The sequence below is a fragment of the Anguilla rostrata genome, chromosome 9 (genome assembly GCF_018555375.3).
Source record: "Anguilla rostrata isolate EN2019 chromosome 9, ASM1855537v3, whole genome shotgun sequence".
In the NCBI taxonomy this organism is placed as follows: domain Eukaryota; kingdom Metazoa; phylum Chordata; class Actinopteri; order Anguilliformes; family Anguillidae; genus Anguilla; species Anguilla rostrata.
Window position 1 is genome coordinate 12,658,600 of NC_057941.1, and position 144,179 is coordinate 12,802,778.

Below are 144,179 nucleotides of genomic sequence, written 5' to 3' on the forward strand. Positions count from 1 at the left end.
TGTAAACGTATTCTCTTTCCAGTTGCCTATCCGACATAGAACTTATTTTTGCCTGAGAAACCAATTGAGCAAATATTATAGTTCACTTGTTTATGTTTGCAAAATTGTGGCAGTGTTCCAAATGAAGCAAGTTCCCAGTGGGTGTTTAGGATTTAGGGTTAAGGATTTAGGGTGTTTAGGATTTCTGCATTCATTGCATTCTCACTGAAGCCCGTTCAAAGGCCTATCTAACAGTAAAATCCTTCATATTTTCCCACGCTGTAAAACATTGTAAAACTAAACAACCTTTCCACTGTTAATGCAACACATAAAAGGGAGATATTGTGAAGACATTTTCCCATCGACACACAGAAATGTACATGTTACTTGTGTTTTTGCTTATTTTCAATTTAAGTAGAACAAAATGCATTTGAGACTAAATTTGTGGTTACTTTGGACAGGTCCCATGTGCTATTGCCCATGTTTCTAAGCCATGACTCTTAAGAATTAAATCAAATAAATGGGATTGGCTGAGAGATTGATACAATATCTATGTTTTGTTACAGTTCCAACAGAATATTTTAACATGGAATATTTCTCCATACTAGACAATATATTCCAACAACCAGTTGATAAATCACATTGTTTGAATTTGCTCTCTCACACTAGTAATATAAATTTCTAAAATTGTACTTATTTTATAGCTTTACCCAGTGAGATACATATTGAGTCCCTCCCCCCCCCCCTTTTTTTACTCTTTGCATACTGTTTATCTTTTGATTTGATGTTTATTGCATTTATTGCTTATTGTCTCACCCTAACAGTAATTTTAAACTACTGCATATTTAATGTAAGAGTTAACATAAGTGTGGTACTGCAAGCCTGTGTTAATACAAGTCAAAATGTTAAAGCTAACATCCCAGTTCCTTGTTTTCCATTTCAATCATTACCAATTACCTTTCTCTATAATAATAAAGTACATGTAGTGCCATGTACCAATTCTGAGTACCAATCCATGTACCAATTCTTTTATGCATGCACTGAATGTTAGTACACAGTATCCTTATGTATGTTCAAAATACATTATCACATGAGACTTTGTCACAACGTATTTATTAGTTCAATCTGAAATAAAATTAAGTAATACAAAAAACAAAGATAGAGAGTGGATCTAAATCTGTCATTAAATTCTACACAGTTCTGTACAAGTCCTTTGTTCTGGGAGCACTACTTGGGAGTGTGTGCACAAAGCAACAGTAGCTGTGAAGCTGTAGTCCCTCAAATGTTTGCACAGAAAGCCATTCAATTCAATTCAAGGGAAATTTTCTCTGAATGATGTTTTCTCTTTAAAGCTCCTGCACCAGGCCTCCATGGCCGTTTATTTAAACTGATTGTCGATTAGTGTTCCTTTCATTTTTGCCTTCTTTGCCTCCAGTTCGGCCTGTTGACAAGGATAAAAATAAAAACAACGATCAGAATTGCTTTCCTCTGCTTAGTAAATTGTATATATACTTGAAACTACCGCAAGTATGTATTCAAAAAATTAAAAAAAGGAACAACAACTGAGAAACTAAATTCAGAGGTTGTTTTTACTTTTCATGAAGGATTTTCCATTAAGCAAACCAAAGCAACAGTATATGCAATGAAAAGTCAGATGAAAAGATGAAGTCTTAAGACGTTTTTTGTTTGTGGGCTATTTAGCCTGAGAAAAGTAAAGTGAATAAAGTTAAAACTAAAAAAAAAAAAAAAAAATTAATTTAAAAAAAAAAAGTTTTTACATGCACTCATCTAGCTCTTCCTGAAGCAGTGCGAGATAAACTGTATGATGCAAGAGAAGGGTGTATAGATGGCCTTGCTATCTTGATTACTGCAAAGAGCTTTGTGTAGAAACTCAAAACGTTCTATGGTTTTGAAAGACTCATGGGTTCGGCAAAGCAGTGTAATGCTAGCGCTACGCTTATCTGCCGTAGGCTGACACATTCAAAAGCCCCCTGCATTCTGGAAGAGTGTGCTTCCTCCAGTGAGTGGAAAATGTAATACAAAAATAAGGAATGAGTGCCACGCCACCCAAATGAAGTGAACGTGGTCATCAGGGCAAAACCCACGTGTTAATGAAAAGCAAGTTCTCAAACCCACCATTGCCAAACACCTTACATGAATATGGAGATATTTAATTTTCTCTAATCACAAAGTACAACTATTTATAATGCTGTTGTCTGACATTTTCAACTAGGCAAAGAGGTAAAGACTGCCAGCGAATTAAGATTATGATTATGATGAATGTGATCATTCGGAATGGGAAAGATCACACTGTCAATTCAAAGGATGATGTGAATTTGAAAAACCACACTGTAACTGAGAAATCACATTATGATTGTGGGATATCGTGCGGTGAGTGTGTGAACATGGAGATCATCTGTGATTGTGTACACATGGAGATCATGTTGTGAATGTTAGCACATAAGAGATCATATCATGGAGATCACATAAGAGATCATTCTGCATGGACGTGCACCTGTGTACATATCGAACCTGCTCCTACCTTATAAGCCCACAAGGTCACTCCGATCTCAAGACGCAGGCTACTTGGTAGTCCCAAGAATTTCCAAGAACCTAAAAGGTGGTAGGGCTTTCTCCTACAGGGCCCCACTACTGTGGAACCAGCTTCCATTATTTATAAAGGAGTCAGACACAGTCTCAATATTTAAATCTAGATTAAAAACGCACCTCTATGCTCAAGCTTACAATCAGTTATAGTCTGGAGACAGGGTGCGAGAAGCCTGTAGTCATAGAGCTTTCTAGGTGGCAATCCTTTCCTTACTGTCACCTGTCAATCAGCTGTGACCCGACTTTACATGGGCTGGCTCTTGATAGGCGGGTATGGTTGTCTACCCTCATGACTGCATGGGCTCTCCATCCCTGTCCTAGTAGATATGCAGCCATATTCTACTCCTGGCGGCGTCCCACAATACATAGCACTGGCACTTACTCACTGTCTGGTATATTGCAAATCCCTTAACTGCTGTTTCCACCCTCTTCCCCACGCTGCCGGCGGGGCTCTTGCCCCAACCCTCGAGAGTGCTTCGAGAGTCGTCTGGTCTCCCCCACCTCTGCGGTCCAGCCCCTCCTTCGTCATTGCCTCCACCCTGCCCACATCTGCCGCCACCTGCTGTTCCCCATCACCGCCACCTGGCCCCACCCATCATCTGAGCCACATCACTTATCATATCTTCTGCATAAACTGGCTGACATGCTGGTCACCAGTCGGCACCCTGAGCCGACCAGAGGAGGATGGGTTTCCCCCTTGAGCCTGGTTCCTTCCAAGGTTTCTCCCCATCTGCCACAGGGAGTTTTTCCTTGCCACTGTTGCCTTAGGCTTGCTCCTGTGGGGGTTTAGGCTAGGGCTGTCTGTAAAGCGTATTGTGACAACTGTTGTAAAATACGCTATATAAATAAAATTTGATTGATTGATTGATCAGGAATGTATTTACGTGCAGACCAGGTTGTGAATGTGTGCACGCGAAGACCATGTTGTGAATGTGTGCACGTGGAGATCATTTTGTAACTGCGTGCATGTGGACAGCATGGCGACCATGTTATGAACGTGTTCACATGGAAACCTCACCAGCTCTTGCAGTCTTTTCTTGCTCATCCCCTTCCTTTCAAGCTGCTTCTCAATGACTTTCGCATTCTGGGCATATGAGTCAGCAACCTCTCTCTGTGGGAATGACAACACAGACTCAATTTATAAACTATTTCACTAACGTGGGGTTTTACACCCAACCTTTCTGTGTATACCATCAATTTCATAACAACAGATCCCATAATGTAAAAAATTTTTACACCTTTTTCTACAAAACAAGCCATTTGTAGCAACAGCTATTTACCAGAAAATTTAAAAAAGCAAAACAAAATGGATGGTAAGAGAAGTGAATCATTGTAGTAATAACATACCGCCTCAATCTCCTCTTCTTCCTCGTCGATGGTGGAGACGGTGACAGAACTGAATTTCCCCATGTCTTTGGTTCTCTTTGTCATCATCACCTAGAAGGGATTAAATCAGTTTGCAGTTAGAAGAGGCAAGTTGTTCCATAAATATGTAACATCATGCACTTTGAAGCCAGAAAAAGAACAACATTCAAATAAGGGAAAGCAGTCATATTTCAGTTTTTTTTTTTTTTTTTTTTTTTTAAATCAAGCTCATTCCTTTTGTAACTCAGCTTCACTTTTGTTTTTTTGATCACTGCATTTTGCCTTTATAGTCCTTCCCTACTGATATACGATGCATAGAACACCTTTACGCCCTGACCGTGCATTCAATACAAGAACTTGAACTTCAGAAATGTCCAGGCTTGATGCTTCCACAAGTCACAATTTCTATGACTTAAATTCCCAGGGTAGCATCACTCCATCAGGGTCAAGTATTCATGACTGTTGAGGGGAAGGTTAACTTTAGCTAGTGTTTTTTTTTTTTTTTTTTTAAAGATGGAGATACATTTGGAGAAGAGTTTTCTTCTTTGTTTTGTGGTGGTTCCATAGTTGTGCTGTTCTGTCTTAGTTTACCTCCTTTTTTGGTCCTTTTCATTTGTTCTCAAGTAAGGTCAAGTTGACTGGTTTCTCCGTCAATGTTCAATTAATTCATTGTAAGTAGTGAGCCTACATTACTTTATTCTCCTAGTTGGCATATCTTGTTCTTCGCTATAAGCAATAAACATATTCAATCCTGAATCAGGATTTCAGTTTTGACTTTACTTATACATACTGATTCAACCAATTTAGAGTCCAATTAACCCATAAAAAATTTGGATTATTATTTTTATAATAATTAATAAATGTGTGTAACAGAATGTATGCATTCAGGAGTCTTCTGTGCTTTTTCCATTGGGTAAACTTTCAGGAGTGATTTATCAAAAGGGGCAATTAACAGCTGCCAAACCCTAAGCTAAATCCTACTTGCCACACAGATCATTCGGATTAGAAAGTTTTCAGGCTACTTGTATGAAAACCTGTAGCAGGTGCGGCCATGTGGCAAAAGTGTGAGGTCGCCATATCCTCCACCAGACCACGAAACGTCATGCCTTCATGGGCCACCTAGCTGTCTGTAGACCGCTCCCGAATGACGCATCGCCTGAGTCATATAAAACATTTGCACAGAAACCCTGTAGAATAAACATTTAGCCGACGGTATGACACCCCGTTATCAGAAGGGCAGTCAATTTCCAGCCTTGTGTAAATGTTAGCAGAGCTGCTTTTTTTCATTCAAAAAGGCAATCTTATGGTCCGTTGATGAGCGCGCATTTTGACGTGACGGAAATATATTTAATGCACCGCCGCTTTATTGCACCTGAAAAATAAACCGCACACATCCGCTCAAATGAATGAATGCGACCAAGGGCCAAGGGCCGCATCCACCTGCGAGAGGCACAACATTCCACCTCAATAGTTTGTGACTGTACCACCTGGGTTTCCCATCTCTGCATGCAGTCCATCATATTTCCAACTACGCGGTGGCTGACCTATCGCTTCAACAATTTTTTTTGTTTTTGGATTAAAGATGGTGTGTGTGTTTCTCTTGTCTTTGTTGTACTTCTATTTAACCAAGACAGGCCCATAGGGTAGAGGGTGTTAGAAGACAAACATAGATTTGCAAATGGATTTATTACAAAAAAAGTGAAGTATCAGTAAAATATAGCCTATAGAAAATTGACATCCTTGCTAGAGCAACGCACATAAAACTCCAAGGAAAAGGGAGAGGGACGTACCCTGACTTTTTTGGGAGCCTCTTGCTTTTGGCTGTACACACTGGTGTTCCCAAATCCCTGGCCAAACTTCACCACTGCACCGTCCACAATGAACGTAACTGGGGTGTTTTTCAGCTGGTGCTGGTAGAAGAGAAGTAGGCCACACCTGCAGGTACAAACATGAAAATGCCATTATCAATATGTTTCCTGGAAGGTACTGTAGGGCATGCATCTACTTGAATGTCAGCATGAAAGAAAGAGATTAAGATGTCTGTCAAAAAAAAAAAAAGCCCAACAATTCCAGTATTCCAACTAAAATGTCAAATTCAAAAGAGACGCATTGCGTTAAGTAGCCAAATTACTCTTGTTGCAATTTGAAGCATGAGTAACTGGACTACTTTAAGTATTTCTTACCTATACCAATATACCGTATGACAGGATCAGCCAGATGTATATTAGGTTATAATAGTCTTTTTTCCCCAAGTATGTTTGCCACTTAAAGCACGTCACATTCGGACGGCAGCTCAACAAGCACCAAGATTAAATTTTAGATGGCTGCACATGCATTCATCCTCTGATGGTGCATAGAGATAATTTGAAATATAGTTGAAATAGTTTGTTTTCTCATGTGTTGCCTCTCGTAATAATAATAAAAATAAAAATCAATACACTCAATCAATGGTGCTCATTTAAAAAATAAACTATAGCCAACATTTTTCAAAGTGACATACAAAGACAATAATAGCATAATATGCAGTGAGCTCCATGATGTTCGTGACAAAGACATTTTTTTACTTGATTTGGGTCTGTACACCCAATATTTTAGATTTGTAATCAAAAACAATTCACACGTGGTTGAAGTGCACATTCTTAGTTTTTAGGTATTTTTATACACTTTGGCGTCACCATGTAGAAATTACAGAGCTTTGTATAGCCATAGATCTGGAATAGATCCACCCACTAGGTAGCTAGACTAGACTAGCTGGATGATTATGACTCGCTAGCTTGATGAATATGGAAGCCTACAGTAGATGTTTTTCTCAGCTACTCCTCTCTGTTAAATGGACATTTCCAAAATTACCTCTGCTTTTTGCCATCAGTCACACAGATTATTTCTTTGACAGTTGAAAGAAATCAAAAACTGTATGCCTCTTCTTGCTCATACTTAGTCTATATGCCTACATTGGCGTGCTTCAGCCGCCAGACATTTGCCACAACAAAATTGTAAAAGCTGCAAAACAGTTGTCCAGTCACCTAAAGCATCTGTCCACCACACTAAACCACTGGTTTGGCAAGTTTGACATCCATTGCCAAGCTGACTCTGCTCCACACCACAATGCACTCTTCTGCATATCTAAAATGGGCATTTATTTAAATGAAATTTTCACACCGATTTAAATTCCATCTTCAAACTTTTCCTAAGGCGACTCGAAGTTGCATTTAGGTGGCCCTCCCAAGATTTTACAGTGCAGGGAAAACCCTCCCACAAGGAAAAGCAGAGAGGGCCACGAACCGAGATGGGGTCACAGCCACACGGGGGCTGAGTACACAGGTTGACAGTTGGACACCCTATGGACTATGCCAAGAGGCCAACTAAGATATTTTCAGAACCGTCAGGATGAATTACCATGATAGACATGCAAGGTCATGGGGACAAATAAATTTATATCTATTAAATAGGCTAGGCCTACATAGACATATGCATAAAAATTGAAAGGAAGACAAAAAGTTACTTACTTTCCACATTTCTTTCGAAACTGCCTCTCAATTCCTTCTGGTCTGCATGTAGAAAAAGAAAAACTCTCAAAAATCTATACATGAACATAAAATTGTATACAGTATATAGTAGTGATGGGTACAAGTAATGGATTGATCGATTACTCACAGGATGTGTGCCCAAGTGATCGTATTCATTTTCTCATAAAAGCAACGCATGTACAACTATGTGTTGGAACTTGGCTCCATTTATTAATTTATCCTGCAGTAGTCTTTGTTTAAAAAAAAGCATTAAATAGAGAATATTTAATCAAATAAGAACAGATTAAAGAAAATATATTGTTGCAGATCTACCAAACAACTTTTTTGTTGGTGAGCCGTTGTATAAGGCTATAACGTTGAATGCCCTGCATTGAGGGAATGCACTGACCATCTCCGTCAATTTTTATGAAAATATGCTATTCCATTGCAAAGCAAACATTACTTAAGCATCCCAGCAAATACCCCATACCGAATAGGCTACCACTTAGCAAGAAATTCCGCTTTATAGTACCTCAACCAGATTGCCAAATATAAAAAACTTAGTTTGGTTTTGAGTTAAAATGGATTCACAGCATGTTTTTTTTAATCACGGATAGCTAGCTGGCCAACCACTGAATTATATTCAAAATAGAGGGTAAACTATAAATGTAGCCAAGCTATAACTAGACTAGCTGCTCTCTATACAGTCATTCATGGACATGAAGCTGACACTGGCGACAGTGTAGCACAGTGGGTAAGGAACTGGGTTCCTGGGTAGGACATTGCAGTTGTACACTTCAGCAATGTCCTTAACCTGCATTGCTTCATTATGGAGTAGTCGGACGTATACGGAGAAATAATACACACATACATCCAAGCCAACTGAGTATTCAGCTCACACTGTATATTGGTTTTGTGGGCCCGCAACATTTGTGAGTCAAAAATAAAATTCTATCATATCTGACACTGACTGTGTTTACTGGCACAACACACTAACCATTGAGAATAGATTATTCCCGATACAACTGACTGAGTGCTGATTTAAATGACATCTACCTTTTGAGATAAACGTTTTCATCCTCTTCCACATTACAGAATTTGTGAGCATGCTTGGCTGCATCAATTACTCTTGATCTGTCTCGTGGTCTCATGGGAAGTTTTTCCAGTTGGCAGTCTGGAATACAAGCAAATTTCAGTTGTAACAGGAAAAAACACATTTAGATAACTGTGTGAACAGCTGTCAATCAAGAACTAGCCTACTTTATCCAAATTTTCAAGAAGAGGTAGTAACTGATCACACATCCATTTTCACCTTGTCTTTTTATGACCGATTCATTCTCGCAAATCTACATTGTATTTTATGTCGGTTTAAGAGCATTTACAAATATTTACAGGCTTATTTCAAGCTCAAATCAGAGATGATGCAAAAATACAACAACTTATTTTGAAGGCCAATAATAAGCTTTAGAATTTTAGAAATAAGCTTTAGAAACTTATCAAATAAGCTAATAAGCACGTTTTGAGATGACCGATCACTGACTTAGACGCTATTTAAAATTGCATCACCCCAGCGCAACTCTAATACACTTTAACTGAATACGTTATTATTTTAAGGTGATTTCTTCTAGTTACACATGTTTACTAGTGGCTTAAATTTTATCTGAAACTTGAATGAAAAGCCATGAAACATCTCCAGCAAAAATGAAGTCGTTTGGTTTCTCCTAGAGTCTGTGACTAGTTACATCTTTGTTTGTTGAAATAACAGTTTACCTGCCAGTAGTTTTCGCTGCATTTAATAATTCTTGAAACTGAACAGAATATTGCTGGCGATTTCTTCTAGTTCCATGTGCTTATTTGTGGTTACCAATGGCTCTGGCATAAACTAAAACTACAGGATGTGAATATATATTTATTTATATATTTTTTTCCAGATTCATTAATTCCTCGATAAGAAAGTCCCAGCCCAGCTCAGAATCACACTACATTAATCGCCATCACAACTGAGCATCTAGTGATTATTGTGAGGTAGCCTAAGTGATTCTTGAATCAAGCTCCTTACAGACCACAATGAACAAGAAAGTTGATCCCAAAATCAGCGGTCGCATTAATGTTGTTTTTTTTTTACACTGCCAAAACATTATTGGTCTTATTTCATTATGTGTCTTTTACAAATGTCACAATACAATTATGAACAACATACATTTATATTATTATTGTGATATGGTATAGTATTACAACAACAAAAAATGATTTTGAAATGTCCTGTTTCCCAAAGACTCAGTAGGCTCGCTCGACCACTGAAATTAGTTTATATTTGCTCTCTCCCATGCATGTAGCAGTAGTATGTGCAGTACACGAAGAATTTTAACCCCTTCGTTATAAAATAAACAAATAATAGGCATGAAGTATGCCTGATATATGGTCATTCAAAACATAATGACAGCAAAAGTTATACTTTTAAACATATCAACTCTTAATGTGTACTCACGGCAAGAGTCATTCCACAGTAACATTGTGGTGTAATTCTGTAATACTTAAAAAACAAGTTTATCAAATAGGCCTAAACTTCGAACTCGCATAAGATAAGCTTCGAGACAAGACATATGCGGCCAGCAAACGCTAACTAAATAACACGCTAGCTAATTATACTGAATATAGATCATTAGTGATACATCATAAATTTAGTCGGAAGACGGAATCATATTTTATGGGCTTCAACTGGATAACTTTATAAACCAGAGTTGTGTAAACAGTAGCTCGCATTAGCATTTTTAGCTAACGCTAAGACTAGTCCTGTGCAAAGACAAATATTAAAACGTCAGCGAGAAACATTTCACGATCAATGTACCATATCAGTCGAGCAAATTATGTGGAAAACAACAACTACCGTGCTAGCTACTAATGGCATTTAGCTAGCGTGTAAATGAAAGAGAATAGTTATCGATATCGATAGCTCGTTGCCAAACTCACCTAACACGAGCACCATTTGGCCACAAAGACAGTAATATACATGAAGGGGCTTCTCTCCGTCATCGTATTCCTCCCGATCTCGAGTGTCCGAGCAAACAACACTTCGTGACACTACCTTAGGCATTTTCTCTCAAAAAATGAAATAAACGAAAGCAGTATTTTAAAAACCCGTCTACGTTTAGCTAACTGCTCTAGCCTGAGCCAAACATTCCCCTTTGTCGAGGTATGATGACGTCACATGTATTCTCAGTCCGATAGAAATAACGTCATAAGCAATGACAGAGGCCCCGGTCAACGCAACGGGAAGGTTGTTTTCTACAGTACAAACCTCGATAGTACCCTGGAAAAATGCAAGGCTATCAAAAGAAAATATGTAGAAATCTTTTGCCTTAAACTATAACATTTGCCCCTAAGCATTCAATTTCAATTTTTCAATGTATGGAAAATGTGACAAAGTCTGTTTTTTTTTTTTTTCAGCTTAATTTTTTTTTTTTTTTTTGATGACGTTTTTGTTCCCTATTTGAAGATGCTATTCAATACTGTTGAAATATATGCTATACTTATTGAAAATGTCATTCATGAAGTTTAAATAAAGTTGATGCTACAAACAGGCAGCCTAGTTGTTTACCAAGGGGGCTGTAGTAGTCTGCACAAACCATATACACATTTTAAAATTTGAATAAAATATGTGTATGAAAGTAATACAGAACACTTGTCTTTTTGGGTAATATTCTGAAATGTCCACACAAATGCAGCTATTGTGCTGTTGATAACGCTTTGGACATACACAATGCTGCTTTAAAACGTAAGCATGAAGCAGAGAGGTCACATGGTTTATGCTTTCATTTTAAAGAAGAATTGTGTATGTCAAAAGCGTTATCAACAGCACAATCCTATGACAGAGAGCAGTTGATAGGTCTCCTGAAAACAACATAGTTTGTTGCAAAGAACGAGTTGGAAAATGAAAATTTTATGGAGACTGTTAAGTTTTTGAAGATAATGCAATGCCCCTCAGTTCAAAATCTATAGTGTTCACCCTTAAGGCACTATAACGCAGGGGTAGTTGAGATGCAGGTGGCCATCACAAGTACATTAATGGAAGACATGCAAAAGTTAAAGACAGAAAGTCCTGAGAGAGGGTTAATTCTGGATGAGTCAACAAATATCGCTAATAGCAAACGTCTCATCATGTATTTGAGGTACATAGAAAATAACACTGCAAAGATACAGTTCTACAGAAACTCTGAGGTAGTGGATGGCGAGACAGCAACAATTTTTCAAGATGTCAACGAGCCCTTTTTGATCTAGGCAGAAGCGAGAAAGCTCATTGCTTTATGCACCGATAGAGTTTCAATGATTACTGGGTGTCAGCAGGAGGTTGTACAAAAGCAGAGATAAAAGCACAATCCCAGCTTATAGGAGTGTACTGTACAGCACACAGGCTTGCACTCTGCCACTGATGCAATCAAGTCTGCAGAGCAAGTGAATAAATTTAAACAAGAACTGAAGTCCATTTTCTTTTTTTACAGAAGCTGTGTTAACATAAGCAATACGTTGCATGAGCTACAGAATAAACCCCAGGAGCCTGTGCTGAACCTCACCCTGCCACATATGGTGAGATGGCTGTCTGTTCACAGCACAGTGACAGTCATGTGCATAACACTGAAATCTTTGTACTGGAGCACATGACTGCCTCCATTGTGCTGGATAAAGACAAAGCAAAATATATATTTTTTAATGGCAGTGAGACAATTTAACTTTATGGCAATTTGTCCTTTTATGAGGGATATACTTTCACAGCTTGTCCTCCTCTCAAAGCATTTTTTTAAAGAGAGTACTTGGACTTTTCCACTGTCCAGCCAATGGTGGTTGGAACAAAAGCAGCACTGAAACATGCCCCAGTGCATCCTCAAGTCCCAAAGCATGCATTTTTCTTCAAGGCGTTAAATATAAGAGAGACAAGCTCTATGATTGCCACCTGCAAAAGCCAGCCTTTGAGAATCTGAAGAGCAAGTTTGTCAACAGCTTGATTGTTGAAATTGATGACCGAGTCCCGGCAGACACAATGACGGTCTTTTCATGCCCCCAGGAGCCAAGGAGAGGCCAATACTGCAAAATAAGACGTGATGAGTATGACCATGACAATCTTGAGATGCTTCTCAAGCACTTCCCCACCACCATTAGAGGCTAATCAGAGGCCAACGGTCCCTCATCAGACATACTCCTAGACATCTTTTAAGTGTTTTTCACAAGCACTTTTCAGTGAACATAAAGGGGACTTTCCAGAGACAGAGAAGCCTTTTCACATGGCAATGGTGATCCTTGTAGAAAGTGTCAGCTGTGAGCAAGGATTTAGCACCAAAAACCAAATTAAATCCAAGTTCAGGAATTCACTGAACAACAAGAGACTAACCAACCTGATGATAATATCAGAACTGTGTACTGAAATGGAGAAGTATGACTTTGCAGCGACAAAGTGGAGGCAGATGAAAAATAGGAGGCAGAGAAGTGGAAAATGAAATATAAGTGGAGACGTGGAGCAGTGGCAAATGAAAAATAATAGCAAATTATTTTTATTAGGCTAAACCTGTAGGGGTTTTCCCATTAAAGGGGATAAAAACAATCATTCCAATATTTTTTTTAATTTTCAATCTAATTAAGGTTTTAATTAGATTATTAGAATCATAGAATTTGTGTATTATTGATGTATTTGTTGTGTTATGTTGCACGACTTGTCATAGTCTGTCTTTTGTCTTTGTCTTTTTATTTGTTTATGCTTTAGGGTGGGGTAATGTAGCTTGGTCTATGTGTGGGATATGGGAGGGGAGGGAGCCCACAGAAAGGGGATTGTTTACAACTAATAAAAGGGATGGTGTATTACTTTTTTCTCTTTTTACATTTTATCGAATTTACTTTTAATTTCTTACAGTGGCCTCATTGATAAATCTTTATTGTATGGTGTATTGATGTGTTCAATGTAAACATTGCAATAAAAATGAATAATATAAATATAAGACATACATAATCCACAGAGCAAATTGCCTGAACAGGGGTTCAATTTTCTGAAACATTATTCTCCTTTTTTCTCAGACTAAACAACTCACCACATGGGGCAATGTGAAACACCACTCTGTAGCATGTGCAAATTTCTAGTTAGAATAATGTCCTTACCTGCTTGATAGTGTTTGCTTGCTTCTCCAGTAATACGTGTTTGTGGGCAACGATCTAGTTTTCTGAAATGTGTGATATTCTCACATAGGCTACATCTATGATTATGTCGTTTGCCTTGGGTCATACATCCATTCACCTGTTGCTTGGTTTCGATAATGAGATGCAGTTGTGTGCAATAATCTTCACTTCACATGAACGACTTTAATGACAGGAACAGAGCAGCTATGACAAAACGAATGGACAATGGTACATTTTGTACAAATTTTTTTTTTAAATGTAATCACATAGGACACACTGAGTTATGCAGCTCATCTGATCAAACATGTGGACTTCATGAATTGGTTGAATTTAATTCGCTCTGCTCAAGAAACGGAATCGGACTGTAATTATTCTGCAAAATGATAGCCTTTAAACAAAGGATTCAAAGGTCTATTCCAGTAACTATGGAAATTAAATACTTATGGAATTCTCACAATGTATTCTAATTAAGAAGAGAGGTAATCTAAAATCCCAAAAATGAACCTGCATGCTTAATATTCAGAATTGCAAAACAGCTTATATTATATGACCAAAAGTATGTGGACACCTCTTGGTCTGGGGCTGTTTTTCATGGTTTGGGCTCGGCCCCTTAGTTCCAGTGATGACAAATCTTAATCCAAGGACATACGAGACAATTCTATGCTTCCAACTCTGTGGCAACAGTTTGGAGAAGGCCTTTTCCTGTTTCAGCATGGCATTGCCCGGGCACACAGAGAGGTCCATGTAGAAATGGTTTTGACTAGATCGGCGTGAAAGAACTTGACTGGCCTGCACAGAGCCCTGAGCTCAACCCCCATCCAAAATCTTTGGGATCAGTTGGAAAGGCAGCTGCAAGCAAGGCTAATTGCCCAATCAGTATGTAACTTCACTAATGCACTTCTGAATGAATGGAAGTAAATCCCTGCAGCTGTGTTCCAAAATCTAGTATCAAGCCTTCCCAAAAGATTGGAGGTTGTTATAGCAGCACAGGGTGGACCAACTCCATATTAATGCCCATGATTTTGGATGAGATGTTGGATGTCAAGTGTCCACATACTTTTGACCATACTTTTGAGGTGGGGGTAATCTGTGAAATCCAATGGTCACATTCACATCGCTGCTAATCTCATCATATTGTGATTAATTGTTATTATTCAGATCATATTGTTGCAAATGAAGAGAAATCGTGACATTGTATTGTTGTTCGGAGTTGTTCGAAGTGTCAAGCTTTGGAGTTGCAAGCTTCCCAACTGACCACTCATCGACTCACTTTAACTGCCTATCTGTGTGTGTGTGTGTGTGTGTGTGTGCATCTATTCAAGCTGCTGGATGCCACAAAATGATTTACATAAGTGCAGGGCATGAATGAAATGACAAATGAAATAGTTTATTGAAGTAAGGGAAATGATGGATGGCTATACACTATTCCTCTTCCACTTGGGGATTCATATGCTTACTTTTATTTTATTACATGGCTCATTTGGATCAAGATGAGATTCATTATTACAAATGAAATTTGACATTGTATTCCTTCATTCCATGCAGAACTGAAGATTTATGTTGCCTGAAAAACTATAAACGATTACAATATATCTGAGGATTTACTGAGCTTTCCTCTATTGCATTTTGATAATGCCATGCAAAGCCAGTGCTGTTCTGCAGGTCATAGGCTGCAACAAATGCGTCACTGCTAAAATACAAATAATGACTTCCATAGCACATGCTATTGAAAGTGGTTACTCCTGCAATAATGGTGAGGATTTAATTCATTCTAAGTGTGTGTACTTCTTCAGTAGACAAGGCATAATGTGCTTCCACATGAGAGTCCACACTGTTCTGAGTGTGGTGCGTATGCAGCCGTGTGTGTGTGTGTGCTTGCGTAAGTGCAAGTAACTGTTTCCCTGTGTGCTCAAGAGCTCTGAAAGGCAGAGGCTTGTGGAATCAGTGAGAGCAGTACCTCTCCCTACTCAGCAATCACTTGGATCTGGAATTAACAGAAGGCTACAATGATGGCTCATCTCCTTGTCTTCACATACATAGCAGCTAAGATTACTGTCGTAGGTAAGCAATTTCCTTTAATCTTTTCATTCAGCTATTTCAGTTATTCTATTTCTATTTCTCTTTCTTGAACTACAGGCAACCCTGTAATTGCAGTTGTTTCAAACTGCAGTTACACGGATGGAGGTGGTTCAAGAAGAGAAAGCAGAATTTAAATGATTCATTCCTTAAGTGGTGTGCTGTCATTTTTCTATTCATGAAAACTGAGTAAGTTTTTTTTTTAAAGAACAAAATGATTAATATGCAATTATTCAGAGCATATTTCTTATCCTGTTTTTAGATAATGGCATAAAAAGTATATCCACCGAAGAATTTAGTAATTGCTAAGATTTAGTAATTGAGTTAAATTGGAAATGTACACAGCTGTGTGTTATTTAAATACCATAAAGCACTGGTGCACAGTGTTTTCCCATCGATTCATAACCTTTTAATGGATTCTAAACTTGCATATAGTGTAACATATTTTTTTTTTCACTTTCTCTATATGGCCAGATAAAAAGTAGAAAAGGCTTAACAGTGTCATAATGAATTTCTGATGTTCAGAACCGGGTCTAGGATATTGACAATTACATACTGAAAGGGGGTGGGGGGGGGGGGGGGGGTGATGGTGGTTGTGAGTAATCACGGATTGGGGAAACGGCAAGAGCAATAGCATTGGAAAAGCTATTAGTAGCACGTAATTAATTAAAAACAACTAAAAGTCTTTAAATAAACAATAAAACTTTTAAAACCTAAATTGTGTGGCCCACAGTGATAATGCCAGCTGTCATGTCATTTTATTACAAATGTGCCATTTCCAAAGGATAAAAGCATTTAATTCTAATGAGTTAATTAGGGGTAATTTGGGGAATGCAAAATAGCAAAAATGTGTATTATGTGGTGTTGTGTAAAATGGTGTTGTGTTCTCTTTTGTTATATTCAAAAATAATACTGACAGACTTTAAACATTTCTGTGGTTGTTTTGTCATTTTTTTAAAAATATAGTGTCTAAATAATTAGACAAGGCTTGTACAATGTAAGTCTCATACCATTTTCTAAAGAAACTGATGGATGAGTGAAATGTTATATTAAGAAATGCATCTAAAAGATCTGTCTGTCGCTTGTTGAGAGATGGTCTGTGCAATATTTCCCTCGTAAGTTTCATGGTTTTAAAATTACATTGGAATCATGCCTGTGAAGTCCAGGAAAGAGAATAAAACATAAAGTGCCTTTCAGTTCACCTCCAGAAGAAGCAAGAAATTGACAGTGCTTGTCATGCCATCATAAGCATAAACATAAGTGTAAAGATTCTCTGAATATGGATGACATCATTTTACTAATCAGGTATATAAAATACAGAAAAAACATTATTTATTCCTGATAGCAGAGTTTCTATTGCAGACAGCCCTTACAAGAACAGATAAAAGCATTATTGTCCTTCCACAGATAATGTACTTAAAATATTATTTTGAAATGGGTATTTGACACTCATGCTGTCAATAGTAGCAATGAATGTACAATGAAAGTCATAAAAAGTGATCACATACATCATCACAATCAGATTAAATAAGGATGCTCTAGATATGTTTAAAAAAAAACAAAAAGAAAACAGACCACTTAATACGAAAGTTGCTGTTGGGCACAGATGAGGGATGGGTTATAAATCATAGATCTAGTGGAAATTTCAGGAGCTCGTTTTCACCATGGTAATCGGTTCATCACACCGTAGCTCCTGCAGACCACTTTAAATCTCAGCCTCAGCATGAGTCTTCTGATTCCCATACTCTGGTAAAGCGGTGTAAGATACAGTACATATTTTCACCTCTAATGCACCATTTGGCCTGTTCTGGGCCCTAGGGAAACTTTAAATGGCTAGGCCAGTGTGGCCTACAGATAAGACACAGAGAGCAGGATTTGGGGGGGGGGGGGAGTGTAGCCATTTGAGGTGTAAATCTCTGTATGCGTAGATGTGGGTGTGTGTGTCTCAAAAGGGTTCACCAGGGAAACCTCACACTGGCATACCTCATAGTATTAGGATTCCATACCTTAAGATTGGTTAATACGCCATGGGCATTGGATATTCTTGGTTGAGCCATACCAGAATAAAGTGGAAGCCAGAGTGTCACTGCTGGCTTTATAACTTTGTTTAATTATTGCCTGATCTAGTCTCTCCACATTGTAGCTCACAAACATTTTTCATAATAGCCAAAGCTGTCCCTCCAAAAAAATCTCAAAATCTTTAATATTTAATGTCACCACAATGCTTACCAGGAAGGGTTCATTTCCTTACCACCTTAAGCAGATTCTTTGTGTAGTATTCTTAAGAGATACCTGAGTCAATTGGAATATATTCATTAGTTATGCCTAGGCCAGGTGAAGAGGGGGTTTCCCTCACCCTATTTCAACTACATAAAATGTGATCGTGATTTTACTTTGGAGTTTTAATGTTGGCATCCGGGAGATTCAACTGTATTTCCCTGAGAAATGTGGCAATGTATTATGTTGGAGGACTGTTGGCAATGTTGAATGAATAATAATAATTGTAATATACATAATGGAAACTTTACACACATTGTTACACATGATGGAGAGGGACGGAAAGAGAAAGAGGAAATACGTTATATGCTTCTCAAACAATGTGGTGCTGGTTGTGATAAGATAAAGCAACAATTTTGACTTATACTGATGAGTATAAGCCTAATTTACTGAATGTGATAAGATTAATTAATTAATTAATTAATTCATAATAATAATGTCTTTGTTGTTGTTGTTGTTGTTGTTGTTGTTGTTGTGTTAATGCATGAGTATCTCCTTTAGAGGGCACTGTATAATCAGAATCTTGTATAGCAACTGTACAAGATGGAAGGCAAGGAAGGAACTACATGAATGTACCTCTTTTGAGTTTGTTATTTTTCAAATTACATGAGTGCATTTATAAATATTAAAAATATAAGCTAAAATAAGCTTGTTCCTGTTTTTCTTTAATTTGAGTTTTCTATGAGCCTGCACACTTCAAATCGTATCATTCAAACGCATTATTCAAAGAGATATTGTTGTGCACTCTAAGGTATTCTGTAGCTATGCACTGTGCTACTGCTATGCTGTAACTATGCACTCAAATGCTCAAACTCCATACAGTAAGCACTGTGCAGTTTTGAGGTTGTGTCATTATGCTATGAACCAATTTATGCATATGACAGGTGTAATAAAAGATTGAAATATAGTAATATAGTAAGTGGATGCTGATAAATATTTTTAAATATTTGCACCTTTTGCAGCATCAGCACATGTCTAGGGTACATGCATTTATACATATACATTACAAGGTAAAACAAAATACAATCAATTTTTTTTTTCTTGGCACAACTTTCTGTTGCCTAAAAGAATTGTTCTGCATGTGGGTGTATGAAAAAGGTACAGTAAATAACTCACACAAACCATTACTAGGAAATTAAATGTTTACCACTTAGATCATATTTGCACATATTTGGTGTTCATGTCCTTCACGTGCAATAATGGTCCCTATCTGTGGCTGATTGTACATGGATATCCCTGCTGCATGGTGCATAAGGACAGCAGTGTAGTGTAATGTTTAGAGAACAGGCTTGCGACGCAAAGATTTCAGGCTCAGTTTCCAGATAAGTTACTGAGGTTGTCTCTATGGAGAGGAGTGTATGCCAAATGGAAGTAGTGTAATGATACTCAAGCACATAACTCTTCACCACTGTCTCTTGGCTGTGATTATTAAAACTGTTTTGGCAGTGGTTTCTATATTGAAAATGAAGTTAAATTTGTTTTTGTTTTTTTTTATCTTATAAGCTGACCAAAGCTGGCAATAACAGCACATCATTTTATTAAAGATGAAGTTGGTTTTATGAGCTGCAATGCAATCACTGTATGTTCAAATGCATTCACTTGCAGTCATTTGATAGGACAGATGCATTTAACTGTCTTAGTGTCATAGCAAAGGGCGTGAAATGAAAACAAGCTCTTTATAAAAATGTTTGATTATTATCAACCACCAATTTCAACAGAGGAGAGGAGAAACTGTGTTCAGTGAGCAAAAAGGAAATTTGAAGGGACTGGTTGGAAGTGTGTGCTGATTGGCAGCAAGTGACCATGCTTTTCTAAAAGTTGGAGCTAAGTAGCTACTGGGGATGGTATGAGGTGTGAGTCTGAGATGCAATATACTTTATGTTACCAAAGAAAAAAATATAACATGACATGATTGACACGTCAGCAACCCATGCTGTGAAGCTAAAGTGTAATATACATACTGAATATGAATATATTGTTGTAATTATGCTGAATGTAAAATATATGCAAAAAAGCTATTGTTTAATTATCAAACTTTACATTTGTGAAAAATACTGCTAAACTGTTGTGAGCTCCATAATGTTTGGGACAAAGACTTGATTAGATTTTTCTTCATTTGGCTCTGTACTCCACAATTTTAGATTTGTAATCAAACAATTCACTTGTGCACATTTTGTTTTTCTTTAAGCACAAACCACTTTGGTTTCACTATGTAAAAACTCACCATGTACTATTTATGCATAGACCCTCTCCCTCCCCTGCATTTCAGGGAACCATAATCTTTGGGACTTATTGATGTTATGTAAATGAAAGTAGTCGTTTAGTACTTTGACGCATATTTTTTGCATGCAATGATTGCTTGAAGTCTGTGACCCATAGACATCACCAGGTGTTGTGTATCATCTTCGGTGATGCTCTGCCAGGACTGTACAACAGTCATCTTCAGGTCCTGCATGGGGACTAGTTCCCTTAAGTTTTATCTTCAGCATTTGAAATATTTGTTCAGTTGGATCCAGATCGGGTGAATGACTTGCCCAGTCAAGAATTTTCCCGTTTTTGGCTGTGAAAAACTCCTTTGCTGCTTTAAGGGTATATTTGGGATCACTGTCTTGCAGTAGGATGAAGTGCTGCCCAATGATTTTCGATGCATTTGCTTGAACTTCAGCAGATAAGATGTTTCTGTACACCTTGCTCTTGCCATCACTCTGATACAAGTGAATTTTGGTCTCTTCTGTCCACAAGACTTTTTTACAGAACTCTCCTTTTAGGTAATTTTTCTTGTTTTTGATTAGTGGTTTGCATCTTGCAGTGTATCCTCTGTACTTCATGTTTGTGAAGTCTTCTGCAGATCGTAGTCACTGACGACAAGAATGTTTTTTTCTTATTTCAGCACATAATGGCTTTCTTGACTTTCATTGACATAACTCTGGTCCTCATGTTGACAAATACTAATAACAGACTTCAAAGGCAATCAAAAGCCTAGAATCAAAACTAGATACCGAAAGCTCTCTTATTAGGCAGATCAAACCTGTTTTGGGTCTTTTTATGAAAACAGACTAATTTTTTACGATGGTAAGAATTAGCCTCTGGCACTTCCCTCAGCATGTAATCACTATCGTTGGAGGGAAACATATTATCATCTGTGCAACTTCTAAGGTGAGGTTATTATTATTATGTTTTTTTTTTTTTCTTCAACAGCATGAACCAATATTTAGTGGTATTTGTACAGATAGTCTAATATACTGCACGCATTAACTTATATTAATTGTTATGGGACTTCATATTTAATGAAATATATACTCTTAGGAGTAGGGGACCCTTTTCACTGTAATTAAAAAACACCCATTCATAAAACCAAAATGCTCTATACCACACTGTAGACAATATCTTGGCAAAGATATACATGTAGAAATCTCATTGTTCAAACTAGGTTTCTCAGTGACCTAGCCACCAGAAGACATGTACACTGGCAGCAGGTTAGCTGGCTGTGGCATATTATTCTAGCAGCTGGGGATTCGGGATCCACAAGGCGCCGCGTGTCTGCTTTTCACCGTAATTGAAAAACATTTGCAAAGCTAAAATGCTTTATACCACACAGTAGATGAGATCTTGGCGAAAAATCTTGTTGTTCAAACTAGGTTTAGCTGTCTAGCCATGTCAGAAAATATTTTATGGGGCCTTTTTCCTGGCATAAGTTGGACGAATCAAGATGATGTTAAGACAGGGGTTGGCCACAGTTTGAATTAAATTGCTTTTCACCTATACAAAGTCCCTTCTGGGCTTATTTTGAATAAGATAGCGAGAGCTAATTTTTTTCTTTTTTTAGCTTCTGAAATGGTCCCTCAGGACTGGCCGCTGTAATGTTTTTAGGACACCTAAATATATAATCATGTGTATTAATAATAACCAATTAACATCTAAATCATTTCTCAGAGAGTTTTATTTGTAATAATATGTGTAATGCACAATTAAGTGCAGGCACAAATGCTCATAAACAGTTAAATTAGCATAATAATGTCTGACTTCTAAAGTAAAAAAGTAATATCACTGAATTGCCTGTGCACTTTTGAATTTAATAGCTTTATCTACTCTAATTTAGTATATATCCTTGTTAAATGACCTGTTAAAGTGAGCCCCGATGCCAATTTTGTTTATGTTTGTGTGCCAATTGTGAAGCAACTGAAAAAACCCAATCAGAATGCTAATCAGAAACACCTGTAAAGCCATTTATCCCAAACATTATGGTGCCCTGAAATGGGATATTGTATAAAAATGTTATTTCTACATGGTTTCATCAAAATGTATTTAAAAAATACCCTTAAATAAAAGCTGAAAATATGCACTTTAACCACATATGAATTGATTGATTATGAATTTAAAATTGTGGTGTCAGCTCCAGAAAAAAATGCCTTTATTCCAAACAGTATGGAGCTCACTATATAAACCTGTTATTTAACATTATTCATTTGCAGAAATGTCTGTGAGGGGGCTGCTGGTTGGCTGATCATTTTAAGGCACTGTTCTAGTGCATAGATGTGCCCTATGGCCTGGCACTGTATCCAGACAATGCCCATGCCGACTAGCAATCCCCAGGACTAGGAGGGTTTTGGTTGGCTGAGATGCTTGGTGCACAAGCGACCCATGCCGAGAAGCTAAAGTGTAAAATACATGTTAACATGATATCATTGTTTTGTAATTTATGTAAGATGTATAGATTGGAGCAAAATATATGCATAAAAAAGCTTTTTTATTATTTTTATACTTTACATCTGTGAACAACTCTTCTTTGGCTGTTAAACAATGTAAGTAATATTGAGTAGTATGGCATACTGTTAATGTAATGAAATTAAAACCTCTGATAGCTGACATAAAGAAAGTGCATGATTATTGATTTAAACTTTGGATTTATAATGATGTTGCCCAAATGGGAACAACAGCATAAATACTGTCAATTTTTCCATTAAGGCAATTATACCCCGTATAATATTACTGAAGGAAGCAATGATGTCATCGAAATGTGATGTGACAGGGTATGCTGCCATTAATATCTCCACCCTCTTGCTGCAACCCAAGTCGTACCACCCCGTGTGACTGCAGAGAGAGGTCTTGAGGCTGTGAGGTCACGCGAGTGGTGGCAGAAATGGCAAATTTATTGAGGATTACTTCCATCAGTCATGTGACCTGACAGCATCATGACCTGTGACATCCTGGAGGAAAGCCGGTGACATCACCAGTGAGAAGCCAGTTCACTTTGGATCTTCATCAGGATGCAAGAGTGGTCCTTCTCTGGAAAACAAAGTGGTTATGTAAATTAAATAATGGCTTCACATATCTTAAACAGAACACCCCCAACACCCCCCACCTCATTTGTCTTCCAGTTTTGTGGTACAATATTTGGAGAGACAATTGCTTTGTTGTTAAGAGTTCTTTGTTTGAAAATACATTGAAGAATTTGATAACATTGCTTTCAGTAAGGAAGGACATGAAAGTGAACACATCAACGACCGCAGTGAGGGATTTGTTTGCTCGTGTCAGTCATGGTTTTTTATGATACAGAACTGTGGAAATAAAGCAAATATTGTGTCCTCGCCAAATATTTACAGTAGGGATGCGTGTGTGTTCAGTCTGATCTGACTTCACCCTGTACATCCGGAGCACAGGGAACAGCCATTATGAGAAGACTGAATGCTTAGAATAGCACAGTGATGTACTCATGCACTGTATGCAAACCTTTTAAATGCTTCTCTGAAGTTAGGTAATACCACTATATTGTTTAAATAAGAAATTATTTAACTGTAAGATGCCCTGGTGGATGTATCACAGATGTGGGGCAATGGGAAAGAAACAAACTGTACAAAAGTGGAGTGGATTTTCCATTGAAAATAGTCAGAATGTGTGGTCGCAGCTCTGAAGCAATTTTAAAAGCAAAATCCTGTCATGTTATGATCTTGCTTTGGAGTTGACATATTTCATATTTAAGATGAGATTGTACTGTGCATGATATCTTGGATATGGCCACAAATATCTTAAAATATCATAAATCTGTCCATTACACACTGTGGCTTTGAGTATAATTGTTAATCCAGCAAATCCACGCCTGAGGGGTTATAATGTTGCACATCTGTTGTGCCTGTATCTGGTTGCCTTCTTGCTAACAACAAAAATCAAACAATTACAAAGACCTTTACATATGGGGATTAACAATGGGAAGTTATTTTGCGGGAATAGATCAATTGTGAAATTAATTTATTGCACAAATTCTAGTTTAATAAATCTTTGTCTTTTCAATATGACTGATAAATGCATCCTATTCTCTAGCGTCTGCCTGAAGCTATTTGTGGATGCACACATTCATTTTTATTTTAGTTTAAATTTTATTGCAGTTGAAAGAACTGAGTGGAGGCACTTGATTTGTGACTATTACCTTTCCGTTTATCATGTTATTTCAATCTCCTGAAGATGAACCAATGCCTGCACTGTTAAGAAGGGATCACACGGATGCTCCCATGGTCCTGTGCAGATAAACTGAACATCTTTGTGACCGTGGATTACGTTACCATGTGGCCCAATGGATTGGCCATTAGGTAGCAAAGGTTTCCAGCTGGGGCCATACATAAGCTCTACAGCAAGGTGACTTGCTTCAAGTTACCACAGAGCGCATAATTCTGACCAGTATTTTTTTTTTTCACCAAATATTGCTTGGTATTCATTTACCCTGTAGGTCAATGCAAGGAGAGCATGCTTTCACACTGTGTTAATTTCCCATTTGTCATCTCAATGTAGTAGAAATGTGATTTTAAAATGTTAAAACAGATAATCAGTTTGTGAGTGTGAATGAACACGTGGACGTCCTACATGCTTTCCAGAAGCATGTGGTTCCATTGTACCTGGCCATGCTAAAGGCAGCAATAAAGTTAGTCGTGGGTTTTAAATCGAAGTTTCTTCACAAATGATATACTTGTTTGTATGATGGAGATCCTAAATATGCTTAGACAACATCTCTTTACAGAGTCATCCACTGAAAGGCTGTACCCAGACGTTTGTCCGCTGGGTCAGTTTCCCTGTGGAAACCTGTCGGTGTGTTTGCCCCAGCCACGCCACTGCAATGGCATACAGGACTGTGCCAATGGAGCAGATGAGGAGAACTGTGGTGAGTGCAAACCTTGGAAATCTCTACAAAAGGGTTGAAATGACTGATTTAATTAATTGGTTAGTACATTGGTCAAATTTGAAATTTTTGAAACAAGTTATGAGGGTAAATTTTAATGCAATTTTCAACTGAGCTTCATAAAAGTTCAACATTGAGCAATACAAGTGACACATTTTCCAAAAATGCTATTTAAAATAATCACATTTTTTTACTGTATATTTTCCATGATATATGAGATAATAAATTTTAAGTGAGCCAAGGAAGTGTGTACTGCACAGTATATAAACCAGGAAAACTGTACAGATTTTTTTGAGGATGCTTTGTCAAACAGATTCAAGTGGCTGTAAAGGGTGTTGGTGCATGAATGATTTCTGTGCATTAGCTCAAACAGACAGAGTTACAAGACAACTACCACTGTCAGGGTGAGTTGTTGTAAGAAGAAAGAGCTCAAATAATTATGTTTGGCCTCTGCCAATAACCTGTGAGTGCCATTATCCAACTTAAATGGAACAGGGCCTTAGAGCCCACAAAAGCATTACAGTGCAGTTGTCACCGACAATGCATTACTTTTTTCAACAATGATCACCAAAGAAAAACTGCATACAAGGGATTGTGGCTAAACAATATACATTAAAAATAAGGTGACTTGCTTTTGTTTGGATTCAATCAACACTTCACCAGAAAAAAAGTATTTCTGAAGGAAATGTTTGTCGAAATCATTGGTGCACCTTTTTAGTGGGCTGCCAATTGGAATTTAACTTCAAGTGAACATCCATGCAGAACAGACCTGATGTGTCAGGCCTCCACCTTTCAAGTTCATGATTTTAATCAAAAGAAAATGTAATCATTTTTCTGTTGGAAAAGGAAAGTATAAATATATTATCTGTGTAGCGTACACAAATGTCAGGAAGAACGCATTTTTATTTTGTGACATGATGAACACTTTAAATGCAGGGAAAAGTGACTACATGAGGTCTTCAAGGAAAATGTTCAATAAATACAGGATCAAAAAGCTTTCTAAAATTTTTTTATTTAACCTTTATTTACCCATGGTAGGTTCACTGAGCACGGATGCTCTTTTGCAGGAACGCCCTGCTTCACTCTTACATTCACACCTGGGAGCTGCCCAGTGCAACCACAATCCTCTATTTTTGGCCACTGAGCACCTCCACTGGAGGGAGAGAACGTTTTCTTTTTAGTTCTTTTGCGAGAACCAGATCTCGGATTTTAGCCAGGACACCGGGGAACCCCCTACTCTTTGCAAATAGTGTCATGGGATATTTAATGACCACAGTGAGTCAGAACCTTGGTTTAATGTCTCATCCGAAAGACAGCATCTCCTACAGCACAGTGTCCCTGTCACTGCACTGGGGCATTGGGGCATTGGGGTTTTTATTTGACCAGAGGGAAGGTTGTCCCCTGCTGGCCCACCATCATCACTTCCAGCAGCAACTCAATATTCCCTGGTGGTCTCCCATCAAAGTACTAACCAAGCCCACACTTGCTTAGCTTCAGCCAGTCGGCAGGAGCAGAGTGCGTGGTGGTACAGTATGGCTGCTGGCAAAAAAATGGCATACTCTACAGGATTTCTGAGCCTGTGTTTACAATCAAGTGTCCGTATTCAACTCCACCCACACCGATTCAGTTACCCTACCTAATGTAGCTATCTGGATAGCTAGAGGTAAAATTAGTACAGTGAAACAAGTGACCGTGGGTGACAGTAAGAAGTTAGATTTGATTTTAGCTTAGTCTAATTAATTCCATTATGTTGAACATAATAGTGGTTTTATCGTTGGAACTTTAAATGAGGAAATTTCAGACCCTGGAGTAAGTCCTTATTGTCACCAGCTTCACACTTCCAGTAATGTTACTTACAGGTCCAACAGAAAACAATCTAACTCCACATTGTTTTCAATCCCCTTGGCTAACTTCAGCTGACGCCTCAGAGGAAAAGCAATTCCAAGGTTAACTCTAGTTCTCGAACCAGCTCTGTTAGCTTGTCTTTTTGCTTCACTATATCTGGACTTCTTTGCTAACAGCCACAAATAAAGGTAAAGGTACATGAATTTGGTATCAAAAAGTGTGCAAAGATAGAGATTGCTTGTGTATCATAGAAATGCCTTAGTATGATTATTTCATAATATTTTCCTGGTAAAAATTCTGCATAGTGTGCATTCATCCATTGATGCTATTCAAGGTATTCACATTTACACATGCAAGCGCCCACGCACACACACACACATACACACATACACACACACACACACACACACACACAAATACACACGCTCAAAAACAACCATATACATTTTCAAGTCATACGCTTAAATCATCAATCATCTTTCTTCTATTTTCCACCAACTGACAGTTGATAACAGTGGATGGCCTCACCTATTTGATGCTTTTCTGAAGACAAACATTCAGGAGTCAAAGGAATGCTGTGAGTATAACAATTATCTGGAACAGACATTTATCTTTTGCAAAGATCTGTTTAAAAACACCTGTAGTCAGTTCAATGGAGTTTATTTTTTATTTATGCTGCTTATAATTTGTTTTTTTAATGGTGCCAATTAATAATAGATTTTACCCAATCTTCCTAAGTCCTAAATTGAATTGATTTGTCTTGATATGATAATTATTATTATTATTATTATTATTATTATTATTATTCTAAAAATCTAAAACATGAGGCTGCATGCATAATATTTTTTGTCTGTGTGAATTCTGAGGTTGCATGCATCCTAGGAAGTAGTTGCAACCAAAAATCATGCAATATACATTCAATTTCTGGAGGCATAATTTCACTGCACAAGCTGCTTTGAAGTTGCAAAGTGTGTTTTTTTCTTTAGGCCACAACCTCTCAAATGCCCCTATACCAGTCAATGTACAACTGACAGGTCATTTAAAAAAATCTAATAATAATAAAATAATGTCTAAAGAATAAATAAATAAATAAATAAATAAATAATATCTAGATGTGAAAAAAATTGACTTTATGTCACACAAAAACTGTGTGATACTAAAGGAAAACTGAAATATCACGAAACCCCCGTAAGTGAACTGTCCCTTTAAATGCTACTCCATACTCAGTTCACTATCAATGGGCCATTGCTACTGCAGGGTCTTGACATTAGGTTTTGCAATTGATGCCATGATTATCACAGAAAACTTTTTGATAATGTTTTATACTAGTAGTCAGGAATTTAAGCTAGGCTAAGGTTACAGTGTACAGTTTAGCATTCCTTGTGTTGATTCTGTTGACCGTTGGACATGCCTATTGACTGCTTCAAGTGTCTACCACTCTATTGCAGTGTTGGATGTATTTCCAGTAACGTGCCACTGCAAGGGCAGGAGAGTGAACTGTAACAACAAAGACCTCTTGAATGTGCCTGCTGTGTCTTATAATGTCACCGCTCTGTAAGTATCATATGCCCCCCTCCTTAGTTATGATAACTTACTGTGAACAACTTATGAATAATAAAGCAATATAAATAAAGCAATATCAGTGTATGGGATGCAGAATCAGAACATTGTGTAACTACATGGACAGCTCATATAATATCATGGCCAATGTAAATGGTCACTAGCTTGACAACTATCTACAGTGCATAGCACAATGCTCTGTTTATTATGTGGACAGATTATATATATTCCAGATATATTACGTGATTACACTGACACATCTGCTGGTGAATAATGGCTGGCCAACTGCACTGTAGGGCTGTGCTGATGATTGGACGTAGCCACACCAGCCAGTTGGTTTGTGCACATTTGTTTAGCGTTTTAATTAAAAGGCTCATCATAGAGATTCAATCAAATTTGACTGAACAAAAATGTGAAAGCCCTGTTGCACCTACAACTGTAGCTAACATTATCTAGCTTATCAACTCAGAAAAAATGTATTTTTAGTTTTTGTTTTCGTTTGCCTTCTTTGCTATGCAAGGTGGTTTTACTGCTCACTAGCACCGTTCACATGTGAAAAATGTCATCAGTGGAACTGAAACATTTAGCTGAATATGGCCAAGGTGGAGGTGCTGATCATGGGTGGCTCATTCTGTTTGTGGCTGGCAGCCCTGTGGGATAACATGCAATTGGCCCTAGCATCAACCAGGGAAGGGAGGGTTTCAGTCTCATTGCACACCAGCAATTTAATAGTAGGCTCCATCAAAACCATGTTTTTTTTTTAGCTGCAATCATCTTTGGTAAAATATTTTCTAGAAGTGGAACTCAAAGAGAATCACAACACCTCTGCTCGGAGAGGAAAATTAGGCAAAAAAAGTTACCAAAATGTGACAACCTGTTGACATTTCCATTTGTATGTAAATGCATTCTCATATCTTTTTTCTTCTGCAAGCTATATGACTACAGCAGCTCTCATTTTCATTGCCTGTAGGGTACGACATAACATTTATGAGTTAATTAAAATTAATGATATGGTGTGCCATTTTTTCAGGAGAAGGTGTTTACCCAGATAACGACAAAATTAGTGGAGCAAGTAATTTGTGTAATTAATCCCACAACCCATTTGGATGAAGAATTTAGATTTTCTTTATTTCAAGAAATAAAGATTATGTTATGTTTGTGAAACAAAGCCAATACTGAAGGGCAGAAAGAGATTTCAACTGATCCTATAGTTTTGTCCTGAAACTCGTGTTTGCCAACCAAGATCAGTGTTGATCTGTACACTAAACCATTTTGATGATTTTCTATCATTAAAAGTTGCAATAGGCAACTTTCTCGACTGTCGCAATGTCGTGAAATCATTTTGAAAATCGCAACACGTATTGGCCCTGACCACAGACACACCGCCACTGATAGCCCCTGCGTATTAACGATTTATGCAGTTATTTTTAGTTGTTACAACTGTACCTCACCTCTGTTACAACTATCCTGCACATACTGTACTTCATACTTCTAACATTGTTACAGTTGTAACAGACTACATGAATGTTTGTTTAAATTGAACAAGAACTGTTTATGATCACCTCAAAGTTAATGTGACTTATTGTAGCAGACACGTGTATGCTCTTTGTGGTGAAATTTTACAGCTTTCGTTTGCAGTACTTGTAAAAGTAGAAAATTTTTACAATTCTGCTGGTTCTCCCCTATTAAAATAACTTTTAAACCACATGGGGTAATGACATTGTGACCATCAATAATTTCAGATTTCAAAGTATTCAAGCCAAAAAAAGCAATGAATAATGAATGCAAAGTATGCATTTTTCCTGCTTGTGGGATTTATATCAAAGTCAAATTGGGCCTCATATGATCTACGAAAACCGTTAAATGGCTTTTGAATAGGCTGTAATCATGTGAAAATTGCATGGAAAAGCCCCAAAATTAGCTGCCCTACAACTGGGCTGTGATCTCTGCCGTAGACCTGGTCTGAGCAGGCAGGTGGCGAGAGCATGAATCACCAAACAGACCAGAAAATAGCAACGAGCTGCTGTCTTACAGTTATCATCCAAAATTACTGAAAAATCATGGTAAGCACTAAAAATGGATGAAATTGCAGGAATAGCAAAAAATATGGAAAGTCATAAAACTGCCAAAATCTGGCAAAAACCACATAATCCGTGACACCCTGAACTTCTGTGATGAAAATACAGCCTTAAATGTGTATGACCTGAATTGCTGAAGAAAAGTGCATAGCAACCCAAGGACTAACAGGATGAACTGGACATGCTTGTGGCAGTTTTATAGCACAAAAAACAGTTATATTTTCTACAACAGAATATTTTCATGAAGATGAGGGTTACATACATAATTAATTGGCCATTCCGATCATGACATATAAGTTTTAGACCACACAGTAGGTGCAGTGCTTTTTGTTGACATGCAGTGTTCATCGTCGAATGAAACCCTCCAATCCCTGGGCAACACTAGAGTCAATTGTGCATCACCTGTGGGGCTGTCAGCCACAGTTGGCACTGGCACAGTCCAAATTTGATGCCAGACTGAGGGGCTCATCCATCTACTGGAGCAGTGGTCTCAAACGCATTGCCACAGAGGGCCTTGTGTATGCGGGTTTTAATTCCAACCGATTAATGCTGCCTTAATTGATTCCAATTACTCATGCAGCCATATGCATTTAACTGCATTAAAGCACACAATATAAGCAACAGTTGTTATTTAGACAACACAAATAACACATTTCACTTTATAATGCATTATGTGCAGACCTACAGCCCTAATTCAGCAAATTATTGAGCTAATTATATAATCAAGGTCTGAGGCTGGAATAAAAATCAGCATGCACACAGCCCTCCATGGCATTGAGTTTGAGACCACTGTACTAGAGCATTTCTTTAATAGGATAAGCCAACTAGCAAATCCTTGCGTCTATTTGTCTGATGAATGAATCTGTCATTGTTTCTCTCTTCAGTGAGCTGAACAGTAATCGGATATCTTCTCTTCCTTCTGACCTGTTCATCAGATACAAACATCTGGAACGACTGTGAGTATGCCTCTGCATGCAATAGTTCTTGCGTGTGTGTGTGGGTGTGTGTGTGTGGGGGCGTGCGTGTGCGTGTGTGTGTGTGTGTATGTGTCATTTGCAACTTTTTCAAAAATAATCACGACACAATAGATTATCATTCAAACAAAATAAGATGTGGCTGCATTGCATTAATTGGAATAAGCACTTTTAAAGAACTTCTGTATGCAACAGGGTAAAACTGCAGTAATTTGAAAGAACACCATAAAATTGCAGTAAGAAATATTTGTATTAAATCCCTTTGATTGTTCATAAATTACAAGCACGTACTATAAAAGGAGATGTGCTTCCGAACATATAGATTCTATTGTGCTTCTTCATGAATTTAATCTTAGGTTATAAAAATCTGACTGGCACATATTCAGTTGTAATGATTTAATTGAAAAAAGAAACACTCAACCACCTGATACTAGCCTTGCGAAAGCAGTAAGCTCACTCTGGGCCTCCTTTGAATTTAAAAGTGCACTCATACAGTGTCAAGGCCTGTGTGCGCACCAGGCTGGATTCTGGCTTGCAGAAGGCATTTGTTCCCCAGCTAGTCTTGAATGGCATATCGACAACAGCTGTCAGGGATACTGATTATAAGTATTCTCAATGATGTTGGTACCTCTTAAAGATAGCTGGAGTCTTATTGTCCATAAACAGTTAGTTTAAGTGACACATCTAAAAATATGAGAAAATAAAACTACTCATATCATAGCCAGGCTCACTGAACATTTTGTCCATTACCTGCACTGATAACATGCATTTTTTGTGGTAGACGGTACCGTTGGTGAGCAGGACAAGCAGCCACTATTTCATTTGATGAGCCATCTCATTGCTCTTAAATGCCCTGTCTGGGAAATGGGTCCAGCCATTTAAATCCATTGTTTACAGGCAGATGTTAAAAACTCAATTTAAAAGGGATGCCAGCTAATTTCAGGAAAGCCTCAGAGAAAATGTAATTAAAACAGGAAGCTTTAATCTGCTTCTGAGATATTTTCCAGAAAAGACCAGTACATGAAAATAGACACTCCACAATATAATGATATGCAAGTAAATTGTGAGACCCATTTCTTCATGATGTGCTGAACGCAGGGATGATTTTTCTTTTAATTCTCTGAACTTCCAGTATAGAATATGAATATATATTTTATGTATTGTACTTCGTTCCTGACAACTTGAATCTTTGCTAAATGGATTTTTTTAATGCAATGTTCAAGTCATGTTTAATTCTAGCACTTGAAATTAATTATCTTGTAACATTCCAAGATTAATGCTCATTGTCTTGAGTTAATTTACATGATGCACTCTCAGAATGAGTATGAGGGATAAGTGGGTTTAAAATGTGTGCCGTTGAGCGTAAACAGACCTTTTCATCCTTGTCACATACACTACATGGCCAAAAGTATGTGGACACCTGACATCCAACCTCTCATCCAAAATTATTGCCATTAATATGGAGTTGGTCCTTTTTGCTGCTATAACAACTTCCACTCTTCTGCGAAGGCTTTATCCTAGATGTTGGAGCATTGCTGCAGGGATTTGCTTCCATTCAGCCAGAAAAGCATTAGTGAGGTTGAGCACTGATAGGCTCACAGTTGGCTTTTCAATTCATCCCAAAAGTGTTGGATGGGGTTGAGGTCAGGGCTCTGTGCAGGTCATTGAAGTTCTTCCACACTGTTCTCAACAAAACCATTTCTATATGTCCCTCAATGTGTGCTCGGGGCAGTGTCATGCTGAAATTTAGGGCCTTCCCTAAATGATTGGGGAAGCACATAATCGTCTAGAGTATGATTGTGTGCTATAGCACTAAGATTTGCCTTCACTGGAACTAAGGGGACTAGCCCAAACCATGAAAACAGCCTCAGACCAAGGGGTGTCCAGACACCTTTGGTCATATAGTGTATATGTGGCATGTGAACTGTGGCCCAATATAATATTAAATACAGGGGTATTTCTTCGACTGAATGTCTTGTTTTTTTTACCATTTGTATGTATAGAGAACTTTGTAGGTGTTGCTGTAAAAGAACATGCATACTCAGTCAACCTGCCCTGAGATTTATCTCACCTTGCATGGGTTGTGTGCCTCCTGATAAATGATTCCTAATCTTTTGTATGTCATTATCTTTTCAGTCACTTGCAAAACAACAGCATCAGAACCATATCTATCCGAGCATTTTCAGGGCTTTACAAACTAAAAAAACTGTAAGTATACAACTTGTGTTTCCTGTGAAAAGTTGTTCTGTTTCCTTTCTAAAAGTGTCGATGTCTTAACCTATACCTCATGTTTCCCTTTGATGTGTGACTCCCTCTTAAAATGTCCTGTGATTAGATTTCTCAGTCAGAACCGGATTACCAGACTGAAGGCTGGTATTTTCAGGGACCTTCGGAACCTAGAATGGCTGTGAGTCAATTTATCAAATACTCTCATTTGCTTTCACCAGCGCATTCAAACCAACACAAGTGGCATTCTCAAAATGTAATCAAGTGACTCATGTCTTGCAACGAGAAGTCAAACATGATGAGGTCAAAGAATATGTGATGAAATTTACAAGATGCAAACACAAAATTACTGAAGGGAAAAATTGAGACCCCAGCACAAATCCCTGACTCACCATGATCCAGAGCTGAATCATTATCACTGTGGCTGAGACACAGTCGGAAAAGTGAACGGTTTTAAAATAAAAAGAAACACTTTTTTTTTTTGTATCCCACATTTAATAAGAATTAATTACTCCCAGGATTCAAAGTGTAATTTTATTTGGCAGAAACCTGATTGAGTACCTGTTACTTACACTGACTTGGGGTTTTATATGAAATGTGACTGACCTTTTATACAATGGCAGATAATGTATCATTATTCATATGCTCTCTCTCACATACACTCACACATACACATGCATGCACACACGCACCCACACACGTACAAAGTTGCCATGCTTATCCCTCTCTTGGTTTTAAGGAAATTTTCTGTTTTATCTGTTACATTGTAGAATTCTCGATGAAAACAGGATCACATTAATAAGACAGATGTCATTTGAAGGACTAAAATCATTATTTTTTTTGTAAGTATGCCACCACTGCGAAATTAGCTGCAAAATGACGGGTGTGTGACAACTGCATTAATCTGTGTGTGTGTGTGTGTGTGTGTGTGTGTGTGTGAAATTATTAACAATAACATTCTTTGATATGCAAATGTTATTTTATTTGGCTGTAGGTCCCTGCTGAATAATTCACTCAGGCACATCCCTAGGAAATCCTTCTGCTTGGAAATGCCACGGTTAAACTGGCTGTGAGTGAAAAACAAAATGCATCTCTGGAAAATAGTCTTCATTATAGGGACATTAAACTGGGACAAATTAAATAAAACATTGATATACGATGCAGAGCAATTACCAGGAGCATTCTAGTAAAGTCTTTTTGGCACAAGCTAGTTTTAAGCATCAATCCCAGGATGTATAATTTAAGATAAAAAGGAAGATAAGATAAAGTTGAAAAATAATGATAATTAAATCCACCTGTTTTTATTTTATTTTTTGTTTGTTTGAAAACGGATTACTCCTCATAACACTTGTGATTGCAAATGAAAGTAAGAGGGTGATTGCTTAAATGTTTTACTTTCAAAAAGTGACAATATGTTAACAGGGAAATGGAAGGCAACAGGATCTCATCTTTACAAGGCTCCAGCTTTCAAGAATGTTCTACTCTGACTGTCCTGTAAGTTTTAAATATTTTGTAATTCAATGTGTTTTTATGTATAGCAGTTTACCAAGTATAGCTGAAACTACTAAGGTTAATTAATACTGCTTACATCAACATTTCATACTAATTTAATCAGCAACCAGCTTATATAATTAAAAAATAACAATAGATAAGTACAATAATATTTCATAGTTTCTTAGGACAATGCATCTTAGCTTTGTTTAAAGAAAGGTGCTTCCATTTCAGTGAAATTTGGCGGCTTATTTCCAATTTTAGTGTGTTGCAGCTAAAAAGCCTATTGTGGGTGGATTACATGAGGCAAAATAAACGTCCAAGGATGTCACTGCTTCAATCACAAATGATTACTTTTAGGACATTGTCTGCTGGTGACCACAATGACAAAAGTCAAGAACGAGAAATTCCAATTTCATGGTTGCTGTTAAGGTCTTAGGAAATTATGACCTTTTCGATGGAGAAAAATGGGCGGGTCAAATGGAGTCAACTGCCGCCAAGTTCTTGACAAAATGTATTTTAAGCGCTATTTTACATGCTGACGTAATGAAGTACTGATGGATAGAAATGTCCGTTTGAGATTAATCGTGTTGTCATGAGAGCTGTTAGTATTTTGCCATCCTTCCTTTCCTTCCACTGATCCCAGATTTTAGCCAGTGTCTCACGCAAAACTGTAAAAGTGCGGGAGTGTAGGGAGATTAAATTTGTGGATGGTGTTGGATTGACAGCACTGTGAAGAGACAGACTTTTTTATTTGGTGAGTTCTGTATCCCCCTTCATGCACGTTAGTCTTTGCTCTCTGCAGCCTATCCTTTTACTCTCGATGGACATCGGAAGCACTCAGATGTGAGACATTTTTCTCTCATTGGAGAAAAATGGAAATGGTAGATATATTTTCTCTCTATTTCAGAGCACTTCGAAGGAATGAAATACAATCAATTGAGGTGGGGACATTTTCTGCAATGCAGAGACTGATAGACTTGTAAGTATAGTCTTACTTTACCAGTTTATTACATTCTGTGGTCCCTCATTTTGAATATGACGGCGCAGCTTTCATGGTTTGGCTTTCGTTTTTCGTGTTCAGATTGACAGACCTTCTGCACAGAGCTTCCATGCTGGATTAATTAGCAGAATTATGTTAGCAGAACTTCAGTATGTTGTTTTGAAACTAAACCCAAATTGGATCTTTGCACCGAAAGGTTTGTCATATGGTATACTTTATAGAAAGGGTATAGAACTCATATAATTTGGAAACAAACAAGCTAGAGATGCAGGAATTTAAATTTTATATTTTATAAATTTTATATTTATAAATTTTATATTTTATATTAAAATTTAACATTGCTTGAGTCATTTAGGGAAAGTGCAGATAAAGCTTCACAATACTACCTACTAGCTGCAGAAAGATTACACTATTTGTCAGAAAAGGCAGCCCATAGTTGGCCTCTCCTGGAAACATTGAATAAACCAATGAGTTGCCTGCAAGACATACCATGCACACTAAGCAAATTAAATTGGTGAATAAAGCTATTATGCAGAGGTTTTATAAAATAAATGAAAATATCCAATGAAGGCAACCCCTTGTCCTTTACACAAAATTTCCATTTGTTCTCCAAATAGTTTTTCAAATACAGTTTCTATTGTTTTCACATATTATATTTCACATATTTCTACATATTTGTATTTTAAAACACAACACTGATACATTCACTGATGATTTTACATGGGTGGAGTGCATTTTGTGATGTTGTATGGGATTATGCAATATGTGATTATTTAAAAATATAGAAATAAAAAGTTGGGGTTACTGGGTTGCACATTCAGTCAAGGCACCTGGCTGTAGTGCATGGATGAGCCCCATGGTCTCTGATCGAATCCAGATCATGTCAGTGCCAGCTGTACCATAGGGTGATGCACAACTGACATTTGCATCACCCAGGGTATGGGATGGTTCAGTTGGAGGGGTCGATTAAGCACCATTGCTGCATATGAAAGCTCTTTCCCTCCGATTCCACTCTTTGTGAGGTTGGCTATAATCTGCAATGTGAAAAGAAGCAGCTGGTCACACCATGTGTTAAGGAGGTGAACAGTGTGTGTCTACATTCATCCGAATCTGCAGTGGGGCTTGCACATGAATGGACAGTTAATGGCAGATAATTGGACATTCCATGTTTAGTGCCACTTCAAAATAAAAAACATGAATAAAAATAAATAAAAAGTTTAGGAGTGCACAGTACATTATGGACTGTTGTATTCTCATTTGCATTGTAAATACAACTGAAATTCATTAAAAAATATTTGTTTTTTTCAGGGACTTGTCTCTGAACCGAATTAAGGAGCTATCCCCATCCTTATTCAGAAACCTACAAAATCTCAAGCAGTTGTAAGTATGATCTGTTCAAATTTTCCAATGACTTATACCCAATGACATGTAAAATCAAACAAAGTACCGGGGAACATGATTTTGACAGGCAAGTGCCAATTACCCATAAAAGTATGCATTTGTACATGCATAAAAAACATTGTGTCATATTTATGAAGTTGAATTCTCAGTGGGAGTTACTGGCTTCTAATTGGTTTTCATATCAGCCTCAATGGCAGATGATACAGTTAAACCCTTACCTTTAAACTGATAATTACTGACATCCTATTTCCAATTACTTTCCTGATGAAAAATGATAAAGTACTTATTTTCAAATATATTTATTTTTGAATTGTCAATACCAGTAGGCATAGACAATTATTCTCAATATTTAATTATTCCCAATTATTCTCAATTCTCAGTGATTCTCAATGTTATTATGATGGAATTGTATATCCATCAAAACTGTACATCTATAGATTATAACTTGCTGAATCCTCCTCATTATATGGGCCAGAATTCATAGAGCACTAATGAAAAAAAACACAGTAATCTGATCTATATAGATTCTGCACTTCAAATTATTTCAGTAAAACACAGACTTTCTGAAGTTTGTTTGTCAGGCTTCGATGCACATTGCATATTCTTTACTTTTTTAACAGACTGAACTGTACAATGAAGGGAATACAGTGACACAACAGGCAATGAAAGCTTTGTGATGACATCTTGATGGGTTCTTCACATTTTTCATACACTTGTTAATCACTCTCGGTTAAAAGACAAGATGTACTGTTTCCAGCTTATTAGTACAGATCAGCTTAAATAAAAGATGATTCACAGAAAATGTAGTTCAGCTCTATAGCAATTAGCTTAATTTCTGTTTTTCTTCTTGCAGAGGCAGGATTTCACCAGTAATGTTGTTCATCATAAAAATATGTTGCATGAACTGACATTTTTTAAATTTTTATTAATGTATCTTTATGGAACACTTGTTCTGAGTTTCTCATGATGCAGTATCCTATTACTAAAGCAAAGTAATTGTATTACATATATTTATTGGTTTTGACAGCCCCTTTTCTCAGAGTCTTGCTGTCTAATGAACCATTTCCTTTAGATATGTATTGCTTTGTGTTCCTCCTGTTTCCTGTTCCATATTTAAAAATTGAAACTACAGCTGGGTTCATTGAGTAATTCTACATGTCTTTGGAATGATGTAAAAAAAAAAAGTGATCAGTTGTGATTTGGTTGGCAGTATTCCTTATTAGGAACTCCAATGGCGACTCAAGAGAGGAACATATTTACATTGTAAGCCAGAGACAGCACTTCTGATTTAGAATGCATTCATTTTCAATTAAACTGTTTGTCCTTTTGATTGGCTTGAATGACTACCAAAGAATGTAAGGGCTCACTCTATGGCTAAAGGTATTATTTTGTCACAGATGTGAATTTCTGGTGCAGTTAAGATGTACATGAAATATTAAAAAATATGCACATAAATGGAAAATGTTGGTGTAGAAATGAAAATGGCTTCTAACTGGGCTGAGATTATGGTGGGACACTAAGCAAAAACAGCTGCAAATTTTGGACTGCAGCTAGAAGCCATTACTGGGTATCTCACTCAATCACTGACTTGGTCCATCAACGATGAGAGACATAAAAAAGTGATTGAAAATGAATTCATTACTTAGTATTGAAAAGTGCCTGCATGGTTTCTGTGTAGTGCAATGCATTGGCATGTATTTATTTATATAACTATATGCATAGTCAGTTCAAACAAAAAAAAAAGTATTACTCTTTGTACAGATGACAGGGAGCGCAGTGTGTGGTATTATGACCTAAAGAATAGCTGGCTAGTTTTCTCTCAAGCTGCCAAACCACTGTTCTTGTGAATCACAACCCAAATAAATTACTTTAAGCTTGGTTAAAAGCATGTGGTTTGAGAGAAAATGGAGACCACTGTGTTACAGAATGGCAAGCAGAAACGGGGCAACAACAACAATAAACAAATAAAAAACTATATCCAATATGGAAAAAATAGGGTGACCATCCCCCAAATGTTCTAGAATGCAGGTAACTTAGAACCTTAAATAGTGTTAGCCCTAGTTACAATCTCTAATTACAACAAAAAAGTTAAATAAGCTGGCCATTCTCCCAATTTGCATATAGCGTGCTGTGAAAAATATTTGCCCCACTAGGCCACTCCAATTTTGTTTCTTTTCATCCATTCAAGATGTGCACTTGCTTTTGTGTTTTGGATCATTGTCTTGCTGCATGGTTCAATTACGCATCAACTTCAGCTCACAGACAGACGACCAGAAATTCTCCTTAAGAGGTTTCTGGGACTGATCAGAATTCATGGTTCTTTCAATAATGGCCAATCGTCCTGGTCCTAAGCAAAGCATCACACCATCACATTACAACCACCATGTTTGACACTGACAGTTGGCATGGTGTTTTTGCTGTGAAATGCTGTATTTTCTTTACGCTAGACATTATGGGACCCGTGTCATCCAAAAGGTTCATCTGTCCATAGAACATTGTCCCAAAAGCTCTTGTGGATCATCCAGGTGCTTTTTTGAAAATTTGGGATAAGCATCGATGTTTCTCTTGGTTAGCATTGGTTTCCGCCTTGCTGCTGTCCCATGATTCCCATTTTTGCCCATTCTCTTTTTTATTCTGAAGTCATGAACACTGACCTTAGCTGAGCCTAGAAAAGCCTGCAGTTCTTTGGGTATTCTTCTGCAGCAGGCCAACCATACCTGGGAAGATTCCTCACTGTTCCAAGTGTTCTCCATTTGGAGATAATAGCTCTCACTGTGGTTCGGTTGAGTCCTTGAGCTTTAGAAATGACCTGAGTGATAAATTTCAACAACTTGTTTCTCATCCCTACTGGAATTTACTTTTATCGTGACATAGTATGGTTTAAGAAACTCTGTGGTGACTACTTCAGTCTGATGGTAAGGTTCAATATGAGTGAAGTTTAGATTCAACAGGGTTGGCTGCAATCAAGCCTGGCTGTGTTCAATCAGCTGAATCTAATTATCAGTTATATTTGGTTAATTGGTTGATTGATTAATCTTTTGAAGCCAAGAGATGCAAATTGTATCAGAAAGCACTCCCTTTAATATTTCTGAATGTAGGATAATTATAATTATTTATTTTTTGTTATGCAGGGAAGACTTGTGATTGTCAAATATGTTAAATCTACTGACATTTAAGCCAGGGCTGTGTTTGAAAACCACACCTACCTTTTGCTATGTTTATAGTTTTATCACCATGAGTAGTAGCTGCTGAAAACACACGCAGGCCACAGAGAATTCATTTCCTTGTAGTTTTAATGCTTCGGAAACGTCTTTTCAAAAAAACGTTATCATCAGCAAAGGCTGGTGATAGGTCCTTATTTCATTCTATTGAGAAAGATGATGGCAAAAATGAAAGTGCACTTTCTGGAGATGAGTATTTTTATGTCCATGCAATGTTTCCGTGCAATGGACTCAATTGAGGATGATGTGAATTTGACATGAATACCCCTAATCTAATAGGTTACATGTCTTTACTCCTTGTGTAATAAAATATGAATGTTACTAGCTACTTATATATTCTACTGCCATTTACTATTACAGCTATTGGAATATATAAACATTGTTTAACAGGCAATGCAAAACCTGCAATTATTTTCAAACTGTGTTTGAAACATTGAAATTTCATGTCACTTTCACCTTTGAAGCAAACTGCCAGCTGCTTCAATAGCTTGTAAAATTGTTCAGTTTATGATAAAAATAGTTGTTCATAAAGTTATAATTTTATTTTTTTTTAATCATACAGTTATATATCATGCTAATGTCTTATTTTGTCATTTATTAATGTTAAACATAAGTATTGTTTGAATTGGCTGCAGTTTCATCAAAATAAAATAAAATGGTTTTATTTTACCATGTCAGTTCTCTGATCATTCCTGAAGCCCAGTGTATGATTGAGAGTGATGTTGCACACCTCATGTTTGGTATTGATTTCATGTGAGTTAATCTTTTTTTAGGAACATCTCGAACAACCCAATCGCTCACATCTATGATGACCAGTTTGACAACTTTGTCAATTTGCAGTCACTGTAAGTAATCTGAGATTTTTTAATGATTGCCGGTTAGCATGAGCTATGGTAGTGGGAAGGTTAAATAGACTGCGCAACAGACATTTCTTTCCATTACATTTTATATTTTAGGGTAATATTAATACTATGAGATGGTATTACTCCAAAACAATTACATTCAGGGCTGACACTTATGGTAGCATCGTCCTTAGGGTTTAATACAGCAACTGAATGGTTTATTGAAGGGAGGAATGTGTTCACTCAATTACTTTCAAAATTAATTTTAAATTAAAGTCGTTAATACAGATTCTAATGATGACATTTTTATTTTAATTATAGTCTAACCCTAATAAAACAATATAGTTTACACTATCAGGCTCAAAACAAGTTTTCCATAAAAAAACATTCTTGTCTCCTGTGATTGTTCATGTGTCATGGTTCTGTGTTTTCCCTTGTTGGGCCGCCAGATGGCGGCACTTCTGTTTTGTGTCCTGCTCCCCCCTGTTAATTGTATTATTGTTGTCTCGTTATTCTATCATTGTTCCCACCTGTGTCTTGTTATCCCCTCCTTTTCTGGTTTGATTGTTTTTTCAGTTCACCTGTGTCTTGTTACCCCCTGTCTATTTAAGTTATTTGTCCCCTTGACTCAGGTGCTGGTTCCTTGTTTCCTACCTGTGTTTGTTTCCTACGTATGTTTGCTCTGACCATTTGTACCTGCCCTTGTACTCTGCCTGCCTGTGTTCTGCCCTGCCTGCCTGTGTTCTGCCCTGCCTGTGTTTTTGAGTTCCTCTTGTTTTCTGTTTTATTAGATATTTTTTGAGTTTGTGTTTTTGCCCATCGTGGCCTTTTCTGTTCCCTGCTTGTTTGCCTTTTTTGTTAGTAAAGTCTTTTGTTCCCCTCCCATTTTGGAGTTGTGAGTTTTGTCCCTCTGCTTTTGGGTCCATACCCCCCACGAGTCCTGACATCATGGCTCAATGAGATGAGGTGCACACAATTCTTTTTAACCTTTTTTTGCCCACCAGAACTTATTCACACTGATTATCAGTACTGAAATGATAACAAGGCACCAGCAGCACTCAACAAAGATGAGTTTACCAAAAGAAATAAATGAACAAGATTTCAAATCATGCTGTAACAAACCTGTACTTGAAATTTAAAATTAAAATTTAATTTAAATTTACATTTTAAATGAATTTAAATTGAAAGCTAATTTAAAAGACCCTTTTTATGCTGTTTTGCGCAACCTTCTCTGTGCCAAGTTAAGGAGGAGACCACAGGAAGCACTTGTGCAGACTGATGTTTCAGTGGAAAGTTCATACCTTTTAAACAAGTAAAAACACTATCTTTCTCTTGGTCAATTGATGCGGAAGTCTAGAAGTGTGGGATATAGGGACACTTCAATGGATACTCTTTATTAATAAAGTATGCTGATAACATTCTTTATTAATATAATCATCATGTACTGATGATAGCTTTATTAGTGTCAATATTTTTATTGTGGCCATGCCATTTATTCAAAAATTTACATAATGGAAATTATGTTGTACAGCATAACTAAGTTTTGTTAGAGCCATGCATCACCTCAGTCTACATGAGTTAATCTTGAGAATGTGGTTTATACAAGGCATTTACGCATCGTTCATATTTAAATTAATTTATTTGTTTCCTCTCAGGGGAATGGAGGACATTGAGATCCCAAATATCAGCATCCGGATGTTTCGTTCACTCCACAATCTCTCCCATATGTGAGTCAGACTATGCACTTACTGGGGCAACAGCACAGTACAGTGGGGATTGCACTTGTAAGTCAGAGTTTGCTGGTATAAGTCTCAGTTAGAGCTCTCACTTTGTGCCCTTGAGGAAGGTACTTAACCTAAATTGCTTCAGTAGACATTCAGCTGTACAAATGGATTTCATGTAAAGAATGAAAGTCGCTCAGGATAAGAGTGTCTGTGATTCCTAAATGTACACGCACAGCAGATTCTCTCTGTCCATATTTAGAGACCCTCAGCCTCTGAAATGTTCAAGTAACTGAATTCCACTTTGATATCATTTTCAGAAGTTATGAAGTGGTTAGCAGTCTGGAACGTTACCGTTTGGAGAAACTTTTGAAATATCAAACTTTATACATCACATAACATGGTATTATTTTATAATACTTGTATGCCAAATTTAACATGTTTTTTAAAAAGTTGTTTCAAGTTATCAGTGTTTTATACCCCTTTTCTATTGTGTTATCTTTGTAGCATGTAATGAATTTTCCTGACGGTTAACTAGAGGAAATGCATGCCATGTCCAATCTGTACAGCTATGTCATTTACACCAAGCACAAGTAGATCCTCTAGTTTCATTGATTACCTATCATGAGATATTCTGTCTGTAGTTGTTTAAGTCCAGCTTTGACTGCTGAGTGAAGAGAATGTTAACAGTGCATGAGGTGCAAAGCAGATCAGCTGGCTTTGAAACATAGCTTTCCTCTGTTCCCCATTCAGATATTTTAAAAAGTTTGAATACTGCGGATATTCTCCCAATGTGCGGAGTTGCAAGCCTAACACAGACGGGATCTCCTCTTTTGAGAACCTCCTGGCCAACATAATCCTTCGCGTCTTTGTGTGGGTGGTGGCCTTCATTATCTGCTTCGGCAACGTCTTTGTCATCTGCCTCCGCTCCTGCATCGTGTCTGAGAACCGACACCACACCATGGCCATCAAATCACTGTGTTGTGCGTGAACCCTAACTTCTTCTGAGACATTTAAAATCAATAACTTGTAGACACATTGCCCTTGTGAAACTGACCCGTGGTAATTACAATATTGCCAAGGGAAACTGAGTAACACTATTTTTAATGAGACTAAATATTGGCTTTTAAATGAATGTGTCACTGGCTATGAACTTAGATTGATGGAGGAGAGTCAGATTTAAAGGGTTTTTTTTAACCAAAGAATGATGAAATATGTTTCTGACTGAACCCACACATGCCTTGTTTCTCATAAGAGCATAAAAATGTTTGACAAGGGAACAAGCCGATCTAGGATTTCACTTTGCCTGCTGCCTAGGGGCTATCAAGCAATGTGGATTAGACTATCAAGCTTAGAATGGAACCTCCTGAGAGTCTGTAGTTCTTCTGTTTCACTTGGCATGTTCTATGGATTGACAACATTGTGTAATTTTTATAAAATCCTGGTATCTGTGTAGAATTTATGGAAAGCATTGAAACAGGGCTCTTTTTTGTGATCCGTTTAGTTAACCATTTTACATTTTAAAACTTTAATCAAATACCCTGTTCGTCTTTTCTTGATATTTTTGTGTCCGAAAGCTTTTCTAGTAACTTGTTAAAATTGCATACTATTGATTAACGCTTGCCAATGCTCAGTGTAGTGTACAGATTAAAATACATAATTCAATAATTAGTCAATACACACGTGAATATTGTGTGACAGGGTAGTACATTTCTTTCAGTCATAATGAACATTTTGAAAGGTCAATAGACTACAATGGCATAGATAACAATATACCATGTGAGTATGCCACTATTTGTACTTTCTCAAGAGCTTATAACATGTATCTTTTTTTTCTAATGTAGGGTCTAAACTGGCATTGTGTAACATTGTGCAACATTCAAATTGAGCATATTTATTTTGTCCTTTCAAGTAATAATGTCTTAAAATGCAATTTGCCACATCCTCAACTGAATCCATCATCAGGTGCTGACTGCTTGATGGGAGTCTATCTGTTCTTCATTGGCGCCTTTGACATCAAGTACTGCGGAGAGTACAACAGGCACGCCCAGATGTGGATGGAAAGCCTTCAATGTCAGCTGATCGGCTGCCTAGCCATGCTGTCCACGGAGGTGTCTGTCATGCTGCTGACGTACATGACGCTGGAGAAGTACCTGTGCATCGTGTTTCCCTTCCAAAACTACCGGCCCGGGAGGAAACAGACCCTTTTCTTCCTCATCTTTATTTGGATCTTGGGCTTCATGATTGCCATCATACCCTTCTGGGACAAGCAAACATTTGGAAACTACTACGGAAGGAACGGTGTCTGTTTCCCACTCCACTCAGACTTGATGGAGAAGCCGGGTGCCAGAAGATACTCAACGGGAATATTTCTTGGTAAGAGTTCTATTGGCCCCGGGGAAGGATAAAGCCCAGATAGGTGTTGTTATATCAGTACATATAATAAACCATTTTACAATATTCCCCTTGGAGGCATGTGTTGGCTGTTAAATAGCTGTTGTATCAGCAGTGTGAAATTGCTCTTATCACAATTTATCACATATTTAAAGGTTGAGCATTTTAACATTAATATTTTAGTGGGAAAAGGTCTTGCTTACGTAGGTTCTGGAATACTAATGACACATTTAGAGAATGAAGTGTAGCTCGCTGTCTGTGTTTGTGCTCTGAAGTGTAACTTTGCGCATGCTTATGGTAGACACACTGATGAGTTTATTCTGTCTTTTAGGTCTGAATCTTTTTGCTTTCGTCATGATTGTCTTCTCCTACACCAGCATGTTTTACTCAGTTAGGAAAACTTCCAAAACAGCGAGGCAAAGCATTTTTGATCGAGAGGTGACCATAGCCAAGAGGTTTTTCTTCATTGTCTTTACTGATGCCATGTGCTGGATACCAATATTCCTGTTTAAGATTCTGTCCCTGCTACAAGTGGAAATCACAGGTAAGTAATAATTACAGGTTTCTCAGTCAAAGTAGCACACTTTTTGACTCTGCAAGGATATACACATTATGTAAGCATATGAGAAAAGGCCTTTGAGATATTTACTGTAATGAGAAGATGATTCAGTCTCTGTATTTCTGACATACGGCAATTTACACAATATTATTTGTTCTGTAACTATTTATATGGTATTTAGAGAATACAAATATACAGTGCTATGATGGTGTGCAGAGGTGAAACTAAGAATAACATAGTCAGCAACCATAACACCTGTACCCTCCTCCTCTTAATATGCTGAAAGTAAGCTGGAATCAGCTTTGTTACTACTTGTAAAACAAAGCTGAAGAAGTGTTGGTGGGCCTGTAGGGGGCACTCATTGTTCCATTCAAAACAGAAAAGTGTCCATGACACTTCTTGAAAGAGTACAGATGTTAACCCTGGTGTCCTTGCCCACAAAATCTGGCTTTCTACATCTGGTCATATATCTGACTGGCTAAACCAACCTTTTGCATTCCCTACCCACATTCCCTGGGTCATTATTGCAAAAGAGATTTGAGTCATCAGTTGAACAATCTTGTAAAAAAAGAATTAACAAAATAGTAAATATTTTGTTATCCAACATGTTCAGTGTTCAGACATACAGTAGAAACTTAAATTAAAGAACGAAACAACAAAAACACATTTGTATAAATAAATAGTTTTGGATACATTTTCTTCTCCTAACTGGCCTGCTGTTCTTTCCCCCCACACCCACCAGGCACAATCATTTTGTGGGTTGTGATCTTCATCCTGCCTATCAACAGTGCCCTGAACCCAATCCTCTACACCATCACCACCAGCTACTTCCAGGAACGCATCAAACTCTGCCTGCAAATGAAATGGCAGAAAGTTGGGCTTAAAGAGACCCCACGGAGCATCTCCACCATCTACACACAGGCCAGCAGTCTCTAGTAATGAGCCTCGTGGTCTGGCAGGGGCCACTAGTTGTCAGGTGGAAAAGAAGAAATCAACGCCTTGCCTGAGGAATCAGCTGGAGGGGACTCTTACACACAAACACTCTGTCCCTTCACCCCGAGCTCCCAATGGGCGGTATAGCCTTTACAAGACCGAGCCATGCAGCCACAGTGCTGAAAGAAATCCCTGCTGTCTGGTGAACATTGGTGGCCACTTGGCGGGGAAAGGAGGACAAACAACCTGCTGTTTGCACAGGCCTTTGTCACGAACTGCCTCTCGTAGCAGATTGATCAAATTTAGTGGTTTGGAATAGCCTCTGCACCAATAGCCGTGCAGTGCCGGTGTCCGCGCAACTGGTAACGCCCCCCCAAATGTCACAGATAAACAGGTGGATCCCATGAAGAGCACACCAGCACTGGCAGTCATTTTGAGGATAGGAATGCATTCCTGACAGAGTAATTGGAATCTTCATTCATCCTGGACTAGACTAGTGCCAGAATACTTATTGTACATAGCTGTGCTTCTGGCCTGTATGGTGAGTCAAAGGGAGCCATTAAGAAGTGTCCGTGCCACTTCCCTTAAAGGTCCAGGAAACTGGATTCAAATTGTGGTTATATTCTCCAGAAGTGACAATTGATTGTCTTTTCACCTGAATGCCTAGATTTTCACTGACTTGCCATGTGCTGGATCTAAATTAATCACTTAGCAGCCTTGGGTTCATTTTCAAATTGTAGGCTTATATTAAAATCACAATGCACTTTGTTCTTAAGTCCTAAGACAGTTTTCAAACCAGGATATCTCACATTCACTACAAGCTTAAAACATGTCAAGATAAACTACAGAGAGAAGGTGCCCTTTAGATACCTACAGGCTTGCATGATGTAATTACATTTTATTATTATTGTCATTGTCATTGTGTTCCTAAGGACCCAAGCAATTTACTGTCTGCTTGAGATGGATAGCACTTCCTGGAGCCTCAACCATTAAAGGGAATCTATTCATTTCCAGTTAATTCCCAATGCAAGTAATTACAGGCAAATTAACATTTTAATCACTGCTCTCTAATATCAGTTCTCAATCCGTAGGAGGATGTCTCCCTGGTCTTTTCAGGTTCAGTAGTTGCTTGTTGGATCTTGCTGACCTGCTCATTTCTAAAGTGGAACCAAAGCCTTGTATTTGTCTGATATTCATCTGAAAATAAGCCTTCTCTCATTCATCTTGCATTCATCTGATTCAGAGCTGTTATTAAAGGGGTCATTACTCGCATTTATTATTGAATAACTAATTTACTACGCTGTTGTAAAAATCCTTGCACCATGCTGAAAAAAATGGCACCATGCTGCAGAGCCCAGTGCAGTAGTATCCTTTTAAAGTACTGTGAGACACACACGCATTCAAGCCTCATATATTGCATTGTGAGCTGATTATATTGCCAGAATACCTGAAGCTCACGGCAGATTATTGTTTATATGGGGGATGTGGGAGAAAATAGGTATACTGACAACACCTGGGTGTATTTGGGATGGGGATGGGCTGATGGGTTTTGGTACTTTATTTGAAAGAATCCCATTCCTCTGAAGTTCAGTCATATATTGTGTCATCTGATTGCAATCATTAGTACCTTGCACACTCATTTTATTGTGTAATGGCTGTGGATAATGTATATACTTTACCTGTGACCACCATCTGCTCTCCTCATATTCACCAACACAACCGTGTAAGAATGTATAAATTAAAACATGGATGCATTTTCAATAAAATATTTTGCATAAGAAACCTGAAACCCTTGCTCTGCAATATCTTACAAATGCATGAAATAAACTCATATGCACATGGTTGAAATAATGTGCACATACTTCATATTCAATCTATGATACTGAAATGGTCTTTAACTAGCTGTTATGTATCTGTTTTTATTTTTGCTGATGTACAATGCTGTTGTCTAATATGTCACCACCATACTTCACTGTTCATCCCCAGTAGTCATGCACCTAGGTAAATAAAGCAGGCAGGCTATGATTATAAGTTAATTATTAACTAACGAATTATGCATTAAGCCATGTTAATGCAACTTGCTAGTTAACTTTTTAATTTAGTGAAAAGTGCATAAGTCAGTAGTCAATGGGCATTTTATTGCTTTTGGCAATAAACTGTCCAAGCTTTTTCCTTCAGCTGTGAAGTAAGGACACCGAATGGCTGCATTGTTGGAATCAACATTAGTCCATAACTAACTTACCATTAAATTAGCACTTGCATACAATCATAAAGCAGAGGACAAATGTTGACTGAATCCAGGATCAGTACATTCTGATGCAGCTTCTGCCGGTAAGTGTGAAAGGTGTTACAGTAACAGGAATTTGAGAAGAGGTGATAAAAGGATTAGGTTTATCTGTGAAAACATGGCCCCACACCTGAGCCAGTCAAGTATCAGAAATATATTTAACTCCGTAGATGCCAGTGAAAATTTAAAGAAATCCAGCTAATGTTTGATAATGAAACAAAGCATGTTACTGACAAAAATTCCGAAGTAATTGAAGTTTATTTTAAGGCACACGTTTGTAAGATCGATTACTCTGCATAGATTCAATTTCACTCTAATTATGTTAGAGTAGTAAACTCACAGAATGAAGCCCAAAATCAAAAAGTACTTGATTCTAAATAAAATTGGTATTTGAGAATTGAACCTTCTCAGAAACCAATAAAATATACGTGGTAGTTGAAGTAGTTAAATACAGGAATTAAATAGCTGGAGTAAAAATACGCAGATGGAAGTGTGTACTTCACCGTGAAAAGTTAGTGTTTTTCAAACTGTTAAATTGGTTGAATATGGATCCCTTTACGCAATGCTTGACTGTAATCTGTCATCTTTTAGTTTTTCATAAGAAGCGTAATACATTCAGCCTATGTGTCAATTGAGTGTTTGGTTGCGCCATTACACATTTATTAGGTCGCTTCAATGATTTAAAGGGAGTGCTGACTACAAAAAAGCAAAAATAAAACTTAAATGTTGTGAGTAAAGGTATTTTTACACCAAACACACAGGAATGGAGGTCCTCATCATCTTTATTGGTCAGTCTAGTAACTGATAAGCACTTTAATGGGATTCAGTATTTGTAATTTGGACAGTTCTTTAATATACAAAATAAGCAGAGGGCAACAACACAAGGCGTGTGAGGCAGACAAATTAACATTACGAATGCAATATGACCGCAAAGCATTATACCTAATAAAGGGAACAATATGACCACTTATAAAGACAGGCAAACACACAGATATAAATAAAACACTGAGACATAAAAACAATATCCCCCCTCCCCCCATGCGTGTGCGCATGCTCACACACACACACACACACACGCTTGCACACACAAAACCAGTTCTGTACAACGTGCCATTATAAAAGAATGTTATAATTCCTTCTGGACACCATGATACTGAACACCAATGCCCACAGCTTGTTGACCTCTGATTTATCAGTGGGAAGAGTAATAAATGGTTTGGTTCAGCGAACCCACAACATAATTCCCGATAAAATAATAGGATGCTCAACAAAAACTTCCAGAAACATTAACATGTCGGTCGTAACAATTATGAAGCATCAGAACACCTTAGAGATTAATAATACAAAAAAAAAAAAAAAAACCAAATAAATTAATCAAGATTATTCTCATTTTAAAGACCTTCATGAGGTGAAATTGAAAGAAATGGGAGTTGACTGGTAAAGGCAGCATTTCTGTTTAAGGGGAAATATGTACTATATATATGTTTGAGATCCTTGCAAACGTAAAGAACAAGCCAAGGTTCCGTTTGCACGTCGTTTAAAGAGCTAAAAATATTACGCTGCCTTCCCTACAATACACCGTCCATGGATCTGCAAATGTAATTCACTTTCTTTCAGACAGATGTTTGGCATGCCAGTGAAATTAACTTTCCTAACTGTGGGACCGCTGACATATGCACCATTCATCAACTGTTACGCAATCTTATTTACAATGCTAAAATATATTATCCTTGTTTGAGCAGTGCAGTTTCAAATAAAAGATTTGAATGTCATCAATTAGCAACGAAAAGTACAAAGATTCTGAGTAACAGTAGCTAATTCATAGACCTCTCCTGAGTTGTTAAGTATGAACATGTAAAATATCCACTATTTTCCACTCATTAAGTTTTTGTGACTACAAATCAATATAAATTGTCAAGATATTATTATAATATATAGCAGCGCAGAAGAGGTATGTTATGTAAAAGATTTGCATTAGCTAAATAATGTGACAAGAGTACACTTTTCCTGATGACTGCACTCTTGTCAGAATCAATATACCAGAGAGGGATTTTTCTATAATAATGACCCTTTTTTGTAGAAGCTGTCTGTAAACAAATTATCAGGACAGAATAGTGCCACCGTAATCAAATGGGAATTATGGCTTTAAATCCTTGAACATAGATGCTACTTCTATTCCCTTGGCTTTTTGGTTGATTAAATTTTTTAAATTCTTGTTCCTTTGTTTTCCTTTTTCGTTTTTGCAGGGGACAGAGGGCGGGGATCGGGGAGTTCTGTCCGAACTCCCAGAGTTTTAAACCACAAGATAATGTTGTGCTCTTCCATTCCGGCAAATGTAATCTTTCAAAAATGTCCTTAATTTAACACCAGATGTGTGGATTTCACTCACGGACAGAAAATGGTTTCACTGGCTGCAGGATATTGTCTGTTGCACTTCCCTGAGGAGAATAAACACAACTTAAAATTCCCCTTTTGATGAAAGGTTGTGTTCAGAGCCAATAATTACACAGAATCACACCAATCTTCACCTCAGGTCCGGTCTCAGGCTTCGTGACGCCCCCCCCCCACCCCGATTTCACAGTTTTGTCTCAAGTCCCCGAGCCGCCAGGACTGAGAAGGAATCTCGTATCCTAGCAACCTCCACAGCGCAGAGATGACCGAACACTTTGTTGTACCACTCAGGGGAACGGCCTCTGTAAATAACACAACAACGGGAAACATCTCAGCATATCTCAGCACCCAGACCCATAACATCCTTAATCCTTATATGCTTCTATTAGGCCTGAAAAAGCCTTGAGGATGAACTCAGGTCATGAAGTCGTACTTGTATCAAATTAGATATCAGCAGGTGTATGAGGGGGATTATACACAGTAAATAGTAATGAAGCAACTAAAGCTACAGATCAAGCAGGATAATACGTACATATTCTCTGTCAAGGGAAACATTTACACTGAAATGTTACAATTCCACAGGTTGTGTTAGTGCTCCCAGTTTAGCCATGAATCCAAGGAAGGAAATGCAGCACCACTAGATTAGATTAGATAATACTTTATTGTCAAATTTCTCTGAAATTTGTCTTGCGTCACAAGCTTGGACTAGGATGCGACACTACTCCAAATGTAGCCATAATGCGGTACTCTGGCTTGTCCTCCCAATAAGTCTCCCTCCCAGTTTGTCTCTCTCATTCAAGCTGCTTTATTGGCAATATGAAGTTGCACAGATTTGTGAATATTTTCAAAGCAAAGAGAAACAATACAATAAAAACACAACAACGTGATTTAACATATCCACAGCGACAACAACAACAATTCTGACACGCGCGGAGAGAGAGAGAGAGCGGGAGAGAGAAAGGCGGCGGGAGACGGCGGCACTCACCGGAGGTCAGCTCTGCAGTAGTGAGTCAGGCAGGACCGCCCCGCCCCGCTCGGCTCGATCAGGCAGCGGGAGGTGAGCAGCACCGCCCGCAGCCCCGCCTGCAGGAACACCTTGTCCTTGTCGTGCTCCACGGAGGACGACACCAGGAGCGCGCACCCGCGCGGCAGGCTGCTGTCCCACATCCTGCGGGCGCAGAGGGGAGAACGCAGGCCTCGTCACACACCCCACCTCCAAGCAGTGGCCTGACTTGTGTACCGCGGTGATGACTAAAGACCCATAGCCTACTTCTCCGCACATTCTGAACTTTCTAATCGAACCCCAACCCTAACAGTGCAGAATGAACACGGGACATTCTCATATGCTCGGCTACAAAAACTGTCCTTTGTAGTTCGTGTACAGCAAACTGCTGAGCGGAGTTTTTCCTCGTTGTAACAGGAGGATTTTGGAGGGCTGTCGAGCTAAAATAGCTACAGCCTCCCACAATCTGGAATTAAATCAAAATTCAGCTGGCAGGGTACTCAGGGGTTGCCTCAGTGCATGACAGACACGTCTCTGGTTGATCGCAAATCCGCAATCTGCCTTCAGGCGTTGCTTAAACAGTACGGGTTTCTGAGACATATTCCCTAGTGCTCTGCAGAACATATCTAAATGTATTTCATAGGATACTTATTCTAGTCTGTGCTCTACCCAACTGACAGAGAGCCTACAGTAAAAAGAATTAAATAAAATTTTTTATTGTCCATTAAACACATTTAAACAGAATTTCCTATAGCACCTGCAATATCAAAATAATCACACAGAGACCGGCAGGACACACATACAAGCGAGCACACAGTATGTGATTCCTGTTCCTACTGCAATTAATTTCTTGGTGACAAGGCCATTCTTTAAAATGTAAAAAGCCGGGGGGAGAATGATGATACAAACGTGCTTCGGCATTCCAAATCTGGGAACAAACTTAACCAAAATAGGGGCTAAAATGTTTAAAATAAAGTACAACAGTTCAATACCTCAACACTACGAAGTCCCTCCGGGGGTGTGGAGCCATGCTGTCTGTCACGTAGTGGTACACTTCAGTGTCGTTCTCCAGGGACTCGATGACCCGGCTGTGCAGCAGGTCGTCGTCCCACAGGTGGCGCTCTCGCAACACTCGGTGCAGCACGGCGGCAGGCGGGGCTTCTATCTCCGTGGAGACCTTCCACAGGCGAATGGGATGTCCATCTCCTACCTGCGGAATATCAACCGGGATCAACCATCGCAAATGTTGCCGTTTCAGCCTTGTAAAAATAAATAATATAAAATGTATCTGAAAGAAGCTTGTAGTCTTACAAAAAAACTTTTTGCATAGTTACTTCACTCAACATAAAACTGGATAAAATTCTCATTGGTAACATTTCTCCTAGGCAGAGCTGGAGTCAATCCAACTTCAATTCAATCAACTCAGGAAATGAATTAGAATTTTGAATTGAACAATGATATAATGATTTTATCAAATCAGGAATTGAAATTCAGTTCCTTCAGTCTCCCAAACATGCTCCTAGATCTAAATTAAATTGAAATTTGCCCTTATCTTTGACACACAATTAATTGTGGGAGTTCAGACTTCATTTTTCATGATGCATAGTTTGGTAAGTTCAGTAGTCACCAAAGAAACTCGCTAATCAATATTAGTAAAGAAACATTCAAAAAAAACATGTTGCCTAAATCCAGGCCATATTGATGAAGCACACACATAGTGTGTACTTCATCAATGAACCCTGAAAGAGAGCAACCTCGAAAGTCGGGACACCGCATTTAATGAAGACAAGGCAAACCCTGTTTTAAATATGGATGCCAGAATAAGTTATGCAGCCTGGATTTGAAATTGACGTAATTGAAGATTCCTCATCTCTAAATCATTGACAGGCATGAAAAGGGACACACAGAAACAACACCAACATAAAAACCTCAACTAGGTCAGTTCAATTTCATGCTCTGAAACTAGCATAAATCAAAACTCTTGCTTTTAAAATTTTCATGGTCTAATTTCTGTTTGAAACACCATGAGTACAAAATTCTGCCAAGGGAATGCTTACAGCTCCAAGACTCAAGCACAGCATTTGAAATTTTTCCCACCACTGGCTTAAGTGTTTGATGTAAAACTCACTTTATACAGAACTTCAAGTTGGAACTTGCAGTTAAATTTTCCCCGGAATAATGTTTCATGTTTCTTAAAAGCAATATTTTCTGACCGTGACACCACAGTATGGTACATCCACACCTGTCAGTAAATGTGTTAATGCGGTGATAATAATCTGTTGTTCTGAAAGTTAATAATCAAATATCAAATGTGCACTGTTGTAGCAAAGTAATGAATTTTACAGATGTATTTTCCTGAATTATGTATTGGTTTTTACCACTATGCCTTGAATGCATGGTGCAGTATAACTGTACAAATTAACAGAATTGTAAATAAAGTTGTCATATTTAGTACTTGGTTGCACATCCTTTGCATCCGATAACTGTCTGAAGTCCACTACGCTTAAGCTGGAAGTATGCTTAATATGAAGGCAAACTCAACTGAACATAGCACCACATACAAGCCAAACATGGCACCGCATACTAATGTGTGTACACTCCTTCCGGCTTTGAACTGTTTGTTTAGTGATCCTCCAAGGGGGTGCAGATTCAGGGCTCTCTCCAATCACTTATTTTCCTCGTGTCCTTTCCTGGCGTCCTTACTTACACCCGATGGAGGATGTAAGGAAAAGATGCAAGGACAGAGGAATTGAGGAAACGTGTTAGGCAAATGGAACGCTTGTCAGTCACATAGCTCAGATAGCACCGATACTGGCAGTGGAGTTGTCCGGTTAACCCGCTGTTAAGTGTCCTTGAGACAAGGCACCTAACCCCTAATTCCCCTAACTGGCTCTGTCACGATGGAGGCATCAAAGTGCGCTGGATAAAACGCTAGTAGGCAAATGGAGTCTTACCATTTGTTCAGTCAATCTTTAAAGCCACGGCAAATACATGGCAGATGGGGAGAGGTGAATCCACAGGTTAATCATTTATACGTCACACATTCCGGAAAAAAAACTTCCGCAAAGGATGCACTCATGTGTCCTTGGTCAAACATCCTTCGAGAGCCACCTAGCTCCTTATGCCTAGCTTCTTCAAGGAGAATTTAACAGGTCTGAATGTCCTTAAAGATGGTGGACCTCGACTGACACTCCCTGCTATATACATCACCAGATGTACAGAGCCAAAACAACAAAATTGTGCCACTGTCCAAACACTTACAGACTGCACTGTATGTCTTTCTGGTGAGGCTGAAAATAAATTCCCACAGAAGCGGTCAAAAAAGACTAATTTAATGTAATGTAATGTAAGGTAATCTATCTCCAATGGTACCTAAAAGTTGATTAGCTTTGCCTTTGTTTCCTACGGCCTCATAAGACGGTTGATTATTGAACCTGGTTCTAGTACCTTCTTGTAAGAGAGCTCAGTGTTCTCAGGCCCAGGGGCACTGTGCCAGCCCTTGCTTCGCTCTGTGGTGTCTCGTAACAGGCACTGGATGCTCTCCTCCAGGTAGGCCTGATAGTCCACCGGTTCGCCCTTCAGACTGCAGCCCAGGCCGTGCAGGGGAAGCGGCTGAGCGTCCGCGGCGATGTAAGAGTTCCTGGACTGCAGCATCATGTCATGGGGGATCTGCTCCACCCAAACAAAGCGCAAAGCATTATTACATGACAGCAACATGCCCATTTTGGAAAAGCACAGCAACTAAATGAACAATGAAATATATGTGGTAGTGTGCTGTCGTTCAAAATGTCTATTAAATGATGTTTGCCGAAAAAGACAATAACAATGAGACATATTATCACCACTTTTTGGTTATTCAAGTAACTTCATTGGTGGGTGCAACGATAAAGAGCAGGCTGTCAGTTCTGTTCGCAAGTAGGTACTGAACCTGAACTAGAGCAAGTAACTGTTCAGCTGTAACAAAATTAATCTTACCAGCAAACCCTTAAAGTGAAAATGCAGAAAACTTGCTGATGCTTAGACACTATGTAAAAATAAATAAATAAACAAACATACACCTACTGAATCAGAAATATAGAAAAGGCTTTACCTGGAAAAGTTTCTTGCATTCTGCAATCATGTGACTGAGTCCCTGTGTAGCGGCCATGTTTTCATTCAGATCCTTCTGGTCTGGTTTACCTGCTGCTCCCCGTCTACGGATTAATCTACCATGTGGAAAAAAATGAATAAATAATAATAAATTGAGCATTTAATATTTATTGTTTAAAACAGATGCTGACAAAAGTGTAAACAGGGTCAAAAGTCAGAATAGGGTCAAAAAATATATCGTTTGGTATGAATAAATGATTTGTTGCGTAGGTGGATGCATTCTTCTAGCGAGCTAAACTAATACCTAATCTGTATTAGGTCAAAATAATACAGATTTTGGAAAAAATAAAAACTGCACATTGTATAACTGAACTGTCAATCCTTTGCAGCTTTCTCAAAGGATTGACAGTCATACTGTGTTGAGAAGAATAAATAAACAGTTTCCTTTATTTCTTGATCAAAGTTAAGGAAAATATTGATTGAATATATCCAACAGCGTTCGTCTGCACTCAAGAAACATACATTTCGTTTTTCTGATTTTGTCTCCCTGACTCCGTGTGACAGTCAGGGGAGGAGTAAAAAAAAAATGTATATAGTTATGTCAGTCAAACAAAATGCAGCATTGAACAAACAGGGCTTATGAGCCGGAAGAACAGACTGGCAGGAGTGGTATCCCTTTTATAAGGTCGCATGTCACAGTAGTTTTATCTCACATGCTGCAGCCTTGAAATGGACACTTACATTGGCATACTTTGAGAAAAGAGGATGGCCCATTAACAGCTGTAATTTTGGCACTCAGAACCCAATATGGAGAAATCAGAAAGGGACCACCATTATTCACTTTTTTGCAATGGAACATTTGAATGGAATGAGAAGAGCCAAATCCATTTGAAGTTGGAAATAGCATTCAGAACCCTTTGGCCCCTTAATTGAAAGGGTGGCTGAAATGCCTGAAATGATTTGATGCATGCAGATAGACTTCTACATACGAGCATGCAGACACACACGCGCACACACGCATGCACGCACGCACGCACGCACACACAGACAGACCACCCCCCCCCCCCCCACACACACACACACACACACACGTGTCTCGTGCAGGGGGCCGTACCTGGGAGAGGTCCCCTCCTTCTTGGAAACGTTGAGGTGGAAGACAGAGGGGGCGAGGCACACGGCCAGGTTCCCCGCGGTCATCTGGTTGCCCTGGGCGGAGGCGATGTCGCTGAGGAAGTAGAGCAGGGTCTGCAGCACCTCGCGGTTCTCGTCCGGCAGCAGGATGACGGCGGCCTGCACTGCCTGCAGACACTGGTCCTTAGGGACGCCTGAAGACGGGAGAGGGGGAGCCCAGGGACGACAGAGTCCAGGGGGACAATCGGCTCATGAGAGGGGAAGGACCCAGAACTGGCACCTTTGGGCCACCGTCTGAACCAGACTCAAGACCTGCCTCCATCTTATCTCCACCCCAAACCCCGCCCCCTTGTACTCCGACCTTTTGTATCAATGGCATTCCTAAGGCTTCAAGTTTATGCATTTAAGTTTAGGAGCTCATCACCACAGCACATTCCAGATTCATGAGCTTATCAACTTAAAATGTACGTTTTTACTTTGGATTCTACCTAATCTCTTTTTTCGACTGTTAATGATTTGTTTTATCTGCTCCCTTTTATTGATGTCTTCCGCTTTTCAATATAGTATTTAGCTTTTCAAGGTGAACAGATTGGCATTCCCTCTCACACCGGGACTCACACTGGTAAATCTGCAGAAAGGTCTCGGTGAGCTTGCTGGTGAAGACGGGTTCGGGGAGGTCCCTGAAGTACTGCTTCAGCATGTCAGCCACGTCGTACGCCGACTGGCCCTCGTAGCTGACGTGGTCCGGGGAGTTCTCGTTCAGCTGTCTCAGAGCCTGGATCCTGGACTTCACACCAGACTTACGGAAAATACCCACCTACGCAGCACAGAAAAGCCCAACTCAGCAAATAAAGAAAAGGTTTCCTTTTAGGCAAACTTCAAAAGAAGGCAAACCAAGACAAGCTGAATGGCCTGTTCTAGACACTATGTAGTCTTATGTTCTTATACAGGTACCAAAGGTGACCCCTTGTAGACTGCTCAATTAAAGGACTGTGCAAGTCTCAGACTCAATCTGTGATGGGGCACTGAGATAGATGCTGTACCTCTGAACAAGCTGCTTTTTGTGTGTGTGATTGATGACTGTATTATTTAGAAAAGGTGTTCTTGGTGGAATTGGATTTGTGTAGGTCAATATGATGAATGTTACTGCAACTGCAAATCCACTCCTTCTCTCTCTCTGGCGGATCGTCCAGATGGTAGCTGATGATAGTCCTGAAATAATGCTATCACTATTGGTCCTACTTGTTTTTAACACATCTGTTATTGTTTCCAACGCACTCTTAAGTCCCCCTTGGGTACCCATGCCACATCAATCTGAAAAAGGGAAGCCTAAATAAAACCACAGGGATGCAAATTAGCGAAAGGCAAATTCTGTACACACATTAGAAATGATTTTTTTCACGCAGAGAGTAGTGTGTGGAATAGCCTGCCAGGTCACGTAGTAGAGGCAGAAACTCCAGGAATTATCAAGACCAGGCTTGATACGGCGTTAGATACCATCTAGCCTGTGGGTAATCAGAGCTCTAGGTACAATTTAGTCAGGAAAATGGCAAGCATTGTTGGGCTGAAAGGCCTGTTCTCGTCATTCTGTTATGTTGTGCTATGCTATGCTATGCCATGTAATGTTATGTTATGTATGTTATGTTATGTCATGGTGCACTGAGCCCTACATGGGATGAGTACACATAGGCTGCACCTGGTCTAGGCACTGGCTCCGAATGTATCGCATGGCCTGCTGAATGCTCTGGGGCAGCGGCTGACCGCTCCTCTGCACATTGATGATCGGCGGGACGCCAAAGACGTTCCTGTCCCTGTAATCGGGGACCTTGCTCCTCTTCATGAACTTGGGCACCGTCCTGTGGAAGACACACAGATGAGCAGGAATTAGGAGATTTAAAACCCACTCGGTGCCCCCGCCACACCGGCTGAAGGGTTAGAAATTTTCAACAGCAACGCACCAATTTCCCTGAGCGTAGGGGTACATGTGACATGAGAAACAAGAAAGAACAACACGCTTAAGACTCATTCGGGTCCAATACTATGGCTACTATGGAAGGAGCAGTAAATTTAGGAACGATGAATAATGGCTGTATATGTGTTTTTTACTTTTATATTCCCCATTGAAAAGACTTCAACACAAATTTACACTGAGTAATGTAAGTACAGTTGTTACCTCTAGTTACCAGTCCCACCTATCATATTAAATATGAGTATTTAGGGTATATGAGTATATAATTATTAAACATGAGAATAATAATACACATTGCAAAGTAAAAATACGACTGAAAAAATAAAGAAGCAAACTTAATTCATTTAAAAAAGAAATTGATTTTAATTCTTCTAAGACATTAAGGAGAAATGGCTCTCACTTTCCCAAATTAAATTCACTCTCTATATTAAGCAGTCAGAGGTAGGAGGCTGAGCCATTACAATAGTTACCACTTAATTACATCTCCTTCATCTTCCACTGCAAGGGAAAGCAGCGGGATGCTCTTGTCTGAACAGCATCCAAACACGCATGGTGCAGGCTTGGCTGGTCCAAGACTGCGTGCCAGGCCACAGCACGTGGTACTGTTTCTTTCACTTTGCCATTTGACAATGCTGGTCCAACTGTGCGTGTGTGTGTGTGTGTGTGTGTGTGTGCGTGTGTGCATGTGTGTGCGCACAAGTGCTTTGTGGGTCCTTAGTTGTGTGAATGTGTGTGCGTGTGTCCGTATGTGTGTGCATGTCTGCGTGTGTGTGTGTGTGTGTGTGTGTGTATGCCAGTGTGTGTGTGTATGTGTTTGTGTGTGTGAGAGTGGGACAATACTGACATTCAATGTAGTCCTCCCTCAGGAAACATCACTCACCAGCTCCAGCCGTGCTTGCTGGACAGGCAGTACTTCTCCATGATGGCTGTTAGCCTTAACAGGGAGAATTTCTGCAACAGATTGAGCTGAGCGGCAGACTGCCTGTTTATTTCCAACGATGCCGAGGTCAGGCTGGGCCTGTGGGAGTTTTGGAAACTGTGCCACCTCAGTTTCCTGAAACACAAAGAATCGCATCTCAGTTAGGGGGCTTACCTTTGCAGACCTGTTTAGTATGCCACCTCACATTTGTGTGCAAATCAGGTCATCCTTTTCCGTAGTGCTGCTGCTATTATGGACCTATTTGAATGCAATTCTGTTCTTAGTCTCGTAAGTTACTCCGGATAAGAGCACCTTGCTTAATGGATGTGATGTATGGCAATGGAAAGCACTTTCTCCATCTTGCTTATAACAGCCAGTGTTTTGTTTACCGTTATGTTTGCGAGACATTAGCGAAGAACACAAAAATTGAATTAATCTAGCTATTTTGTTCTGAAAAAATATTTATTTTTAAGGCAACTGGCATGGAAATGGGAAGCTCTCATTTGGGTATAAAACTGGCAATGGCCAGAAATATTCCCATTATCCTGTTTATATACAGAATTCTTACTCTTCCGAAGGGTCAAATAAATATAAGAAAAATTTAATTCATCATTATTGCCTTGGCAGCGGCTGTGGCATTGGTGATTTAATAGCAATAAACACCTTGAGAAATTGTTTAACTATCCTGCTTTTCTTAATTAGTGTTTAAGTCGTAAATTTTTCACATTTCTTGCTCCTTTTTGTGCTATTTTGCTAAGTTCACTGCTTTTTAAATTCCTTTTACTGATGCTATTACTGATTTGTCTGTACGATTGTTTACTTGTTTGATCATGTTTCTCTTTGCTATGTCTGTCAGAATGTGAATGACCTCACATCACAGGTTACTCAAAACTTCGTTCACTTACTCAAGTTTTCCTTGAACTAATAATAACAAAGGAAAAAAATGAATGAAAAGATAAGAGAGAAAAAAGTATTTCTGGAAGAAGTAAGTAGTCCCCAGAAGTAAGTAGGTGGTAGGGGAATTTAAAAAGCAGACAGTGTTTTTCTATTAAGATTGTTCCGGAATCTGACCTGCTGGGCCTGGTTAGGGAGGCGCCTACTCCAGAGTCTCGTCTTTCCCTCATTTGCATCTCTTCAGCCTCGTTCAGGGAGTTCCCCATGCTGTCGTAATCGCTCACCGCCGTGCCGACGTCGGACATGGACCGTTCCTCGTAACGAAGGCCGGGGGTATAGGACGTTTCACCCTTTTCTTCGGAGTCTTCCTCGTCGTCCCTGTCCCCCAGCTCCAGACAGACCCTCTTCGACCACAGGTCGACGTTCTGCTGGACGTCGTGGACGTGCTGCAGGACGTCGTTCAAGTGCCGGAAGACCTTCTCCCCCTCCAGGCCGACGAGCTCCTCGGAGCTGTCGAACATCGCTGGCACGTTGTCGTAGATGCTCCCCACCGAGCTGCACGAGTTCCTCCTCTGGCGGAGCCCCTCTAAGTGGGAATCGCTGCTGCTGGCCACCGAGAGATCCAGCTCGCCCACCCTCCACCTTCTCAGGTTGTCGTTGGCTAGGGGCCGCAGGCTCTCGATGGAGAGAGACCTGGGGAACGTGCCGGGTTTGTGGTCCTCCGGGAGGTGGACGAGGCAGTTGTCTTGCCGGCTCCCGAGCCCGGTCACCAGCTCTTTCCAGTCGGGCGTTCTCGGGCCCATTTCATAATCCTCCAAGTAGCGCGCGTTGCGTTTGGTTCTTCCTGGCCCTTTTTCATCAGACTGGCCCACTCTAGTCCTGCAAATGGTACGGGCCCTCCTGCTAAAAAGCAGGCTGCTCTGTTTCAGGCCTGGGAGACTCTCGTTCGGCGTGCAGTGCAAGCTGGCGGGAGATGGCGAAGGGGGGGCGGGGCCTTCCCCCACATCGGCCACTTCCTTCTCTCTATCCTTTCGCCTGAACGACTCGATCCGCCTGAGGAAGCCCCTGGAGCTCCTCTTGGCCTTCTCTCGAAGGCAGGGGCGGGCCCTGGGAGCCCCCGTGGCCTCTTCCCCGCTCGGGGCGAGCCTGTCGGGGGGCCCGGGGTCGGAGATGGCGTCGTCGGGCTCGGCCACTGTGGCATCGCTGGAGGAGGCTCCCCGGGCGCTGCAGGCGCTCAGGCTGCTGCCGCTGCGGACGGACGAGATCTCCAGGTCGCTGAAGTCGCTCAGGACGCTCTCGCTGCTGGCGGAGGTCCTCGCGGAGGACGAGAGGCCATCCCCGTTGGGCGGGGAGAGGGTGCGCAGTCTCGACCATCGCTTACTGTCCCGCTGGAAAGCCCAGCGGTCACTGATGGCACAGAGGTCATCTTCCTCAGAGTCTTCACTCTGCATCAGGGTGAGGGAGGGAATATCTATTGTCATTTTCAACAATAAACAATTTATAAAAAGGAAGAAAGAAATGAAATAATAAAAGCTTAACCACCAAATAACATAAATGACTCATACATGTGCAGATATATATATATATATATTCAGAGATATAATTTATATATTTGATATAACAGAGACAATGTCACACACTATATAGCTGACATAAAACTCATTGCAGATGATCTGGGCATGAATGCTTCAATTTGTTGGTGAGGGAAAAACTCAGCAATACAAGCAATAATAATAAAAACAACATCAAGTAGCACACATAGAGCAGGGATAGTCTACAGTCCCCTGAACTGAATGTGTTGGAAACCCACCTGTTTGCGCTGAAAATGAACTTCTAGCTTCATAGAGGCACACTTGTTTAGAGTTGTCAGCCTCCTGTGAGAGAAATGATGGGGTTAGAACAGGTCCCTTGCCCTGAAAACTCTGACATATCACCTCATCTGCTGAAACTGTGTCCAGCATAGTTAAAGCTTCAACCTTCAACCTCCCAGCAACAAGTCTGAGTTTGGCAGGGTGCTGTAAAAAGCCTTCTAAAGCCACAGCGATAGAAAGTACCATACGTGCAGCCAAATGCAGGGGCTGTGCAAGAAGGCTTCTCTCGCCCACGTTCGGATCAAACTCATATTTCTCAAGTCACACTGAAACGGCAACTACATGCAACAAATTGCTCGAATAAATTGCTCCTCTTCATCACTGCCTGAGAACACTACAGATACCGTGAAATGGCCCGCATAATCATTAATCACACGATTCCATTTTAACTCGGTTATCTCAGGCATATCCATGCATGAGAAGGACATGGGAACAAACGGAATCGCTCAAGCGTGTTCTCACCAAAGGGAACCCCCATAATTACAAAGAGGCCGAACACGACCCTTATCAAAGATAAAAGGTCCACAGCGACAGTGTGCAGACAGGCTCTCTGTGAAGCCTGTGGTACTCACATATCATAAAAGCCCGCATGCCGTACATTCCCAGACAAATCAGCCACTACACCACTCCAAGGTTCACATCAAAAGGACATCGCATAACTGAACGTATTGCATTAAAATATTTTTTCCCCTTATTTTTACACAATCCGAGCGATGCGTTCAGAGACCTTTTCAGCTCAGATGGTTCAGCTGGCATCAGAGACGTAGGAGGGTATTTTGTGGCTTGTAGTGTTTAAATAAGTCGCCAGCTTCTGAGCGAAAGCAACGGAAGATTTCACCTGCTACAGCTGCTGTGCTATTTGCGTAGGACCAAGAGGAGTAGCGGTTACCTGCTGTTCACAGATTGGCGAGGAACACACTCATTTTAAAATGTGTAAAGTAGCTCCTAATAATCTAAATAATTTATATTTTCCCTCCTCAGTTTGGAATACCCAGTTGTATTTTCATAAGCGCTCATTGGCGTAACCTCCACTATCCATGCAGGAGAGTCCAAACAAGCCTGCTCTCTTCTCCATAATGCCATATCAGCTGCCACTTCTCATCTTACAGTATATATTACTGGAATCTTAGTTACTGCAGACTGCACCCCTGAATATGCCTATATCATGAGGATATCTAAGACTCACAATCAGGATCTCATTTCAAACAGATTATTCATTCATGAAGCCATATTTACATTTTAAAACTAATTCAGCTGGGAGACACTATTCTGTTGAATATTCAAAAGCGACTGAAAGCTTCAATGCACTTCAGTTCAGACCACTGGCATTACGAAAACAAGCAATTGTAAGAGAATGAGTATACAAGGTTTTTCCTGCATAGAAATGTCTTAGGCCAGCCGCATACACATTTTTTCAAGCCTCCTTTAGGAAAAAAACACCAGTAAAACAATTAAAAATGGTCTGTGGATTTATTGGTATAACTTGTTTGTGGTTGATACAGCATTTAAATTTTTTTCAATGTTTTGACTGCCTTCAAGTTTACGTGCAACCTTTGAAACACTAAATTAACAACAGTAGGATCCACTTAAGTGCATAAAAGAATGAGACGGACAGGGAGAGCTGATGACATTCATCCATCCTAGCTGCCCATTACCAACGTGATTTTCAACAGAAAACTTTCAGTGTATTCAGTGTATTTATGCCACATCTTCCCCCCCTTTACCGTGTATTTATAAATCATTATGCGTTGTAATTGGACAGAATTCCATGAAAATGTTTGAAATAAGTGCTCATGGTTTATGAAAATATGCAATCTCATGGAATGAATGGGAAATAGTTCAGGATTTGGCAATTCTATGCAATTCTAATTCTATGGAATACTACTATTCCTGTAGAATGTGTCATTTCTGGCACTTACAAAGTGAAACTTTAGTAAATATTTAACTAAATTGATCCAATTAAATTTTTTTGTCACATTCATTTTTTAACTCGATGTGTTCTCTTGTAGCTAAATATAGGGAGATGACACATCAAGCTGACGATGGCAGTAAAGCCAGACCAACCGCAGTTGTTCTGACACAAAGTCATCTCCTAAGCCCTATTTTGAGCCTACGAATTTCACCGGGAATTCCAGTCAGGCTTGTGTTGGAGATCTTAATGCACTTCAAGGCTGCTGACCAAATCTTACCTGCAAAGTGATTTCAGTGAGTCCCTGTCCAGAAAGTCGTGGTCTTTTTTCACAGAGGGTATATCAATAGGAAACAGAGCATCTGTGAAACAAAAACATGCATAAAAAAAACAAGTGTTATGAGGGAGGGGAAAATGCATGATTTTGGATTAGAATTATCTAAGTAATTTAATTTCACAGTTAATCAGCTTTCTTCAGAAACAAAATACTTATTTTTAGAACCATACATACATGTGTACATATGATGACTTAATAGAGGTATAGTGACTGCTTTTGACTGTGATGTAGCACCAAGGACTCCATGCACACTTTAACAGGTAGCCAACAAAGTCAGGCGAGTAGGGGTGTGACATAATTTCTCACTCCGGCACACTGTCTCATTTCAAGGCCTAAAGCCGGGTCACATGTACCTGGAAAATGGCACACAATTTACCGATCCATTGCCTTTACTGTTACAAATTGGGTGCATGTGAGATTGAAGCACATAGGCTAATTAAAATGAGGCTCTTAGGCAATTAGGCTACATATTTTGCACCTTATAAAAAGAACATTAGCCTCCTGAAAATAGGGTGGCAAGTTCAATTATCTTCCTCCTGGCAATGCAAATCATTTGCAAATCACAGACCCATTCTCAAATTACTCCCATTTTAAAGCCCTTTGTCATTAGCTACATGTGCCCATTTATACTGCCCCCCCCACTGGGAACAAGTGACTCTGTAAGCTGGATGAAACAATGACAATCAGACCAAAAGTCTCTGCTAAATAACTGCATTAACATAATGGAACATTAGTCATCTGGATTTACACAATACGATCAGGTAAAATGAGCATGTTTGATACAAACTATTCAGTTCTGTAATGTGAAGCAACACAGACTTCAAGTGCAGGTGAATATATAGAATTAAGTGCATAACAACTGTGTATAATGAGAAACGCATAACACTTGGTCCACCTCTGAAACAATTAAACACTATCATTGACACCTGCTCATACCTTTAAAATGATCACTGTTCAATATATCCTTGTGTTGTTTCTTCAGCATTCATAATTGTATCTCTTCAGCTGTAAGCTGTCTACTATTGAAAGTGTGACCAATCCTGCAATTGTGTCATTACCTTCGTAAAGTTGCGCGTATTGTGGAAAGCCAGCAGCTCGTAGCCAGTTGCACGCTTCTTTAGCTTCAAGTTCTGAAAAAAAAAAACACACAGCATGTGCCATAAATGGTCGGCCTTTTCTTTTACATCACTATGGGCTCTTTTGAAAAGCTCCAGTCAAGGGTTTTTGGAACACTATCTGGTCATTTCAACCAAATTTTATGCTACTCCCCGCGTAACTGGTTTTCATTCACTCTCAAACAATCTTAAGAGACGAGCAGGAGATTGGAGTCAAGAGGTGACTGTTCCTTTCAGGAATTTCAATGCTAGCATTTTTTTTATATCGTAGTAAAGTTTACCTTCCTCACAAAAAATGGGTATTCATGCCCTGGCTTGCAGAACAGCCTTTTAAATATATGTAATTGCCATTCCCATACTCATATCCATCATGCATCACAGAAAGGGAATGTCAAGGTGCTGCCTTGAATTGAACACTGATTGGGGTTTATTTGAACACCTGTAAAAGACAACAAAGCTGGAGATGTGAGACACTGTGACAGAATCTGCAGAGAAAACGCTACTGTTCGGGCGCATCAACGCCCACTCGTGCACGCTTCGCTGACCACTATGGCCACAGTTATTGAATATTTTGAAAGTTTGACACAAAGAAAGTTCTGGAAAGTAGGCTACTCTATTCCAGTCTCACAAACAATTTCAGAGAAGGGAACCAATTTATCTGCAAAAGCCATGCTAATCCACACATTTCCATCCACACAAAACTGATCCGCATCGCTGAAATTATTATGTTATACCAATTAGCCTATTCACTGTATCAAAAATCTAATCAATCAGATCCTGATTGGTTCCCCCAGAAGCAATGACCGGGTAAACTACATAGGTTAGGAACATTACTCAGTTATTAATTGGCACATCTTGAGAACTGTAATTAAATGGCACATTTTGGGAACTGAGCACAGGGAAAGTGCCAGAAGGAAGTCCCCCATTGGTGCAGCGATTCAATAACAGCACAACCATCCTTACTCTGCCAGGAAATAGCATTGCAGGTTATTACTCCACCAGGAAATAAAACTAACAGTACAAGTGATTGACGGTGCTGTTCTGACAGACTCAGAGGACAATAATCTGGCAGGCAAGGCGTGAGGGATGTGGAGAGATGCTACAACGGAGCCGCACAGGGGCCCTGGGAAGGGAAATTCAGGAAGTACTGAATGAGGAGGAGGACCTCCAATCTTTAACCCCTTCACGCAAGACCGAATGGGCTAACCTCAGACATTCAGTGCTCCTGCAACCACGCTATGAATGGAAACAAACTCTGTATTCTAGCTTTATTAGTAGACAATACACAATAGCTAACCGCACCAAATATGCAGTTTCTGAGCACCACCATAGTCGTGCAGTTCGTCCATTCGACAAACACCCCCTGCCCAGTCTCATCTGCAACAAGCCTGGCACTTCGGGCAATAGCATCTATCTGGGAGTTCATAAAAGTATTCTTTCACCACCGAAATTAGCATTCTGTCATAGCAACAAGATAAAGTCAACAATAGCCCGAAGGTATGTAAATACAGTGGTGAAAAATGCTGCTCACTTAACAGCAAAATAAACAAGAGTAATTCTTGCGTATGCCATGTTATTCTACTACCAATATATGTGATTAAATATGAAATAAATTTACAATCTTACCATTTCCATGTAAAGATTTCAATAATTTTGCTCATCAGCATGGCTAAACCAAATTCTCACCATAGCATTACTGTCACAGTAACAGTAGTAATGTTAGCTAACAGTTAGTACTTTAACTGAAATTAATGAAAACAATAGTGTTTGAGGGCATTTTGACTTTGACCTATGACTTTAAAGCCCTTAACCTATGTTTAGAATTTGTGTGTGATCATGCTATCTTCCAAATCATTCAGATAACATCATGCTTTATCTGTAACTGAGACCATTACAGCAAAAATCATTTTAGTCTACAGGTTGCTTTTTCATTCTGTTTATTCTCTGTGTTGCTGGTACAACTTGATGCGAAAAGTGCCGTAAAAATTTTCATTTTCATCTGGCCAAAGTAAAAAATAAATAAATAAAAAAGGGCCCCAACACAATATGTGAAATCTGTCTGGGCAGCAGAATTGAATAACCTGTTAACAGATACAATACAGTTTAATAAATAGCACAAACAATTCTCAGAAGTGCATTTTGGGTGCAACCCCACCCAAACAAATATACACTACCACTACAGTCAACCACTACAAATAAATCTGAAACACTGAGGGTGTTAATTCAGCTCTAGAAACTCTGGAATGTCGGACCAAATGTTATCTGTTAAGAGTTGAATTAACACTGGACATAGTGCCTTGTGCTATTCTCTGATCTGGGCATTTTACATACTGTAGTGTAAGCCTGCATAGCTTATAGTATTCATAGGTTTACCGTGAAGCTAGAAAATCACCAACATTTGATGGAGGGATATCGTTCTATTGTATTCTTATTGTACAAAATGTGGGGTATTTGTATCTATCTACTACTAGGCATAAATACTCATCAATTACTGTGGCTGATGTGCCGATGACACAAATTACTCCAGTGTCATAAATGGTAACATTTGTAAAATGGCATCCCACCCCCATGCAACAGAAGATTACAAACTGCAGGATACAGAAAAACGCACAAGAGTGAATGATGGCATATTATACAGGTTAAGTACTTTGCTCAAGGGCATAACGGCAGTGGAATCGAACCTCAGATTTTGCAGACTTTGGTCAAGGAGTTTATGATCCAGGACATGTATAGCTTTACCTGTTTTATATGTGAAATCTCTCAGTATTTCATTTCAAACTAAAGGAGAACAACTTTATTTTTGAATTTTCGCCAAGATCATTACATTAAAATATGAATATAAACTAATCTAAGCTCATATTGTAAATGGTAACAAGTGTCCTGCTTCATTTAAGCCATTTTCCAAGTCTCGGTGCTGCTCACGTCTGACATTATAAAACCTTTAATAGTTTTAACACTACATAAACAGGTGAGGATTGGCCAGATTTGCAAATGGGTTAAATATTTGTACTTTTACATTGTTAGAAGAGAAAAACATGACCAGATATCTATGTCACAGCCCACAGGAAGAGACCTGTACCAGGGGCAATTACATTTCAGATGGAATAAAGTACAGAGCTGACATATTGAGTCCAGGTAAGGGCTGAAGCTGCTCAGGGCAGTTGATGTAAAGTGAACGGCACCCAGATCACAAACTAAACCAATTTCAGACAGGAAACGTACGTTATGAATTGAACAGGAAAGTGACAAGGTTACCTGCAATGAGTGCAGAAAATGCACACAAGAAAGAACACAGGCTGAAATGTCGACACCTCCACTCCCACTCCTGAAGCCACTGAAATTCTTACCAGGCTCAATTTCTGTGGGTTAAAGTATTCTGCTGAATCATGTCAGACATTGAAGGTCGCAAAGGTGACAAGCAGGAAATAATGCTTTAATTAAGGGCAGTATCACCCTCATTGCACTTTGTCGGCTACTAGGTTGTTCCTACTGAGTGTGAAATGAGACTCATTTTGAAAAGGCCCTGTTAAAGGTCATTAATCAGACAGTTTTGTTAAACAACCAAAGCACATTCTCACATTTTTTTGTGATATCACAGCTGTTATCGTACCCCATTATACTGAAGCCTGTAAGTTGAGTCAGTAAATAGGCATAATGTTTTATGTCACCCTCACCCTGTGGGAAAATGTAAAAAAAAAAAAAAAACAAGACCAGGTCAAAACCTAGTATATAGCTGGACCTAACACAAGTGATCCAGCCGACCAATGGTGTAACTTCATCACTCACTCAGTCACATACATTCGCGTTTATAGGGCTGGCCCCGCTGTTGTGGTCCAGCCAAAAAAAGATGAAAAATAAATCAAAGGAACTGAATGGTCAAAACTTTCTTCTCTGTCTTCCTACATAGCTTTTCACAAAGCTGACAATAGTCCATCTGTGGGTCTACATCCTAGCACATATAGCGAGGTGAAGTGGAAGTCCCATTGAACAGCATTTCCAGTATACTGCTATATGCTATGCTAGCACATTTCATCATAGATGGCAACAGCGACAACTTCATACAAGCACATGAAGCATTGTTCTGCAACCACAAAATTACAAGGCTCCACATAATCAGCAAACGATCGATACGCTGCTTTTCATTACTTTTTAAAACATCTTGTATTCCTTCATATTCAGCATATAGCAATATATATTAACCTTGAAACACATAGGCCTACTTCGAACCCAGATTTAAACACTAAGTAGTTTTCTTATATTTAGCTTTAGCTGCTTTATTAGTATATAAGGGGGGGTATACCGGAAGCATCGTTCCCGAAACTGTTCTGCTTCACCTCCCTACAAGGTTAGATCAGTTACAACGGGGTAGAATGCTAAAATGCTTTAAGAATCTGCGGTAGTCTGTTAAACAGTAAGAATTCTAGGACGTTCTGTCAATCTAGTAAGTGCACACTCTAGTAAGTGCTCACTACTAAGTGCTTTGTCTATCACAGCAAAGTAGATTAAATATAGGCTAATGGTGTTTGGACTAACAGCTATAACTCAGGCAGTTGCCAGATATTTCAAATGATTTCTGTGTCTCGTGTAATTAATTAACTCAATTAACAAGCAATAAAGGTGAATAAGGCTTGGAACAGAATCTATGTCAGTGCACCTTTTCACACAAGAACACAAGCTTAATAAACTTCTCACCCCCCAGTTTTCCAATCAAAGCAGCTCTTGGCACATTGTCATTAGGTACAGACAGAAAGCAATTATTATGGACACATTCAACAGAATGAAAAACAGCACTAAGGCTAGCCGGCTGGCCTGTTCTGATCAATGAGAACAGCTGTACCCTACACGTGGCAGGACTGCTACTGCAACCGCAACCGCGACAAGTTCACAATCCATTACAGACAGTAATAATAACCAACACTCCCACTTTTATATATACTGTGCTGTCCCTCCAAAATGAATAAACAAAGTGAGAATGCTATTTCATATCAAATTTGGCTCACAACATATCTCAAAATTAAATAGGGCTATGGCCTCAATAGCCCAGCCCAAATACACAATGCAATCTTACATGTTCCCAATTTTTTTGGTTGGTATTCAAACAGGATAATGCTAACATGCAACATTACACTCGGCCAGCACATGCCAAAAGCTGTAAGACCAGAAGCAGCGTGGTGCGGAAGCTGAGCCAGACAGTCTAGCCGGAGGCAGGGCGTTTTCACCATAACAGACCTTTTTTTTATCCCTGGTGGCCAATTTGCTAGTTTCCATTTCTCCTTGCAGCATCTTCCCCTCCTCATCTTCCTCTTAATCCCACAATGCTTTGAAACCAAGATGTCCAGACAAGGGGTAGACTAGCCTATATCTTCCCAAATCTCACCTGAGCCCCGTAACTATGCGCAGCCCAATGCAGAGCAAATCAGAGGGCCTCTCCAAAGCTCAGTAAATACAGCAGACCAGAAACGCGACTACAGCGTGATTTACGCGTGTTGCTGCCCTGTTGCTTAAATGAGTGACTTAAGGTGGAAACACAGAAACGCACCGAGAGGGCTGTTTGAATTGAAGGATGAAAGAAGTCAGGAGCACAGAAATACAAATTAGTGGACACAAAGACGGCACACCCACAGGAAGCAGCGTGGGCACCGCATGCTCAAAGTCAAACGCTAAACCAAGAGCCGGAACGCTCATTGACAGCAGGTAACGAGCAGCCAAGAAACTGGGGGGGGGGGGGGCAAATCTACGCTGGCAACCTAGGACACATCATTCAGAGGGTGGGCTGAATAAAAGCACCAGACAAAGCATGACAAAAAAAAGTAATCAGAACCACTTTTCAACCCTTACACAAGCAACGGACAACAATGCAAGCTGTTTACAAAGTGTACAAAATAATAAACTTATCATGGCAGTGGAATTTTCATCAGCCTTTTTCATAGCGTGCAGTCAGTAACAGAGGCTTACATTAAATGTAAACTTTCACCTTCAGTTGGAGCACAGAAGAAACCCCCTCATATGCGAACAGTACGGAATGCAAAATGGCCAAACTGCGACTTCAATGCCAGCAAAACCGCTACATCTTTATCTGCAGAAAAAGTGAGTCTGCCAGGGCGGAACTTTTTCGAGCCTCTTACCAATCCTAACACTGTGAAAACATCAAGTAAAACTGAGCGAGCTGGCATGTTGGCTGAACTCATAAACTGAGAGTGTGTGTTTGCTGTCGGAGCAGGCATGGGCTTCCGTCCCGTGGAGGTGAGAACTTCACTGTCCTCTACTTTCATCCTTCGAGAGCGCCGCGTGTTTAAACGCGGCGATGTTATGACCACAATTTCTGGTGGGGGGGGTCTGGTGCGGTGGGGGATTTCCCTCTCAGCCCACACCCACGAATATCTTTTTGCCCTTTCATCATGCCCTCCAGGGAGGCCTCTCAATATGGAAACCATGTTACAACTATTAAAATGTCATTAACCCGACTGAGTAGGAAGGAAGGGGAATTCTCAGTGTAAGACCTCACTATAGGAAAATGACCATTTTTACTATATTGTGTAACACGGGTCACTTCGGCCTTCGGTCGAAGAGAGAGGCAAGAAGGAAAGCTTAGCTAACATAAGCTGAGGGAGCACCTCTTTCCTTATTCTAAAGAGCATATTTGCATGTACTGAAGAGGGTTATCTGATGTCCTACTGTGTGGAAATATTTTGCATATATTATCAATTTCAACTTAAATGTATAGGGCACCTGCAGTTCTGATCAAAACATAACTATTCATTAAAGTGAAGATACTGTAAAGACACAAAAGTAAATATTGAAGTGACTAAAAAATGGACATTTTTTTAAAATATATAGGCTTTTGAATTGGCCATTTATGTAGTTACATACTCCAAAGGGGGGGGGGGAGAGTATTATTATTATTATTATTATTATTATTATTATTATTATTATTAGCCTACTATTATTATTATTTATCTTGTTCCACAAGTGTGGACCAGGAATGCATATCCATGATCTGGGGAAAAGGTTATAGATCATGGAAAGGAGGTAAGGGTGGTGTATCTACCACATTCAGCCAACTTCCATTTCCTCAAACTGGTGGTGCACAGTACTTTGTGGAACAGGGACTTCTGTTTTTTGTGGAGACATCAAGAGGACCGTGACATTTAGAGAAAATTGAGGTTTCTCTAGGCTATTGTCCTTCACTTAAAAATGGTGGTCTAAACTCTGAATAGAATTTCACTTCCCACAAACCAATCATTTGTTTATTTAAAAACTCCTTCTCAGAACACATTGTTTGATGCTTCTGTTTAAAGTACTTATCTGAGACAAGTATGACTCTTTATTAAATGTGATGTCAAGCAGTCAAGGTGGATTCAGCCAGAAGGAAATTAACAATGGGGGCACATAAGCCACCTCCAGCTTGCCGCTGGCACAATCAATGCAACCCACCTCAACAGATCAATCCATGACCCAGACAGTGAGATGTAGGCTAGTTACTATGTGGACCATAGAGGATTACAGTCCAAGCATTAACAGCCCAAACTGAATTGAAAATATCAGTATTCTAAGGTGATTCCAACAACGAAACCTCTCATAACCCAGTCTAAATGATCCATAAATAGCCTCATCTAAATTCATTAGGATACATTATCCTTATCGAAACAGTAATAACGGATAAGCTAATCTCAAGAATAATACTATCTTAATACGTATCCAGGTTCCAACATACATTTTGGAATTAGAAAGATTTCATGTAGACCATTATGCTCATGTTATCCTAATGAAAGTAATTTTGGATAAGAGCATCTGCAAAATAACTGCAACATAATATCATATAAAACCATAATTCCTCTGTCACTTAGAATTGATAAAAGGTCCTTGGAAGACACACGCATAAAGATAATTACTACCCTCACCAAGGAAGTTATTTAATGAAATGTATCCGTTTGCCTGTCCGGCTCACAGACACACCTGGAAAAGTATTGGCTGGATTGCAAATACAATTTCAGTGCAGATTCATGGGGGCTTTGGAGGAGATCTGCAGTCTACTGAGGACATTCTTTAAAGTTAATCATTTGACAATTACATGTAATTTAGTTACAAAAAGCTTTAAAAGAAACCGGGATTCTAACAAGATGTAACCACGTTAAAAACAGTTAGCATTTTCCCACAGTATAGTCGGACCATTTATTTGTGACTTGGTGACAGCCACTGTCTACCACAATTATACCATCATTTACCTTTCCACCATTTTCCAACAGATGCATTTTGGCGAGTAGTAACCAAACAAAATCGGTCATGAAAAGATTAGGCCTATGTTCAGTTGCACACCTCAAAACCATGATAGCCTATATACAGTAATATGCATGTACACTCCAATTTTATTTTAGACATTATATAGGCCTATACATTTTATATATTTAATTCTGCCCATGTTTTGAAGAGGGGTGATTTCAAGATTTAGCTAATGCCTATATCTAGAGAGGGGGACTTTTTATTTTGGTATGTGTTAAAATGTACACACAAAACTCCTGAAGTAGTCTGAAGTGCAGGTGAAAATATAATTATCCTGCAGCTGTGCTTTCAATCTGAACTGATGTGGTGACAAATAAAAAAAACACTGAGGAGCCCTGACTGCAGAATTGGCAAGCAAAAAGAAACTGGGCTCAGTCTGTAAAGATGTTAATTATGAACAATGCCTGGATACACATATCTGGCCTGAGCTGGGCTGCATGGACTGTAAGTCCAGGTACATATGAAGGTAATAAGTCTGACGTCTTCCATCACAGGCTCCAAGCGGAACACACATCATCAAACCACAGAGAGATCCACAGGATTCAAGTGTAAGCCCCCTGTTACACTTTGAAACCTTGAACTTAAATCTTGTGTATCCTAGAGTGCATTAGAAAACTACACAATGCCCTACAGGGGCGGTGCATTGCCCAAGGCACATATGGGAGGGATTTAGTTGGTGGGGACAGCAGTATTAATTGCTTGAGTGACTCCTGTTGGTGGTCCAGGTGCCTGTGGCTTGCTCTCTGCACACATGTATGATTGGGTCTGCTCTGCCTCCGCTCTGTGCATTCGTGGCTTGTGGCTTGTGGCTGTGGTGCCTGACTCTGCTTGTTTTGAAGGAAAAATGCAAGTTGTCTTCACTCTCCTGAGCCAATGGCAGGGGTTGTATATGAGCACGCTTGTACACAGCCTGCGAAAACTGTACATTATCCAGTTCCTCCTCAAGCTTTTCACTATGCCCACCTCAAATGTTTGTATTTGGATTTATTAGTAAAGTATGGAATACAATAACAATTATATCATCATCTACATCAGCTACTACAATGACTCCCATCCTGCTCCCTTTTATTGAGATTTAGCAATCTTTAGGCTACTTGCTACTCTAGCATGCTAGGCCACGCAGGAAGGTCATTTGTCTGGTCTTTGGCCTTCAAGCAGACTTGCCTTAGAGCAAGTGCAGGGCCACCAGCTGGCTTTCCCTCTCATGCAACAGCTGCTGTCGGTTATCTCACCATCCAACAACCTCAGTGAACCCCAACCCCCTACTGCAGGCTGGCTCAGTGGGTTCGACCCCAGCCTTGGACCCCTGTACTGTCCCCCTGTACCACCAGCAGGCTGGCTGAGTGGCTTAGACTTCAGCCAGGCACTGTCGCCCCTGTACCACCATCAAGCTGGCTCAGTGGGTTCAACCCTGGCCGTAGCCTCCTGTTCTGGCCCCCTGTACCACCAGCAGGCTGGCCCAGTGGCTTAGCCTCCAGCCTGGCATTGTCGCCCCATGTACCACCAGCAGGCTGGCTCCCTGTACTGGCCCTCCTACCACCAGCAGGCTGGCTCGGTGGCTTAGCCCCCCGCCAGGCACTGTCACCCCAGTATCAGAAAGCTACCTGACACATGTCCTAGTCATTCAAATCACTACCCAAGCTAACAGATTGCACAAAATAAAGGGAAAGAAACTCTCCAATCCTAATTAGATGCAAAAGGAAATTAAGATCTGACATGCAGATATGCTCACTGCTGCACGCACATTATAAGGGTACACTGGGATTCAGTGTAGATCCATCGACCAGATGAATGTTGGCAAATCATATTACTCGCAGCAGAAGAGCCATGTATTTCCTTTTGATGAGAAATGGATTTCAAAATTGAACAATAAGTGAGGTAAACGTGTAACACAAGTATATAAATGCCAGGGAATTCCTGATTTAAGATTTCTTCCGGGGAAGATGGGCTTCAGTCGATATTTCCAATAGCTCTGTACATGTTTCGTCGTGCTTTTCCACTTAGTAAAACCCGGCCCGAGAATTTCCAGTTTGAGGAAGTGAGTAAGTGAGTTTTAGAAGTTCCCCCTCTGACACCCCCCCGAGGGACTGCATGTAAGGTGAGGCCTGTTTATTTTAGTGTTGTTGTGTCTGTATGTAAATGCAGCCATGTTATTGAGGGTGTGGCCACAGGGTGGGGGTGCCGTTTGAACTCCCCAGCTGACAAACAGATGGTCGGCCAATGCAGGGCTGGGACGGGTAAGGGGGGACGTATGTTAATGCCATACAGGAAAGCCCTAACACCAGGGGGGACTGTTGACGCTGAGGGAGATGTTTATAAGACAGTGCTTCCTGTTGAGTTCTGCATATTTTACGACTGAATGTTTTGCTCATTCCCATTACCGTTTACACGCCAAGGACAGCAACAGACTGAGTGTTCCCTCCTTACTTCGAGGGACAGGCGTTCTAATTGTGGCTCTGCTTCCTTTAGAACCCCTCTGCAGCACAGAGGCCCCCAGAAGCCCCTTGCGCTACAGCCTGTCATTCCAGACAGGACAGGACAGCCCTCAATGTCTGCCTGTGGTTAATGGAAAAGATGAGCGTAGCCTGACTGTGCCTCGCCTTACAATTTCAAAGGGTTTCTGGGCAGCTGCAATGTGTTTTTTTTCCTCCTGAGTTTTGAGCCGTGGTTCAGTGCTCCTCTCTTTCTACAGACCATTTTTATATCTTGCTTTCCATTTTGCCGATTCCAGAACTTCATCCATGTTAAAAAGAGACTCCCGGGTTTCCCTTCTGTGCATCATGCCACATGGAAAAATCTAATACTCTCATGCTAAACTCGTAAAGTGTAAGTTTAGGCTTTACGCAGAGAACAGAACACCATGTCACTAACTGGGCAGCATTAGGCAACTCTATATGGGGGAGCAAATTTAACTCAACACCCCCCTCCCCCCAGGAGCAAAGCCCTGGCCACCCATTGCTCTTTCCACCCCACATATAATAATGAATAATGTGCTTTGTTCACGTTGGCTGTATGGGTGCCACTGTCTCACACCGGCCGTCCAATGGGATTCCGGCCCTGCCACAATATGGACCACTGACATCTGCGAGTTCAAAACCACACCCCCACAGTTATACTGCACATTATTATTCAATCAAAACGCCTGCTAGACTGAGCCTGTGCGGTCACAACGGAGAGCAAGGCAGCAGCGCAGGTCAAAGGCCACCGGTTCTTGGTACAGCTGATGACTTAAACATTAGCTAGGGCTCTGTGTCACAAAGTACCAGCACCGCTGGATACAAAGGCGGCCAGTATTCTGATGTCATGGGGAGAGGACAAAATGGCACCAAATTCCACATACCAAGCCAGCTACTATGCAGCAGAGCAGTAAACCAGTCTTTAACAAGGTAGAGAAGATTACCTCAGTTGGATTTGCCCTATCGTGTACTGAAGCATGGAAGTGTACCATCCGTTCAAATTGTCAAGCAGTGCAAGCACAACTTAATCACTCAACTTCTTGATCTTGTCTTTCACAATTTACCATATTTAATCCAAATTTGTATAAGACACAATTTAAGTTTGATTTTGCAGTGCAGTTCTACTTGACTGTGGATTTTCAGAAAATAAAAAGTGTAATACTAGCCATGAACATTCAATGCTTGTAAAATTATTAATTGAACTAACATACATAATATAGGCTACTTCATACATTCACATTTGTGAATTAGACTACATTACACATAACTTATTGTATCTTTCATCTAAGTACTTCTAGGCAATACCATATTTTCAGTATATCCTAAAACATAATATTATTACAAGTAGCTGTTCATTACTTTAACTCATTTGACAAATTCACACACACACACACACACACACACATATAAAATATATATAATTACACTGCTGATAGTTTACAACTAATATTGAAAGATTACCCTGAAAATGTTTTCCCTCAGGCAAATATGTATCATTCAACATGCATGACAGGGGGTAAAAAGGTTGTAAAGTTCTCATATGAATGTTATATGAATACAAAACAAGAATGTAAAAAGGCCTGAGTCTGCATGTGAAGTGCTGAGTAACTGAAAAAAAACATTCTTTTAGAAAACAAAGCTAAGGAGTTTAGTTTATTTAGGCCTATGTATACTCACTGAAAACTGGTCTTGTATAGGACGGACTTACCATTTCTGCCAAGCAGCATATCAAACGTATCCTGACTGCTCATTGAAAATGAGGCACTGAAGCCCAGGTCAACAAAAAGACCGCCCTGGTGGAGCCCAAAACTTCACCGATGCCAAGACAGGACACAGGCCAAAAAATAAGTCCATAGGAAAAGTCCTCAGGTCCTCAGACTGGAACGTTTCCCAGCGAGAAATGGATAACCAATCTCCTGAACAGAACTCTCTGAGGGGCTGTAGTTGCCCTCCTTTGCAAGGGATACTGTACCAGCGTAATAAAACCTGCCCTTCCTGACCCCATTCATGCTGGAGACCATCTGGTTCCTTGAGAACAAATGTCCCAGACACACCCCCGCCCACAAGGCCGTACCACTTCATCTAGAGCAGGGGTGTCAAACTCAAGTCTTGGAGGGTCTCAGTGCTTGCAAGTTTTTTCATTTCTTTCAATCAACAACCAATTAATTTCTGCTCAAAGCAGCTGACAACTGAAAACAGCAGACGCCACGGTCATTCAGACCTGCAGGCAGTGTGGGCTGGTCCTCTTTTAGAGGCCAAAGCTACCTGGTTTTCAGCTTTCGTCTTTCCAATAATGCAGTCCAGTTTACCGAAAATGCAGTAGACATTGAAAATGCTGGAATGGCTGATAACTCGGATATGATTGCAGTGTATCTGCCTGTAACACACATGCAGTGAGCTCCATAATGCTTTGGGACAAAGGGTTTATTTTTTTCTCTTCTTGATTTGGCTCTGTACTCCACAACTTTAAATACAACTAGGCTACATTTTAATACATTTTGGCTTCACTGTGCCGAAATAACCACATCTTTTATACATAGCCCCCAGTTTAAGGCACCATAGCATTTGTGACAAGTGGCTTCACAGGTGTTTCTGAAAGTCAAGTGTGTTCAATTGCTTCTTTGGTGCAGATATAAGAGAGCATTCGGTATCTAGTCTTGATACTCAGCTTTTGATTGCATTTTCAATCTGTTATTGGTGTTTGTCAGCATAAAGACCAGAGCTGTGCCAACGAAAGTCAAGGAAGCCAGTATGAGGCTCAGAAATAAGAAAAAACAATCAGAGACATAGGCCAATTGAACTCAAACTAATCAGAAATATCCAAGAAGCAACCAAATAATATAGTGTCCTGAAATGGGGGGCTATGTATAAAAGCTGCTGTTTCTACATGGTGAAACATGTATTCATGTATTAAAATGTCCTTTAAAATAAAATCAGAGAATCTGCACTTTAACCACGCGTGATCTTTTTTTAAAATTACAAATCTAAAATTATGGAGTATAGAGCCAGTATCAAAATACCCTTTAATAAAATCAAAGAATCCGCACTTTAACCACATGTGAATTGTTTAATTACAAATCTAAAATTATGGAGTACAGAGCCAAATCAAGAAAAATAATCTGGCTTTGTCCCAAATGTTATGGAGCTTACTGTGCACATGTACACACACACACACACACACACACACACACACACACACACACACACACACACACACACACACACACACACACACACACACACACACACACAGAACAGCATTCGTAAATTTTAGGCATTTAGCTGATGCTCTTATACAGAGGGACTTACAATGAGTGCAAATGAAGAAAAGGCCTAGATTTGGAAATCGCCAACATCCTTGGATCGCTTAATGAGAAGTACAATGGTTAGGCCATAACAACCTAGAAAGAGGTAGGCCTAATCCTCAGTTACCAGAACTGGTATGTGGAAGGGAAGGTAGGAAAAGGATCTTTTTGTGATAGAGGAATATAGATTTAATATCCTTTCAAATTGATGAGACAGATATGCTATTGCACCTCTGCTTTCTTTCTCACCATCTCCCTGCCTCAGTTTCTCCTTTGCGAGCTGCAAGCAGTGAAGGCCCAGACTACGACAACCCATCTTCAGGAAAATAAAGTCAGCTTTGCGTGTCCAGCCCCATGGAGCCCCCTTATGGACCGCACACCAGGGGTACCTCGCTAATCGCTGTCTGAGCTGCAGATAACTAAAACAAGCCATCGGCAGGCCCCGTTCCTAATCTTACGTCTGGGAATTCGATAAGAATCCAATGCAGCCACACCCATTCATCCCCCAGCATGACAGACCCAGGCCTTATGCCAGGGATTGCTATTTTTTTCTTCCTCAGGGTTTGCTTTGGGCTGAGCTCTGAAAGCTCGGAAGTCTGAAAGTGCATTTATTCACTGTTTAAGTTGTACAATCACACATATGTTCTTAACTGAACATTCTAATGCTGATGAAACCATCACTACTGGTAAGTGCCTTGTAGCTGTACATTTGCTTGAAATGAACAATCAAATCAAAAAAATTGGAGTTGGAACTCAAAATTACCCCCCCCCCCCCTTGAGTACGTCTGACAGCCACTCCCTTGTGTTGTGAGGAGATCCAGGGTAACTTGTGTGTGGTTTTGGGAACCCAATTCTGAGCTGTACCAGAAACACAGTACTGAGTAAAGGGTGCAGGGTTATCTTCCTATCCAGAGGACATACAATTCCTGTAATAACACAATTGTCATGGGCATACGACCATCAAAGAGGTTTGACAAGTAGGCTAAAGAGGGAAATAAAAGGCAAAGGGAGAAGCTGTTCACGTGCTGTAAACCATTTGGAGCATTTATGTTTTGCGGGGGAAATACAAGTGAAATCCATTTGAAACATCTTTTTTTCTTCTTTCTTTTTAATACCTCATTGAAACAAAACTCAACCACCCCCACCCCTGGAAAAAAGGAAACAAATTATGAATGCATTCTTGCAGCTACCTCTTTGCTTTATTTTGACTCTCTACCTTTATTTTGGAAAAAGAATTTTGCAACTTCTTTCTGGAAAATACTCAAATTACCAATTAATGGGAACTTCTCATAGAAGCCTGTGGGATTGAAATCTGCACCTTCCAGTCTCCCCTGAAGACAGCATGACATCATTCCCCTGTGACTTCTCCGAAAAACCTTTGGGCCTTTACTGAAAACAGCAACACAACCTTTTTTTCTGTATGAGGACAATCACAGAGGGTGAGTTAACTTATGCGGCTGGTGCATTTTCTGCATGCCCGTCTGTTCTGCAATACTGGAACGGCTGAAGATGGGTACATCATGCAGGTCAGCATCACTGTGACAGCCATATGGTCACTGACCATGAGGAGGCAGAAAATGGCAAAGTAAATGGCAAGTGTTTCAGCACCTTTTTCCTGAAAAGCTACCAGCTGCGGCAGTTTTACTTGTGGATCCATTCAATTTGACACCAAATAGTAGCACAAGCAATTTCAGCCTAAGACTTGGACCAGTGGTGTTTGAATCTTGGGCTGCTCAAGCCATTCAAGGGGAAACATTGATACAAAAAAGGGTTCCTGAATCATCTGCTTTCTTTTTTGTACTTTAATCAAAAAAGCTTGACAATTGATGTGTTTTCACTGGATTGATTGACAATTCATTTATGTTTTAATAAGCACATAACTAGAGAATACAGGAAATACTGGATCAAACAAAACAATACTTTTGGTCATAAAACACTCACAGTCCTCAGTCCATTGCATTTTACTTGTAATAATGGTGCAAAATCTTTAGATGAATCTACAATGTAGATAATAGCCTATATTGGCAAAAAAAGAAAAGAAATACTAATTTAAAACAAGGCCTAGAAAGCACTGTCACTTTAGAATACTCTGACATGAGGTACTGAGTCATGAGTTTTGGCCTGTATCTAAAACATACTTACTAATTTGCTCTAACAAAAAGTCCACTGAGGAAGACCTAAGTAAAGCTGAACAGTTGACCACACCTTAATAATAATAATAATAATAATAATAATGATAATAATATCAGGAGCAAATAATTAGAGCCCGACCGATATATCGGTGTGGCCGATATATCGGCCATTATTTGACTTTTTTGACGACATCGGAATCGGCAGTTATGCCGCCGATGTTTCCCGATTTTTTAATAAATATAATAAACAAAAAAACAATGATTATTTATCTGTACTTGTCTGTTCGAACGTTGCAATTGCTATTTACTAGAATTATCCAGTAGAGGGAGCTCTAATACAAGTGTGAACTGCAGCAGCTGACGCGCTATTTCTCTAATAAGACGTTTGTCACTCGTGCTTCATCCAATATTCTCCACTGCAAGACTTGTCTGCACAGATTCGATTGCTGCAATAAAGGTATGTAGCCTATATTTAGTGAAAGTTTTTCATTAAATGCGTTTATACGACCACTATGTTTATCAATCCTCATTATCAAGCGAGCAAGCTAGCTAACATATTTGGTAGCTGGCTAGCAAGCCTTTATGAAGTGTCAGTGAGCACATAAGCAGCGTAGGATCTACATTTCCAGAGGACATCGCTGTATTCTCAAATAACCAGCCAAAATAAAATGGTGATTGAATGCATCACACATTTGTTTTTTTATCTGAAATAATGATATTAGCTACTATATGATGCTGTGTCAATAGCCAACGCGTTATTGCAAGTGAGTGTCATCTAGTCACGCGTCATCGTAGCAAGCTAACCAGACAGTAAAAACGCCGATAAAACACTTCTAACATGGATCATTTTAAACCATGTTATCTAGCTTTGTCGTGATAACAAGAGAAGGATTGCTGTTTGAGAAGTGAATCAACCAACAGGTAGCGCGGGTAACCTGCACGAAAGCGCATTGTAGTTTTTTTTCACGTATTTCATCCAGTCAATTTAATTTCATCTAACGTTACACTTGATTCACTCTATAGCTCCGCTAGATAATGTCTTACTCTTTGAGATCATGTAGTAGAAATAAAATAAGAAAATATAATTCATTTAACTTACTGAGAATATATAATAAGAAATGAGGCTGTGTCAATAGCTAATGCGTTATTGCGAGCGAGTGTGTCATCTAGTCACACGTCAGAGCGCATTGTAGCTATTTTCACCACCGAATTCTTATGGACAGGGAAGCTCGCTAGATAGTCTTACTCAGATCATGTAGTAGGAATAAAATAAGAAAATATAGGCTAATTAATGTACTGAGAATAGATACCAAGAAATAATAATAACAAATTAATAACAACAACAACAATAGTAATAATATTCATAAAAACTGGATTTTTTTAAAATTAATTTTTTATAGATGGCTGGAAAAGAAAGGAGTAAAAGCAAGGTGTGGAGTTATTTTGATTTCACACACTTAAAGATGGTGTTAATATATATTTAATTTAATATCATCTTTTACTTTTTTATCTAAAAAGTTCTTTGTGTGTTTATTTTTATTTGTTTGCTTATAAGTTAAATGTTCTTAAATATAGAAACTTTAATAAAATATACGTTATTCAAATTGACTCGAAAATGTTGCAATTTTTGACAAAATATCGGTCAAAACATCAGTAATCGGTGGGCTAGGACTCTCCAAAATCGGGATTGGCACCGGACCCAAAAATCTGGCATCGGTCGGGCTCTACAAATAATACGTTAGTGAGTTCCATTCTTTACTGATTGTTTTGGATTCATTGTATACATTGACAAAGGGAATTCTGGGTATTTAAAGACCCAAATTTCCCAGTGGCAATATAGCCTAATAAGACAATTCAAAACAGGTTTTTAGACAAGTGTAGGAAATGTGAAAATGGTTAACTCAATGTTAGGGGCTCACAGAGGAAACATAACTGTGGTGATCAAAGTGCATTTTTACTGGAGCTTGTTCAACAGGATATCAGCAATGGGCTGCAGGAAGGATCCAAATGCACATACGAGTCCCCCAGTCTGTAAACCCTGTTACCCCTGTCCCCTTCGACGGTGCCAAACAGGGCCTCCAGCTGACACATTCCTCCGATACGGCCTCCAATAAGGGGAGGGGGGGGAGGAAAAAAATACCCCCAAGAACTGCAGGAATAGTACAGAACTGCCCTCAAGCAAGCCCCTTCCTTTAAACTTGAACCTGACATACATGAGCAGCTGGCTCTCAGTTATGGCTGCCGATCTGCACTACCTAGCCTACCCCGTTACACTGCACGCCAGCTGAAAAGGCACACACAAAACACAAAGGGGGGGGGGGGGGGCAGTGATCTTTCAACCAAACACTTGGCTTATTTTTGTAATAAACAGTTTTAGTAGCTGAGATCCCTGACCTCTGAAATCTGAAAAGTATCAGTGAGTGACAAGGTTTAGCATACTTGCTCATTAACATGCATGCAAAAGAAAGTTTCTAAGTAATAGCCTAGAAGGTTCTTCAAAGTACGAGCTTGGCACAAACCAAAGATTCTTAAACCTGGTGTTGAAAGGGCTTGTACGGGCATGACTAAGTGCTCACGTAACACCTTGGAAAAGCTAAGAGCAATCCGCACTGGCAGCAGGCTGGTACTCACGGTTATCAGTGGTGATTTACATCGCACACAATTTGACCGCAAGCTACCGACATCACCACATGCCCAAGATGGGGCAGCAACAGAACTGGGTTCAATGCGGATTTAATGAAAGTCAATGAGGGCTTGAGGGGATGTCGATGGGTTCAAAGGGCCAATTCAAGTACAAAAAAAAGAAATGATTTTTTTTTTTTTCACACCATGGGTGTGAAAGTGAAGAAACGTTTCACTCCTCCCATTACTCACATGTCCGCAAATAGCATTTTGACAGATATGTGTAGGTTTGGTTGACTGATGTTCACATGGCTGCATCCATTCTCCAGCTAGCCTAATCAAAGCAAAAGGCACACTGGAAAGTATTATTACACCAAAGCACCCTAATTTCCTTTAAATTTTAGCAATCTCTAAAGCAAAAATACTACAGAGGTCCTTTGCAAAAATGATGAACAGCTAAATTTAACCTTTAAACTAAAGATCACATAAAATGAAGCTAATAAATTAATATTTTAGGCTAAATGTGTGTGACTATACAATTCAGAGCTGCAGGCGTAATTCTGATTTTAAGTAATAGTTCATGCTACTATACTGCAGTGAGTCAACAAGGGAATTTGGCATCCACTAATACAGTGACTGCTGCCTCTTGTCAGTCCAGAAAATTAACTATTGTGGAAAAAGTGCAAATATAAAGCTGTTTATATTAAAAACATAAAATAATTTGGCTCATTTGAAATCTATCAGGGAGTAGTCTTTAAAATTGTTCAAGACATTAATCTTCATGTTTTATTTCATTTTCCACCAGGCATTTCCCAGTAAGATCACTAGTCCTGTTTCAGACCTACATTGCTGCGATTTTAAGCTTCCTGCCTTTCTAAAAATACACATGCTAGGGGGAAAAGATTTGCTAAACTCTCTTTCCTGTTTATGTACATAAGTGACACATGACAGGTCACTGACTTCCTTACCAGAGTATAAGGCATCCAACAATGGCTGTTTTCCAGTGTGGGAAATATCCACTCGTGGGAAGAATTTGCAAAGGTCAAAGTCATGTGACTCCCGGAGACAGAGGCCAAAGCGGGTCTCCTGCCAGACATGCCAAGATAACACTGCCTCAAGTTCCTTTTAAATAGACATAACCACCGACAGTATGCTGCATCAGCACGTTCAACATAGACTGGCGGGACTTCTGAGTCATCGCAAATCAAGTTCTGTCAGCTTAGAGCCGTTCTTTGTGAAACACTCAATTCTCCAGCCACCGCAAGACAAGAGAGTAGCTTTTGGTCTTTCACTGTGTGGGGTGCAACAAAAGATATGCACAGTTCAGACAACCAACTTTAGGAATGAGGCAGCGTATTTTATAAGTGAACTAACAATACTGAAAGGCATACGATGCAGGATTTTCACCTTATGAAACAACCCTGCTCAGTCATTACTATGATGCACTGGTAGGCTAATCTGTGTTTGCGTGCACTTCTGCCCAGTCGTTGATTGTCCACCTGTATTTGTTATTCTAAAATGTGTTCAAGATGTTTCTGTCCGTGGCCCTTTTTTCTATGTGGGCTGTATCTGAAATGCATATGGACAATAGAAGGAGGAGACAAAAAGGAAATGTGTAAGGACTGGCTACAGTGAGTGGTGTGTTTTCAGCAGGGTTAGTGCTAGAGAGGTAGGGTCGCCTTGGTGGCTGGTCAGCATTCAGGTTAGGTAGCTGCCTTGCTAACTGTATTCAGTTAGCCTATGTTTGGCAACGTTAGCTGGCTGGCCAACATGACCAGAGAACTTGAAGTGGGTCTGATATTTTGCAAAGTAACAACCTAATACTGGAGAGTATGGGCAAGCAGCTATCGTTAGCTAATTAATAGGGGTGAGTCCACCAGTCGGACAATCTGACATTTTATTACAACAATGTAATATTTCTACACTCCCATTATGACAGTTTCTACATTTCATTTAAAAATATGGTCACTCCAGGTGTCCTCACGGTCATTACCACATTCTCATTCACAGATAGGCTAGTATTTAGAGCCTTATTTTGAAATGTCAGATCACTATTAAACACCTGGCAAAATATGTTTCCACACTGCTTTCAAAGTTGCAAATTGCTGGACTCTCAAAACATCCAAATAAACCTGTCATTTACAGAATATAATGACAACCAGCTCCTAAAATCACAGAGCTAAAAAACATTTCAGGTCATCCAAATCAGCTCCACTTTCTTGAAAGCAAATTCAATCCATTCACCATGAAAATAAACAGCACAAAAGGCATGGGATCACTTTGATTAGACTTGCTCCAAAGCCAATACATACTTTTCTTGCCCCTGCTATGTGAACAATGAGGGAACTGTCATGTTACCCTATGACAGGCCTACATATTTACAGACGTAGAGAAATTCCAAAACTGGAGGCTAGCCTTAACGTTTAGGTGTTACGCAAGAGATTAGAGGACCACAGAGACTTCTTTTCACCCAGAATTGCAATCAAACCTTTGGATCTTTGCCATCAGGATGGCATGGCAATCACAAACTCCCGCCTTTCTTCAGAGGCTCTTTCCAAATGTCATTGTACACCAGGTAAAGGAGGGGATTTCCCCCAAGATTATGAGGCGGGAAGCTAAGGGTGCAGGAGGATGAGCCCCGTGTGTCAGGAATGAGCTTCCCCCGCAATGAATGGAGGCAGCGCACAATCCCCCATTTCATTGTGTAGAGAGTCAGCTTGGGTCACAGACAACGGGCAGGACGGTGCACGCTCACAGACCCTCATCCTGCATTAAAGCTGTAGGTCTCTCTGCACAGGTTCCCTCAATTGACAAAAAGCCATCTCAAAGATTAGCATGTTAGCATTTGTGCTAGATTGTGTTGCAGTGGAACGCCCATTACTATGCAAGAGGTACAGAAACAATGTTCATCCAGGGCTTAGTGGTGCAAATTCAAAACCCATGAGTCCTATTCGCATAACCGGTTTCTATACCAATCTATGCAACACAAAGTGCAGTTCTTTGCATTCCTGTGCAATATATCCGAACATCAGACAGCAGAAACAATTAGGCTAATCAAATTAATTGCTAGAATTGCTGTAAATACAAAGACCAGGCAGGAAAAATATTTCAATCAGCTTAGTTATTTACACAATGCATCTTGCATCTTTATGAAAACTAAAAATGATAGGCTAACAGAAGGATGGGATCTGAGTTTAGAACGGCAGCTACATTCGAAACTGTGATTTAACTGACAAATAAGTAACTATCCATTGAGCACACAGTGGAAGGATAAATGGCTATTTGATAGTTTGAATGTAGCTGCCCCATAAAACAACAAATATCTCATTTTTCTGCTTCTATTCAAGATGCATCATGTAAAGTGCATTTCCTTCAATTTGCTATTCTTAATAATAACAGTTAAGCTAGTGTCTTCCATCTGCAGCCATTGATAGAGCTACCACAGTTAGCATGCAGGGATTAACTGATTTCAGTTAATCAGTACTTCCCATGAATACTCAGGCCTATGTAAAAAAAATTTGTATTTACAAACGAAAAATTTACAAACTTTTTTCCCCTGTCATGCAAATATAAAATTGTGGAGTACAGAGCCAATTCAGAAAAAAAAAATCTTTGCCCCAAACATTATGGCACTGTATGTTGCTTACTCTTTAATGATCGGTAATGTTCAGTAATCATGGAATGATGAGAATGAAAAATGCACACCATTTGCAAATGTAAACCCATTTTCTTGAATATTTCAGCCTCATTTAATTTGATGTGAGTGCATATCTCTATTGACACAGGCATTTACAGGCAATAAAATGGACGCAGTCAACACAGCGCACAGGTAGGGGTACAGAATAGTAATATCTAAAACCTGATGGGATTCAGCGCCCAAGACTGGATTTCTGTCAAGAAAACTTGAATTTTGAAGGCACTGGTATGCTATGCGCACAATGGTTTTGGACTATCTACGATTTTATTCATGGTTTTACCACAGCAAGGGTCTGTACGTGTCCTAAGAAGGTAGCCCAATTCATTTTCAAATGACTAAATTACAGAACTAAAATAAATGGCATAGCCTGAATCTTGATCAATCCACAACACAGTAGACAGTGAAACGAGAAGTATAGGCTAGTTCACGGTCAAGATTTCCTCAAAGGAGGTCAGTGTTTTTTCTTTTTTTTACATTCATTACATGCATTGTTTTTTTTTTTAGTTGAGTTACCAGCCTACACACTTTCTCAGCTTTAACCCTCTTTTTTGGAGGTTATTCTGTTTCAAATGTAAAAATCCCATCAGTTTATGTCCACTACTCCTTTTTACAGTGCATTTACAGTTCATTGAGACATTTGATTCCACACAGAAAGATTTAAGCATTCTGCCAGAGTGTGACGCATACAATACAGAAACATTTTCTTGGAATTCCCCTCCCAGGAGTGTATGAGTGTGTGCGAGTGTGTACGTAATAGCTTAGCAGTGGTCTATGGCAGTGTCTCTCATGAAAGTAGCAGGTAACCGGGTGTGGTCCTTAGCTTGAGAGCCCACCCTTTCACTTGAGATTCCGCCCCAATTTCTTTTTTTCCTCATGAACCAGCCCCCCCTCCCCAATCAAGACATCTGAATGTTTATTGTGAAGTATGCAGTGCAGGATGAACTTCTCTGAACTCCATTTACTCCACTGTACTTTTTTTGTTGTTGGCAAAATCAACAAAGCTCAGTAGCACAAGCTGCTCCATGCCAAGAGGGAGGGGTCTGGCAAACAGCGAAGCTCCCTCCATCAACATGCATCAAATATCCAAATATCTCTTGGCAAAGTAACTCTTAGCCTATACGGAATAGCAATTCAACTTTGCAGTTACGCGTTTCTGCTGTGAAATTATTTTCATGACGACTGAAGGCTGTAGTCCACAGATTTGAAACTTTGCGGCTTATTTGAACTGCAGCATTAAGCCATGCTATTTCCATTCAAACTTATTTATGAATCATCGTCTTAAACTCTTGAAAGCAGTCAAACCTCCAAAGTAGATACACTTCACTTTAATTCAGACAGGGACAAGCAGAGAGGGTTACCAATAGTGAGGGGAACACAGTACAGAAAGCACAGTGGTGGGGAATTGAACCCGGTCTACAAAGGGGATTAGCATGCGAGTTCACAGGAGGCCACCCCACAGGAGGCGCTACAAGATCTCATAATTAATTTCAGACGTTTCTCTAAACAATGTTTAATTGTGGGGACCCTCCCCCGCTTCTCAGCGCAGCAAGAATGTTTATGCTGTAAATTATTTGATGCTCAAGATGTTTGTTCTTCCGAAAGTTCATGTGACTTACTCTGTTACTACTCAATCTTACTTTGAGCTATAATAAATGTATAATAAATGTTAGCCGGTAGCCTAAATGCATCAATAGATTTCTCAAAAGAAAACAGTGGGACAGGGAACCTCATGCTTTCAATGCTAATAAAACACATATCTTTTTGAAGTTTGTAGGAAGAGTGCATTCTCATTCATTGTGAGGAAAAGTTAGGGATGAGTACGAGTAATGGATGAATCAATTAGCCTACTCATCAGATAACTGCGCACTTGATCTTTTTTTCCTCACAAAGGCTATGCATGTACAACTACGTGTTGGATCTTGACTCCATTTATTAATTTAACATATGTAAAACAAGAGACACATTCAAATAGAGGATATTCCTACATCTAATATGAACAGAATAAAGCAAATATACATTTTGAAGTGCATGCTTTGATCGCAATAATGCTTTTTGTTGGTAAGCCGTTGTATACAGGAATAGATGTAGAGGGGCTGGGCACTATGTTGTTTAAATGCGTGACACTGGGGGAAAATTTACTACTTCCACATTGAGAATTCAAACTGCATAATGCCCAGCCCAAGCTCCCTGGCCTAAAAACAGGTTTGATACAAAAGAGCAATTATAATGGCCTGAAACACGGTGTACTTGATTGACTTATTTGATATAAAGAAGACATGGATTTAAACGGATATTGAGTCAAACTACATGGAGTCAAACTACATCAACTATAAACTGTATGAAATTTCACTTAGTTTGACATTCTAGTCTGATGATTATCTGCTGTGCACTATAAAAGTACAAACAGAGAAGTAGTGAGGAATATTGGAGTGCTCAAACCTGCCACATGCACAGCAGAAGTAAAACACATGGGAAATTATTTATGAATCATAAATTCATTATTTGGTAAAACTGAAAAAGAAAGGTCACGCACTCTTTTCTCTGGTGCAGTATTTAATAGCCAACGTTTCCACAGCAAGCTGCCTTGGTCAGGGCTTTAACACGACAATTATCTTAAAAGCCCTGACCAAGGCAGCTTTCTGCCGAAACGTTGGCTATTAAATACTGGATCGAAGAAGAGTGTGCGACCTTTCTTTTTCAGTTTTACTAAAAAGCTCCTCGGTCCGTGCTTTGTCAAACAAGGTGTGCATTTTTTTTTCACTTTAAATTAATTATACGGAACACAAATTCTAATTACTGACACATCTAGAAGCTTACAATAGGTTTCAGTGGGGAACAAAAGCAGAAACCACTCGGGATGCATTTGCCCAGTCACGACAACACATTAATACACTGCAATAATGGGGTCCCATGGAATTATAAAGTTAATTTTTCAAATTATGAACAAGTTTGCAAATGTATAGCACATTGCCTTTTTGTGATGGGATTGTTCCAACTTTGCAGAATGAACAGAGATTTAGACAATGGGCAGGAGTTTCCTGCAGGTGGCGCACTTTCCAATATAACCCGGAAGGTTCTATTGTCCTGTGCTGCCTTGAGGATTCACCCAGTAGTGTCAAGTACATCCATTGAGGGTAAATTACCAGCAGCACGCTGTATGTCTGTGGTGGCCATTTGCATCTCAGGTCCTTCTCCTGTAGACTCCTGCTTTAGTTATGCAGGAGGGCAGGGGGGTGAAATTACATCAATCCAGCGATGTTCTCCGAATATGCCGTTTCCTCATCAACACAAACTTTTCTTATGCCCTTTTGTGGATTTCATGGCCTACATTGTAAGTTGTTAAGATAAGAGCATCTTCTGACTGTAATGTAATTAAAGACTAATTATTTATATCTGCAATATTTATAAGGACATAGGCCTAGAATGTTACATAGGCCTATATCACTACAGTTTGACACAAGTATGACATGACTATATGGCCATGATCAGGTGTCTCCGTTATGCATGCATCCTTTGTTTGTGTATGTTTAAGACTTCGGAGAACGTGAGATAAAAGAGAAATTATTTATTCTGATAGTGTCACGCCAAATCTAAGAGAGAGTGTGTCCTCATTTAGCCTAATGTCAGAGCACAAGGGCTCCTTCTCTCCTGTCATTTGTCACCCTCAGAGAGGCCTGCTTTCATACCGGCGCCCGCAACGATCACTATGGGAAGTTGCTTAAACATGCACGCGAACGTCCACCACAGAGGGCGGGCCGCCACGATAACTGTTCATTTTACCACCAAAAAGCGGTGACTATGACTCAGCGTGCAACTGAATTTTCTAATGGTCAATGTAAAACTGTTAAATTACCCACAATGCTTCTGCAATTTGCACCGACCTTTACATCATTCACATCACTGCTGACGTGTCTGGCTGAAGCATAACTTGTTCATAGCGGGCCCGTATAGTGGTACAGGAAATTGAGTATTGTATCACGCAAGGAGAGACAGAATGAAAGACAGTAAACAAAACAGTTTCCTGTTTCATACCAAGCCACAATAAAAATAAAGAACTGTTATTGAATCAAAGGGACAGTATTGACAAGCTTCACAGGAAAAAAAAAAAGAAGAAGTTGCCCACCCTTTGGGGAAGCGAAACCAAATTCTTAGTTGGCAGCCATGGCAGTACCTGAAATGCTGCATTACTGTGCTCCATGAAGAGGGTTTCTTCCCAAAAGCAACATTCTCACAACGCTACTTTAACATCGCTGTCCCACATCACAATTGCTGCGACATGACTGCAAATCTGCCGCCATGCTTTAACACAGGTCGCCATACCGCCTCTCTGCCTGCGCGGAGCAGACATTGCCTGGTCAAGTTGAAGCACAGAGAATTCACAGCTCTGACCGCGGTGACATGAATTGCAGTGACTGGTGAACAGTCTGCTTCCACTTCTGAGGGGACAGGCTCCCTGTGTATCCATTCTTTAGCCGATGCTCTCATTTGGCGTGTGGACTGCGTTGCGGGAGAGCTTTAAAAAGGGGAAGCTCAATCACGGGGCTATGAGATCTTTCTGCCCATGCCCTTTACCACAGAAGGACAATACACAAGAGGAGCTCCGGTAGCATATAGGCTACAGCAATGTGTCAAGTGAGATCCGGCAGGGTGGACCGAACTGTAATCTCCCTGCACACCAATGTTAGCCCATGTGGCTAAAGTCACATGTCCCAGGTAAGGGATAAAGACCACTTTTCAAAAGTAGTCTTGGCAGTCTAAACACTACTAGTTAACTGCACTCTATTACAAATTCATTCTATCAAAAATAAATAAATAAATAAAATCTGCAAACAGACATGAGCTGTGCATTAGAGTTCATAGGAAAGTAGAGCAATGGAAATGTCCCTGCGCCAAAACAGTTATCAGGATATAAAGCAGGTAATTGAACAACACTATGGCACAGCCAATACAACAAACAACAACTGTGATTTATATGCAGCATAAATGAAAAAATGGGGGGAAAAACTAATCTCCAAATCTTTATTTTTCAAAGGTCTCCCTTTTTCCTGAAGTAATAATAAGGGAAGTTTTTTACTGCACTGGGGGAAAGGTATGGTTGCGTAATTACAAGGGCTGTGGTCAGCCTTGTCACAGAGTCACCCTGTTTGAGCTGTCCATCATCAATGGGGCTCATTCAGACAGACCACACAACAGCGAGTATTAATAGTTCATAACAAATTACTTGGGAATGACAGCCAGTCCACGAATGTGAAACCTACACTGCCAAATAACAAGGAGGGCAGTGTACCGAGCAGGAGACAGGGCCAGAGCGACTACCACCCTCAAACAGCCGACCAGGGGCTCTCCTCTGCCAGCCTGGATGAGTGGAATCACCCATTTTGGCTCCTGTGACTCAACGTGGATAAGCCTGCTATTTTTAATTTATTTTTTTAACACATCTATAACATAGCTTAGAAATGTAACATCTAGCTGCAATACATTTTAGATCAAGAAATGTCCCCCACTTCAGAATTTCTGGTCTGCTGTAGTAATATAATACCATGACATGCTGGGAAACAGAACCACCACATTGTTTGGAAAACGGCACAAAAAATCATTAGGCTTCTCAAATCTCTGGCACACTTGAGGACTAAGACAGTAGGCAATAATTCAATAATGGTATTCGATGAATGAATCAATATTACTATTCAGAAAATCCCGATGTTTCCCCGCCGCCCCCCAAAAATGTGCTATCACAATGATAAACTAAAGAGACCATCGTGCTGGAAAAGTTGTTTAAATTATAACAATTCTGAATATTGAATTTTACTCCAGGAGTCCACTGAAGAAACAGTGTGGATTTCGGATTCTGTGGCTGGTGTCAAATTAAACAGTGAAGTAAGTTAACTCTTTTGTAGCACACATTGCCCCTAGTAAATTACTCCGTTCAACTGTGAATCTCAACTTTCAAAGAAGGACATTAATCCTAAAACGAACATCACAAAAGTCGTCGTAACCTACAGCCCAACAAGTTATTATTTACCTTCAAGCTGTCGCTGATTGGTTTTCCTCCGCAGCAAAGTTAAAGCTTTGTAAGTCGAGTCTCTGAAATGCACAGTTAGTGATCTTGGTCGGAGTCTTGTCCATGTTTTACGCTCCATTCTCCAGATATTTTACTCGTCTGTCAAACTTTCTCCGGCTTCTAGTGTAGATGCTCTAAATTTCTCGGGTAAGCGGCCACTGCCGGCGTGTTTTCATATATCAACACTTCTTCTTTTCGTTGTTGATAATCCATATTTATTCCCACGGCGGTCTAACTGCTGTACTATCCGGTACTTTCCTCTTCACAAAAACTTTCCGGCCGCGTTGTAGAGCAGTTGGCTTTTACGATTGAGATTCGCAGTGTATTCTGGGATTTAAAGCTCTCGTAATTTTGCTTGAATAACTTTCAAATTTGTTTCTTCTGTTTTTCACAAATAGGAATGTCAAATAATATAGCGTACACTGACACCAATATTTTGCTGGTAAATTATACCTGATCTTGAAAGAGCTATTAATGGCATTTTTGCGTTTTATTTTATTTATTAAAGTGAATATAAATGAACAATAAGCCAAAAAAAAACTGTATGGAAAGGACCATTCAAGATCATTTATCACATAGGCTGCTATGCTGAAACTTTCACCTCAAAAACAAGTGACATGGAGAGGTGATAAAGTTCATTACATTTAGAAGATAAATATTCTATAACTGAAAGAGATTCTGTTCCATTACAGGTAAATAAAAATCCTATTTAAAAAATAGTCCTGATCTTTTGTGTCCCTCTCTTCAACAGACCAATCGGTCAGCCATGTCCATTTAAAAACCTTGATCATAGTGTTTTGCCCCCTTATCAGCAGGCTTCTGAATATATCCAAGCACTCATCTCATCCCTCCCAGCCCAGTCAACCACTAGGCGTATTCTTCGAAAGCTGCCTGTCTGTTTGTCTTTCCCTTCAGTGCCCCACAACAAGAACCCATTCATTTCCATCTTCCCTCTCGATAATGTCAGCCTAATTAAAATGGCATAACTAAGAAACGATATGACAAGCACACACAGGTGTGTGGGTGCTGTCTGAACATTCATCTCTTAAGTCTATGGGCAGACTCCCCAAATTGTGGATCTGTACTGTAACTTCACAGTGAGACTGATATCATGAAGACATTGTTGTGAAACACATTATTTTTGAAGAAATGCTGTGCTTTGTAACTTGTATTTTACCCTTTGCGCCATATGAAAAGAAAGTGCTCAAGTAATCACATTCTTGTACTGACTCTGGGGACCATAAGCGCTCTTGTACCTCCTGTGCACTCCTGCAACTCTAAACTATGCTGTCACCTACCCTGTCAGCCCACTGAGATGGCGGCAATAACATTTAACTGGTTACACTTTATTAACATGCATAAGTGTTGTGTTTTACTAGATGCATATGTGATAGTTACATATTCCAATGTCAATTTTACAGCAGTTTTACAGAGTAAAGGAACATACTAAAGATTTAAATAAACGTTCAAATAAACTGTGACACATACGTATACAGTTAAATGCAAAAGTATTGTGTGAAATTGATTGTTTTTCCTCTATGCTAATCTTTGTATTTTCAAATTTTTCAAATAATGATTGAGGGAAAATTTACAATGTCTGCATTGATTTCATGAGTTTTTTTGTTTTGTTTTGTTTTGTTTTTCTTAAACAGACATTGAACAATATTACAACAATGCAATTCAATGAGTCAAGTGCCCCTATTCAAAGTCAGCATACGTATTGAGACAAATGACTACCAGCTGTTTCAAATTTCAGCCGACTGGAGGACTTCACCTGCAATCAGGCCGTCCATGGAAGACATCAGAAAGCAATGACAGGAAAAACAAATCCTAAATTGTCAACTTTAGCTATTACTAATGGTCTCCATACACTGCGGGTGAAAGTCTTACAGGATACTGTGCGTACAAGACTGAGTGAGGCAAATTATAGAGGCTACACTTCGGGATGTAAATCTCTTATCAATAACTAGAACAGAAAGGCGAGATTGGAATTTGTAAAATAAATAAAAATAAAAATAAAAATACAAAGATAAGCCTGATGAGTTTTGGAAAGACGTCTTATGGACAGATGAGACAACCCTTTACCAGAGTGATGGAAAGGTGAGAGTGTGGAGAAAGTGACCCTGGGCCCTGGGCATACTACTTCATCTGTGAAGCATAGTAGAGGCAGTGTGATGGTTTGGGCCTGTGTATGGCTGTATCTGGATAGCCCGGTGGGGGTATTGGCTTCTTAGGATGGTCGGGGGGTTGTCTATTTGCCTTATAGCCAATAGGGGCCCCCAAAACTAAAGTGGAATCTCACCTTGTTCAGTGAAAAAAAGCTTATTTATTATTATTATTATTATTATTATTATTTTATTATTATTTTATTTTAATTATATCAGGGCATGGCCGTCTGTGAACGGGGCCCTTGTACCTGCGGAGGCTACAGGGGTGTGAGCTATGCCAGTGCTCAAAGGATCATGTCATGATCAAAGGACCCTAGTCATGTCGATGAGTCGCAGACTCGATACAGTCATGAAATCTAAGAACGATACAATGAAATATTGGCCTTGCAATTAATTTCATTTGTAAAAGCTTTGTCCCAATACTTATACTAGCTTAAAATAGAGGGTCTTATTGAATGTTTTTAAAAAATCACATGAAATAAGGGCAGACATTCAGCTTCACAAACCTTTCTGAAATTCTCCTTAGTTTGTTCTTAATAAACATCCTGCGAAAAACCAATGTGGGTTTCATGAAACATGTGCAGACCTTTGATTTTGTGTGTATCTCAGGTGTGTCACAGCGTGAATGCCAATTGTTTGTAAATTGAATGCGTGTGCCTATTCATTCTGATCTGCATATGGAAACACCCTAGCAATTCAGGGCCATGTGCAAACATCAGCCATTTATGGCTCTCTGCAAACGTATCTGTGCCTCACATATGCGTGGTCCCTAAAGATGTGCTCTCTCCCCAAGGCACGATTAGCCAAGTAATCCAAACAAATAAGCAAATACGCAGCTGCTTTCCACAAATATGCCTTTACATATTACTAAACACACACAGATTTTGATCTTACCAAAGAACAAATTCAGATAAGAAAAACAATATAGCCATACAAACTTTGGGCAAACAATATCGGTCAGTAATATTCTCGTAAGAGCAGCAATTTCAAATTAGCCTTTTTATCTTATGTTCGGTCATTGTCTATTGCACAACCTGTCTGCCAGAGTAGACATTGGCTGTATTTAATCGGGACCCAAAATCAAATTTATTGCTATAATGCACACTGATTTTTGCAGTACCTTGGCATCTAGAGAGCAAAGGCCCGGATGGATTCATCATGCCGTCATACGGTGAAACAAACATACAATCATCCCTATTTAAATTCACATCAGTCTTTAATTAGATCAGATAGATCAGATTAGATAAATCATTTTGTTTCTTCTTTTCATGAAATTGTTTGCAATATCACACAGTAAGCACAATGTGGGATGCTTATTCTATATATCATGCATACATATAGTACCTCTGACATTATGTGGCTTAAGATGGTTAATAATCCCTCTAAGCATAAAAAAACCTAATTAAGAAAAAGTTATTGGTATTTTATTTGTGGTTAGAACAAAACCAACATACACAGGGGGGCAGGGCTGAGGTTGGGAACTGCTTTAAGGTATAGGCTACTGTCTGTAGCATGCATGCTGACAATTGGCAGATTCCAGACAAATAGACAGATAGTAGATAGTAACATTTCCAAGAATCTCAAAAATGAGAAGAGAGATTGGTAGGGCCAGCCGCTAACAGAGAGTTAATCAGTTACACCTTGATCTGTTAAACAAAGTTATTTATACAATGTTCTTTTGTGGTGGAATTTCCCTTTAATGTTTGAAAATCTTCTCTTACAGTCTTCCTAGTTTCTACCATGCAATTGATCACGTTCTTGTTAGTCTAATTGGGCATTCTGAAACTGACAAGAGAGTGGTGCGCCTTTGTTGTCTTGTGTTAACGTTGTCAGCTTTAATTGCTATACTAGAACCTGCTAATTTGGGTAGATGTGTCAGCTGCAAGGAGATCTTCCATGCGCATCTACGAACAAACATGCCCTGTCATGCTAAATCAGCATCATCATTTCCTGATAATTTTACTTCAACTTCAACTGATTTTTAGGATTGAGCAAGGAAACAAACTGTTATATTTGCACAAGGAAGTAAACAACAGCAGAAAGTCTGTTTAAGGAAATATGATGCCCTTAATCTCTTGACTAATGTTTCCTCACGTACTGTAAATTAAGTTATAGCATTAATTATATATCTATGCATGTAGCTAAACAATGTATTTTCCAAAAATCATTACCGTATATTTTAGTGAAAAGTATACATTTATTAATTTGATTCATTGCTGTACAGCACATCATTATAAGAATAAATTAAGTACATTGATTATATACAACATACTTATATACATCTTACTTTTCTAGTTACTTTTGCTATGTTTGTCTGTTTGACGAAAGGCAATAAAATGTGTTACCTGTAATGAGATGCAATACAAGAAAGAACAATACCAAAATAGACAAACATTTTATAACGTTACACAGTAATCATGAACACATTTTCGGAGAATCGGAACATCAGGGGATGATATGCTCTGTGTATGATTGAGAGGCCTTTTTCTCACTGTTTGTGGAACATTTGTCAAACAGTTGTTTTTTCTGTCATCAGAGCTTGTTTTACCTTCCCTAGTAAGGTTTTTCAGTGCAACGTCTATGACAGTGCAGTCCAATTGCTGTTCTAAAACAGTTATTTTAGGCCAGTATTCCATTGGGAATAATTGTTGCTTCATACACAGTGACACAAAGCTGTGTTTGCTTGTTAAAGCCCCTGCTTCCCACAAGCAAACTGAAAGTTTAGCTCGGGCTGTCATACTCCCTTTTTGTTCAAAGACTACATAGCCTAATGCACTATTGACGCACTACTAACTGTATTTTTATTTTATTTTTCCTTTTTTATTCAGGTTAGTATTGTCTCATTGATATAAAATATATTTTTATGGATCCATGGCATATAATTTGTGCAAAAGACACTTGACCTAGCCTCCAGAATGTAATCAAGAAGCGAAATGAATCATAATAACCTCTTGGCAGAACCTGTCTTGAAAACGCATATGGCATAAAAGCTAAATTAGGCTTTATACTGAAAGACTGCATTGAACTAGTTGAGGAAATATGTGTTTTATGCGTGTGCATGTATGCGTGTGTACATGCATTTGTGTGTGTGTGTATGCATATCTATGAGGTACTTGCATTGAGAGGATCTATATCCTAAAACATATTCAACCTGTTATTCAGAGCAAACAATGTTGAATTCTCATCTAGTAGCACAGTTCATTCACAACTGCACCCTGCCTTCTTGTATTTGTTTGACATACTATGTCCTTTAACTGCATGCATTAATAATACATTTTATCATGTCAGGAAAAAGGACACACAATTAAAGCCCACTTGGCTAAGCTTTCAACTAACAATACAATTGTACTTGCACATCACTCTCACATCTTGCAACCAATACCAGCATGTCTGTCCTGTGATTACTTGAAGTTCAATATAGTGCAAATTATTCTGTATCAAAGATGAATCACATTCCATTAAAAGATCAGTTAATCACACCAAGTTAATCACACTGATACCTGACATAATGCTGATTGTATCCTGTTCAGACAAACTGAATGTAATAATCGAATCAATTCTGTGGCTACTGTCTGTTTCCAAAAAAGTACACCACATCACATTACCACTGTACAGTGGGTTGCTAGCGAGTCATCACAGTTTACACAGCTGTGAAAGCATGTACAATTCCGGTTTTCTACCTCACTCAAGGGTACAACAGCAGAGCCCCACTTGGGAATCAAACCTTGGTTGTACCTTGGATTTACAAGCTCAGTAATCCCTAAAGGGACAGTAGTGTAAGACAGCAATGGACATTTACAGATATAGTTCAGCTTCCCACTATCTCTTCCCTTGCTGTAGTATAATCTCACCTCTGCAAGCTAATCTTTCCACAGGAGAACTGGCAATAAACATGTTCAAACCTGATGTGCCCTGGAACAGTTTTAGCCAAGATGTATAAATGACCACCTTCGAGAGTGTCTATAATTAGCGATGTAGTTGCGTGGTTAAAAAAAGCAGAGCAGCTCGTCAAAACAACCGAAAGCAAAAGTTTGTCCTTTCTTACCTGCATCCTTATGGTCCCATGGCAAGGGCAGTCCCTGGCAGAGGAAGAAAGGCAAGCTATTTACACATGAAGAAAAATGTTGCCTTACTGCCACATTATCTTGCTGTTGTAACATCTTTGTGCTTCACATGATTAAAAAGAAAAATTTTAAAAGTCATGTAACAAGAAAACTGCTCCCAACATTGATTTATTCATCAGAACAGCAGTGTACCTTTTCAATTCACAGAAAGACCTTTATCATCTTGGAATGCATTGGGCAAACAATGTAGCTAACTGGTATTCACTAAAGTAACGTTAATTTTCTTCTATTTTTTATCAACCCTGACATGAAGAAATTCATCAACTCTTTGTTTTAAACCATTCAGATCTAGACTTATTTTTACTTTCAAAACTTTATGTAAATTGTGGAATTCTAGGTTATGCATTATCTGACATGTTGACAATTGCTGATTTAAGTTTAAGAGTACCACTAGGACTTTTATCCAACAAAAATGTTATGGATATCTATTTAGTATTGTGACTGTTGTGATAACATATGTGCTGTGTAGTAATAGTTTTAACACAAATATAAGCTATTTATATGTAAATAGAGTCCAATAGGATTACTGGGCTTTCAATTTTAATTATGTCTGAGAGAGAAGTACCGACATTTTATCATATCGAAGCAGCATAATGTACATTTCTAGTAAATACCTCTTAATGTGAAAGCAAAGTGAAAGTGTATTTTTGAATGTGGTTGCTGGAGCAACTGCAGGCTAACTAACACCCATGTGTGAGCATGCAGTCTGGACACAAACTGGCATTCATTCCATTCCAACGCCCTCTTCACACAGCCTGGAATGTCCGTTACTTTTGGAAGTCACATGTTCCACAGACTTCTAGTTTGAAAATAGCAACCAGTTTAAAAAGGACCCCTTTTCTATTTGCTCTCTTTTTTTCTCTCTCTCTCAAAATACAAAACTGAAAATCACGTGTCATATATATATGCATTAGTAACTATAAAATAAAGTATTTGAGAAGACTTAAAATAAACTACTGTAGCCATGTATTTTTTTCTCGTTCTTTTCAAAAACCATCACCAACTACAGATCAACAGAATTTTTAGTCATTACTCTGAAAGTCATTACTTTCGCATCTTTTTTTCTTTGCAGTTATTACACATTTTTTGCACAAAAATCCAGGGACGAAACGTACATGCTGGTATTTTAGGGAAAACCACATCGTCCGCAAAGCTTTCTCAACTGTATCGTACTTCCATGTGTATAAAGGCATGCTGCTACTTACTTTCGCCCTCCTAAACAGCGTGCACAGACAACTGAAGAAGGCCATGACTGGACTGGCCTGAGGTGAGTTCCAGGGTCCTCAGGTCACGGATATAGGGGAGGGGGGCTGGGGGGCAAAGGTGGCAGATCCTTTACCCCCTGAAGGATCCTGTGCTCTCACACGGCATCGGCAGCCCAATGCTGGAGACACCAGGCAACGGGACAGAGTGACGGAGTGGGGGGCGGGGCCCCCTAGCCTATAAATCAGAGCACAGGGCAACAGCCCAGGATGCTCCCGGCATAGCAATGCAGCTCTCAGCTTACAGGGCCTCTGGAGAGTTGGCTGCTAGAAGCTGGATGAGGATCAGCCAATGAGTGAAGCAGCCCTCCATCAACAGAACTATCCAATGCCAGGGAGCGAGATGGAAAGTCAAATCTTTTTTTTCCTTCCGCCACACGTTTCCTTTTTGGCTCGGGTACGGTTAAGGGCGGGAACACTGAAATACTTTTTTTTTTTTTACTCAATTTAAATGCAGTGCCTCAGTCAGTACAACTCAGTTGAGTTCAGCTCTATGAAAGGAGATTTGTATTCATTTTTTTCCTCCACTAAATGTAGGTATGCAGGGCACTGATGCTTACTGAACCCTTGCCACAACATTCATTTTAAATTCTCAGATACCTTTCAAATCTGTACTCAAGGGCAATGCTTAAGCTCACTGGAAAGCGTTGCAGGTACAAAAACATGTATAATTTTCATATATGACTAACCTATGGGCAAAGATTCAGCATAAAACTTTTGATCTTACTTTTAAACCTGACCCTGTGGTTTTACAGTTCATATCTATGAATGTTAAAATAGATTTGCTCTTCTGAGTGAAAGGAAGAACACAACAACGAGATTATTAAAACCACATAACAAAATGTGCTGTGAGATCTGAAAATGTTCAGTGGAGAATGCCCACTTGATGTGGAATGCTCAACATCAGAACAAAGCCTGAAACTGTTCCACTTCCTGTCTCTCAGTCTCTGCTTTGGGATAGTATGTAACACTCAGCACAAATTCTGAAACCGAACACAACATCTAAATTGAATAAAACCAAAAGCAGATAACTCTTCAATTAAAATTGTTGGCATACATTATCTAAAACATCTCTTCTGAAGCAACAGTTCAAAAATAGTTTCCACAGTATGGCACAGAGTGGATTTCACTTGTTCTTCCACTAATGATCTTATTACAGACCACTGCCATATTATCAAAGACAAGAGAAATATCTTCCGATGGATATATCAGTTCATTGAAATTCTGGACATATTACAGCTGGGTGGTGACAAAGGTTAATGGCATCACAGTTCTATGTTCATGGACAAAACGTAGAAATACATGTATGCAATTTTTAAAATTAGCCCTGCGATAGATTGGCGACCTGTCCTGGGTGTATTCCTGCCTCTCTCTCAATGCATGCTAGGATAGGCTCCAGGACCCCCCACAACTCTGACCCGGATAAGCCTGTATAGATAATGTATGAATTTTAAAAATGACTAGACTTCACAAAATAAACACTATCCTACTATGAAGGTCCAATTTGAAAAAAAAAATACAAATGACAAGTAAAATCATATTATTTCTCTTTGCTAATGAATTTCTTCTGCATTGCTATTCTGCAGTCCTTATTCATTGCCTACATGACAGTTGAATTGATCAAGCATTAAATTAAATACAAATTAAGAAATATCCAAAACAGGTAGGCTGCAACCTCACAGCAAAACAGAAACACACACCACGAGTAGTTGGCACAATGCATCATTATGAATCAGAGGTAATCACTAAGAGTAGTTATAATTTCAGTTGAGCTTATTCAACATGCCTATTTTTAACATAAATGAAACCACAAAACTTTTTTAAAAATTTATTCTAGGTCGATGCAATTTCTGACAGGCTTCTATTTTATACATTTCAGTAGTGGTAAGCATTCAGAAATAATTATCATCAATACCAACACTCTGGTGCAGATTCCATAGTTCATTATGTTAAAGTTCTATGGGATGTCACAGTTAATATAAGTTTGTTTACTTTAGTTATTGTTTATGTTTTTTACACCATACAAACCAAGAGCTTTGTCTTAGCATATGTATTTAATGTAACACCTTAATGTCTTTTTTATTTACTATATCAGTTTGGTGTTTAGCAGCTATAATGCCAAAATTATTGTTCCAAATGAGTAAGATGTTTCTTTTGAAATTTAAAGTTTTTCTTTTTTTTAATTTTCTTTTTTTAATGAAAAAAATCCAAAACAATTAACAGTAAATAATTATGCGAGGAGCAGAAGTAGATTATGATAAGCAGTATTTATTTATTTATTTATTTATTTTAACTGCAGAAAATTAAATATACTTTGTAAAAAATCTTTGTATTTTCAAAATCATTTTATTTATATATTTAAATAATGTTTAAAGTTGTTCATTTGTAATGCAGTACATGCATTGTATGAACATAAACTTTCTTACCATGAACAAATTTTATGAACATATTCTTGGCCAATGTGTTGAAAGGGTTACCTGAAAGGGTTAATGTAGTATGTCTATCGGTAAAACTGTTCAACAGAGACTTTTCAGAAACTGTTGAACAAAAACTCTTTAAGAACTTCTGAATGAAGAGTTTATGAAACATTGGCATGTATTTCCGAGCGTGGTATGGGACACATTCCACGAACCCTGTGTGCACTATCCCATGGGCATGCTACAATGATTACATTCATTTCCAAATTCCATCAAGAGGCGAGTTATTGTTTTTGTTTTCTGTGTGTAGGAGAAAATAAAATCCATGCAAAATTGGATCTACAACAGAACAGGAAATTCTTTACCTTAAATCCAAATTTATGCCAAGCCATCCTGGCATATTTAAAGATAAATATGAATACGATAAAATATGAAATGTATTCATATTTATCTTTAAATATGCCAAGATGGCATTTTAAGAAAGTTGTGACATAAAAATGACAAAATATGACAAAGATGCAATTCAATGAGTCAATTTGATTGCTGAGATGAGTCAACCAGCTTCTTATTAGCCAAGCAGGGATTTAGTAGAACTTTCTAGACCATTCATTTTCAAGAAAGTTGCTAAAACAAATGCATTTAATGGACATTCAAAGGCTCTCATCGAGAAATTTTTACCTTAAAAATATTCATTGAGAAAGATTCACCTTCAAAATAAAAGTAACCCTGTATGTATTTGAATAAAAAAATACTTTTAAAATTTAAAAATGAAACATTAAATTTGTGCAAATGTTTAAACCTTGGGTAAAACAAGTAGCAGGCTAATAATAGATGATTAACACAAAATAAATAGTTGCTTTAAATGCTTTCCTTTACTTTTCTTAACATAGTCTGGAAATTTAAGCGCTCTCATGTGATTTGAAATATTGATCTAGTATTTAAATCTGGTGTGGGGGAAAGATAATTATATTTTCCATATTCTGGAACGAGTCTGCGTTTTCTTAAAATAAATTGATTAAATGTTTTGTGCAAATATATTGATGAAAATAGTTTCCTAATGAATGAAGAGATGTTTTTCCTAGTCATTCAGAACTGCAAAAATAAATAGAATTGAATAGGTTGTTGATGCTAATATCAAAGAAGGCAAAAATGACCATTAATGTCATTGTTCTTCATATTCCAAAAAAGGTGGAAATTTAAAACTACATATTCAGTTTAATAGATTCGAATTTATACTTTAGACTTTGACAAAATATTTTCACTAAAACAAATTAAAACAATTTATGACACAAATAAGTGCAATGAATTGTGACATTTAAATGATTACTGAATGCATTCTCCTTTTAAGCATATTCACAAGTCATGTGTTGTTCAAACATGTGCTGTTCATATCATACTAAACTTAGTCAATATGTATTCAAGTGATATTATGTGATATCAGGACAATGTACACAACTCAACCTAATGACAAGTTGTGTGTGTGTGTGTGTGTGTGTGTGTGTGAGTGTGTGTGTTTTTTTGTTTTTTTTTTGCACAGGTGCAAGAAATGTACGAAAAAAATAAACAGTCCGCACACAGCAAATGATTTCAGTAGTTTTTTATTCTGTCATTATAAAAAACTGGTGAATTAAGTCACAATGTGCAGACTGTTTATTGTTTTCTTAACAGGATGAACCACCCATCAGCCCTTTGATACCACTTTTCTGGGGAGACTAATGTGTCTGCTCTACAGCACCTAGATGAGGATTTTTTTTTTTTTTGACAAAACTGCACACAGCACACTACATTTTTCTGTCAAGTATAAAATATGAAATGTCTGCCTAAGATGAATGTGAAATGTCAGTTCCATGGCTTATGTCCATGCTAGTCTCCTGATGATATGGGTTATGCCACAAAAAAGATCAATACCACATATACAAGTGATGAACATCAAAAGAGAAATCTGATCCATTTCAAATTCTATATTCTAACTAGCTCTAAGAAGTCATGAATGAAAGAAAATGAAAAACAAAACTGAAAAACTGAGCCTTGAGCTGAATCCCATGATCATTCTGACTGAGCCACAAATCCCTAAACAGAATTACTTTTAACTTCCCTCAGCTTGACTGCAATCTTTTCTCTTAGAGAAGATTAGTTAAAGGTCTGTGCAGTACCTCTATTATACATTCTGTTTCTATACTCTCACTATTTTTTGTTTTATTTTCCATGGATTTAACACATTCCAACTTATGGCCATATTTACGAAGCATGCCACAAATTACCATCAGGGCCAAAAAATTCTGCGTCACTGCATGTTTTCATTTTACTGGGGTATTTACTAAGACTGGTTATGTAAATGAGCACAGTCGCAGCAAGTTCATTTAAATATCTAAGATCCATCTTGCGCATGACAGGAAAGCAACATTTGTTATACAACTCCATCTCTGGTGAAGTTGGGTTTTGGACAGGTGTCAGGGTCCATGCATGCAATGGATAGGCACTGTCACCTTTAAATGTTAACACGTCTCATTAGTAAATCAGAACACAGTTTTAATATTTCAGGTTGTTTCATTCCGTGACCAATAGCCAATCATCTCCGTCTATCAGCTTCTCTAACAGGCAACTGTTCCCAAAGATGAAGGAGTCATGTGTTTCAAAACGATTTGAAAAGATTATCTCCTTTTGCAAGCATAGGGGAGAGTCACAATAAATGTAACGCTTGATAAATGTAACACGGTCAATGACTTAATGTACAATATGGATATCATAGCTATTGATAGCTATGATATCAGGTTTGTACATGTGCAATTCTGTCCTCTACCATCTCCCAAAGGAACATAGCAATGAAATAACCTTTGCGGAAAATCTTTCCAAAAAACTGTCTGTATAAATGTAATAGCTGTTATAGTTATGCCACCTCAAATAATAGCACCTGAGTTTCTATTATATGTTATATGTTTACAGAATGGCATCTAAAGAGAAAACCATAGGGTTGGTACCCAGGGAGGTTATAGAGAGGGCTTCAGATTTGGAGACTAGGGACACTAGATTGTGTTGAAAACCCAAAACTTTTGGGTAGACCTAAGGCATTTTAAATTCCATTTAATATTTATTAAACCTCTGGTGCAGCACATTAGTAAATATGGAAAAACACTATTTGACTCGTTAGCATCAATAAAAGCCCCACAAATCCTTAGTAAATATGGCCCTTAGTCCCTTGATATCACTGCGGTCAGATGCAAATTTAGCAGCTGCTCTATCCCTCCTGCCCCCTAGTGGCATGGGTGGCCTTGTCCACAGAATGGGGATAAAGCAAAGATCCTCAGTAGTGTTGCATTTTTATGCAAATTATGTGTATACCATGAATGATTATTTTTATATTTACAAAGTTTTGATATATAGGTACTCATGTACATTGCAAATAATGCCATAATCCATGTCTCTGCTGTGTGCTGCCACAAAGTTATAAGGCTTTATTTAAGTGTAGTGCAAATTTGGTGGAAATTGCCTTTTAAAATGTTTAGGGTTAATGGTTTAATTTGTTTAGAATTATTTAATTATTATGTTTATATCCTTTTCATATCCTGCCTAATTAACATGTCTTAGGTTCATGCATATTCATGCAAAGCATGTCTGGACTGTATTTTATATTGGGACAAATATGTGTATACACATTTCCCTAAACAGGAGGACCAAAAACATCCAGTGTTTGCCTTGTTTTTATGCCCACATGTGAAGTTACCTCTCCATCTATGAAATTTATCATACCTTACACTTGCACCTTAAAATTTTCCATCATAACAGACAAACAACTCTGATGATGACTAGGAAATCAAATGTTTGGCTTGAGTTTGCTTCTTCTTTTTCACTTATTCACTTTAGCACTATTTTCATTCCAAGGTCTAGATTAGACAGATGGTGACCAGGATTTTCCATCAGGACCCCGAGGCACTGGAATGGCCTACCTGAGGACATTAGACTGACAGACTCTGTGTCATCTTTTGAATCACTTTTAAAAACGTAGTTTTATGAACTTGCTTTCAATATGTTTGATGTCTGCTCCATCTTATTATTTTATGTTCTTTTTGTTGTTTGTTGTAAAGCATTTTTGTAATGCTGTTTTGAAATGATTGTAACAATTATGATTATTGTGAATTTGTGCAGTATGCAGACATAATTCTTTTGAACCTTCATCCCTTAGAAAGGACTTGTAGAACTTAGTCAACTTACCAAACAGCGTGGGCGTGTACGGCACACGCTGACATGAAGTTCTTGGTTTTCTGAGAGCGCTTGTACGCATTGGTGACTGCCGGACACAAAATGGCTCCCTGTCTGAGGCGGGAGCTCCAATACACTCACAGCTTCGCATTCATTGAGTCCCGTGAGTCCTAGAAAGGAGCTGGACCTGAAACTGGACTCTCGCGAGACGACAAGTTTCCTGCCGGCAATTTCTGCGATCACTACCCATTCGCTCTCCTTGGAGAAGGCGATAACGCTCGGCTTGTGCTTTATGATGCGTAGGCATTTTGTGGATAGAGTCATCCCTCCTCCCACGATAGGTTTCTCCTCCAGGGCACGAGAGAGCTGCCATCCCAAATGGATGGACTGACCCTCCGCCTCCTGGATCAATTCAGCTTCATAAAGAATGTTATAATTGTTGTCTTCTATGTCAGCCACAATTGGAGCCATCTGTTCTGTAGCCATTTCAGCTTAGAAGTTACAACTGGGCTCTGGCCTTGACCTCTCAAGCTGTAGTGTAATTACCATTCCTTCATGATGCAGATGGAGGCTTGGCCCATTTTTCTTCCATTCTGTATGAATGCAAGATGGTCTCTGGTCTTCTTTGGCAGCATGTCTGAAAATGAAATAAACAGCAAGATGAATGAGCTGAAAGGCAATATTAATAGTGAGCCAAAGTGTCAGAATTCTAAAATATAGCTATGGGAATCTGAAACAGTTCTCAAATTCTGAAAGAAAAACAAAACACATGCAAAATTTAAAAACTCCGTGATGTAATGAAATTACTGTGCCATCATCACAGTGAATACAATTAATGCAATCATATTTGATTAAAATGTGATTTACAGAAATACGAGGTGCTGTGAAAAAGTGTCCCCTGCTAATTTCTTGTTTTTCCCATCATTTTAATTCAAAAGGATATCTGATCATCACACAAGTCCTTACATTACAACTTTTCAGTTTTTAACTCAACAAAAATATCATCAGACCTTGATTATCCCTGCATGAAAAAGTATGTGCTCCCCAGATTCAGTAACTTATTAAACCTCCTTTAGTAGCAATCACTTTAACTGTGTTAAAGTTGACAGTTATGCCGAAACATGCCGAAAAATCACAGGACGCACTAAAAATAAAAGAAATGGCAAAAAAACTGAGAAAGTCACAAAAAAAAAACTTTTTTTAAAGATTGTCATGACCCAGACTTGAACCACGACAAAAGAATTACTCCTGTTTCTTTGAGCCATTTTCCCCCAATATCTCAGCAAGCTACTTGAACCATAAGTTGTCCAACAAGCGCACCCAAACTTATAGCCATGCCCACACTATGACAGGAGGTTAAAACAGATAATGGAAAAAGGAACATCGGTGTGACCTGCTCAAAATATATTCCATCAACCACCTTTCAGAACAGAGGGCAGGGGTGGGGACTTTCAGGCTCAGACAGGCATGCATGGATAAGGCAGGGAGGGCAGCAGCAAACCTCCCACAGAGGGTTACACCAGAACAGTTCCAGCTGCAAGGCAGACAATATTAACCTTCAATAAAACAGGATAGGTTGACAGCTTGTCTTTGGATGTGGGAGAAAACCGGAGTACCTGGAGGAAACCCATGGAGACACAGGGAGAATGTGCAAACTCCACACAAAAAGGCTCTGGTTGGATTCAAACCCAGGACCTTCTTGTGGTGAGGTGAGAGTGCTATCCACTGTGCCACCTTTCCACCCATGAAGGATGATCTAATGAACGCACTAGGGAGGAGCAGGGGTGGTGGAGAGGTTTTACAGTAGCAGACTGCAGCATGCGTCAGGAGGAAGCAGGTTTAGACTGGCAGCAAGCATGCATGCGGGAGGAAGTGCCAATGAGTAAGGGGAGGCTTTTTAAACAGGGCACCCTGTTATGAGAATGGACTGTGATAGGCAAACATCAAAAAACATTTGAGCCATCAGCTGATTCTGCTGGAGATGCATTTGACCCTCATGGCCTGTCTGAACTATGCAATGCTCCATAATTTTTCCACATTCTCTCTCAGACACGCACACACACAAAGTATGAAGGGCAACATAAAGTATAAAGTGTCAATATTTGGCTTTAGAAGGTGGCTGAAGTGGCTTTGTAATAAAAAGTGAATTGAATCACCTTTGCTTTGCCTAGAGACAGTAATGGCGCAATTGGATGACAATTGTTGATCTTCCCCTCAGATCATCAGATGAATTTCAAGTAAAGCATTTTTCTTTACCAGGAGCAAGTAATCCACAATAGAAAATCTCATTCTGCTTCCCAGTCATACTTTCCTTTTGTTATTCTTTTTGCTATACTCTCAAGGTCTTAAAAATCCTGAATGGAAACACTGTGGAATTCCAGATGACATACAGTATTATAGTGTTTCCCATTAGGAACCCATCATGCTTTTGGATTGCAAAAATGTAAGGGGCAATATAGTGACGATATGCTCAGTTCCATATGGTCTTGGTTTTAGATGCAAATCCATTACAATCCCAATAAATTACATCTCACCTCATAATGCTTAACATTATTACAACTTAATATCTTCTGTTTTTCACGACATTCATGTTAATCAACACTGGCGAGCAATTCAAAACATTCATTCATTCATTAAAAGTAGAAATTTCCAGGTTGTTCATTTGGCTTGATTCTTTTGTGAGCAAACAGATGATTCAATCCCTGGAATGAATGTGTATATCTACAACTATTTTGCTGTAATGATAGCCCACGTATAAAAATCCATCTGTAAGTATGAGCCATTCACACCTAAGAACAGGCAGAATTTACAGCAGAACTTCAGTGCACTTTAACAAAGTATGACAGGAAACAGCAACAGCAATGCTTTACATCTGACTGAAACTTTAACGTAAGTTTACAAATCAGGTGAAGGCATTACTTTTAATCACTTCTTTTTGTACAGACCTTCAGACAAACCACACGCCACCACACAATGACTGGTAAACCATTGCTGTTGTGTTAATCAAATAGTCTTCTTGATGATAAACTGCATCAGCTGAAAAAATCTTGTTTCTAACCAATATCATTGCCAGTGCCAGTGGATACTGGATAAGCATATCTCATGCAAAACTAGCGCCATCAGTTCTTCAAAGAAACATATTTGTTTTATTTGAAATAGCTGTTATATTGAATGATTAAGGCAAGGTTAACTTTAATCATACCATACATGGGGTAATCTATGAAAACACATCCCTTCAGTTTTGAAAATGAAGAATAAATGTGTACAACATACGCACAGGCACATATTCCACATCTACTACCACTATGAATGCTACTAAAACAATTTTTTAAAAACATCTGTATCTATTTTAACATGACTGTAGTATAACTAAACTGCTTGACTATATACCTTACAATTACAGTTTGTAAATTGGAAGTTGTTCTCAAACTGAAATAGTTTCGCTTCTGAAACACCAAAGCAAAATCAGCTGCTGAAACATGCAGATATGCCAAAGGCTTTTTTTTTTCTTTTCTTTTTTTTAAGAAAACACTGCTACTCAAAGTGTCTAAGAGAAGGAACAGGGGTGTATAAACATACCTTTTGTTCAAAGTATATTTTCTGCAGCGAGCGTCTTCTTTACAGTAACTTAAACTTCTTTAACTGAAGTGAGAAACTGCACCTGGCTTTGAAGAACACTCTGTATCCACCCAAGGGAACGCCCAAATCGAGACACATGTTCAAAGGCCTGGTTCCCTCCTGGCTCAGATCCAGGTTGTTCTTTCCCGCAGCCAAACTGGAGGAACATCTGGCACTAAACCATTACCGGGAATGCAGCGCAAATTACATCACACAACAGAGACAGACACACACACCTTTTTAAAGTCATACAACAAGGTTAGTTGTCTGGGCAATGGCCACTTTATCCCCTTCACACTCATCCATGTCCAAAAGGCTGCTTGCTTAATACTTTTACGGTTCATTTCCTTTCCATTCCCTCTTAGAGACAGTCGTTCTCTGCATTTGTGTCTCCGGAGGGCAATTCTTGGTGAAAGCCATATATCTCTTTCATGTGTGCTCACCTTCATTTTAGTTGTGGCTTTCAGGTGTAGTCTCTCATTCAGTGTAATTTATGGCTTGGTAATTGAAGTGCACCTAGACGGTGTCTGCAACATGGTGTCTTTAGTGCATTGTTTATTTTTCAGTTCTCTTTAGACAGGCGCTTCAATTTTATGTCCAGTACTTCCCAAAACCTCAAGTATTAAATGCCATCTGGACATGAATTAGGAAAACTAAAACATGGCATAGAATATTCAATGAATATACTTCATTTTGCATGATGCATGTGGTGAACTATGGTATCAGAACAGCCACGTTAAGTATAAACACCACTACCAACCATTTTATAAAAATCACTTACTGTAAAACCTATAAAATTGAATGCTTGACAAATATACATAAATTTAACTTAGATTAAATATAGCATTGTGCATATCTTGCATTAAGGTACTCTAGGCCGCCCACATGGCTGCTGGCATCCCAAAGCTGCAGCTGTTATCCTCATCTTTATAAAAACAGCAGCAAGCTTATCATTACGTAGCCTATATTATGTATGTTAGCATAGAGTACACTGCAAAAACAATTACTATTTGCTGTACATTAAAGATGCAATAGTAATGTGAAGTACCATCTAGTGTCAACAAGGGAGAACTGCAATCCCAACCCAAAACATGACCTTGCTTCACTAGTTCCATTCGATGGAAACCGTCCCCGCAAGTGGTTGCCAGGTTCTCTCAAAACTTTTGTGTGTGTGCGCATTGGCACAGCACTGAACATAGTGTGACAGGAAGTTGGCTTTTGTAGCATCCAAAATGTAATGTGATGAGTTTTAAGTAATGAATACTATATTTATATTGCAACTTTGCAATATATTTTAGCTATCGCTATCTAGACACCAGTAGCCTACAGATAGGTTAACGTTACAAAATGAGTTAGAAAATTCAACATCCACTACTATGTTAGCTAGCTATATCATCTGCATTCTGCGCAACACAACTACTATTTCAAGAGTTAGGCTACATGTGATGTTGGTTTCACCACAAGAACTAGCTAATGTTAGCAAATGGCTACCCTGACAGCACAGCAATGTAAGGCTGACACGGGTGCTTTGTCGTGCTCCATTTGTGGGAGGTTATCACAACGTAGCGTGGAGATAGTTTGTCCATTGGGAAGCTGTTGCAGCTTCATTGCTTACCGTGGAATCAGTCTTGTGTCAAAATTATCAAGAAAAACATTTCTGATTGAAAGCAAAGAAATAAATACTGTAAAGAAAAATACTGATTTTAAGAGTAGGCTATAACAAAGGCAAAATATCACAAGTTTTTTTTTTTTTCTACATCTGTGCAAACTGTTTTGTTTGATACTTGATACAATGTTTTGTTTGATACTTTTGACACAAATCTCATTCTATAGCAGAACAGCAGTAAGCCACAACATCTTCCTAATGTGAAAACTACATCCAAACTATGTTGCAACTACCTCACACAATTGGAAAACGACAGACCACTTACGTAGGTCCAATGTTGCTCTTCTCAATGCATTGTCTGGATGTCTTTACACACAAATAGTAGTCTATGTAGCTCTTCTAAGGTCATAATTTAGCAAACTTTAGCAAATGTTCAGACAAGGGTTCTATATGCTTTTATCACTCAGCTTGAATAGGAGGGCTTATTGGGCTAGGTTGGTGCTGGTTGGGCTTAGCTGGTTCTGTGGTGTAGCCTTACTTACTAACAAAGTCAGCCGTTCCTTTACTGTAACTCTGACTGGCAACCAACTGAACATTTCATTTGTGAGAAAAAAATGGGCATTCTCTTGGCTCAGGAGCGTTGTTGCAAGCATAACCCCAGTATCTGATGTCATAGACAGACACAAACACAACATGGCTTGAGGACCTTATAAAATATTTGAAACTTTCATTCAATCCATAAGCAATATATTTTTTCTGAGGTAAAGCAATACTTTTATTCTATTTCTTTGCAAGCTCTGTGGTTGTCTTGTTTGTTAAAATTATTTGTCTATGTTAAACATTTAGATATGACACCGTTAGTGCCTATAGTGATTAGACAAGAACTCTATATTTTGCCATGCAGATCTGTGCAAAAGAACCAGGCAATTTATTTTCCCCAAGGCGGGTGTGTGAGACTCCTTTTCAACTGACAAATCTGGAAATATGTTCACATTACATGTTTTTACAGAGTCAGAAATTCACCAGAGGTCCAATGACAGTTGTTGCTGACATATACATATCTTGGACTTGTTAGTACAATTTCCTCAAGAAATTTGACATTACATAACTGTCTTATTTAAAGCTATTTTTTATTGCATAACAAGTAACCAGCTGTCATGCACATAACATTAATGAAAGCAAAATGAACCACATAGGAACATGAATGCTGAAAACTAGAATTAAGTTTAAACACAAATTAAGATCATAAATACCAGTTTGCTTTTAATCAAATCACAGAGAATAGGTCACAGGCAAAATAACACTGTTTGTATGCAGTATTAATAGCCTACAGAATCCTGTTTATATGCCACATGTGCATGAGGTCCACCACAATCTACAGAAGTCTGAGTCGCACTGGCAATTGTAAATTGTGCGAACATAATCTCTAAGGCACAGATCTAATTTAAAAAGTAAGAAAGTAAGATTGCATACAGGAAAGCACAATCCTGAATGATTAGCATTGCTCCATAGCACTAAACACTGTACAGGCACATTTTAATGAAACATTATTATGATTAGGCATTTATCCTTTCTCCTAATTCAGCAGAGCTATATACACAAATACCCGGGGGCGGTTTTAGTGATTTGGAGGCCCCAGGCAAAGACCAATGTGAGGCCCTTCTCCATATTGCTTAACCCAATCATAGCTAGTGAACAAAAACTATTTGGAGGCAGCTCTTTTCAGTTAACAAAGCCACAGAACTAAAGGACAGGCCCAAATGAGAATTCTAACTGAAGAACTTCAAATGACTTTCAGTCAGTTAGAAGAAGACAATATGGCAAGAAAAAGATTATAAGTGTATAATCTTAAATTATTTCAAGACAAAAGTACATGCTTTTTGATAAGGCATTTGAACATCCACTATTCTCTAGGGGTAAAAGTCCCAGTCCGAACGGGTGTCTGGTTTGTGGTGGGCTGCTGCTGTCTGTCGGTGTCGCCTCTGACACTTTCCTCCCACACTGTAGCTGGTTCACCGCAACCTGCAGAGGTAGTAACGCTAGAAGTTGTAGTAGGTGCGGTGGGTGCACAACAGGCTGAGGCAACAGTAAGGCTGCTGCCGTTAGCTAGCTCAGCTTCTTCAACTAACGTTACACCTGTTGTAACATCAGCTAGAGTGAGAGCACCTATTATCAACCAACTTCGTTCGACAGACAGGAAAACGTGAACTGATTTGCAACTATATATGAAAAAATAGGCGAAATGTCGGTAACAACCTGTACCTAGTTATGTAGGGAAAATGTCCTCGTTATCCTCCAGTTGTTATTTTTTTAAAGTACTTTCGCGATCTTTTTTTTATGTGCCGGGAAATAACTCAGAGGTGGTCCAGCGCTAGATTTTGGTTGCTAAGAGGTGTATCGACCACCCCTTAAATGAATGGAACTTGACATTAATTTGCTAGCATACTGTAGAAGTGTCCTGTCTTGCGTAATTGAGGTTAATATGAGAAAGGGTGGTCGCTATCAGCATGTCTAGAAATCCTTACATATTCACTGTTGCAACCCAAGTCGCAGGATAACCGTTAGGAAAGCAGTTTGAAATTATGAACAACGTCTGCGCTATTGGACTTAATGGGTCGCGATGACAGCCTAATTCCGAATGTGTTGCTTGTCTTAAAATAAGGCTGTATTACTATATCAAAATCTAACTAAATGTATATGAAGTTGGTTTTTTACATTTAGACAATTTATTATGTGTATTTTTTTACAGAACTTACATCTAAATAGGTTACAATGTCCAGTTCTCTCTGTTAAATACGAAGTAAATACACTATGGTTAGGGTGGTCGATGATAGGTGCTCTCACTCTACTTGTTGCTCCTCCGTCGTGGAGTCTGGCTGTTTTATTAAATAATTTTGTCAGTTTAGGCAAACTGGGCATCTTCCTTCTTCCTCTTTCTCTTCTCAAATCCACTTTGAAAACGCTTTATGGTAACAAAGACCATGACACTCTGCCTCTGATAGCAACTCAAATTTCTACGTCATTGAATAGGCGCATTATGCAGGAAGGTCAAGGTGGAATAGTCCATTAAATGTGAAATCTGGGTGATAATAAATATTGGCAAATATAGATATTTAATTGGATAGTCCCACATTTACATGTAGACAGATTTATTTGTATCTATTACAGATTATCATTCGGTTGGAGTGACAAGAAAATAAAAATGTTTTATAAATTTAAAAAATTGCCTACCTATGGCCTATGGTAAAACTGCCTATGCAAATACCTAAAACCCCTCATAATCCTTAAATCCGGCGATTCCACCTGATTTTGATGGTTGCCTATAGATTGAGTGGGTTATTCCCATTGATGTACTGGACACTCCACTAAAATAACCAATATAAAACCTGTGTCAATACAGACATATTCATCAACCAAATACACACACCATGGTTGGATGACAAAATATTACATTTTATGTAATATAGAATTTTTGTAATATGAATAAATAATAATTGCTTTAATAGGTTTTGCCATGTTCCATTATGAAAACTTTTCTAATCATCAAACTTATATTCATACCTCAATGCACAAAGTCTATAACGTACCCTAATAGCAGGCAATGTTACAAAAGCTGAAAATGCACCTATATCCATTTCTCTGCTACAGCAGCAACAGTCACCTCCAAGGCAGAAATCACAAAATGCATTAATATGCCCCTGTCCACAAGGAAGAGTAAAATCTGTTCTCGTAAAGGCATTCAAGACCTTCAGCGAGGGCGTTTGAAAGCGAATCAGGCTTAGCTGCAACATCCATGATGCAAATGCTATTTATTCTCCTACGGCGTGCATGACCTGTGCCGAAATTCACACGAGGGGAAGAGGGCATTTGATGACAGCCTGGAAGTCGTGTTCCCAATTTATACTGAGGTCACAGAGTTCTGTGTGCAAAGGTGCCTCTGCAAAGTGCCAATCTGTCATGCATCAGCATCAGGCAAACATATGCCAGTATCTCAAGCTGAGTATTAAATCCAATGTACGGTACACGATTTAACATGGCACCTCCAAGCTGAAGTGCTTGAATCTCATTTTACGTTTTTTTGCACAAAATATTCAACACATAACATCTGGGCTTTTAAAATTAGAACTGTCCTACATCTTTTGCTCCAGAGTACACCAATTTCGTGGTCAATTATGGCTAACACTGCAGGCCATCACCATTTTTTTGTTTGTTTGAACGCATCATTTTCTACAAACGGCTGTGACATCCACATAGGTGTCAGCAATTACGACAAAGAAAAATCTTAACCTATTTCTAAAAAATCATCTGGCATAGAACTCATTGCAGAAAATTATTTATTTATTTATTTATTTATTTTCAACTAATGTGATTAAAACCTGGAATGTGAATATAGGACATTCATTCTCTATACAGGCATAACCTTTTCAGAGAGAACGTGGTCTTAAGAGGGTAAACTGAACAAAGTGTTTAATTACTGTAAGAACAATCAATTGCTTGTTACAGTTAACAAACTTCAATTATGGGTGGGCTAAAGATTGTACAATACATCACGAGATTCCATTGTACTTTAATATCCAACAACCACTGAAATGTTTTCATCACTGTAAACTCATTTGAATTTTCTTTTCATGTGTTTTCTTGTTTTGTATTTGACATCAGTAAACATTACAATAATGACACTCATTTGAATGATGGCGTTCAAACATTCACTTTTATGTGTCTGGACAAATATAGAATTAATTCATGCATTTGGAAATTTACTCGGCATTGTTTGGCTCAATATGTCACATAGATACCTATTAATCATTCTGAAAACTCTCAGTTTTGAAAGTATTTCCCTGACTTGTAAACTTCAGATATGTTTTACAGCAGAGCAACATTTTTGCAGTTTCATTACAAGAGACTGTTCCACCACACTGCACAGTTTTGTTCAGGTGATGAGAAGTGAAATTTGTCATTAAGATGGTCACTGTTAATTACACTCGTACAATGCCCTCATGAGCAGCACAAGGAAAGGCCATCTGAAAAGATCTAACCCACCTTATTAATCGTACATTACAAATCATGGAAACCAGCCTTTCGGAAAGATTAGGCCACAACTCAAAATTAAACTTATGTCAGTTCTGTTACAAACCACTTAATTGTAGGCACGGCTCTTCAGAGACTCCCAAACTCTTAGCATCATGACATAAAAAATGGCATAAATAACTTCAGAAGCACTACATGGAAATTCATGAATGCTTATGTAAATAAATGCAAATAGGTATATGGTGCGTGACCTGCTGCATCAGTGATGACATAACGCATCTCGAGAATAGTTGCAGTAATTAACAAACATTTAGGAATGATTATGCAACATTTAAGACCAACCTAGTTCTTATGGAGTTAAACGGCTTTTATAAAGAACCACTCAAAGAAAGTCTAACCAAAACTTTGTCATTTCAGCACTTGCATAAGAAGCTGTGGCATTCCACTCAACTGTCCTTCTTCAGCATGAAATTTAAGTTACTGAGAGTTCATTCAGGTTTAATGCAGTTGGAAGGTCAATGCTCAAATAACTTTTCAAGTTGCAACAGTTTATTTTCTGTGATTACATCTTACATTTGACTTTTACCTAAAATGGTCATTGTATTTTATGAACAATCATTTTGATTTTGTTGGAATTTAGAACAGGAAAGTGAGCAAAACACAACAGAACCCCCATATTCACAAGATATCTACGTCTCATTTTAAAGTCTCGCATGTTCATAGGTTTGGGGTAACAAGCTTTCCAACAACAACCTGTATACCCATTTATAGAAAGCAATGACACCTGTCAACATATGCAACAATTTTTACGTTTGTTTATGGGGTTACAGCCCCTCTGACATAAGCCACATACTGAACTTAAATTAGTATAGCAATACTGGCATACTGGAAAAAAATTCAGGAATATTTCCATCCAGCTTTCAACACCAAATAAAAAGGTCTTCCCCGAGACATAAAGACATGAAGGCATTACATGCTTTGGAATTAAACCACCAGACACGTATTCTGTCAATATGAAGTCCACCAATGTGCCCTGCCTTGGACGCTTCAGTGCAACTTTGGCATTTTCGAATACACCAGGAGTGTGTGTCTGATGAAAAGAAAAGGGGCAACTGTCAAAATGGATGACAATGCCGATCACTTCCAAAAGGGAAAAGGACACTATGACAGCTGGGTGAAAGCTATTTATCCTGCTAATGAGTGTTAAAACATGAAATCTGTGGTTTGCTTTGTGAGACAGTATCTGGGGGGTTCATGCACTGGGCGGCGGTTTTGTCTGCATCGGACTGCCGGCTCTTCCGCTCGAGCGGAAAGCACGGTGTAACTTCAGAAGCGCTGTAAACAGATCCACTGTGTATGTGATGGAGCTTCATTCAAGCGTGAGCGCATCACATGATTAATAAATACCCCCCCACCCCCCACCCACCCATACATCCCGATCACACATCCTTTCCCTTCCACTCGTTGTTTTCCCAGGAGAGGGCGCGCCAGTCATTTTTTGTTTGTGACAACGCTGACAGACCTTCCCCCTGCTCTCTGGTAGAGCAGAAAAAGGAAGCATCTGTCAGCAGTCTTTCCCAGAAATGCAGCTGGGTTTTTGGGGTCCGCTGTGAAGACGGTGAGGATCGTCCAGCCTATGACAAAATAAAAGAGGAAAACGTGATACATCACCAGGACCTTGCGATTTGTAGGTTGGCTGTCTGCCAGGAACGCCATGGAGACCAAAGGTGAGAAATGGGAAAAGCACAGAAAGTTACTTGAACTTTTTTATCCTTGCATGATGGGCATTCAAAACATGTTATAGTTTAAAAAGACTTTATTGCATTCCATTTGCACTTTTCATTGACCCCATCTTTCTTGAAGAGACAGCAGAAACTGAGCGCCCCTTGCTCAGCTTCATTACTGTGCAATATCTCCACCTGCTGATGAAGGTTGGTACAGGCCAACAAGGAATGACTTTAAACACAGCTGGCCCACATGATACCACACACATCCTCTCTTTCAAGACACTCTTTACTTCAGCTATTTTTACTGGGTTATGGGGTTTGTCTGCGCCTACTCATGTTTTTAAATTAAGATCTACCAACTCCCATGCGTGTGCAGAAAGGCTCCGCTACCATATTCAGTGTTGATCACATACAACTGGCACCATTTTAATATCTGTCTGGACTGACAACACTCAGGGCATGTGCTATTAGTTGCATAGGAAGATCTCTAAGATCTCTAAGAAGGTGGCTCTAAGTTGTTCTTGCTAAAGGCACTTGATATGTGGATAGTAACATAAAGACTTGCATACAGTACACTCACAGGAAGTTGTGACCATGAAAATTTTATTTTAAAAAGGATGCACCAAAAAGACAAGAATGACCAAACTCCAAAACTATAGACTCACATGTTTTTTTCCCCTCCAGACACCCTGCAACATTCTGAAAGACAGGAATATGTTGCTGCTATTATCAAATGAAGACAGTTCAATTGATTTCCTGAAACCCTGTGCAATGCCATTTTCACTTATTACGTTGCTGTAGCCTCTCTGACAGATTCAGACAGACTTACACAATGTTTTCATTTTTATACATTATCCATTTATACAGCTAGATACACTGAAGTGCCAATGCTAAAGGGTACAATGGCAGTGTCCTACCTGGGAATCAAACCTGTGACAATCAGGTTCAAAGGCCAGCCCTCTAAACATTAAACTGCATTGCCACCTTTCAACTACTTGATTAAACTTGTAGATTATTTTCCAATACCTCCAAAAAGAAAAAGTCAAATTTACAGACAATAAAGCCATTATTTTCCATTCTGTTCAAGGAATGATAAATAAAGTGGTAGTTGTTACAAACATCAAATCGCAGCCTTTTAAAGAATTGATTGTGAAATCAAATGATGTATTTTGTATGCAGGGAAATGTAAGATATTAAATTATGTTGTATCATGTTAAATAATTAAGATGACATAAAAGCTACAAAAGCAAATTATTAACTACAAACTAGTTTCTGCAATTGCCACAATGTGGTATTTACAAATGTTTGAGTTTGTTTGGCGAACTTTACACTTACTGCTCTGTACCTTCATTGTGATACTGCACTTCGGTATTCCTGAGACACTCATGTAAGCTGCTCTGGACAAGAGCATCTGCTAAGAGATTGTATGCAGTATAACTAATGATCACATGGTGTCACTATTGCTGAACTACAGATGTAACCATCCTTAAGGAGTTTAATTATTTGTTCTTGTAAACTGAAATAATGAAAAACATATGTACTGTATGGTTTAAATAACACAAATGAAGATAATAATGAAGACTTCATAAAGATTTATTGATAATATAAAGGTTTTTCAGTCACTGGTATCAGAATGTACACGTCCACTTAATTTGATTCGCCACATCAGGGATAAAGTATTTACGACTGTCATATGTATTGATGGCTCATAAAAATTGGCTGCATATTTTCTTCAAGTTGTGGAAAATTTTCAGGTAAGAAGAAATATTTACAGACAAAACTGTAAATAAAAGTATGACAAATAATTGTAAAACACAACCGTAATCATTTAGGGTGATTATCATTAAGGAGGTTAATGCTTCTGGTCATAAAGCAGTTGGACTCTCTGGCATTAATAAACAAGGCTTGGTGACTTTATATGCAAGGTCACCAATGATCTTCTTGTACAGATTTAAAATACATCTGGAACAGAGTGATGAGTTAAGGGAATATCACCGTGAACATTCTGCACATATCTGTGGCAGTTACATTTAATGAATGCAGAAAGCGGAATTAAAATAACAAGATAATTTAGGTTTTTGTTTTGATAGCCTAGCTTTTCTGTTTTCTTTGTTTTGTTTTTTGTTTTTGTTTCCAAATATTATTTAAATGTGGCGTTGAATGCCATTACATTTTGTTTCTGGTCCAGAAACTTGCAGGTATGTTATTTACCATGATTATTTCCTCATCTAATTTATTTTTATTTGAAACACAATTATGATTTAAAGCCCAAATGCACATGATGAAAACAAAGTTCATCTAAAACATCAAGCTGGTAGACCAAAAATAGCAACAAAGTAATAAGGTATTGCGAGGACGTGCAGCAAATTGAGTAGGGAAAGAAACAAAAAAGAGGAAAAAACATAAAAATGGACATGAGTAGGCAGATTTATACATTTAGTCTGAGTGAACAGCTTGTATGCTGAGCAAACCACTTACACTAAATTATTTTTATTTTACATTTATGAATGTTAAATTTAGCAAAAATTAAGATTAAATTTATAAGGAAAAGGTGTTCTCTGTTTATTCATCGCAATCAACTATAATAATTTCTGAAGGAGAGAGAGAAAGCTTGGCCAAAAGTATATGGACACCCAAACATCACACCCATATGTGCTTGTTTAACATCTCATTCCAAAACCACGTCCATTAATATGCATTTTGTTAATATGAATTTCCCAGTTCCAACTAGGAAAAATGCACTGGAATGCCCTTCCAACGAGGAAATTCCAAGTCGGGAACTGGGAAACATTTTTAAGCCCCGAGATTACAGCATACCGTCATTTGACGTCACATCCAACATGGCTGCCTACACAGTAAATGGTAAATAAAATAACTGTAACATGTTTTGAAGCATTTGAGCACTGTTTCAAGTTGCTTTTCTGCATGGAATGTATTTAGATTAATTAGCATAGGCATCCGGTGGTGGGTTAAACTCATAAAATTGAAAGGTAAAGCTATTCTATGCTATAGCCACACAACACGGCAGCATTGCAAAACAAAGTTTACTGTGGGCGTCCATGTTTTCCTAACATCCACCATTGGAACGCGCTGACGTTATACTAAGGAGTTCCCAACATGGAATTACGTCATCACCGGGTTGTCTGGATATTAACGAGACAGGAAAGCACCAATGAACTACATATGAAGTGGAAATCACTCTAGCCTGGTGAAGCGCCGGAAGTAAACTTGTACTGCGCATGTTGAGGGCAAAACCCTCATGCAAAACCAGGGGACCAGTGATTGCCATCTCCGTGAAACTCATAAACTCCTGTGGTTACTCGACATGTTGCAGTTTAGTTAGCCGCTGGTGCCAAAAAGCAAATTTCCCCATTGAAGTCCATTCAAAACTACAAATTTATCCTGGCCAACTGAAATCATTTAGGATAGTACTTTTAAACGTTCTTCACGCTGAACTAATTACTCTCCTGGTACCGTTTTTTTTGTACCGATGAGTCCCACAGATTAAAATATAAAGTTTATTTAATTTCAATTTTGTCTGCATGGTTTTATGTCATAGTGTGCGCAACTGCTTAGGCCTACACAGGCACACCCGCGCATGAACGAGCCTGTTATTGACTCATCGATGTAGAAAATTGTTGAACTGAGAGAGTTGCCTGCACAGAATGAGGTATCTGTCATGGTTCTGTGTTTCCGTCTCTGTCTTTCCTTGTTGGGCCGCCAGATGGCGGCACTTCTGTTTGTGTCCTGCTCGTTCCCCTGTTAATTGTATTATTTCTTTCAATTATTTTATTGTCTCGTTATTTAATCATCATCCCCACCTGCCTCGTTTTTCCTTCCCTCTGGTTTGATTGTTCTTTGAGTTCACCTGTGTCTTGTTACCCCTGTCTATTTAAGTTCTTTGTCCCCTTGACTCGGGTGCTGGTTCCTTGTGTTTGTTTCCAACTTGTGTTAGTTCCTTACCGTATGTATTACCCGTGTACTCTGCCTGCCTGTGTTCTGCCCTGCCCGTGTTTTGAGTTCCTCTTGTTTTCCGTTTTATCTTATATATTTTTAGAGTTTGTATTTTTGCCCATCGTGGCTCTTTGTTCTGTTTTTGTTAGTAAAGTCTTTTGTATCTACATTTTTGAGTTTCTTTTTCCCCACTCTGCGCCTGGGTCCAAAACCCCTTGCCCTTGACAGTATCTGAATACGTACAGAATTAAGCCTTGAAATTACTAATGACAATTTTACCTGCCATAACTTTCCTGTGCCCATTGTTCATGGTGATGAATCGTGACAAATAATTAAATAATAAATAAGTAATAAAGCTGGCATATGTGGCTCTTAAATTAAGATATGCCAATTCCACCATATTATTCCGACTACATTGCAATTTTGATATTACTACTAATAGCCTATCATTAAAAATTAGCTACCTAACCACAGCTGCTCACTTCATTTCAGTCTCGCTAGCAAGCGTACCAGCTAGCTTTCCCAAGTACGTATATAGCTAACAAGCTAATGTAGCCTACAGTTGAGTGTTGCCAAATGCTTATATGAAAATTTAACATGCAGACATGTTAGAAAACAGATTAGAAATGACCTTGTCACAATGAGTCCGTTGTTTTCTTCCACAAAATCCTGAGTTCATCAGACGATATAAGGCTTTCTTGGAGCACAACCCTTAACATCATTGTTCTGCATTTACTATGATCCTTTGTTTCTAGGAACCCAGTATGCATGCTCTGGCGCCAGCTATTTTACAACCATCGCTAAGACCCTGGTTGATAAGTTGCCAGCTAAGACTGATTGTTTTGGGGAGAGCCAAGTCCAGCAATTCTATCAGGAACAAGGGGTTAAAAATTATGCTTTTTCTTTTAAAAAAGTGACTGAGACGGCAGTGCTGGAAAAGCTAAAAAAAAACTTGACACCTCCAAAGCTACTGGACTATATAATATCCCAGATAGGTTTCTGAAGGATGCTGCAGAAATCATTTCTCCATGTGTAGCCCACATTGTTAATAAATCTATCGAAACAGGGAAATTTCCCAGTGAAATGAAGCTGGCGAGAGTAATTCCTGTCTTTAAAAAAGGAAATAAATTGGACCAAGGAAATTATAGGACTGTTTCTATTTTGAGTGTATTATCAAAAGTCATTGAAAGGATTATCTGTCATCTATATCTATTATCTAGCAAATTGATAAGTACACCTCCACTCACAATCTGATGTTTCAGTAACAGTCAGGCTTCAGGAAGTCCCATTCCACAGACACTTGTCTGCTGTTTCTCACAGACTACATCAGAAGAGAGGTAGATGAGGGGAAATTTTGCGGAATGGTAATGTTGGCCCTCCAGAAAGCATTTGATACAGTGGATCATATTATCTTGTCAATGAGGCTCAAGGCTCTGGGCTTCAATGATGCAGCTTTGAAGTGGGTCAGTTCCTATCTAGAAGGTAGACAGCAGATGGTGGATGTTAATGGAGTATTCTCCAATCCCAAGTGGAATGTGGTGTCCCACAGGGGAGTGTTCTCGGTCCACTCTTCTTCCTTTACATCAATGACCTTAAGTCAGCTTGTTCATGTGACCTCTTCCTGTATGCTGACAACTCTGCCCTGCTTGTTTCCCACAAAGACAAAAGCGTGGTTGAAAAAACATTGAGCGCAGAACTTCAGAAAGTCAGTGACTGGTTAAGGGACAATAAGCTGTCCCTCCATATAGGGAAAACTGAGTCAATCTTGTTTGGGTCCAAGGTTAGACTAAGGAAATCCCCTGGTTTTAGAGTTGTGGTAGGAGACACATTGATTACAGAGAAGGAGACTGTGAATTATCTTGGTTGTGTTCTTGATAATCATCTATCCGGAGAGAGCAGGGCACTGAAAGTTCTTACAAAGATTAACAATAAGATCAGATTCTTAGCCAGAATCTCCAGATTTCTCAATCAAGCGGCTATGGTAACACTAGCAGGTGCTCTTATACAGTGCCACTTTGACTATGCTTGTCGCTCTTGGTTCAACAGTGTCCCCAAAGTTTTAAAAAACAAACTGTAAACATCGCAAAACAAGTTAGTTAGGATCATATTAAGGTTACCAGCATGTACTCACCTCAAACCCTCAAACTATGAGAGCCTGAGATGGCTCAAGGTTGAAGACAGAGTGAAGTAGATAAAGTTGTTCCTAGTTCATAGGATTGTTTATGGTGAAGTACCAAGATATTTCAGCGACTATTTTAATCGTGTCAAGGATACCCATTCGTACTCCACTAGAGAGAGCTCCACTGATTTTGTGCTTGTTAGGTTCAGAAGTTGTACAGGAAAGGAGTAATTTTTATATTCTGCGGCTGTTCTTTGGAACAGTTTGCCTAGAGATCTGAAAACAACAAAAAATTCAAACAGATTCAAGTCCTGTCTGAAAAAATGGATAAGAGGTGACCTTTAAAAAGGACGAGGCTGTGTTCATGCCTTACTGTATTAGTCATTATTTTGTATTATATGTTGTTTTTTATGATGATGATGATGATGTTAAGATGATGCTGATAATGATAGTGATGACGTGATGATGATGATGATGATATATGTCTAACCATTGGGCACACTGGCCTTCTATGGCATTTTAGGTGCTGACATTGGATTAAGTTAATCTAATTGGATGTGCAATTTGAGATGTTTAGGATTATGTAATATTGATGCTGATAGGTAGTTTGATTTGATGTTGTTGATGTATTGGTTGTTGTTTGTTAATGATGTTGTACTGTAATTTATGCTGCTAGAACACATTTTTTTACCTGCTGCCTACTCACACATACCCCCTTCCAAAAAAGGACCACAATGGAAATAAGATATTTGCTTTATTGTGTCTATCCTTGATAGTTTTTATTTTAAATAATGTGTATGAGAAGCTTGCTTCAGATGCATGTTTTTTATTTTTTTTAAATTATCAAATAAAATCAATCAGTCAATCAATCAATCAAAAGCCCTATAGTCAAACATGGCAGCCTCCATGAATTGGCTTCATGCGCCATTGAGCAGCTCCGATAGGAATCCATGGAACCAGTAAGCAGAAGCTGTCTCCAGTTCTTGTATATCTCAATGGGCAAAACATTGGAGCTGCCATTAAAGTAAATGGTGAATATGCTATCAGACTTTTGAAGGCAAAATAATACTTTCCCATTGGTATTTCTAAATTTGATTAATGATCATTAAGTTTCATATGAAAAGAAGATTATGAAAATATGTGAAGTGTAATAAAATATGCACATTTTAATAAAAATATTCTATAAATATTCTTCCAAAACTTCTGGACCATTTTTTCACAAAATGCTATACATAATGAAATTTATTATCACAAAAAATTGACATATGACATCTTTGGCAGTTAAATCACTACATTGGTTTTCTACATTGAATTCAATGGGCGGCAAGGTATTTTGCAACATACGCAATAGAGGTTGTTTCCTGTGATACTTCCTAGGCATCATCGACTGGCCCCTCCTACCCTCTCCAGTTCCTATGTACGCTCTGTGGCTGTTGAAATATCCAAAGGTTGTCCTTATTCTTAAAGCAATATGAAATGTTTATTTTGCCATTTTTGTGTGGATTTGGGAATTTGAGCCCACTGGGTTTTAGTCTTTTTGGAGCATTTAGGTTTTTGTTAATAACATGCTTTTTAAAACAAAAAGAATTATTTTCAAGGGAAAACTACACATTGTTAGATATACATTTCAACTACTTTCCTAATATATAAACTGGTATCAATGCAGATTAGACTATTGATTTTCCAATCATTAATGGATTAGGCAATGGTAGGTGCAGCAGGGGGCTACTATTAGGCCTAATTAGTGCCTGAGTAAGAGCTTTGGTAGGCTGTCAATATTGTTCTTGTTGAAAGTTTTATTTTAAATGTTTCCAATTTATTGTTCATAAAAATATTACAGAGGATCAACTAGGTAGCTAACTGTTCTCTTTTCCCTTGATTCACGTATAGAACACTTGCAACAATTAAGGCTATTTGTGTGACGATCCAATATAACTGGACAGCTGCTGAAGTGGTGAGGCCAAATTGTCCTGGGATGTGATGAGCAATGTAAAAAAGAAAAAACAAGAATATATATATATATATATATATATATATATATATATATATATATATATATATATATATATATATATATATATATTGTAGTAGGACGTCTCAGGCCGACGTGGGACAGGATCCTAAATCCACCCACTCGAAGTTTCCAGTCTGAAGACCACTGAACTGTAAGATATGACCCTACCAGAGCTCTACAAATTGCACTGTCACTTTAAGACAAAGCTAAGTATGTTGTAGTGGGAGGGATCGTCGCCTTGCCCAACCTTTATTTTCTGAATGTACTGTACTGTATCTTAGGACCAACAGCAAGATAATTGAGTGAAACGAGAATAGATAATCTGTATTTTTTGTATTCCAGACTTGGAAAAGAGACATAAACATCACTGAAATTCCATGTGGATTTAAGAATTTCGTTTTGCTGGATTGATTCAAAGGACAGAGTGCCACGATGGGAGCTAGCTAACTACAGAGCAAGGAAAATGACTGGATTCATTTTGGGAAGCGAGTCCAATGCAACGTATAGCTACTGCACAATGCATCCAACCGTTGATTATGTATAGAACCTAATCGCTTCCTGAAAGTGAGTCCTATATTTCCATATAATATTTGGAAATAACCTAATTGTATTTACTTGATAACAGTTGAGTACTTCAGCCAGTCCACTCTGGCGCTTTGAAAGCGAATCTGTTCAAAAAGACATGGGGCATCCTCCTTTGGAGTTTAGTGACTGCTATCATGACAGTCCAGATTTTAGGGAGAGATTGAAGTGCTACGAACAAGAACTGGAAAGAACCAGCAAGTTTCTCAAAGATGTGATAAAAGACGGAAATAATGTAATCGCTGCAATCAAGAGTAAGTATTGGCGGTCGTTTTATGCTTGACATTTTGTAGTAGCCTATTAGCCGGGTTGTTAACCGCAGAATGCTAGATCTGCAAAAATGTTGCGGCCTTAAAAAATTCTATCCAAAATATTCAAGAGGTGGGTCCTAGCTGGACGTATCAAGTGATCGTTGCGTAATATAACGAGAAACAGCAATTGTGGATTTCTTTCAGTGTCGATATAGTGAATACATCATTTTTTAACCGAACACAACAAATACAAAAGTCAAAATCATGCCGGGCATACCGTCTACGCCAGATGGGGAGCATCCTTTGTTTATCTCAGAAAAATCGACCCATAAATGACGTGGAATGTTGACCAATAGCCAGTGATATAAGGGGAGCTACACAATAAAATGGCCAGTGTTAATCCAACACTAACAGTGTTAATGCAATTCTAATAGACACCATTTGGTCCCCACTGGAAATGTTTCTGTGTGTACATTGTCCTTAAGTATTTGATCCCTGATTAATTTGTCATAACCATTTTCATAAGTGTAATTCACTGAATTGACACTAACTTGATAATGTGCAAGGAAGAACTCTTTTAAATCAAATTCTGCTGAGGAGCAAAAAAGGGAAATTAGAGAAAGGAAGATAATGCTCTTGGGCAACGGGTTGTGGTTTAGAACTTCCTGAAGAATGTATTTAACTTGCTGTTTTATTACAACATAATTGTTTATTTGTTCACCATCAGCACATGTATGAGAAAATCCCATGGAGCCCTCTGACCATGACCATGATATGCCAATCCTCAAAATATCAGCCCTCAGGGCCCCCCTATGCTCTGGGCCCCAGACAGTTGCTTGCCTTGCCTGTTAAAGATTTTCTATGAGAAATCTGTCTTGCATGCAGTTCAAATAGGGACATTATCTTAATTTTAATGCTTTATCACATTTTATTACACAGGAAAAAAGTTTTCTTCTGCGTACTTATGAGGCGTCTGAACATGTTTTACAATGTGAAATCTTGCAGTAACCTTAGCAATAATAATGCTGCTCTCTCCAAAGATGCAGGCTATGTGTGCTGTGAACAATTTGGTGTTTACATACGGACAAAAAATGACAGTATTTTGCCTTGAGTCTAAAGTCATTCTCTGGGTGGCCAGTAGACATGAGACCATTGTTTGTTTTATTCAATATTATCTCAGGCATTATACACACACTTTCATTTGGTGAACCAAGAGAACCCTCACTGGAGAATATCATTCAAACAATCCCTTCCAGTTATTTCCATCTAGCTCTATTTTTACATGCACTTTAGTCATCATAATAGTCAGCCTGGACCTCACACAGGGCAAGACATAGCCTATAGGCTAGTTGACCTGTTGTTAAAGGTATGGATAGAGATACTTACACACACACAACATTTAAATGCATTTTTCATTTCAATTGATAAATAGAAAATGGGACCACCATTATGAACTTCTGTCCCACAGTATCCTAACAGTTAATAAAGTTCTTATCAGGGATAATGATATAAACTACTCTCAGTTCCACTGGTCAGAGTTATTCTATTTGGCCTGTGTGTCTCCATTTTGTAGGTGGTGTGTCATTATGTGTGAAATGTTTAATGAATTACATTGGCATTTGTAATGTTAGGCTAATTCCAGTCTAATGGTAAGGGTGTGTCTAACACTACTGAACCATCCTCATTCCTTTCAGAAGACATTGACCTTGTGCATGTAGCCTATTATTCAATGGGTGTTAACCAAGATACTTTTGTTTGCCCATCGGTAATACCTCTGAGCAGAACTGTACTCTACAGTAAAATTCCTTTCCAGTTAGAATCCACTTATAACTTTTTCCACTTCCATAATTACTGTTCTTCTAATCGTATCAGAACAAAGTGGTTATTGAAAGTATTGGTAAATAAATAATGGCTTAAATTCTAGTGGTGCCCAAAGTCAGAGAAAGCAGACATATAGGAAACTTCTTTCAATGGTTTAGAACAAATTATTTGTCAAACAAAATATTTTCTCTGAGCATTCGTATTAGTGTAATGGAATCAAAGTTTCCCTTTTTTGAGCATCTAATATAGTTCACTACTTGGATTATTTATTCACAGCCTAATACAGCCTTCATTGCTTGTCTTTATCAAGAGTGTGTCGGGCACTATAGCTCTGTAAAACAATGGCTATAGGAGGCTGTGTTGATCAACACCTGCAGTGCTCAGAAGAAAGCCTAAAAGAACTGGATAAATATACTGTATACTATACTATATTTCCTGATTTCCTCTATTATTGCATATTTGTCACACCGAATGGACAAAATGTGATATTAAATGAAGGGAACATGAGTAAACACAACACTTTTAAAATAATTTCATGTATTTAATGAAAAAAGCTATCAAACACCCATGTCACTCATGTGAAAAAATAATTGCCCCTGTAGTTACTCAATCAACAAATTAACCAAATTTAATTAATAATTAGATTCAGCCAGGCTTGATTGTTGCCAGCCCTGATTAATCTAAACCTCACTCATATTGAACTTTACCATGAGAGTGAAGTTTCTAAAAGCACACTATGCCACAGTCAAAGGAAATCTCTGAAGAGTTGAGAAAAAAAATGTTGAAATATATCAGTCTGGAAAGGGTTATAAAGCCATTTATAAGGCTCTGTGACCCCAGGAACCACAGTGAGAGCTAGCCTATTATCTGCAAATATAGATCATTGGAGCAGTGGCGAGTCTTCCCAGGAATAGCCGGCCTCCAAAATATCTCCAATGTCACAGAAGAACTTTCAAAAAACTGCAGGCCTCTCTACCCTCAGCTAAGGTCAGTGTTCATGACTCCACAATAATAAAGAGACTGGGCAAAAAATTGGATTCATGGGATAGCAGCAAGGCAGAAACCACTGCTAACCAAGAGAAACATCAGTGCTCATCTCACATACGCAGAAAAGAACCTGGATGATCCCCAAGCTTTTTGGGATAATGTTCCTTGGACAGATGAGTCAAAATTAAACTTTTTTTGGACAACAGGGATCCCATTATGTCTGGCTTAAAGGAAATACGTTTCACAGTCAGAACATAATACCAGCAGTCAAACATGGTGTGTAGTGTGATGATGTGGGGATGCTTTGCTGCCCAGGACCCTGGATGACTTGCCATTATTGCCAGTAATTTTGTACTGCACCAGAAAATTCTTAAGGAGAATGTCTGGTCGCCTATCTGTAAGTTGAAGCTGAAGCGTACCTTGGTTGCAGCAAGAAAAATTAAATGAAAAGCAAATCTGCATCTGAATGGCTGAAAATAATCAACATTTGAAGTTTTGGAGTGGCCTTGTCAAAGTCCTGACTTAAACCCAATAGAGATGTTGTGTCAGGAACTGAAATGAACAGTTCATTCTTGGAAACCCTCCAATTTGTCTGAATTAAAGCCGTTCTGCAAAGAAAATTGGGCTAAAATTCCTCCAGTGATCTGAAAGACAGTTGATATCAAACTATAGGAAGTGTTTTTTACATAAATGAAATAATAATTTTCAATAGTCTCTAAAACCATATACTGACCTGTTGTAGAGAACAGAAACTTTGTGGTCTTCTCCTAATTCATTCTCACTTTTGCATTCAGCTTGCTTATATCTGCAACATATTTTCTGTTGTGAAATGAAACTGAATGGAAATGGCATTGGTTCTGTGAGTCAGTCTATGTGGGAATTAATCACCTGTTTTTGCACCTGATTCTCTGTTTGGTATTCTGTGTATTTTTTAAAAGTCTGAATCCAATCATTTGATGTAGGCTACTTGTATCACTTCTGCATGGTTTTGGGTTAGCATAGATGGTTGCACATATTCTTATTTTTAGGTCTTGCTGAAAATTTTGGTTTACTTTTGACAGCACGTGATATGGTTCCCTCTGACTGGAGGATGACATTTCAAACAATCATTGTAATAACAGAGCATGCTGAAGACAGACTAGATTGAGTAAGAGCAGCTATAACCACGTGACCATCCTTTGGCCCTTAGCCCAAAGGAAAGAAAATGAGTGTCTGCATAATAGTTTTATAAGTATTAAAAATGTATTATCATGTTTTTTATTCATTATGCTGCACCTTGATCAGGTCTCCCTTGCAAATAAAAAATAAAATAAAATACATCGCTGGATTTTAAGACAAACTGGCACTTAAGATTTTTGGCTAATGAATTTGAATATGTTATCCATCTAAAACACTTCACATGCATTGTTATGAGTAATTTGGATTCAGAAAGTTTCAGTTCTCTGTGGCTGTCAAGTAAAAATCCATCTTGCTACCCTTCCTGTTTTTTTTAAATTTATTTATTTTTTATTTTGCTTATCATTTTATTTGCAATACTTTGCAAAAAGGAACAGAAATTATATTTTGCAAACTGGCTTATTTTTGGCATATTTCACAAGCTTGCTTGTTTTGGAGTTCACAGTAAAGGCCCAATAAAAACAATAATTCACTGCTAATCTAGCAATATTAAATATTTAATATGCAGGAAATGGCCATATAACATATTCAAAATGAACAGTGGACATTTGTGTCAATAATCCACATTATTTCTAATGGAAACATAGTTGGAAGTAAAAGTGACACCATTTCTGGTCATACAGAACCCCATAAATATTGTGTACAATTCTACTTTGGCTAATTGTCAAGCTGTGGTTCTTTTTTTAGCAATAGTCAGTGATTACACAAGAAACAAGAACCTTAGTGAAAGGTAGGCTCTTTCTCTCTTTCAAGAGTGAAAATGCTAGGACCAGTTATTTTGTCTCTATTGTGTTGTGTAATCAATAGAACAAGTTACACTTGAGAATTGCTGGTGTGATGGCTATGCATAGCCAGGGCTATACATATACACTTCAGATCTTGGCATAGATTAAGAATAATCAAATCTGGAGAGGCAAGAAGTAGCTAAATATGTGAAAGACTATTAATGACTTCCTTAGAGCACTAAGCTGTATTTTCAGGTTTGAACTCCTTCATAATAAGTTCATGCCATGTAGCCTACTATGCGTGGCCATAGCTTTTCATACAGGGATTATAGTTACATGTGACTAAGGTGCCCTTGCAATTAGCATGGGGCCTGTACTTTGAAGGTCCAGGCAACTTTAAAGGTCCCGGTGGTTAGGTCTAGGTGGATATATTCCCCAGACAATTGATTATCCTCTTAATTAGTGCCTGTGGGCTCCAGAAATAAAACTAATTTCTTGTCGGTCTTTTAATTTTTGTGAAAAGAAAAATGCGTATTGCTTTTTCCACATCTAGAGAAGGGGCAATGCTGAGGCATTTTTAACTTAACTTGCCTCACTAGTGGCAAGGCAAGTGGCAAGGGTTTACATATTACATGTAAAAAGGATTTCACTGGACTAAAGGTTTTTGTTACTAACTAATACCAAGTTTACCACTCCCACTGAAAACCTGGAACTTGGCCAAGGGGGGAAGGCAAGCCTATTTCAGCACAGGCTTTTATACATTTTTTTTGCAAGAATCGTTTAAAACAACACACAAACAACACACAACACACTGGCGTCTTGCCTTGAAAAGAGAAGGAATTAAGAGAGTAGAGCTGGATCTGAAAGCTTGAACAGACACACTTTCATGCAGATGACTGCTGCCTATGATCCCATTAAATTTAAACCAGATGTGCCACACATCACAGCCGAGCAGATACAGTGACTTTATGAAGGGGGGATCCCTTGTGCTCTTTCAGGCTACCCTCCTACGACCCACAGTGACGCCAAGCTGAATTCCGGGGAGTTCCAGGGAAGCCTTGAGCAGAGCACAGGCCCTGGAAACTGCATGCATTGTTCACTCAACGTTCAGTTGACCTTAAAAGCTGAATCTGTTTTTTTTTTTTGTTTTTTTTTAAATACTATAGTACAGTCTTAGAAAAAACACTTAACATTAAGTTGTTTCTTAATTTTAACACTTTCCTATGAGTGCATTTGCGACTTAGAGACATTTATGGTAATTATTCACTGTAACTGTTGCCAAGTGAATGCATTTGAACAGCATTGCAGACCTGGGTCAAATACGTATTTGTTTTGGATTCAAATAATTTTCTACGCTTTACTGATCTTGTCTGGTGTATTAGAGCCAGTGAAACACTCTCAAAAAGTGCAAACCCTGTCTTCTGGTCATATTGGCAGGCTCAGTTACACCAGGCAAGATCAATAGAACACAGAAAAGTATTTGAATCCGAAACAAATAGGCCTACATATTTCACCCAGGTCTGCAGCGTCGTTATGATATGCTTATTTTAAGTCAATGATTGACTATTTGCCTGGCAGGATATGTTTACAGGGCTTTAAAGCTGTGTAGCTGTGGTATTACTACAATACTCCAGCAAACCTTCAGGCTCTCTGAATATTCACCAATCAGGTTTTTTTTTTTTTCATTTTCAACCAATTTCCTTATAGACTTCTTATAATACTCCTTTGAAACTTTCTTAACCTTTAAACCCACAACATATATTCACTAATCTGAGTTCTGAAAAGGTGTTGCTTTGAAGCCACATATTATCAGTGTTGCATCATATAATTTGAACAATAACATAGCAACATCCATCACTATGGTTATTTCTGTGTATGCAGAGCAAATTTCTCTCTGGAACTTAATTTCTATGTTCTTTCTAAGTTCTATGATATATGAATTGTGGTCCCCCATGATTTGGTTTCCACACTTAAAAAGTTTTCTTTTTCCTACTTGCTGAAGAGCCAGAAAATTTGAAACTTGCTATGATAATCGTTATTGTGGTAATCTCATCATCTCATGTGACAAATTCTACCTGGACGACTACCTGGAACATTGCAAAATCCTCCAGAGAGAAATTATCAGCTGGTCTGAGGGGAGTCGAGCACAGGATTCTTAATGGATGCCCTGCCTATCAGCTTATTTGACCCCTGATATGGTACGGTATTTTCAAGTGTTTGGCTTGAGCTATTCTCAGTGAGCTTGCCGCCTTTTTTTTACTGTACGCGGGAGATAATTGAACAGTATTGCCATTGTTAGACATGGTGCTGTCAAGATTCCATTCCATAATGCATTTTTTCCGCTTGTCAAGCAGTTATCCTGGGAACAAAGCTTTCATTGTGAGAGGGACATGCAGAAGGGGATATGTCATATATCCATAATCATAATTGCCTTGAGGAGCTTGAAGATTAGGTTTAGTTGTTGCTGTGTTTGATCAGGTTGCGTTGAAATAATGGATTTAGATTTGGAGGAAAAACACAATTTATGCCAGTGTGTTTGCATGATATAAATTGAGCAGAAAAGAAAAGCTGATTTACTTCACTTTTTTATGGGTGCTTACATATCCTACTAAATTAAGGGCATTTTCAAGTAGAGAGTTATTACTCTGTGTGAGATGTGAAGCTCAGTAGGTTCACTTCTCTGATCAGTCACCCAAATGGTAATAAAACTGGAAGTAGCTTACCTAATTTTTCCTTTTCAGGCTTATTATTATCAGTCAGTCAAAAACAAGAACTGAAACTTATGCACCATTATAAGAAACAGGAAGATGCTACTAACTTGTGATGACTGAATGCAGAATGACTAACAATATCTCTGCTCATTCATACATTCACTTAATACACAAAAGTATTGGGGCACTTTGGAAGATAAAGAAGATAGAATGCAAAATAAAACTTTGCAGAGTCAGCTGGTATGTTAATTAACTTTAAAAAAGAATATATAGGCCTATATATTTTTTTTAATTTATGTAGGCCTATATGTTTCTGAAATGTATGTATTTATGTATGTCGTATTAAATGAGAATGATGTCCTGCCTCCATGATGTCATAAAAATCTGGAAATGGGTAGCTGGTTGATGAGCATCAATGTATCAATAAATTTTAAACATGTCTCAGCCAATGTGTTACACCTTTAGTAGAGCTAGGACTGGCTGGTAAAGTCTGGTCCTTGATCTTTTCTTGCAAAATCAATGTATCACACACAATGTTAAAAAGTGTGTGAGGTTAACCCTGGTATTGTGAAATGTTTATTACTGCTGTTCAACAAATAAGAAACAAACAAAGAGTCCCCCAATAGGCATGTATGCTTGTCAATCAAGAACTTTGATCCCTACACAACAGAATATGCAAATATGCATTGCATTTAGGCTATTTGGCAGACACTTTTACCCAAAGCGACATACAATAAGTGCATACCGAAGGTCATTGGAGCAACTACAAAACACAGGTCCGATAAGGTGCAGTACTCATTATGTAACAGTTATTTATAGCCATGAACACATTAAGTCCAGTTCACACATTAGGGTAGGTCAGAGAGTAATGTCAAGTCAAACTAGGAGGCATGACAACAAGCTTCAACATCAAGGTAACGATGCCAGTGCAATATAGCTAACTGCTGCATGGAGATACATGTGTAACATGAAAGTGCTACAGGAATATCATCTTCTCGTGCCATATAGCCCATATCACCGGGAAAATGCAAACAGACATTCATTGTTTCTTCACAGGCTACAGTAGTGCCTGAAAATTACAGCTGCTGTTTTCACAGCAAACATATGTCTGATAGTTCTGATTTCTAATTTTAGTTTCTTAAACGTTCACATGGAAAAGCTGGATGAAAATAAGCGTTATGTCCTTGTAGGGGTGGGGTGTTACTGTATAGCATTGTCTCTTTCCAAGAAATTCAGGCCTGATTATTGTCACATGTTTGAGGTAATGACCTTGGCATGGGCCACTTCCCTGCGAATGAGGGAACAATGGAAAAGCAATTAGATATTCAACAGGCTGCTAGAGCACAGTGACAGGCCAGTCTTGGAAACCCGGGGCCTTTCCCAATCGCCTGCATTCCATGCCCACTGCGGCTGCTCTCCAAGGCCTTGGTTCTGTAAGGGTCTGCAGTTCCCATGCATGTATGCTTAATAAGCATAAATTGCTCCCCTCTTTGTGTAACAAAAGTTGGTCTGCCAAATCCTGCGCTGTACTTTCACACTTGTGGGACCATTGTAATATGATCTGAATTTAAGAAGACCTACTGTACCTGACACAGTAAAATGTTCAGTGTTAATTCAACAGTGTTCATATGAGTCTATCAGGGATACATATTGGCACTATCCAAGTGAAATGTAGCTACTCTTATGAGGTTTTAGTTTTTACTGTGCAGGAATATGCACATGCATATAGCCATTTAGAAGATTATGATGTTCCTATATTGGGATATTTAGGCAACCTGTGTCATGAAGATGAAAGGTATTGGATTTTTTTCAGCCTGTCTTCAGGCTGTGTTCATGGCATTCTGACCTGATGAATATGAGGTCCGGTTTCTCTTCAACTAGCCTACTTCTAGAACATTCCATACTATTTCCATAGTATGTGTGTTTCCTGAACTATTTAATTTTTAAATGTTTCTTGTTATATTTTTGATTAGCCTATAGGCTGTGTGTTTAGAAGATGTTAGCAAATGTTTTCCGAATTAGGATGTTTCCTTGGACTTTAGTCTTCCTTGTCCTAGGTGGTTTGGTGATAGTATTGTTTTTCTCAGTGTGAATTACTGAATTACTGTATGTGACTATCAGGTATTATGATTCTCAGGTGCATTGTGCCACTGCACATATTAATTGGTCTCGTGATGTAGTCTGTTTTCATATGAAAACATAACTCTCCCCCAGTGTCTGCTTAAATTAGATGAAAGCAGACCAACTTAGTCTTAGATCTGCAGTCTTAGAGGGTCTGGTGATATTGCAGCCTCTAACAATAACCCAGTGTGCTTTGTAGGCTCATTGAATGTTATGGGGTGTCAGCAGTTACATTTTGTGGTAGAAAAAAGTAGGCCTATACTGTATATTTTATTTACTTTGTTAATTTGCTTATTTGTTTAATGTTGACTGTTGGAGGAGGTGTCCTGCTGTGAAGCCATTGCCTGGCTTTAACTGAGTGACTGCGGCTGCAGCAAGAGCTGCTGACTCAATTAATTGCACATCTATCTGCCACTGTTAAATGTAATGTTAGCCTGCAGTATTTGCTTATAGAATAGCTGCAGCTTGTGAGGCTGAGAAGTTCCTTTGTCCATCTCATTCTTGTTATGCTTGATATGGCTATCCAGGTAAAGGCAATATTCCAACGCCCATCATGGTTCAGAGTGACTTCTTAAATAGGAATTAAACGAGAACAACCCAGTAGTGAAGACAGACATGAATTTCACCGAAGTACATGAGTTGTCACAAATATAAACATGTATCTACAGACAGTTGTGTAAATGAAGTTGCCAAATGCAGAAGTGTACTATATTAAATTCTTATTCTTGATTATGTGTTTGTGTTTGTTTTTCCTCAGACTACTCTTTGGCAGTTCAGAAGTTCTCACAGACCCTCCATGCTTTCCAGTTTGACTTCATTGGGGATTCTTTGACTGATGATGAGATTAACATTGGTAAGCCAGAATCTTATTTTAGGCTATTGGGATGGCCCTTGAATATCAAGTTAATATATTATAATTGGTATAGGTGTAACAACTTTAAGTCTAATCACACTGTTCACACTCAGTCCATCTCCTCAAAACAACATGTGAAATATATCATGTCTAGTGTCTCAATTAAATTTTCATTGCTTTGTTACTTCAGTCAAGCAAGTCCACATGTGAATGATTGAAAAGAAACAAAAGGTTCTGGTGTGGCCTAGTCAAATCCCATACTTGAACCCGATAGAGATGCTGTGGCAGGCCCTGACATGAGCAGTTTATGCTTTAAAACCGACCAATTTGTCTGATTTAAAGCAGTTATGCGAAGACGAGTAGACTAAAACTCCTTCACAGCTATGTGAAAGACTGATACCAAATTTTAGCAAGCATTCGGTTGCACTTATTTGCTGCTAGAGGTGATGCAGCTAGTCAGCTTTAAATTAGTTCTTCACATGAATGATATGGGTGTTTGATCAGGAAGGGGGCAAACACTTTCACGACACTATACATCTGCAAGGTGTCGTGATATTGGCAAAATGAATCAGCAGTGGCCAATATAAATACACCATACGTCTTACATAAATGGAAAAACGCACATGTTTAAGTAGCGTGAATGGGGTGATGAAACATCTGACTAAATGCTGTTTCTTCAAAGAAGCATTTGAAACAGTATTTTATTCCCAGGCCTTCAATTCAAACTCTGTTCTGCTGCCCAAATGTTCTGTTCTAGTTTGAGCAAGACCTGTAGACTTGACATAGGGGCAATATGGCTAGCACATGTTTTAGTATCGTGTCATGTTGGGCCTGAGATACAATAGGAAACAATGCAGTGATGCTATGCTATATATTTGTCAAGGTAATCCTCTTTGCTCTTATGTCTCCACTGATTTTTAGCTGTCTAAACAATGACAGAAATAATGTGACCTCTACTGCAGTATTGAGTCAGAAATAAGTAATGAAGTGTGAATTTACAGAGAACATACGTAGTTGCAGAAGGAATTTTGGTAACAGCAGAAGAAGGACATATAGCCTAAGCTGGTATTTGTGCAAATGGAGAGTATTCTGTATAATGTGCTGTTACCTGGTTAGTATTTGTAGGGAAAATAATATGATGTGCGATAAATACACGGATGTGTCTGTGCTTCTACCTTGCACAGTTCCAAATACCTTGTACTCTCTTTTTGTAAATAAAACGTCAGACTGTACATTTGGTGTCTTTTGGCAGCTTGGCTTTTATTTAGAGTTTGGGAGGTTCTTAAGAAGTAAAGTAAATACAACACTCCTCATTTAAATGCAGCCTTATGTGATTTCTCTGAATGTTAAGACCTTCCCAGTGGAGGTTGCGGTAGCTTGCAGCCTCTGTGCATTGTGTATTCAGCCAGAGTAATGGTGTCTTTCATCCAGGACTCTCCCGCAAAAAATACCAGGGAGAGTGCAGAACTGGACCAGCCATGCATGTATAAATTATTTATAAGAGCCATTTATTTCGGTTGCATTCATTGCATCCAACTAAAAACTTTCCTCTGGACATAATTCAACTGCATTCATTGAATTTGAATTCCTATCTCTATAAAATTACTCTCGTGTGACAATTACATATTCTTCTTAGCTAAATTATTACTGTGAATTGACTATTGATCATTTTCAGAGAACTGTCTTTATATGCCCTCCAGTGTATTCCTTCCAGAATTATTGTAGATATATTATTTTAAAACACATTTGGAAATGTTGCAGGGATTGGGTTACTATATGCCGAAGCAATAAAACATAAATACAACAGAACAATCAGTTTTAAGATTAAACATTTGGTTTTTGCAGCAGTTACTGGGAAGATAAAAGGCAAGACGATTTTGTGTAAATCCTTAAATCAAGTAAGCTCGAATTTAGCCTATGTGTTTGGAGAACTTGTGTAAGCCACTTACATATTTATTTTTTTTATTGCCTCTGAACATGTCTCCCTTGTGTTCTGAATTTTTTATTTTTTATTTTTTAATCGAGCAACGGATGTCTCCTGCTCTTAGAAGATATGGTGTTTGTTTTGTTCCCAGCTGAGTCTTTCCAGGAGTTTGCTGGTCTGCTCCAGGAAGTGGAGGATGACAGGATGATGCTGGTAAATATTCAGTTTTTTTATTTTCTGTGTCAACTTCTTTTCTGTGTCTCTGTAGATAAAGTACACTGCAAAAAAAAAATATATATATAAAACAACCAGAATTATCATCCTGCTTCCACATACCACAACAGCATTACATTCCTGTTTTGGGGCCCAGCCACTGATGTACATTTTGATGTTGGATTAAAAATGACCTACAGAAATAGAACCAGTCTGGACAAATGCACTTGTCACTTGAAAACACTGTGAGTTTGTAATGCAATGATATCTTTTTGGTAATTTTACTAAATGGCCATTGGCGTTTCAGTCAGATCAGCCGTGTTCACATGCATGCCACAACAGTGACCTATGAGTGCTCACTTCTCAATGTGTGGCTTCAAACCACCTGCAGAGGAGATGTATATGGTCTCTGGGTTTTTCCTGGCTCAAAATACAGCCTATGTGGTGATATTGTGTGACAGCGTCTGCGGTTGGTCCGGTTTTACTGCCACCGTCAACTCAATGCATCATTTCCCTATATTTAGCTACATTTAGAATGTAAAGTTCTGGTATTCAAGAGACCACTGCAATACATTGAGATGTTGGCTAAAAAATTAAATGCATGAAAAAAAAACTAAAATGGAACAATTTAAATATTTATTGAATTTACAAATGCCAGCTTACTTAAATAATTTTTATATATTAACTCAAAGAATGCTTGTCCCATCCTTTTTTTGTCACTGGTGTTT

At 38.8% G+C, this 144,179-nt stretch overlaps 4 protein-coding genes across 7 annotated transcripts in view; 2 read left to right on the forward strand and 2 right to left on the reverse strand.

Annotated features, from left to right (window-relative positions):
• Nucleotides 1–1,075: 1,075 nt before the first annotated feature.
• steep1 (STING1 ER exit protein 1) lies at nucleotides 1,076–10,669 on the reverse strand. Its single transcript, XM_064350432.1, has 7 exons — nucleotides 10,428–10,669; nucleotides 8,514–8,631; nucleotides 7,458–7,499; nucleotides 5,742–5,886; nucleotides 3,934–4,023; nucleotides 3,605–3,697; nucleotides 1,076–1,420 (listed from the first exon to the last, which is right to left on the reverse strand). Exons 1-7 carry the CDS (start codon nucleotides 10,549–10,551, stop codon nucleotides 1,358–1,360), a joined length of 675 nt encoding a protein of 224 aa, XP_064206502.1. The 5' UTR covers nucleotides 10,552–10,669; the 3' UTR covers nucleotides 1,076–1,357.
• Nucleotides 10,670–15,553: 4,884 nt separating this feature from the next.
• On the forward strand, nucleotides 15,554–49,166 carry rxfp2l (relaxin family peptide receptor 2, like). The gene is made up of 18 exons (XM_064350433.1): nucleotides 15,554–15,677; nucleotides 24,979–25,119; nucleotides 27,488–27,559; nucleotides 28,431–28,536; nucleotides 31,505–31,576; nucleotides 33,731–33,802; nucleotides 33,930–34,001; nucleotides 34,591–34,662; nucleotides 34,815–34,889; nucleotides 35,243–35,314; nucleotides 36,222–36,293; nucleotides 37,623–37,694; nucleotides 41,710–41,781; nucleotides 43,434–43,505; nucleotides 44,253–44,482; nucleotides 45,465–45,875; nucleotides 46,225–46,437; nucleotides 47,195–49,166. Exons 1-18 carry the CDS (start codon nucleotides 15,623–15,625, stop codon nucleotides 47,386–47,388), a joined length of 2,145 nt encoding a protein of 714 aa, XP_064206503.1. The 5' UTR covers nucleotides 15,554–15,622; the 3' UTR covers nucleotides 47,389–49,166.
• A 1,270-nt stretch (nucleotides 49,167–50,436) lies between these two features.
• stard8 (StAR related lipid transfer domain containing 8) lies at nucleotides 50,437–113,656 on the reverse strand. Of its 4 annotated transcripts, XM_064350434.1 has the most exons (16): nucleotides 113,601–113,656; nucleotides 110,034–110,658; nucleotides 102,067–102,100; nucleotides 67,244–67,315; nucleotides 66,129–66,210; nucleotides 63,879–63,942; nucleotides 62,246–63,513; nucleotides 61,136–61,309; nucleotides 59,983–60,142; nucleotides 58,905–59,103; nucleotides 58,270–58,480; nucleotides 57,157–57,271; nucleotides 56,514–56,735; nucleotides 54,059–54,276; nucleotides 53,049–53,231; nucleotides 50,437–52,365 (listed from the first exon to the last, which is right to left on the reverse strand). In XM_064350434.1, exons 2-16 carry the CDS (start codon nucleotides 110,505–110,507, stop codon nucleotides 52,248–52,250), a joined length of 3,594 nt encoding a protein of 1,197 aa, XP_064206504.1. In that variant the 5' UTR covers nucleotides 110,508–110,658; nucleotides 113,601–113,656; the 3' UTR covers nucleotides 50,437–52,247. The 4 variants fall into 4 exon arrangements, with proteins under 4 accessions (XP_064206504.1, XP_064206506.1, XP_064206505.1 ...); XM_064350436.1 differs by lacking the exons at nucleotides 110,034–110,658; nucleotides 113,601–113,656 and adding an exon at nucleotides 103,351–103,532; XM_064350435.1 differs by lacking the exons at nucleotides 102,067–102,100; nucleotides 110,034–110,658; nucleotides 113,601–113,656 and adding an exon at nucleotides 95,815–96,167.
• Nucleotides 113,657–130,310: 16,654 nt separating this feature from the next.
• The window catches only part of ophn1 (oligophrenin 1), a 52,962-nt gene continuing 39,093 nt past the window's right edge, over nucleotides 130,311–144,179 (forward strand). Inside the window, exons 1-3 of the mRNA XM_064350438.1 lie at nucleotides 130,311–130,923; nucleotides 141,219–141,314; nucleotides 143,390–143,451. Coding sequence (XP_064206508.1) covers nucleotides 130,770–130,923; nucleotides 141,219–141,314; nucleotides 143,390–143,451 — 312 coding nt within the window. The 5' untranslated portion in view covers nucleotides 130,311–130,769. The remainder of the gene's footprint in view (nucleotides 130,924–141,218; nucleotides 141,315–143,389; nucleotides 143,452–144,179) is intronic.

Coding starts and splice junctions, on each gene's coding strand:
- steep1 (XM_064350432.1), bottom strand. CDS start 10,551: ATGCCTAAGGTAGTGTCACGAAGTGTTGTTTGCTCGGACACTCGAGAT. Junction 8,632..10,427: donor CCAAATGGTGCTCGTGTTAG/GTGAGTTTGGCA, acceptor CTTGTATTCCAG/ACTGCCAACTGGAAAAACTT. Junction 4,024..5,741: donor AGGCTCCCAAAAAAGTCAGG/GTACGTCCCTCT, acceptor AATCCCTTCTAG/GTGATGATGACAAAGAGAAC.
- rxfp2l (XM_064350433.1), top strand. CDS start 15,623: ATGATGGCTCATCTCCTTGTCTTCACATACATAGCAGCTAAGATTACT. Junction 34,663..34,814: donor CTAAAATCATTATTTTTTTT/GTAAGTATGCCA, acceptor ATTTGGCTGTAG/GTCCCTGCTGAATAATTCAC. Junction 41,782..43,433: donor TTTGTCAATTTGCAGTCACT/GTAAGTAATCTG, acceptor GTTTCCTCTCAG/GGGAATGGAGGACATTGAGA.
- stard8 (XM_064350434.1), bottom strand. CDS start 110,507: ATGGCTACAGAACAGATGGCTCCAATTGTGGCTGACATAGAAGACAAC. Junction 60,143..61,135: donor AGCAAGCACGGCTGGAGCTG/GTGAGTGATGTT, acceptor TGTCTTCCACAG/GACGGTGCCCAAGTTCATGA. Junction 56,736..57,156: donor AATGCAAGAAACTTTTCCAG/GTAAAGCCTTTT, acceptor TGGGTGGAGCAG/ATCCCCCATGACATGATGCT.